Genomic DNA, 109,153 nt, shown 5'->3' on the forward strand with positions numbered 1-109,153 from the left:
TACCAGGCTTCTACAGATACTTCACAAATATAGTCATCCAGTAATGATACGCTAAACTTCTACAGATACTTGACAAAGATTCCCATCCAATAATGATACATCAGGCTTTTACATATAACACAGGACTGCAATAGTTTTATTGTTTTGAAATGTTTACTTGTTTTACAGTAAGCCCTATAGGCTTAATCCAGAAAAAAATATATTCATTTTTCCCCATCAGATTTTTGCAAAAAATGTCATATGTACTTTTACATAAGTTCACCATTTTCACTGAAATTGAGTCATATTTTGATATGCTTAAAATATTGACAACTAGTGGCTATAGATTTCTCTGGATCAATCGCGACGTGAGAATCTTATCGATTGTTCTAGAATCCACGAGAAACCCTCTGCTAGTATATAAACGGTTAAAAGGTCGCATGACATGTCATTTCTGGATTTGAGATATTTGGGCCCTCCAATGGATTCGTCAGAAGTTTTTGGGTCTAGACTTTGGGCTGAAAACTTACTTTTTCCAGAAACATCATTTTACTGGGAAATAAATCGTGAGAAAGAGTTTATACCATACTTTTTGCAAGAATATTCACTATTTATTGGAACAATGCTGTTGAATTAATATCAATGCTAGGAGCTGCATGCAGTATATGAACGAAGTCAATGGCCATTTCTCAATGATTTCTTCAAAAGAAGTCTAAAAGGTGTTCTCCTTTACAATGGTATCATATATGCATCTGTTGGGTCAAAAATCCAGTTATAAGAAGTTTCCATGTCTTTTGTGTGAAAGGGAAAGTGGAGAACGAAATCAACACTGGATAAAGAAGTAATGGCTAAGCAGAGTCAGCCTGATACCAGGATCAAAAACATTTCACATAAAACTTGGCTTGATGAAGCAGTTTGTAAAGGCCTTAGACAAAGATGGCGACTGCTTCAAGAATCTCAGGGGCCAAATCCCAAATCTTTCGGAAACGAAACTTAGAGAAAGGATTTTTGCTAGGCCTAAGATTAGGAAATTGACTTCGGAGGAACAGTTTGAAAGTACAATAAGAAAACTTGTACAACAGGAAAACTTGAAAAAAACTGTGGATTGCCTTTAAAGAAGTTACTAACAAATATTACAAATATTTAGAAAACAAGAATTCAAATTACGAAAATATTGTCAATAACATGCTCGATAAATTCAGAGTTTGGTTATAATATGAGTTTGACAGTCCATTTCATGCACACACATACTGATTATTTTTCTGAAAATCTTGGTGCTGTCCGCAAAGAACCAGAGGGAAAGTTTTATCAAGAAGTCAGGGAAATGGAGAGAAGGTATCAGGAAAGGTGGAACATCAGCATAATGGCTCATTACTGCTTGTCATTGAAACGAGAAGACTTAGACACAATAATAAAAAAATAGACCATTCACGCAGTCCTGGGACTGAAAGATGTAGATTTCACAAAAATCGACATGAATGAGGATGGATATTTGTTACAACAATGTTCTTCCTTTTTCTTCTTATGGCCTAGCGCGTAAGGCGTGCGACTCGTAATCCGACGGTCGCGGGTTCGCGCCCGCGTCGCGCTAAACATGCTCGCCCTCCCAGCCGTGGGGGTGTATAATGTGACGGTCAATTCCACTATTCGTTGGTAAAAGAGTAGCCCAAGAGTTGGCGGTGTGTGGTGATGACTAACTGCCTTCCGTCTAGTCTTACACTGCTAAATTCCCAAACAAACAAACAAACCTTTTTCTTCAGTTTGTATTTTTAAAACATGATAATAAAAATGTTCATTGTGGTAAACGAAATAATTGATTCTAAGTAAGAATTTTTTCTTCTCGATTTGTAACAAATTCTTACGTGATAGAAAAAAAATACTATTATTTTTTAAATTTGCGTTGCTGAATTATGGAAAATCTGTTATTAAAACCAACATATCTTTAAATTCATAGACCTGGGTATTTGACAAAGATTTTCATTCAGTAACGATACAGTACGCTTCTACAGATACTTGACAAAAATTTTCATTCAGTAATAATATATCGGGCTTCTACAGATAATTTCCAAGAATTTTAATCTTTTAGTGGTGCACCAGGTTATTACAGATAATTCATAACGGTTTTCATCCATCACTGGCATACCATAATTCTACAACTACGTCCTAATTTCCATAAAAAGTGAAATCTTATTTCTTTAATATTATAAATAATGGGTTTGTTTGTTTTTGAATTTCGCGCAAAGCTACTCGAGGACTATCTGCGCTAGCTGTCCCTAATTTAGCAGTGTAAGACTGGAGGGAAGGCAGCTAGTCATCACCACCCACTGCCAACTCTTGGGCTACTCTTTTATCAACTTTTTTTAGTGGGATTGACTGTAAAATTATAACGCCCCCACAGCTGGGAGGTGCGAGCATGTTTGGTACGACCGTGGTTTGAACCCGCGATCCTTGGATTACGAGTCGAACGCCTTAACATGCTTGGCCATAAATAATTAGAAAAAAAAATGTTAAAGCTATCGAAAGGTTTCAATTTGTGACAAAAGGATATGATACTATTTAATATTGTACTAGCAAATTTCTTAGTTATTGAGAGTGAAATACAGACTGCAACATCCACTTGAATTCCAAAACGCACAGTGAAACATAAATGTAGATAAGATGTCGATATGTTATTGTAAAACTTTTCCTACTGCACTTCTTTAAATGCTCATTGAGCTTTAACAGATGGATAAGTGCTGTCAAAACACTTCTCGAGCGTCTTTAACGAAATTAAATGTGCAGTAACTATTCCAAAAACCAGAACTGGAATTTGTCTTCTAAAAGACTTAGTTTTAGGCCTTAGCCAGCTACCATTTCTACGGCTTAGTACAATGCATTTAAGAAATGAACGATGGTTACCATTTTTTAAATTTTGATTTTCAGTCTTGGAAAGCTTCATCAAGGATTGATGTGATCATTATGTCCAGGTGAACTTATTTGCGTCTCTTGACATAATTTTTTATTAAAATTATTTGTTACACACACAAATGCATTATAAGTTTGTTTCTATTTATGCACGAAACTACACGATAGGTTATAAGTGCTCTGTTCGTCACTGGTAGTGAAATACGGTTTTTAACGTTGTACGTCCACAGTTGTACCATTATCCCACTAGGGGACAATCGAGCATGTTATTGACAAAAGTAATTTAATTCTATTTTCAATGCTGTTTTAAATTTAGTTACAAATACAAATGTCTTCGGGAAGATTGGTCAATTTTAATTATCGCATGGCTGTTGCCGTTCAGAAGAAGTACATGATCAGATCATGTTTAATCATAGTATGGATGTTATCGTTAATATGAAGTACATAATCAGACAGCAAGTCAAAAAATATCTTACAGTGAAGCTAACTCAATAACTATAACTTTTCTAACGCTAAGGGATTGATGGTAAACTGAATAATAATATGAAACTTGTCGTCAAGCGTAGCTGAGAACTGCATTGCTAAATGTGTATTTACTCAGATAAATCAAGTAAAAATATATATAGAAACATAAGATTTTAGAGAAAGATGTATAAATTATTCATAGACTACAACAGTTTCAACTTATTTCAATCAAATTAAAATGGTTCTGGTTTGTGATGAAATTGCATTGTGAATTTTAAAACGATAAACCATTGGAAAAGCAGTGTATCAAGAGTGTCCACCTCTTAGTTTATCGACTGGCCACTATATTATTGTACAAATTTACAGGACTTGTAAAATAATCTGATCATGTGACGTTTCAGGTGACTGCTTCATTCTCATACATAGTCTGCAAGACAATGAAAAATAAAGAAGCTCTCTCCGACACTTTGTCAAATAGGTTTCTATGACTTGGTACTCGGAAAGTTATCAGCCAGTAGAATTTGAAAGGAAATATGTCTCAAATTAGGATAACTGTATACACCAAACATTGGCGAGTGGTCGAGGAAAAAGACAGTTATTTAGTTTTGTAAAGTGCACCAGACGTTAAACTGTGAATTAATTAACCAATTCCTTCAACAATGGTCAGAAGTTGCCTTCTGTACCCATGTACTATACGAAAGAAATAACAAAACGTGTTATGTGACATCAAACAAATAAGTCAATAAATTGTTTCACTCATATGCAAACATGTAAAAATCGCCTCTGTGTAACGTAGAATAAAATATGGTTAATGGAGAATGGACAAAAGTATGAGATGTTATCTGATGAAATATATTTCACTCTTTTTTTCTTTTTTTTTGACATTAGACCTAGACTTATAATGTACTGATAAACTACATGAGGCACTTAACGTTGTTTGTTTTGTTTCGCGGACCAAAAACAATGTTTTGTGCGTGTTTGTGATGGGAGATCAGTACTTCGATTTCTTTAGAAAGACGGGTAACATGCAGAGTATACGTAAATGTTATTTTGCAACTATATCCACACAACAATTGTGCAATAACTAACATCCAGAGTAAATCTAAGCAATATTGTCGACCATATCCACTCCACGATGCTGTATTTCCAATCCCGTGTATAAGAAGTCTTTTAAGACGACAATGAAACACCTCATTGCTAATGTATTATCCGCAGTTGAAGTCAAAGATCATGAAGATAATTCCAGTCATCTCAATTTGATTGAACGTCTTCGTGATAAACTTGAATATCACATCCATCATCATAATTTTCTGCTGACATCTATCAACTAACTGCAACAATACCTTTCGAGACGAATAAACAGCAACGGAACAAGATGTTTTCATGTAGTCCAGACTATATAATTCACTACAAAAGTGGTCAAACCCGATATTAATCGTCAGTAAAGTGGTCTGTCATTGTACAAACGTAAGTATTATAGATGGATTGGAAAATAGAATAAATGAAGAATATAAAATTAAACAACATATCTTTAGCCACTTTTCACGTTTATTTTTAAGATTAAAATAATTAAAAATAGGTTTCTAAAATATTTTGTATCATGTTTTGTTTTGTTTATTTTAACAGTGTAATAGTAGGTCAGTGACCTAACCGAATTAATTATCTCCTAATGTTTTCAATAACTAAAATGTGAAATACCCTCTTAACAGAAAATTCATTTGGACTGTGCAACATATTTCTCTACAACCAAATGTACACTCAACAACAACAGTAACAAAGTTGTCGGTGGACGAGTTCGTCAGAAGGACCGCAAATGATAAACTTTGTTTTCAAAAAATGTTACGTAAAATCGAACTTTATCACTACATTTGCAGTGGAAATTTCCCATGTTGCTGTTGTACTTTGTATTATGAAGGCGGTCTAATAAATATTTGTTTTAAGGAATTTAACTACTTTAGATATTGTTTGAGTCTTAAAAACAAGAACACAAACATATAATTAGAATTTTTAGTAACTTTTGTTTCGTTTATAACCTCACATATTCTTTCATTTGTTTGTTTCATCTCTTGGTTTTGTAGCTCAGGTAACCGTTCTATAGCGAACACATGTTCATGTTTCAAACTTTCATCAGACCAATGTATTTGATGATGGAATATTCCATAGGATAGAGCTTTTTTCTGTAAACGAAAGTATGCGAGGAAGTTTCTCCATTTTCTTACTCTCCGTGTATACAATAACTCTTTCATTATTACGAATTGTTGCTCTTTCGTTTTTGAAATAACTCTCGGAAATGGAAAAAAGGATTATTTAAAGAGTTTCCATAAGTGATATTATTATTATATAGTATAATCATTAATTGAAACAGCTGGCTTCGATTTTATGGATTAGAAACTTTTAATTAACAGTAAAGATAATGTAAGGCAAAGCTTTTTGCTGATTACTGCTACACTGACATCAAGCTTTGCCTTTTTGTTACAAGTGGGAAATGCTATTCACAAAACACCTAAAACTTTGCTCGTACACAAACGTTTAGGTCTGAACAAAAACGGATGAATTCATGTACATGGAAATTAGCTTTAGCTAAAAATCACAGACCTAAGTGGATAGAGGTAAATGCGATTGAAGAAACGTGGGTCATAACAGCTAAATATATAAGTTAAATCTGGTCGCTACATGGTAGAGAGCGCCAGCTGGGGTTTAATGTCAGCTGTCGACCAAGAAACAAAAAAGCGACTTGTAGACACAACATTTTGTGCTTAAGTGCAAATGTTAGCTAAAGATAATGAAGAATTTAAGACAGCCGTGACTATAGAGGGCTACTGTATTTTGTCACGCTGGTATATTAGTATGACTATATTCAGTGACCTAAGCTTGTGGTTACATTAAGTTCCCCAATTCAATATACTGTTAGGTACAGCCTGTATAAAGAGAAAAAGATTAACGCCTTTTAACACACACATCTTTGAATATAATATTTTATGTCAACAATGAAAATGAATGCTTAACTTAAAGAGCAAGGCTATTGTGGCATTGACAAGGAAGTAAAAGAACGTTGACACTAACCTGTAGTGCTTCACTTAAGACGTAGGTTAAGCTAGTGTTTAAGTACCTTTTTTCTTTTTTGCAGAGAACACGAAACAATTTTCAGTAGTGGAACTTTGCTATGGCTTAAATGTGAAAATTCTATTCGATAAACTGCAGATACTGCATACTCAAAACGAAAACAAAATGTGAGTTACAAGAATTGAAAGGCTGCTGTGTGGCTATACTTGCCTTAAATGATAGTCAGTTTGTTGCCACAAGAGCCGTGGTCCCAGAACATTCCTTTCATCCCAAAGACTTGCATCTTTCGGGTGTACACGGACTACGTTTATTGAAAATATTGCCAGGATGTACTTAAATTAACTCAAGTTACAGTGTTTTTTTTAAGGTACCCCGAGTTAAAAGCGAATGAATATATATTAAATTTAGACAAGGTAAAATGTCACGAAACACAAGAAGTGTATGGGACGAGCTTAATTGCTATACTCACATTGGATGTGAACCACAGAAATTAAAATTGGTAGCGCATTTGTGTGTGTGTATGTGTGAGAAGGAAATAAACATTAGACGTAAAAAATGGTCACATCCAAACTTATTCAGTTATATTACTCAAAACTGATGTATAAATAAGAACATCTCATTCTTACTGATTAATTATTTACGAACAGAAAGTTCCCTTTCCTCCCATGATTTTATTTATTCTAATTTGAATACTTTAGTTTATTATCTGAAGTAGCCAGTTATCAACAAACACGTGTCTAATTACACCAAAGTCGTGGACCAGCGGCTTCTGTATTAAAATTTGTGACATCATTTTGAATATCTGCAGGTCCGTATATCTCTTTCCCTTTTTTTTTTATTTTAAATAGACTCGAGTTCCGTAAAATGAAAAGTGACCACCAGGGTACCTCAGTCTCTACTCATTTCAGTGCAAGGCCATGGTGGCCTCATACTACCAAATAAACGTAAATCACGTGACATTATGTGGCTGTAAACATCTTACAATAAACATTACTACCAGTACGACACATTCACATGTTAGCTTTAATAACGTACAAAAAGACGCACTTCACACTTGGGGCTCTACGTCTGAAGTGATATCTTTTTGTTTCTCAGTCTTTTGCATTATATCAATGAAATTAAAATTATAGAAGCTTCTACATTGCAATTATATCTAATTCGCACAATCATCACAATTTTCACCTTTTTTTTTCACTTTTGTATAAGCATCAATCACCAGCAAAATTATTTAACATGCACTGTACAAACCAACAAGAAAAAAATTACAGGATAGAATACATTGAAACAGAAGGTGACGACACAAGTGTTATACAGAGTGAAACCAAACGTGATTCCCAGGATAAGGAACTCTCGGACCCAGCAACAAGACAGTAGAGACAGACGAAATCTGTGACTGCTCCCTAGGAAGCCTGTTTCTCGTCCAGTTGATATCAACGTCAACGCAGCCAGCCACACAACAGTTTAGTACAACCCACAACCTCGCAGGTTGTTTGCTATGATCACGTCCGTAACAGCATCAAACACAAACTGGATGTTTGTTGTGTCCGTGGCACAAGTCATATGGCAGTATATCTCTTTAGTTGTTGACTTGTTTTTCGCTTCAAACTGTGCTTGAATGTAGGCCGCTGCCTCGCCATACTCTTGTGCTCCTGGAAAGGAAATAAATTAGACGTGAGTTTTGTACAAGAAATGAATGACACACCTAGTAGAACACACAAATAAAGTTGTTGAAAATGAAGAGTGTGAGAAAAGGAAAAAAACTAAATGTTTTAAGATCACACTGTTAACACAATCAATAACACATAATTTGAAAGAAAAATATGTATTGAATGTAAAATGCAGGTATTAAATGCTAATACATTCGTGATATATGAAAATCACAGTTAACCCTAAAAACACAAATAGATCCATCAGTTTCTTAAATGCATGTTTCCAAACCATTTATAGTTTAAAGTAGGTGCCATATTTTATTGGTTACACATGAGTTACATAAAGAAATTAAACGAAACTACCATCATTAAATGAAATCAATCATACAAAATGCTGCTTAGGTATTTGTACAGAAAATGAATGAATTCACCCAGTGGATGTGAAATGGTCTATAATATTCCCAAGATTATCCGCCAGGTGCTTCTCAAAATGGAATACAGCATAAAGCCATATGATGCACATAGCATGTGTGGATAATTGTAAAAAGAACAAGATATGTTTTTTTTGTGTACTTATAATTTATTCTTGTTACGTTGGTGTACGATATTAAGAAAACTCTTCCTTCACTTTCAAAGTACTGCTTAATTTGTTACCCAAGGGGTCGGCGATAAGTTAACGGACTTATAACGTTAAAATCCTGCATCCGAAAGCCTATTATGTAATTTTTACGCTAAAAACAAACAAAACAGTCTTGATTAATTCCTTTTCTCTCAATTCTGTAACAGTTCACGTTTAATTGTGATAATTTATTATTGTTCCATTTATGTGCAATACGGCGATTAGGTTTACTTTGAAAGGGTTTTGTTTTACGCCTGACTGAGTAATTTTAAAAATGTGTTAATCGAGTGAAAACGTAACAAGCTTACAGTTTGAGGAGAAACCGAAATGATGAATTCTGATGCTTTATCGAGAGCTTCAGAGTTTCAATTAAATGATTAATCCTTCACTGCTGCTTATCTCCAGTTGCACTAACGTGACTGAAGTAGTTATGATGACATTTTACCAAATATGTCTTAAAAAACGACGAAAGTGTTCCCAGGTGTCACTGGAATATGTAGTTTAATACGAATGGATACCCATATAATGATGCAAACAACGTTTTCTTATGCTCAGCAAAAACACATAAACTTGCAAAGGGGAAAAAAAAAGAATGCTTACTCTTCATAATTTCGTTCTTAAAATTAAACACATTTCTTAATCTTAAAGCCGAATTTAATTAAGAAATCTCTCTCTTTTTATATTTACCTGTGGATATACCTTGCCTGTAAGACTTATTCACTTCTTAACTTATTTAATGTGTTGCTTTGTATTAAATAAAACCATTACATTGATTTTACTTTCTATGAAAATAAACTAAAATTTGAAAAAAATACAGTTTAAATCACTGTATGTCACACGACATGGTGATCAGTTCTTAAGTGTTATTTTACACATTTATTTGTTTGTTTTGAATTTCGCACAAAGCTACTCGAGGGCTATCTGTGCTAGCCGTCCCTAATTTAGCAGTGTAAGACTAGAGGGAAGGCAGCTAGTCATCACCACCCACCGCCAACTCTTGGGCTACTCTTTTACCAACGAATAGTGGAATTGACCGTCACATTATAACGCTCCTACGGCTGAAATGGCGAGCATGTTTGGCGCGACGGGGATGCGAACCCGCGACCCTCAGATTACGAGTCGCTCGCCTTAACACGCTTGGCCATGCCGGGCCTACATTTATTCATGTAATGAAAAGCTGGATGTAGGCTAAAGGTACTGTACTGGGGTACAGACTGGGAAAGTCCACGGTTTGAGTCGCGATAAGCCACGAAATAAACTCTGCGTTTTCGATTGTGGGAACGCTTTGATTTTGTTTATTTGTCTGTAATACGCGTAAGGCTATCTGCAGTGTTGCCAGCAAGGTTATCAAAAAGCGGTTTCTGGTGTTATAAGTCTTCAGACTAACTACTGAACCACTAGGAGTACATCGATTGTGATATCACATTCCAGTGTTTGGTCAAGATTAGTTTTGTGGACGACGGTATTGTTTCTTATAAAGTGACGTTAAGCTAAAAAATTCTAAATACACTATTTGGTATTTATAAGAAAATTTTATCTGTAATTGAAATGTATGTTCCAAATTTAGATTGTATTTATCTCTTTACGATTTACGTGAAATAGTGAATCATATTAAGATTTTTTTTTATTTATGAAAGTAGCAAACAAATTCATCTTTTAACAGATGAGATCAGTTATGAAAGAAAACTTAACTAGAAAATATACATTACGCGATTGATCTGTTTATCAAATATGGTGTTTGGATTTAAAGAATTTAGCAATTAGAAACTGTAGTACAGTTTTATTTTGTACTAGATAATACAAATTAGATCTACTTTAGGGTTCTGAATAAGGTAAACTTTCATAAACACGATGATGATAGACACACCTTCCTAACAACTTAACGTTAAAAACATTTTTCAGTTTTATATGGGACTGTACAGAATTACATATCTTCTATTATTCTTGTGAACGTACTCTATTTAAACACTTAACTGTGGATGTTTATTAATATTTCTTTTACTGTCTTCTGGTGGCTCACCACTGAGCTTGAGGGTTTAAAAACATTAAAATCCAGAGTTCGATTTTCGCTCTTCATACATCGCGAATAGCCCAATGCATTGCTTTAAACTTAATCACAAAAACCAGTTTTCAAATCATTCATTTTAATGACAAGTATAGCAGAAAACACCTAGTTCGTCTTTTCTTAGTCTTTAATCAGCACGGCTAATAATTATTAAATGTTTTTTGATAATGTCGGGATAATTTTTTATACATTAGTGAAACTGAATTTATTGAAAAGAAAAAACGGATTGTGACGAATCATAACTATTTTTAAAATAAACTTTTAATATAAACGAATAGTGGGATTGAGCGTTGCATAATAATACCCCCACGGCTGAAAGGACGACCAGTTCTGGTGTGACAAGGATTCGAACCTGAGACACGCAGATTAGGAGTCAAATGCCTTAATCACCTGATCCTTCAGTTAGTGACGACGTGACGTCTAGTGAGAGGTATTGTTTCAGCTATAAAATATTGAGTTTAGTATTTTTTCCTTGACAAAATGTTTGGATCGAACAACAATAATGTTATCGCTAACTTAAATATTTAAGACGAATCTTTATCATTTATTGTGAATAATTATTTTTAGTTCTTATTTGCTACAGACAAATTTCTTGAATGATCGCCAATGAAAAAGTATACAGTTGTTAAAAACTTTATTGTTGTTAGCCGCGGCATAACGGCTCTGAGAATTTTTTGTTGTTGTTTTATCAAATAAAAACTTTTATCTTACAGCTCCGTTATCTCTTGACCGATTTAGGGTCTAATTACAGTTTTGGACTCGGGAGATAAAAATCTTTCAATTGATATATTTAACGCCGCCCAAGTGGTTGCTGATAGAGATCCTGATGAGTAATTAGGCGAAACAAGTATATGCGCGCTACAGTTAGTATTGCTGGAGCACAAAAATATAATTGAGGGTTTCCTCTTGTTTTGCTAGGTAACTGCTTTTATGAGATAGTGTGTAACTTTGTTAATGGGGATCAACCACCTGAATTTCATATTTTAACAACACAGTTTTTAAAAATATATAGTAAAGGGTATTACTGTACGGAAAAATATACGTAATTTACCTAAAATAGACCGTAAATATTGTATTATTATTATAACCCAAAATTTGAAGTTTAAAAGGTGAAAGCTACCCTGTTTGTTTATCTGTAAAATTATTAACACGCAAAACATAAACAAAATATGATTATTTTATTACAAATTTGTTGGAAAACTTCTTTGGTACTAAACTACGTATGCTTTTTTCAATCATGCTACAGTTTTCTCCAAATTAACGTAGCTCGACGTTCGTTTATATCCCGTAAGCGTTAGTCAAAATTAGACTGATTTTAGGATTGGATTCCAAGGGTTCGGATTTTTCTAACGTTCATTCACAAAGACCATTAATTTGTTTTTAAAGCTTAGTTTAATAAAGTGTATGTTTGTGTGTTTTCTTATAGCAAAGCCACATCGGGCTATTTGCTGAGCCCAATGAGGGGAATCGATCCCCTGATTTTAGCGTTGTAAATCCGCAGACCTACTGCTGCACTAGCAGTGGGATTTAATAAAATAAATATACGAAAATGGATAACATTTGAAATACTCATCATATTTGAAAGAATATTTACAGTCGTTGATTCAACCATATTACGACACTGGGCAACATGCCCAAACTTAACAACATTTTCCACCTAATTATGGCCTACTTTCTTTCTATCGTGAACTATTAAATTAAGACAAGCAGAAATCACGGTGTTATTGTCCACCTGGGGAATCAAACCCCGAATCAAATCCCAAACCAGTGGACTACTTGTGGGAAAAAACTACGACTAGAGCTTACGTCTTAGGCCTGGCATGGCCAAGCGTGTTAAGGCGTGCGACTCGTAATCTGAAGGTCGCGGGTTCGCATCCCCGTCGCGCCAAACATGCTCACCCTTTCAGCCGTGGGGGCGTTATAATGTGACAGTCAATCCCACTATTCGTTGGTAAAAGAGTAGCCCAAGAGTTGGCGGTGGGTGGTGATGACTAGCTGCCTTCCCTCTAGTCTTACACTGCTAAATTAGGGACGGCTAGCACAGATAGCCCTCGAGTAGCTTTGTGCGAAATTCAAAAACAAACAAACAAGCTTACGTCTTTGATTATCGAACTTTTTAATCTAACAAGTGTCTAATGTTTAGGAGAGCATAATTATCTGTGGGTTTAACTAATTAGTTTATATTAGTCACGTGAGTGTAATTTGACTCATTGGGACCATATCCCTAAGTCACCGACATACTTACTTCAGTTTTAAGTGATTAGAGGGAGTCTCACTCAATTATTTGATACCGAATATGTAAAAAACTAAATAAGTACTATGTGCTGTTTTAACCGAATTAGAATAAATACCTTTCTAAATATTTTACTAATAATCTTGGGCGTAATAGTATCATACAGAAGATACAAATGGGGTGAAAGTAATAGTTTCAAAATTATGTAATACTGTAGTTTCCGGATGGTTCCCGCAAGTTTTGAAGGACGAAGGTTATTGCTGAAGATGATTTTTCTTTTTTAATTTTGTGCAAAGCTACAGAGGAGCTATCTGCGCTAGCTGTCCCTAATTTCTCAGTTTAAGACTAGAGGGAAGGAAGTTAGTCATCATCAACCACCACCAGCTCTTGGGTTACTCTTTTACTAAAGAATAGTGAGATTTACCGTAACATTATGACGCCCCCACGGATGAAATGGCGAGCATGTTTGGTGTGACTGGGATTCGAACCCGCGACCCTCCGATTAGGAGTTGAGCGCCTTAATTCACCTGGCCATGCCGGACCAAGATAATACGTATATGTGTATTGTTTATACTTAATCACATATTTTATATAATAATTTATTCTAATATCTACCTGTGTACTCTGGAAAGCAGATGGTGAGAGGAGATTTCTTTATCTTCTCTTCAAAGAGATCCTTTTTGTTGAGGAAGAGAATAATGGAGGTGTCAGTAAACCACTTGTTGTTACAGATGGAGTCGAAAAGCTTCAAGCTCTCTTGCATACGATTCTTGAAAAGCAAAACACACAAGATTAAGAAAAAGCAAAATTACACGAGGAAAAATATAATTTGAAGAAATAATATAAATGTTTTATTCAGTTCTTGGATTGACAGGGTAGCCTATGATTAACTTTGATCTTTTATATGGAAAATACTTTCACGAATATTACACAGAACATCTATCGTTTATTTTATATAAGGCATTATATCTTTACAGGTCTCGCTGGATCAGAGGTACGTCGTAGAACCTCTAAGGTATTGTTATTGTTTTCGACTGTCTAATGTATTCAGTAAATAAATACGCTCTCATATAATGAAGCGAACTTTGTGATATAAAAAAGTTAATTAATTAAACGCAATAAAAAGGAAAACTGAGGAAAAAAGGCGGTAAGTATACAATACTGTTCAACTTTGTCTTCCATTACCGACTTGGTCCTTTATTCGGGGAGGTAGGGTATTAGTGTAAATTAAGAAAGAATCATACTACGTTCAAAAGACAAAGAAGTGCTATTACGAATTATACATATAATGAATAGGTTCTAATCAAAACAAAATAATTTTGATCTTTCGGAATGCATTGTTGTAAGTTTACAACAGTAATTTAGATGCTAGCTACAAGGTGATAAGTATTAAAATATAGTAAATTCGACCAACACCTTGATTAGTTACACAAGTTATACATGAGAGTAAGCAGTTCAGTTCGTTCAGTGAAGCACTTAGTAAGAACGTATTCAGTGGGAGATTTTGAATACGTTTTGTTTTAATTATTTAGTGAGCTGTTTGTTTATCTAACAAAGATAGTTTTTTTTTAAGTACACCTTTTGCAGTTTGTATTGAAATGCTATATTTAAAAATAGGTTTACGTTTAGTCGCGGAGTTTATGTTCAAATGATTCATCGTGAAATTTGACCTACAACTGTCTACAACTAAAAATAGTCTGTAATAAACGTTAAGGAGGAAATAGTTTTATTATCTTTACACGAACTAAACTTTGCATTATTTTTACAAGATAATTCTAAAGAACCAGATCTGTGATAGAATATGTTAGAGCAGTACTTCAGTGAGCTATATGATTCACTTGTGACAGATATTTCAGCTTTCAGTGATCCACTTACAAAAATACGTTAACAAGAGTTCACGGTCAAAATGTGATTACAAGTAAACTACCATTAAAATGATATTTTCTTTAGTGACGACCTCTACTTAAAACGAGATTAAAATTGCAATAATTCTTACTTACTGTAGTCTCATCCTCGTGAAGCACTTGGTCATACTCACTCATAGCAACGCAAAATATAATAGCCGTTACATCTTCAAAACAATGAATCCATTTCTTTCTTTCTGACCTTTGACCTCCTACGTCAAACAACCTAAGAAAATAATTGGCAAATACCAATTGAAAAACTAGAAAGACAACCCTTATGGGTTAGTCTGCAACAGCCGAGTCTGTCAGGTTGGCTAATTTTTATTTATTTTAAAATCTAGAAAGAAAATAAAAACCAATGAGCATTAAGAGACATATTTTAATTCATCTGAAATTAATAAAACGTTAAGTATCGTGTTACGAATGGCACGAACTTCACGTTCAATAACTTAAAAAAAAAGTGGTAAAGTTTGGTAAATAATAAACAAAAGATAAATAAAAGAGCTTACAGCTAAAGCAGTGTAAAGTTACAAGTCGTTATCACCTGAAATAAACTGTCTGCAGAAAGCTGACTATATTGGGCCGTTAAGCTACAGGGCGAAGGTTGGCTCTTCTCCCTGTAATAGAACTCTTAATCTCGATACTAGCGATCCGGGTTCTAATGCGTGCGATACCATCAAATATTCCGCGCTTTTCAAAGATAAATATGCATTTTAAGAGTAACAGTAGGAGGAAGAGGTCTAGTGTACCTGACCCTCATGGGTATACAAATATGGGTAACCAAACACCTAGAGAGAGAGAGTAACAGTAAATCCTTCAGCGTGAATTACGTATGGTAAGGTGTTATCAACTGGTTGGTATTTCAAATTAGAGAGGCAACAGATAGCTTTTAGCAGTTTTGTCCTAAATACATTAATTTTAGTATTATAGAAAAAAGAACTTCATACTAAATGTACTCTCACCTATTCGTTCCATCATTGTGGCTTAGAATTATGTGGCTCATATTACCATTTTAGTCCTTTGAAAACCATATCTATAAACGTACGTGTACAGTTACATCTTGGCATTAATTCTCTCCTGTAGAAATTCATTTCAACTTGTAAATAAAAACAATTATTTTTTTTAAGAATCTTAAAGAATCAGTTAACTTGTTCGGTTGTTGAATTTCGGGCAAAGCTTTATCAGGTATTCCCGCGCAAGCAGTCCCTAATTTTGCAGTTACTGATTACAGGGAAGGCAGCTAGTGAACATCAGCCATCTCCAACCACCTGTCAGAACGAACAGTAAAATCAGAGCGTTACCTATTAATTCAGCCACAGCCCCAAATTGCTGCGGAAGGTGATTTGTTTGGCAATAAGGGGATACGAAACATGAATCCTCAGAATCACAGTTCGGCATGCTAAATATTGAGAACTTGGCTCTGATAACCAGAAATGGTTAAAAGTCACCAAACCATACAAGTTAGTACTTGCAGCTTTTTGTGGTATGCCAAACATTTATTAGTATTACAAAAATATAAGTCCCCCGCTTATACAGAGGGAAGTCTCCGGATTTACAACGCTAAAATCAGGGGTTTGATTTCCCTCCCCTCGGTGGACTCTACAGATAGCCCGATGTAGTTTTGCTATAAGAGAACGCATCCACACACAAATATAAAACGTCAAATAATTTTTAATTCTGCGTTTTTATCTTACAAACACATAGTATCTATCAACAAACTAGTGCAGGGGCGTTGCTTGCCCATTGGAAGCCCTACGTAGGAATAGTTTTGGAGCTGTTGTCCACTCCTAAAGATACTAATTATAATACTTCTTTAATAAATATACTAATACATTTGTTAAGAATAATATATGCTCTCACACTAACACTACTACTTTGATATCTTTCTTCAAACGAAGAGACTCTGAAGTCATGTTGTAATTTTATTTTCGAATTATTTTTAATGTTAATGCCAGCTTCAAGAAATACAATCTGAGTGATAAAGTGAACCATGTCTTAACCTGTTGTTGAAGACCTTAGATTGATAGAAAGTTAAGACATAAGTTATTAGTTTTACATTCTTTGAGAAACTGAAGATACAATTTCTTATGGTTTAAAGTCAACAGCAGGGCAGCACATAATATCGCGCTTTCTCAAGTAGTGCAGTCAATCAGCACATGCGCACTGCAAATATATTTGACATGAATCTTGCATCTGCAAATTTTAAATATTCGTCTGCAGTTGGATGGCATGTTTTTTAGATCGCTTTCATTGAAATAATTGTTTTCTTCATGTGTGTAAAATACTGAAACAGGCAAACATGAAGAAATGTTTTTGATTTGAGGTTTGGTTTGTTCGAACGCTAAGCTATTGCTTTCTCTTATTGCAGAAGTATCGCCTAGCGACCCGCTGAATCGGTGACAAAATACATGGTAAACGCTGGCCATTTTTTGTTTATTTTTTACTGTTCTGTGGCGTACGTATATTTTTGCAAATTTTGCCCGACGTATACTACTTGATTAGTGTGAATACATCTAAAAACAAAGAGCTATTAATGAATATTTCCTAAATATAAAGTAACTCACTAACTCGCAGTGTGACTTTTTACCATACAGTCAATTAATGCGCTGGCATTTAACTGTTTTTACGTGTTGCTTTTATGTATTACATACAAAAATTAACTTGCACACACACACACACACACATATAGACACAATGATAAATATCTATTGATCTGCTTTTATGTCTGATATTACAGTAGAACTCGGGTGCTATGCATTTCTTTGACTTTTTTGTCGTACCTAGAAAACCCACTTTGATGCAATAGTAAAAATACGTATCGATTTGACGGCTTTTGGTGATTTGCCTCCAGCGAAAAACATTTATTGTTACGCAGGAAAATAGATCCGGTAAACTTTGTAACTGTTATATTTTTTCTCATTTCAATAAAATTGCTGAGTTGTAATCACGTTTCACCTTATAGAATATATTTTTCATCATGAAAAGTGAAAATAACCAGTGATTTCAAACTCTACTATGGTACCTATGGTCTCTGAAGTACACTTTGGTAGTAGTGGCCATTCTTATAACATAAACGAAGCAATCGTCCAAATTCTATTTTTCTTGTCACAACCGTCTTGTAAATTACTCACATTAAGCAAGATATCTTAAGTAAAATTACTATTACTTTTGGGTTATTACAGCAATTTACTACTGTGTACTTGTGTTAATACAAACATACTGTTGGTTATGGTAGCTTTAACTTAGGCCATTCACCTTCGACTGTCACATTGGAAATATGTTATTGTTGGTCATCTAGTTAATGGTAACTTTGAGTAAATCATTTGAATTTGACCAAAAATGGTACAACCACGGTCTCCAACTTCATCCAGGAGTGTTTTTTTGTTCTTATATTTATTTTTATTATTTTGCTAGGTACGATGAAAAAGCCCGAGTCATGTTCTGATTGTGACAAATAGTAACGTTTCACGACTTTGATAAGGAATATTTAATACAGCAATTTCTGTTTGGTATTAAGAGCAATTCGGTTAACTTGTATCAATCAACACACATTCACACATGTTGGAGAAGCACACTAATGTAGCATAAAAACAGAAAGATGACAAAAAAATACAGCTTTGCACATTTAGTCTTTCATGAAACTGAAACACAAAACTAGAACAAGAAATAACGCTAACTTGTCATAGGATGGGAAAGAATCCGTTCATTCCTTGAAGGTGACAGAATAACTCTTAAAATATATGTATAGATAATAAATTATAAGTAATAATGGAAATCGTAAAAGTATTAGAAACAGTAATGTGAACTTAATTACGTAAGATTTCAACAAACTTCATATTAGAATAGCGGTATAACTACTTAAAAATGAAAACGTGTAGAACCTAGACCAATGAAATGTAATCAACATATAAGGCCAATTTCTTAGCAATAGTAATATAAAACAATCCAATAATTTACAAGACTACTTAAAAAACAACAACAACAAACACTAAAACAGAAAAACTGAAAACAAAACCTGAAACTTTGAATCGGTAATGTGTAGAATGGTGCTGTAAAAAGTAAACATCGTGGACATATCATGGCTGTTTCTAACAGATATATAAAATAATGTTATAAAATGTAAATATTGTAGGTATATCATGAATATTTATAACAAAGATACGCTATTTTTCATATATTTGGGAAATGAAAAATATAATACCAGGCACAAAAAATGATAAAAAAACAAACAAAAGCTAATTAACCACTGCTGCGTTTATCCCCTCTCCGTGGGTCAGTGGTAGCATTAATATCTGGGATTAAATTCCCTAGAACCGATAGACCGCATAAGTCCATTGTATGGCTTTGCGCTAAAAATAAGGCATCTGCATTTTTAGCCATTTCCCGTTTTTGTAGTATTCTACAGTTAAAAATTAACGAGTTTGCAAAGAAAGACAGAATAATAACGATCTGTGACAGTTTTGTGTAATAGTATGACATAAATTTATGCTTTGCGTAACACAGGGGGATTCTGAATATTATTTCATGACACTTGTGTTTAATATTAAAATAAGTAACACGCAGGGGATTTTTTTAAAGTCTAAACTTGAGGCTTTCTGAAGTTGAACGTACTCCATTGTGAGAAATAAGTTCTGTCGGGCTGATTTCCTGAGAACTAAATCTTTCAGCCAAGTGTTCATTGATAACCTCATTACGCATTAAGCATTGGAATATTTAGTTCGAATTCTCCAGAGGAGATCACGTTAACCTCACAGAAGTACGTCTGAAAATGCTATACTAATACGCATTTAACATCGAAATACTTAATCTGTACACTCCAGAAAATATGTTAACCTCACACAAGAAAGTACTGACTTGTCGTCTATTAGAATACTTTAGTGTTGAAAACATCGCAAAGTGACATCGACATACAAGCTTGATGATATTAATTATCAAATTAATTCTCCCCAGTGACTAGAAACCAGGTTTCGGTACCCATGATGGGCAGAGCACAGACAGATCATTGTGTAGATTTGTGATGAACTACAAGCAAACAAACACTTGGAAAGAAACAAAACGCCAGTATTCAGAAACGAGAGCGTAAACGCACAAACATAGAGTTATGGGGCCGTTCGTAAATTTCCTATACAACCAACAACTGTAATTTGTAAATAAATACTGCTTGTGTAATTCGAAAAACTTATATAATAATATTCAGACCCGTATCACTGTGAATGTGTTTTCATTATTCAGCGTCAAAGCAACTTTTGCACGATTCCACAAAATTTCTCGATACAAATAATTACAAACAGAAGAAACGGTATATAATGCTAGTTTTAAAATATATATACTAATATGAAAGCCCCGGCATAGCAATGTGGGTTAAGGCGTTCGACTCGTAATCTGAGGGTCGCGGGTTCGAGTCCCCGTCGCACCAAATATGCTCGCCCTTTCAGCCGTCGAGGTGTTATAATGTGACGGTCAATCCCACTATTTGCTGGTAAAAGAGTAGCCCAAGAGTTGGCGGTGGGTGGTGATGACTAGCTGACTTCCGTCTAGTCTTACAGTGCAAAGTTAGGGACGGCTAACGTATGTAGCCCTCGTGTAGCTTTGCGAGAAATGCCAAGAAACAAACTGATATGAAAAAATAAAGACCAATAATTTATGGATGACTCATTTACTGTTTGCAGAGTTTGTAGATAAATAATAAAAAAAACAACAACGAAATTTTACAGTTCGAATAAACTGTGCCATTTGGGGCCGTGCTTTGTTTTGTAAAACGGTGTTATCAATGGTCCCTTTTAACAACAGCAAGTAAATCTAAACATTTGTTCTTGAAAGAAATTCTTGTCCACCCAATGCCATCGAAAATACTTCGCATTTTCGAATTCGTTTCTGTTACTTACGCACCAGAATTTCATACCGTTTCCTGAATATATCGTGCGTGCAACAACTGTTCGAGTTCTGCGTGGTTATTTCCACGAACACGAACATTCTACAACAGGAACAAGCGCTAGTTACAAATTCGCTGCAGAATTCTGATGTATCGCTCGCTTCTCTTGGAGACAAAAAAAGAATGTTTAATGCTTCTCTACATATAAATCGAATTTAAACGTTAAGTTTTTGTCTGTTCTAACGTCGATCAATATTACAAGGAAATTTCTAGTTCCACTCGCTGCGTGTGGGTCCATGTATAGTACGCGATTTTTTTTTTTCTTTAACGTACTGAGAGTATTAGCGCGATAAATTCTTAGAAACAACACACATGTTTGGAATAGCTGTCTGACAGCTAGAAGAAAGAAAAATTAAACTAATCTCACACACGGAATAGTGGTATGGTAATTAGAGGATAAATAAAATGACCAATAGATGAGATAGAAGGTTACTGGTAGCTAGAACCTTGAAGGTGGACCCGATTGCCTATAACCATGGGAAAATGACGTGGTCATTATAAAATAACTACAACGACTCGCAGACGTAATACACAATTAGTGGTGGCGAGAACTTAAACGTTAGAATCAATGTGGTACAGTAGTACTAATAGCAAGATCTTAGAAAGTGAATAAAACTCCAGTAAATTATGGGTTAATTATGAGGTTAACAAAACAAGTGGTGTTGATGACAAACAACAGTACTATATTGCGTGTGCCAGTATATCCTGATATAGGGAAAACAATAGGCTGGTGATTTGGATAAAAGATTAATGTCTTTTGAAGCCTGTTTTACTAAAGGAAGTGGTAGGTGGAAGTAAGGAAGGAAGTTAACGAGAGGAAATAGTTTTATACAAACAAAATGATAATAGTGACAGTGGAAACAGTGTTATCATGTAGAGTAAACCTTATACATGCTGAATTACACTGGTGACAGTAGAAAGATAGTATCTGGAGTGGATAATATCATGCTGAATTGCAGCAGTAACAGTGGAAGGAGAATTACATTTCTAGTAAGCTCTATAAATACTGATACAATGACAGTGGAAAGATAGTATCTGGAGTGACTTGTAAAGTGTAAATTCAATAGAGTAATATTTTTATGGCTAGAAATTCTGGTTATGTATGTTTTCCCAGTAAGGACAAAATAAAAACTCATTTGTAACAAGGGACAGGAAATAGCACTTCTATTTTTTTTTCTTAACATAATAACCATTAAGAGAGCAATAAAATACATAAAGGTACTAGTACTGAAAAGAAAGACTTTTCATGAATTCTATCAGTACAAAACTAGATGGGGGGTGCAACCCCTTCATGACCTTCCTCATCTCATCCTGTGTCACCGTGTCAAGTTTGGTGCTGATTGGTTAAGAATGGTGGAAACATATAAGGAACTAATGGATGAAATGGGAGAACAGATACAAATTTAGCTTTATATATTAGATTTAAAGAATGTGTAACATTGATGAAAAGAGCTATAGAGGTATCATCATCATCATCTCACTTTGCCAATGATGCAAAAACTGGTGGAAATGACAACATTAACAATGTTCATCCACTTTTGAAGAAATTTCAAAAGAACTTTATAAAATTCCAATAAAAAAACAGCTTGTGATGAACAGATTGTTCCATTAAAGAGTCTTAGTAAATTGAAGCAATGCAACCAATAAAAAGCCACAAAATAAATTATGTGGTGAGTGTTGTAAGTTGCTTCTCATAAAATATTGAAATTTATACTGGAAAAGAAGATAATCAATTAATAAGTGAAAAGCCAATTGGTGATGCTTAGTTTAGCAAGGAATAATACCTTGAAATGTAAACCATAAGCATAACTTTAAAAATTATTTTAATATCCTTGCTCTCCATACACACCTTTGTACTCAAAACACATATTGAATTGGCATGTTAAGACGTAGCTGATTTTGAGATTGTAATTTATTAGATGAGTTTGAGTTGACAAAAATGGATTTTGGGCATCTGACGTTATTGTCACTACCATGGATGGAGCTTAGTTGTCTTTCATTTGCTACTACAAAAACAGGGCTCTAACAGTATTTTCAAGTGTTTGGAACTAGTTGAGATAGGTAAATAGATGGTTCCCATTTGAAAACCCATACTGATTTATTGCTTGCATCCAAGTAATATAATTTTGTAATAAACACATGAGTGTTAATTTGTTAGATGAGTTCTTGAGTTGTGCATAATCCCTATTTGCTCCAAAAAATAGTATATGCAGACTGTTGTTCATTTGATTAACTTGACAGTAACTGCTTGGTCACTTTTCAGCTAAATCACCCAATCAACAAAGAGTCTACTTGATTCAGAAAAAAATAAGGTATGTATTTTTTTTAGTTTCAAGAACAGTTAGGTCCTGACTTTTGAATGGTCGGAAAAATCAATATCTGAAAAGAGAGGACCTCCAAGCAGTGACACTGAGAATTAATTACACTCTAAAAAAATTCAAAGGCCTTACTGTCTCTATTACAGAAGAATATATAAGATTGGATAGACTTGGAAGGATTCAAGACTTCTCTGGAGAAGAAAATTAAAAGGTAAAAAACTACTAATGAGCAAATTATTAAGCAAAATATTTTTTTTAAAAGATTAAAATATATTTATGTTAGAAGTCAGATACAAATGCTTTGTGTTTTAGATTATTTGATACAGAATGAGCTGTATCTTTTTATGTTTCTTAAGAGCTTCAGGTGAACTGAGAAACACTTCTTAAGTTATTATATGGTAAATGTATCATACACTTATAAGATAATAGTAGTACTTTTGTTATAAGTAAACTTGTGTACATTGGAATGCATCAAGAAATTATTAATTCACCTGTAATCTTTTCTCCTACTACTGATTTGTAAATGAATAAAAATGTTAAAATGTGTGAAACTTTGGTGAATGATTTTATAAATCTTTGTGATGAAATAATATTGTAAAATATATACATTAGAATGTACCAAGTTGGTTAACCATTATGACTAATGTGACATATTTGATACAAAGCTGAGAAAAGTGTCTTAGAGGTGTAGTTCAAACAATAACAGTAGCAGATGATTTCTGACCAGCACTGAAGTGTTTACATTGTTTCGTTGTCAGATGTTAAGCCAGATGAAGCAATGACAAAGAAATATTGTAAGTTTCAAAGACAAAAATATTGTAAGTCTGTATGGAAAGAAACACTGTGTTGCTGTTCATGAAAACTGGTTGTATATATAATGCCTAGAGTAGTACTACTTCTATAGTACCACAACCGGTCTAATGAACCCTACTACTGTGCAAAAGGCCTCGTTGGTGCTGGATATAGCAGATGTAGCATGATTGACATAATATATCGCATTTTCCTTTACGCTCACTCAGAGGTTTTAGTTTATAATAAATAGTCACAGTTTTTGAGTACTTTTTAATCTGTATGAGATTTTTTTTTTAAATGCCATAGCAATAAAGAGAATGAATTTTGCAGATGCGAGTATGAAATGACCTTGTTAATAGCATATGAAGCATATCTACAAGACCCCAAGTGAATTATTTTCTCCCAATGCAGGATATACTTTTGAGTGGTTGGTGGTCAATACCAGATTAAACAACATGGAGAAACTACAGACATTAACATCAACTGTTAATATTACTAAGAAAAAATCTTTAAAATGATGGGAAGAAATTGCTTTTTGATAGGGAAATAATGTTCATAAGATTCAACAATATCAGAACGATTCATGTAGTCATGCGTCAAATTTCATTTATATATATCCAATACGAACAGAAGACTAATTTGAAACTACTTAAAAGCTTCAAAAAATCATTGACCAAAAATGTCTTTAACAGTAAAAGCACCCAACTGATAAAACAATGCATTATTACTTTCAAAAGTGGGGAGGGTAAGAAAGTAGTTGAATTGTCGTATTAGTTACCGGTTGAATTTTGATTTTTGGTTTCCGAATATAACCTTTTTTTAAGTAGAAGTTTATGTTGATTTAGGATTAATGGAACCTAGAAGATTTGCTTCTAATAGTGAGTTTGAATTAATGTTATAGTTTGTAAGAATTGTTCGTTTTCATGAAAAGTTTGCTAAAGGACGTTTTTCAAGTTTAAAGATATTAAAGAGAATTCGTGAAACTGTTTTTAAGCATGCCCAGGTTCTTAAAGCACTCGACTTGTAATCCGAGGGTCGCGGATTCGAATCCCTATTACACCAAACATGTTCGCCTTTCAGCCGTGGGGGCGTTATAATGTGACGGTCAATCCCACTATTCGTTGGTAAAAGAGTAGCCTAAGAGTTGGCGGTGGGTGGTGATGACTAGCTGCGTTCCCTCTAGTCTTACACTGCTAAATTAAAGACGGCTAGCACAGATAGCCCTCGAGTAGCTTTGTGCGAAATTCCAAACAAACAAACAAACAAAACTGATATGATTATTAAGATATAGCAATTTGAACAATTACGAAAGTTGCTCAATAAGCCATAATTCGGTAGATTTAAACAGTTGTAACTTGTCAGCAAAAATAAATTTTATATAAGCAATTGACAATGTAACGTAAGGCGCCTATACACTTTATTTAAATAAATGATTATACATCGGTTACTTACCCTTATTTATTTATTTTTTCTTAAAGCAAGACCTATCAAAATTCTCTTTTCTAGCATGAAGGTGAAATTTAATTTCATCACACCCTCTAATGGATTGTTTTAAAGTTCATTTAACATTATAATATGCAAGAGGATAGAGTCCGGCATGGCCAGGTGGGTCAAGGCGTTCGACTCGTAATCTGAGAGTCGCGGATTCGAATCCCCGTCGTACCAAACATGCTCGCTCTTTCAGCCGTGGGGACGTTATAATGTACGGTCAATTCCACTATTCGTTGGAAAAAGAGTAGCCCAAGAGATGGCGGTGGATGGTGATGACTGCTAAATTAGAAACGGCTAGCGCAAATAGCACTTGTGTAGCTTTGCGCGAAATTCACAAAACAAACAAGAGAATAGAAACGATATAGTTTTCTATGTCCACATTTCAGTCGTAATCAGAAATCAAAATATATACATATATGAAATAATTGGATTGAAATAACTTTAAAATATATTTAAAAAGCGACTTAAGGTTTAATATGGTTGCTAAGTTAAACAACATCACCGTTTCCAGTTGGTAGCGTCACTTAGTGGCCTACAAAGTCGCAGATCTAGCTTTGAGAAACAAGTTTTACCCCCTATCAAAGTCACGGTTATGGATTACTGCTGTTTAAAGACACATTAGAATAAACAAGTTTTTAAACCCATTAACGTAGGCCTGATAACTTGGAACGAAGTAGGAAACTCAAATAAAATAATTTTAAATAGAAATGTATTTATGGCTGAAGGCTATGCCAAGTAATCCTAAGGCCGAATTTTACACAAATAATCTAAAGTCTGTACACATTCATTTACACACTCTCTTTTATTAGCAACATATTCACGTTGAATTCCCAAGTTCTCAGTAAGTTTTCAGTTCATCCTTTAGCTTTTTGTATGCTACTGTCATATTTACAATTTGTTTTGAATCGCTGCCAGAACATTAGGAAGTTTTACTACTTTGACCCAAAAATGAGTCGGTTATCTGGTGTGGCAGCAACCAGCTCAATTATTAAAGTTTTGCTGATTTAGAAACATCCTAATTTATTAAACATGCAGCTATCAGTATGGGTTAACAGTTGTAAGGTTAGTTGGGCCTTAAAATAGATTTATGATAGACTTTAAGGTTCAGAAAAAGATACAAAATTAGTTTTAACTTAATCACAGATATTACAGTAAGTGACATTAATTTTCTTTAGAGACTTTTCAAGTTTTATCCATTGGAAAAAAGAGACTGCATATAATTAAGAACAGTTAGTCAGCTTAAATTAAGTATTCTGTAAAGTACAGATCACATTGATAAAAAAATGAGTTAAAATAGAAATTACTTCAGCTGTGATGGTTGCCAAATACGCTGATTTGTCGCTGTACGCAACCAATATACTAACTCCAATATTCTCCTCTCTCTCTCGTCATGTTTTACGTACATACATATACTAGCGTTATGTTAGTTAACTTACTATCTTGTTAAAAGTGGAATATGCAAAGCGATTTAAAAAGTATTATTTCGCGTGCTATATTTATTTGTTTGTTTGTTGTTTTTTTTTGAATTTCGCGCAAAGCTACTCGAGGGCAATCTGCGCTAGCCGTCCCTAATTTCGCAGTGTAAGACTAGAGAAAAGGAAGCTAGTCATCACCACCCACCGCCAACTCTTGGGCTACTCTTTTACCAACGAATAGTGGAATTGACCGAAACATTATAACGCCCCCACGGCTGAAAGGGCGAGGATGTTTGGTGTGACGGGGATTAGAAACCCGCGACCCTCAGATTACGAGTCGAACGCCTTAACCCACCTGGCCATGCCGGGGCCTTATTTAATTGATATTTATAGTTGTATTGGAAAATGTAAGCCAGATCATACTTTTATGAAATCTAAAAACGATTTTCATAATACACATTTTATGTTTATTTGATTTACTGTAAAGCGATTCGAACGCTATGAGTGCAAACTGTTCCTAATAGACAAGAGTAGAGAGTCAACAACACCCATCGTCAACTCTTGCGCTACTCTAATCGAGAAGTGGGATATGATCGTCATTCTTATAACGCATCCACGGCTCAACAGTTCCGAAACTTCCCATCCACAGACGGCCCGGCATGGCCAAGCGTGTTAAGGCGTGCGACTCGTAGTCTGATGGTCGCGGGTTCGCATCCCCATCGCGCTAAACATGCTCACCCTTTCAGCCGTGGGGGCATTATAATGTGACGGTAAATCCCACCATTCGTTGGTAAAAGAGTAGCCTAAGAGTTGACGGTGGGTGGTGATGACTAGCTGCCTTCCTTCTAGTCTTACACTGCTAAATTAAAGACGGCTAGCACAGATAGCCCTCGAGTAGCTTTGTGCGAAATTCAAAAACAACCTGAAAACAACAACCCATCCACAGACCAGTACGCTTACTGTTGAACGGCGTTCGGTTCATGCTTTTGTGATTAAGAAAACTGATAAAGTGATTTATTTCGACATGAATAAAGTAAATACTATCCAAGAGATATGCTTTATAAATCTTCGGCTAGAAGATAAGATATATTTATTTTCATAATAATATGATAAAGTGTTGATTTGATCTGTTATATTACAGAACAATTAGACAACAATAAACTTAGTGTTTTCTGGAAAAGTTTGTGTGCTAACAGTAAGAGATTTTAGTATTCACCGAACAACACAAAATAATGGATATGATGAAAATGTGAGAAGAATGAAATATAAACCCTAAAACCCTAGCGCTTTCGAAAGGTGGACCTTCCTTCTTCAGGGGCAAACTAAAACACCCTCTATATATATATCACTCCTTCAATCACACTACCACTTCCAGTTTGGCCCTGAAGAAGAAAGGTCCATCTTTCGAAAGCGCTCGGGTTATAGGGTTTTTATTTCATTTTTATCGAGACTTCTTGGACTTACGTGTTTTTAGAACATCTTGAAATTATGAGTGATTTTACTCGTGGTTTGTGAGAAGTATTACAAGGTATTAGCTCATGACAATAAGTATATATGTTCATGGGACTTGGTTAACCGCTATTTGAATAAATATACTGTAGATAGAGAAAGTATTGTTTCTAAAATTCTTTACCTAACGCATATTTGTAAATCTACGCAAATGTGCGGAATTATTTTTAAAAACATATCACTAGTATAATAAATAATTCTATCGAGAAATATTAAGAAACAGGCCTGTATCAACTGAATGTTTTTTTCTGACGCTCATTTGCTTTTGTTAGTTTTAGCGCAAGGCTATCTGTGCTCTTATCTACCACAGGGAATGTAAACCCGGATTTTAGCATTGCAAGTTCATAAACTTACAGCTGATCCACTAGAAGGACCACATAAATGCACAGGTTTGTCTGTTTGAAGCGAAGCACTTAGCTACACAGTGGGCTTTCTGTGCTGTGCTCACACGAATATTTAAAACCCAGTTTCGAACTTTGTAAGTCCGGAAATATACCGCAGCGTACCAGAAAAAAAACAAAAACCTATATGTATACAGCTCATTTTATAAGTTTGCTTTCACACACGCGCGTACACACGAACGTATACAGTGTGAAAATTCCAATATGCATACATATATAACTGTTTATACCCATGATTATGTACAGACTGTCATATATAACTGTTTATACCTATGATTATGTACAGACTGTGACGCGTTTCTTTCTGCGTTTTTTTTTTTTTTTCGTATATTTCTTACCATTAGTATCTACTCATGTGTGTAAGCTATAAATATGTTTACCTTTCTATAAGATTATTAATTCTGATAGCTGCGTTAACGGAAATAGTGTGCTAAAACTTTTTAAAGCGAACTATACAAGGTATATTTTCACAGTTAAATTACTGCTATTCTCTTAGAAATGCGCGCGCATAAAGTTTTACAAGACATTAGAGGACGCTCACATGGAAATTGTGGCGTGAAATTATTTCTGTTTATTCTAAGTGGTGTTTATATATTACATTTATCAATATATCAAATAATACTTCAGTTTAAGCGTAAAAGGCGGGCATGAACTAAATAGATCATATTTTCGGTTCAAGCAGTCAGTAAGCACTTACTTGAAGTTTAAATTTTTAAAAGAGAAATGAACTTCTACGATGCCCGTAGTTTTAACTCTCGTTCTCAGGATGTCTTGTTCTGTAGGCATGTAATCTTTTTTACCGAGTCGTTCTAGGTCGTCCAGAAAACTGTTGGAAAAAGGAGAAAATATTACGTTCGTTTCCATTATCATGAAGGCACATAGAGTGATGAACACTCTACAAAAGCACATAATATAAAAAGGAAAAAGAAGAAAATATTACGTTTATTTCCATTATCATGAAGCTACACAGTGATGAACACTACAAAAACACATAATATAAAAGATGAAGAGCAAGACAAAAAAATCATATCAATAATACATTGTCAGAGATATATAATTCTTAAATTTAGATCGCCTCCCGCCATGTTAGCTTAGCAAAAACGCTGAAAACTCATAACGCTACAATTCTAGCTTGAATTCCTACAATGGGCGGAGCACAGTCTGTCCATTGTGTGAAACATGCAAAAAATTCACATTACGCGCCTGAACATTAGGAATTATATAAACACGTTGTCGGTCTTAAATAGCTCTTAGTCTTCTGATATTGATTTAAAATAAACAAAAATAAAACCCAAATAGTTTGGTTGCTTTAGAGGAATCGAACCTCGAATTTAGCGTTGTAAAAAGTCCGTAGATCTACCACTGTCCCACCTATATACTTTTTGTTTGTGTTCAAGTACATGGCTATACAATAGGCTATCTGTGTTTCACCCACCACAGGTATCGAAACCCGGTTTATTACGTTATAACTTTGCAGATTTCCCGCTTCGTCAAGGGGCGGCTCCAAATAGTGAGTGACGATGATTGTATTCAAGTCAATAGCTACAAATTTGTGTCAGTGGTCATCTTAAAAACAACTGGTTTTAGTGAATAACACGCTGCAACCTTGACTTAGAGGCAATGGTATTTATTAAGAAAAATGAAGTTAAGAATTGTGTTTCTGGTACCGCCATCACCACTAGGTGTTTGTTTGGTTTGGTTTTGAATTTCGCGCAAAACTACATGAAGACTATCTGCGTTAGCCGTCTTTAATTTAGCAGCGTAAGACTATAGGGAAGGCAGCTAGCCATCACCACCCACCGCCAACTCTTGGATTACTCTTTAACCAACGAATAGTGGTATTGATCGTCACATTATAATGCCCCTAGAAGCATGTTTGATGTCACGGGGATTCGAACCCTCGACCGTCGGATTACGAGTCGAGTGCTTTAACCACCGTACCATGCCGGGCTCCAATTGACCTGAAGGAAACATGAATACATTATGCAAAAGAGTGGTAGTCATTCTGTTTTCCTCGAAGAAAAAGCGACTTAATTATATTTTTACGCAGTGTTGCATACATATTTTATTTCTTAGTCTCTTTTGCCCATTTTTACTACAACTTAGGAAAATGGGGTAGAAGCACAATTATTTAATCATGATAATGGTAACGAGGAAGCTGTGGTTTAAAAACAATTAACGCAGAAATTTCGTAATGTGCACTCCAAAACTAAAGTCTAAATACACTTGGAGCTGTTTTGCAATAGAACTGCACGTTCATTCTACCAGATACGTACCAATGATAAATGTTAATAACGGAGCGTCGAAGTTATATTCACCCCTTATTAGCACGAGCCACCCATACCCCGCAACGAAAGAACATTATACCCATTATCCAAATAATTTTGTTATATAGTGCATACATACACACTGTGTTATGATAACACAGAGACCAAGGCTCCTCATGTGTCATTATCTATAATTGAAAGGGTCACAAACATACGAAAGTGTGAACTGCAAAATGGTAGGTGGGGGGTGGGAATATGAAGGTGTCGTGATGATATCTTCAATTTCTTTCCACTTTACAGTTCAGAACTGTAAAGCTTGTTTGGTTTGTTTTGAATTTCGCGCAAAGCTACACGAGGGCTATCTGCGATAGCCTTCCTTAATTTAGCAGTGTAAACAAGTTATTTACACTAATAAGAAATAGTGATTAAAAGCGTAATGAATTTAAATTATTTTTTACGCTATTCTTACTTCCTAATCATTATTAGAATCCATTGTTTCGTTTTTAGTATATCCTCATTATTCAGGATGTTTCGGCCGTAATCCTAATAATATCTAATGAGGTTCAACGAACTTATGCATTTACCTAAGTTCTAAATACATACTTAGCTAACAATGGAAAATGATATCATAAAAAGAATATGTAACACTAATACAAACAATAATATCGATATATTAAACATTCTAACTAATACTTTTAATGAACATAACAGTAAAGAAAGAATATAGAATAACTTACAGAATGTATGAGCAATAGTGTGTTGTTGCTACATGCAACATGGCCAGGTGGTTAGGGCGCTCGGCTCGTAATCTGAGGGTCGCGGGTTCGAATCCCCGTCACACCAAACATGCTCGCCCTTTCAGCCGTGGGAGCGTTATAAAATATCGGTCACTCTCACTATTCATTAAACCGAGTTGGCTGTGTCGGTGGTGATGACTAGCTGCCTTCCTCTAGTCTTACACTGCTAAATTAGGGACGGCTAGTGCAGATAGCCCTGGTATAACTTTGCATAAAATTCAAAACAAACCCAACCTCATCAAACATGCTTGCCCTTTCAGGCGTGGGAGCGTTATAATGTGATGGTCAATCCCACTATTATTTGGTAAAAGAGTTGGCGGTTTATGTTGATGACTAGCTGCCTTCCCTCTAGTCTTACACTGCTAAATTAGGGACGGCTAGCGCAGATATCCCTCGTGTAGCCTTAGCTTTAAAGGATTATGATTTGGACGAGAAATAGGAATTGTATAAATATTACATGTAGCGTACGTAATCTTTAACTTGCTTGAATAATATAAAAACACTGTACGTTTTTCGTATTTCAAAATTATGGATGGTATTGAAGTATAAGAAAAGGGCTTCAAAGTGCAAGTTTTGATCCACAAACAAGATCTTGAAATCAGTGTCAAAATGAAAAAGAAACAACAAAGACACTGAAACTGTATAAAACCAGCAGAAACTCAATGAAAAAAATCGACCCAAATTCAAAACCATTATTAACTAAACTTCAACCTCAAGTATAAGTCTGGGTTTTAGGGGAAGTGCTCCCAAATTCTTTAATTTAACAATGCCGTCAATTCAATCTTTATGTTTTCCTACGCGCGAATTAATTTTAAATTTTTGTGTCCAACAGAAATTGCAGTAACAGAATTCAAAGGCACTCTTCAGTGCGCATTTTATCAAGAGAACTGGGTGTTATCTCTATAATATGACTAAATAACCCAAATTAGTTACATAAACTAACATAGTATACCCAGAGACTGACTGTTAGCGGAAAACAAACATATGATAAAAGTTGAAAGCAACGTTTTAATAATCCATTATCTGAATAATTCAAAAATAAGTTTGTTCTTGTGTGCATATTGTTGAACATTCATATTTCATACCGGTTTTATATTCTTTATTCACGTGTGAAATTATGTCCTGGAGGTTTGGTCGGTAATTTTTTTAAATTTAATCTATCTTCTATAGTTAAAGTTGAGGGTTATTATGAATTTAACCTGAGTAATGACTGGATTTTTATTATTTTTCAGATAACCTGTGACAACGAACAGGTCTTGTTTTAAAATCTAAATAACCAGGAGATTAAGGTGCTTGACTTGCAATATGAAGGTTGCGAGCTCCAGTCCCTTCCCACCAAACATGCTTACCTTTACAACCGTGATGTTCAATCCTACAATTCGTTGTAAAAAAGTAGCACAATAGTTGGCGGGAAGTAGTGATAACTATCTGCTTTCCCTGTAGTCTTTCACCACAAAATTAGGGACGGCTAGTGCAGCTAGCCCTAGTGTAGCTTTGCATGAAACTGAAAACAAACTAAACCAAAACGTTAAAAGTATAATTCTGTAACTTTAAGGTACTATAACTGTAATCTTAAATTGTACAAGGTCGTTTCCACTACCGAGCACGATATTGCGTAACAAATGAAGGAATGCTTAATAAGAACATTGAATGTCTTGAAAAAGATGATCAACTTTACCACCCGAGATAAAAGATGAACTTTTGATATGTTTGGATTTTGGATCTTTCGGTGAAATTCAATATTTCAATTTTGATATTTTATTTATCCAATAAATCATATGTTAACGAATCTTACACAGTTGCAAGTTGGTAAATTTAATGATAGTTGAAAGTTAAAAAAGATATAGTTAAAAATAAGTGTTATCATTCGAGGTTACTGATGAGCTGAACATCGATTATAAAGTCTGTACATATTCATATAGTTTGTAAACACACGCACACACATATATAGCGTGTCTTTAAATAGCTCCACAAATACTTAAACCTCTCTTTTGATAATGATAAACTATTACTCAGATTAACGAAGTGTTTCAAATATTGCTATATAGTTTAATCATGAGTTTCGTCAGATTATAATTATCATTACATACTTTAAGGACATTTGTATCCTAAAGCAATCTAGTTGAAATTGAGCAAGCTGTGATATATCGAAGGAGTAATTCTCTGTTAAGCAATAAAGATTCGAAGCTTGGTCGTGTATGACTTTAATACCCAGAATGATTTTTTTTTTTTTTTTTGCTTGTTAATACTAACTGAATTCTTATATTGGAAGTTGGTGGTCACAAAGCCTATGGTCAGCAATAACTGGAAATTTATATTGAGTAACCTCGTGTGCCCATCATGTTCTGAAATTGCTTTCATTGAAAATTTACCTTCTCGATAGCAGATATAAATAAAATTTGAAGTGTCGAGAAGAGACTTTAAAAGAAAAAACTCTGTAATAGAAAACAGTTCGTATACATTCACACGATCTTTATAAAAATATAATGAAAATTTTACTACACAATGAATGTTAATAATATATCATAATAACATTTAACTCAAAAATAAAGAAAAAATAGTGCCTTCTCTTTATTATTATGTCTTCATGAAATGGAACAGCAATCATGCTTAATCTGTAACATAACTATAATGAAAACGTCATCAGAGTAATATTTAGAAGTTGTAAATTTCAACTCGTAACTATACTGAAACCTAGACTTAATAATATCCTCAAGTATAATTAAATCGAGTCACATTATGTTTAGTTGAAGTTATGTTATTCTAACCACACAGAAACCTAGTCAAAGTATTTTTTTTCTTATACTGAAACTTGATAAAAATAATGCCCTTAGTTGTAATTACAGTGAAAAAAAATTACAGTATTATTGTTTAACTTAACAACACATAAGCCTAGTTAAAGTAATATATTGTTTTACCTATATTGAAACCTATATTACCTATAAAGAATATGTTGTTCTACCCTCACTGAAACCTAGTCAAAATAATGTCCTTAATTGCAACTGCATTGCAAGTTTGTAAAGATGTATTGCATACTGTAAGTATAAAAGTATCTAGGCAAAATAATATGAATACTTAGAAATACCCGAGAACTTAGTCAAACGTTGTCTTTGATAGTACCTATATTAAAGTATAGTCAATTCACTATTGTTGTAACACCTTTCTTATTGATGGGTTCTTTTAAATTAACAGGTGAAAATAATTCAACGTTCAGCCCACTTAATCAGATATATCAGTTTATTTCCTTCTTTAAATGTTTTTCAAGCTTAAATCACCTCTAAATTGTCATGATTTGTAAGACCATAGCTGTCATTATTTGTTTGTAAATGATGGTTATATCTCTCCTGCAGTACCAGGAGTAACATATAATCAACCCACTTACTTATACAAAGTCGTGCGACAACCCTTTTTTGCCTGAAGTTACTTTATCTAATTAAAAACACCTTAGATGTGAAAAAAGGTGCGGCTAAGAAAACACGGACTGAGTGCCAGCATTACAGGAATAAAATCAGAACTGGAGGTCAAACTGGTAGCTAGAGCTACACTTACAGCACTGATAATAATTTTAAAGCAGGTATTCATTCATTAGTTAGTCAAGCCATGTTTTTTGTTCAGCTTGGGGCTTGATGGTGGGTCAAACAACACTGCTCCTTTCCTGGATTGTGAAATGCATTGAACAGTTATAATACAGAAAAATAAAATAAAACATTACTTGTCTATTTACCGAGTTATTTCTTTATTTTCTCTTCCGAGGCTCGTGATATACAAATAGAGTGGCATTTTATCCCTTATAGTCACTGGTTGACCTGTGAGCCCATTGGCGGTTCCATCCATTATGACCCCTTGGAAGTGGTCTTGTCAGGAACTTTGAATTCCTTAGAAGACTAAGTTTCCATTGACATCAGGGAAACGCTTCGTCTTTTTTTTAAACCCAAGTTTATCGTTTTCATTAATATATATCACGGTTTGAATGAGCTGAAAGAATGGGAGGTGGTGCTTACAGAGAAGAAAAGAGGAATGTTATGACCTAAAAAGTTTGAGAAACACTGGTCTAACTCATGCTCAGACACAAGTCAAATGACCCAGAAAAATAATCTCTGTTCTTATACCAATGACTCGTCAGAATAACAAAACTTAATCAATGTACGTAGAAGCATCAACTGATTGAATATTCGAAACAACTAAACCCCTAACCATAGTTACTCGTTATTGTTAAATTAGGGTAATTCGATATAGCAGTGAAGTATAACTAATTTATTTACTCTTATATATACGTCAAAGCTTCCAACGCATTGCATTCGAAGCAAGCCAGGGAGAGATTTATTGATTCTGTCTGCCAAATAGAAAATACTGTCTAGCCCACTATCAAATCGACTTCGGTCGTATGCCTTACTCCAAGAAGGTCAGTTAAATTATAATGAAATGCTAAAATATAATTACTTAAGTAGATAAGCATTTCAACCAGAAAAAAGGCACAGAACATATATTAAATATATTAATTAAACCAAATGAACTGTATTTCATTAAACATACATTAACTTCTAATATGCTTGAAAATTGTAATGTTGAAATAAAATATATAAATCTATTCCCAGCAGTCTTATGCTTTAAGTCAATTTTGTACGATATATTGTGGGGCAAAAAAATTAAAATATACAAATGAAAGGTGAAGTATATTATGTATAAAACCAAAATAAAACAATTCGTTTGAAAATAGAAGTCAAAGAGTTGGCGATGGGTGATAATTGCTAGCTTCCTGTCCTCTATCTAGTTTATCACTTCAAAATTAAAATTAAAGGCGGCGAGCGCAGATAGCTTTTTGTGAAATTCAACACATAAAAACTCATTTCATACTACAATATCTGTAATTGAAACATGTTTTCTACAGATAAGGTCAAAGTTATGCTAAGAATTATAATGTATAATACGACACTAGAATTACTTTGTTATATTTTATAATATATCATAAACAAATACTAAGGCTAAACAGGTTATATCTGCTATATAATAACATTTTTTACCATTAAAATTGTTATAGATTTCGCAAGTTTTGATAGGAAAAATTGGTAACAATACCTTAAAGCTAGGTGTATCTCACGTTTTGTTTTTATTCTACATTTTAGTGTGGTTCGTTTTACATTTCACACAAAGATACACGAGGGCTATCAGTGTAAGAACCACCACCGCCAAATCTGAGGTATTTTTTATCAACGAATAGAGGAATTGACTGTCATATTATAATGCCCCAACGGCTTAAAGGACGAGCACATTCGGTGTAACAGGAATTCGAATCCGCGACCCTCAGATTGTGAGCCATTCTAAATTTTAAATCTAGGCTTATTTTAAAAAGCGTACAGCAAATTTTGAGAGACGACAGCACTGGTAATCTACACCCCTCAAGAAGATAAAAAATAAATTTTAAATAAAGAAGCTGTTTTATACTTTACTGTGTATGCTAGACATTAGTAAGAATCTTTCAACCTTCACCCCGATGAAATCTCCAATGGCATGATCGTTTTAGACACAGCGTTTTAATAACTGAAAAACAAAACAAAAACCTATGAAACATAACAGTTTTACTTCACTTTAAAGTTTAATATTTTTATTCTAGCCTAAGACTTTTGAAATCCGGTACGAGAAAGGATTTAAGAAAACACTAGGAAAAGTTATATTATATATTAAATGGAAACCATCTTTCGCAGCCCATACTTTTTCTTTATTGGGGGCAACTTATTCTGTAATAGAGGTATGTTTTATTTTCAGTTTATTTTTCTTGATTTACCAAAATAAAAGTAGTTGATTATATAACATTTCACCTATCTATTCGCAACTTTCTAGATGAATTATAAATAAACTCCACACCTGCACAAAATGTTTTATGTTTGTTTGTTTTGGAATTTCGCACAAAGCTACACGAGGGCTATCTGTGCTAGCCGTCCCTAATTTAGCAGTGTAAGACTAGAGGGAAGGCAGCTAGTCATCACCACCCACCGCCAACTCTTGGGCTACTCTTTTACCAACGAATAGTGGGATTGACCGTCACATAATAACGCCCCCACGGCTGGGAGGGCGAGCATGTTTGGCGCGACGGGGATGCGAACCCGTGACCCTCGGATTACGAGTCGCACGCCTTACGCGCTTCGCCATGCCAGGCCACACAATGTTTTAAGCATTAATTCTGATTAGCAATTTTTGAATTACAACTATTAATTTTAATAAAAATTTCATCATGGTGTTATTATTTTCCTTTAAAATGTTTTTCAAGAATAATTGTTTAGAAATGATAGCTGCACATTTTGATCAACGTTTTAAGTTTTATTTTCAGCCGCATTATAGTGGCTCATAAAATGTCTCTGAGTTTGTTTGTTGCTGTTTTTTTTTTTTCTTCAAGTACGTATTTTATCTCATAGCTCCATCTCTTGGTCGATTTCAGATCTACTTAGAGCCATGGCTATCGAGGAATCCTTCTTGTTGAAGAGAATAAGTTGTGGTAAATAGTATTAAATATTCAATATAAAGTTTCTGACCAAATTTAAAACCTAATGATATTCAATGTGGTCATCTGTTTGTGTAACTAAACAACTCTAACCAATTAAGAATATTTGTTAGTTCATTTGAATATAGTTTAACATCCATTATCTCACTTTTAAGCGCTATTTTTGAAGCTACCTAACATAAAATGTTAGATAAGTTTTATCGAACTTTTACTAACATTTGAAGTAGGCGTTGAAGAAGGATCTAGTTAGGTGGCTAAACAAACAAGAAGTAAACATAACGTTTAATTAAAAACTCAACGACTTTAAGTGTTACTTTGATTTATTTGAAATAATACGTACAACATATCGGCAGCAAGTGCACCCACACTGGACGGATTTCTTCATAATCGTAAACGTAATAACAGCAAGAGACTTTTCTTTCTTTTTTTTTTTTTTAGTTTCGTTGCAACACAGTAGACTATACAAAGTACCGATCCAAGGTAACGTAGATGGAAAGGGGGAAGTACACAGTGGGGTCACTAAATGTGGGGAACCCCTGTTAAAATAAACAAAGACTTATTTGAAGTCTATATGCACAGTTTTTTATGCGACTTTATACCTTATGAGACAGGAAAAATTGTATTTAATGGACTGAATTTCACGCAAAGAACGAAGCAGAAAAGGAGAGAACGTGCGAGGTGCGCGCGCTTTATTTTATTTGTTACAGAGGCTGGTAGACAGAACTGGAGTAGATGTATTTTAATCCAGTGACTTGAGATATGTTATTGCTATTGGTTTCTTAGTTGAAAGCTACACAATGAGCTATATGCACTCTGCCCACGTCGAGGAATCGAATCTCGGATGTTAGTGTTGTAAGGTGGTAAACTAACCGCTAACTCATCAGGAAACATCATCGACGAATAACTAAAATTGAGTAGCTCAAAAAATAACAAAAATAATGGAAGATCCATATAACATTTACTTTATTTGCATACGTCTTTTACGCTGTAATTAGTATAGTGATTTGTAATATATGTTGTGCCATAAACTGAGTCGCGCAGCTTGGTCTTTGTTCAACAATAATATAAAGTACAACTCGACAAAGAAAACTCAAAATAATCTTGATCTCCATAAACGTCCCAATGCCGAATAAAGAAAACTTGAACCCTGCCAAGAGAAACTCTTCAATATTTCATCAGTATCGTAAAATCTATACTCCCGGGCAATCCATGAGAGTTGTTGTCATGGTAACCATCTCAACATGATTCTGGGCGTGACACTAGAAGCTCAGTTCCTGATCTGTCGAAGTGACGTCCGAGCCCCATGCCGAGTCACGTGATCTCAAAGTTGTGAAGATCCAAAGGAAGTAACTCGATGTACGCACATTAGATATGTGCTTAGAAAACGGAAACGACCTAGTTTTAGAAAAAAGATCCTTCTTTTTTAGCGAATTCTCCACGACAAATAATCTTTAACTGCAATATTATGCATGCAGTAGAAAAAGAAAAATCTCCAAGAAAGAAGGATAAGGCTGACATTTATTGCTTAAACTGCTGAGCTGTCCGTCCAATCATAGAGCAGTTTTTGTTTGTTAAGAATTACACTTGTTTGTTTTTTTAGTCGCTTCCCAGCAACGCATTAAACTTTCTTTCTAAGAACTTTTTACAATATCGATATATATATATATATATACCACAAATATCATACAGCAGTTAAATAATGCAAACCTTACACAGTTGTTATTATTTTTAAAATTCCTATAGTAAATCCTGAGTAATAATACAACATTTCCCTAAAGTTGTAATAAAAATCAACGTTGAAAGTCTATTTCGTTTTCCACATGTCTACTCTACCGTCATTAAATGGTAAAACGTGAATCGTGCAATCACATCAAACGATTTCAATTTCAATAATTTATTTTCTAATGTTTGAGCTCGAATTACTACTGAACCCATGATTTTATGCTTACATGTTACATAAGAAGTTTTAGGATTATTTGAAATTTTATGTGTTAGTGTCTGTAATACCTTCTGCGTGATACGCGTTGGAGATGATCAAAACCTGACCAATCTTGAAAGAACTTGTCAACTAAAACATCCTTTGTTTACCCCTCAGGTCTTTATAACCATAACGTCCATAGAACAATCACCAAACATCAAGAGTCCAGTTTTTCTGGTAATAAACATTAACTTTTGGTTGTCATTTCTGATAGAGTCTTATGACGAGTGGTTTTGGATAGCCAGTGGAAAAAAACTATTCGTTAAAGATGCACATTACACATTACATCTCTGTAATGGTTAGATAACTCTTGGCTTTTATCTACTGTCTAAGATATCAGCTGTTATTTATAGGGTTAAATCAATCACTCACAGAGAACATGATCAGTATATATTGTAAGTGCAAATAAACGTTGTGCATATATGATGACCAAGTGTACTACAGACCTTCCAGTGCTTTACATGTTGTTGGAAATTCTGACCATGACGTTATGGACATGTTAGGCCTGGTTCAGCTAATTCTAACCATTCGACAATGCAGTGCTATCACGCTTTTAATTAGGCCTGGAGAAATTTTTCAGCGATAAGTATTCATACAACAGTGTTATCTCTTTGTTTGTTTCAGCGCATACTTACAAAATAGGCTATTTGCGTTCTATATGTCATGTGGAATCGGATCTCCCATGTTAGCGTAAGCGTACTGTTGACCAGCTGTGGTGTCGTACAATGAGATATTTAAACGATGTGGACCCAAAAAATACAACTTCTCTAAATGAAAGCCTAAAATATTTCCCATGGAAGCAAAAGAAAACACGCACGGCTGCCTGGAAATGCGTCTACGCAGAAAAAGTTTGTTTGTTTGTTTGTAATTACGCACAAAGCTATATAATGCGCTGTCTGTGCTCTGTCCACTACGGGTATTGAAACCTGATTTCTAGCGTTGTAAGTCCGCAGACATACCTCTGCGCCACTAGGAGGCCCGCAAAAAGAGGACGAAGATATCTGGAAGCTGATACCTCTTCGTACCACCAGGGTCTCTCTAACTCCGGTAGATTTAGTTTTGATAAGTTCAATATAGCCATCTCCAAACAATCCAAAAACACATAGCTGACATTTTGGAAGTGAAAAAATAATATGAAGTTTATTATGTTGACAATACGGTAGTTGAACAGGACAACTTTAAAATGTCCCCTCGGATGGTTTTGGGGAGAGGAATATACCAGTGGAAGTACTGACATTAAGTGGTAAATTTACTGATGACAAATGATGAATCATGTTGTTGTGCACCAGTGAACTACATTAACCCTTAGGTTACGTTGCATCATATTAAATAAGTTAGTATTTTTGTCTCTTACAAAATTCAGAGCAAAGAACTAATCACAAAATTGTGTGTGTGTGTGTGTGGGGGTAAATCACCACTTTTCTATATAAAATAAATGGCCCGGCATGGCCAAGCGTGTTAAGGCGTGCGACTCATAATCCGAGGGTGGCGGGTTCGCATCCCCGTCGCGCTAAACATGCTCGCCCTTTCAGCCGTGGGGGCGTTATAATGTGACGGTCAATCCCACTATTCGTTGATAAAAGAGTAGCCCAAGAGTTGGCGGTGAGTAGTGATGACTAGCTGCCTTCCCTCTGGTCTTACACTGCTAAATTAGGGACGGCTAGCACAGATAGCCCTCGAGTAGCTTTGTGCGAAATTCAAAAAACAAACAAACAAACAAATATATAAAATAAAAAGGTAATCATAGCAGAAATTAATGGGGTTATATTTTATATTCCTTTATTTGATTCACATTACTGGAACCTCTCTAACCAACAAACGGTTTAATACACAAATGAACGAACACAATCAGAAATACTGAGATTAATGTAAGTAGGATTAGGAGTTATACTTGACCTTCCCAGTGATGTATAGTAACACTTACTGATGTAATACATGACCCATGGACTAAATGTATGGGAGGGTGTAAAAAGTCTAATTTAATTTATGTGAATTTCGTGCACATACTAGGTCTATGATGACCTAAAAACTGACAACATGCTGGACTGGTTGCCACCAAATTTTGGCATATACCCTTACTTAGGAATTTTCGGAGAATGACATGGTGAGGTCCTTGTTTAGGTTTGACACCCCTATGTCACCCTTTAAGAGCCTTGTATCTTCTCCGAGCGTTTGACAGGTATGTTAACTAGTATTGTTTACACCTTCTCTTACTTGCCAGGCAAGTAAAATGCTTGCCTATGATTTATTTTAAATTGAGCTACAATGCTATTTAACAGTGAACTATGTTGACAGTTAAAGGCAAAGTGAAGTAATTTAAATCTTACTTGCTAGCTTTGATTACTAATGTCATAGTTATATTTTTACCGGTGAGGGTCTTTGCTGAGAACCAGTTAGTTACATTCCAGGTTAAATATGAGCTACACCAGTAAACGTTATTGTTACAGTAGCCTTTATACATAAACTACATTGATTTTTGCTAGTTAAATTTCCTGTTGAACTGCAGTGTTGAATGAGGGTGAGCTACGATTATTCTTGGCGAGCTTTACAGTGGCACATCAATAGATCTGTGGACTTACAGCGTTAGAAACCGGGTTTCTACACCGTGGTGGGCAGAGCACAGATAGTCCATTGTGTAGCTTTATGCTTACCTTACAAAAAACAAACATTCGTGGCAGTGAGTATTATTGGTTCCTTTTAACGAACTACATAGTTCTTTGTTAATTGATGTCTGATTGAATGAAGCTTACTGGTAAAGTGTAATAGTATTTGTTACAGTCGCTGTGATAACTGGTAGTTATTAGTAATGAAATTGTTTGGAATTTTTGGAAGCAGGAGAAGAACATTAACGCTTATTTATTATTAAAAATATGTATGTCTATTTTGTTCATTCAGTAAAGAAAAACTTTAGTGTACATCCTCTATTAGGATACACATACTAATTTTTATCAAAGTTTGAAAAAAATAACGAACCTGTAATTAAAGAACTTGTTAACATTGCGTCAAGAAAAACTCCCGTTAACAGCCTATAGAATACCTATTAAAATGCACATGCTAAAAGGTTTAATTCTTTAAAACGGTCATATTATAAGATAGTTTTAAGGTTATTTTTAACTTATGCTACGTGCAATCAATTCATTTCAGGCTTAACTGCTTCTACTATATAATAGCGTACATCAGCCAATAGAAATAAAACAAGTGGAATTGGAGTTTTCAATTTCGCCGTAGAGCTGCTCATAAAAACAAAACGCATGATATGACGTCAATTCACGACACAATATTTCTGTTTAAGTTGAAAAGTTAATATTCGTGTGACATTACATTAGTGACAGGTTTACGATTCACCAGAGAACAGAGCTACACATTTCTGCCGCTACTGTATTAATCAACAGAATCGGTAAAATGTTGAGGAAAGGTTTATTTATAACTATGCGATCAACAACTTTACTAGAGTATTTGAACCTTTTTTTTTTGGTAACTGTTCAAAAAGTGATATAAAGTCTAAAAGTTTTAAAAGCATTAATTTTAACGCTTTCGGTGGTTAACGAAAAGAAAACAAATTCGACTTTTATAGTGGCTGCCTCCCAATAACTCAACAATAAACTTACAGTCTTGTAATGTTAAAATTGGGTTTTGATCCTTATTTTAGTTTAAACATTTGGAAACGTATTTTACCGTTTTGTTTTGTAATTATTATATTAATTAGACTTTTCAATATATATTAATATAAAAATTAGTTGAAAAGTATTGATTTAAAAAACTGATTAAAGTTATTTAAATATTAATATTTCATAGTTACAAGTAACGTATTTGCATAATTAAGGGAAGAAACAACACAAATATGTACGAGTGTGTTCAACAGAACCCAGGTAATGAAGAAAACGAAATGTACCTGCTGACGAAAACGTGCCTTAACGTTTTTTACAATAAAGTGCATGTGTGTGTGTTTGTGTGATTTTCTTATGGCAAAGCCACATCGACCTAACTGCTGAGTCCACCTAGGGGAACAAAACCCTTGATTCTTGATGACAAGGAGCCCATTGTAAATAAAAATGTATCTCAGAACGGCTGGTATGGGTATTAATACTTTTATTGATAAGCAGAGAACAACGTTTCGACTTTCCTAGATGTTAATACCCACACCAGCCGTTCTGAGACACAGAAACCTTGATATTAACGTTGTAAATCCGAAGGCTTACTGCTGTCCCAGCGAGGGACATTTACCATAAAGATATCTTCACCTTTACAGTCATTCACAGCGGCGTAGCCAAGGAGGGCCTGGTCCCCCTGAAAAATCTATGTATATTGATCACATTATTTTAATTCTTTTTATATATATTCAACTCGTTTTGTATAATTTATTTATAAAAACATAAATTTTCTATAAACAATATTACATTTGATTTGATTTTGGTTATTAACCGTTTTATTAAACATTTAAATCAATTTCATTCTCTCAATTTATTGATCTCCTTAATATTTTTGTCCCCCCACATTCACTGCTGGCCAAAATCTTAAGGCCATTGAACATAAAGTAAAATATGCGTTGTTAGACTCAACCACTTATTTGAGTAGAGCTTCGAAAGATGAAAATAAGAAAAGTGAAAATAAAAAAAAAACGTTTTTAGCATTCAAAAGGGAAAATGTGAACACTATGAAATTAGCCTAAATACTAGCTGGTCAAAAGTTTAAGACCATACTGAAACAAAGCGTTAATCGATAAACACGTAACGAGATTTAGTCATTTGTGTTCAAGCAGTAGCGTTGTCAACATCTTCCACTGACATCTCCTGTGTTACATTGGGTAAAAACATGGCAAGGGCTAAAAAGTTGACAGAGATTGAATGTGGCAAAATTGTCGAGCTGCAAAAGCCTACTAAAACTGCTGTTGCAAATTGCTTAAAAGACCCTGAGGGATACGGAACGAGAATTTCAAGTGGTCGGCCCAAGAAAATTTCGCCGGCGTTGAGTATTTGGTTTCGACGGGTTGTCCGGCAAGACACCAGCCGTTCGTTGAACCAGATTAAGACCCTTACGGACGCAGAATGCAGCTCAAGAACAATAAGATGGCATCTACGAGAGAAAGGCTTTATAAACCGTAAACGTCTTCAAAGGCCACGCCTCCTTCCACACCACGAAACAGCTCGGTTAAACTTTGCTGAGAACCACCAAACATGGGATGTAGAAAAGTGGAAGAACGTTTTGTTCTCTGATGAGAAAAAATTTAACCTGGATGGTCCAGATAGCTTCCAACGTTACTGGCACAATAAGGATATCTCACCGGAGACATTTTCTACACGACACAGTGGAGGAGGTTCCATCATGATCCGGGGTGCTTTCTCCTTCCATGGAACAATGGAGCTTCTGGTTATACAGGGGCGTCAAACAGCAGCTGACTACATTGGTATGTTGGAGAGAGCACCCTTATCGACTGAAGGCCCTCTCTTGTGTGAAAATGGCTGATTCTGTTGGACCATCCAGCGTGTTCGCTCGAACTGAACCCCATTGAAAATGTTTGGGGGTTGATGGCAATAGAAGTCTATAGAAATAGACGTCAATTCCAAACAGTGCATGATCTTTGTGAAGCCATCTTCACCATTTGGAATAACATTCCAGCCAGCTTTCTGCAAACGCTTATATCGACTATGGCAAAGCGAATGTTTGAAACTTATTCGCAATTACGGCCGTGAAACTCACTACTGAGACCTCTTGCTGGGCATTTCCTACCCTGTTTAGGACTTTTTTGGTATGATCTTAAACTTTTGACCAGCTAGTATTTAGGCTAATTTCATAGTTTTCACATTTTCCTTATTAAATGTTAAAAAGTTTTTTAATTTTATTTTTCCTTTTCTTATTTTCATCTATGGAAGCTCTACTCAAATAAGTGGTTGAGTTTAACAACGCAAAATGCATATTTTTTCTTTATGCTCATTGGTCTTAAGATTTTGGCCAGCAGTGTGTTTTCGAGTGGAAAACCTGGCTACGCCACTGATCTTTGACTCAGTGTTTCGTATGTAAATTATCTACTTATTATTTCTATTGCTGAATTTATCTCAGTTACTCATTATTTCGTGGACTCATTTTCTACAAATTTTCTTTAACTTCAGTTTCCAGTATTTTTTTTTAATATTGCCGAGTTTAATTGTTTTTTTTTCAATTTCTTCTGTTTCTTCTTTGCAGTTTATTAAATGTGGTCCATAAACTATTTCTTGGTTTCTTTAAAATTTCTCGTTTAAATGTTATTGTATTTAGCAGATTTTCACGATTTATTTACCAGTTACACTTACAGTTGACATTTTTACTCACTATTTGGCGCTGTCATTCAGCTGATATTCATTTGAACGAGAAAAACAGTCTTGCACTCCTGTGTCTGTCCATAACCTCTTCATGGCACTAAGCAGCTCGTCAGAAAATGGTTCTGTATCTTCCATACGAGCAACAACGTCGAAAACTAATTTTGCATCAGCCTGAAACAGTAGAAAAAAAAAGCAGATCAATTATTATCGAAACCAAATAATTATTTAGGTACACTTTAATTTTAAAACCTTAGAAACTATAGCACAAGCATTTTATATTAAAGTAATATCTTTCAACTCCATATAAACAAGAATGAATGCATCCAAGTAGTGACTTGTCACTTTTTTAACCCAATAATAAAATTATCTTTACTTAAAAAATGCTTATTTCCCACGTGAAACACATGGTTGAGTTTTTCGAAACCTAATCTAGCCTAGCGTCAAAAATATCGTAAAATTACATACAGGAAAATTAAGACTATTTTACAATATATATACTGTTAGTGGTATATTAGAGCAATGAACCTGTTCAGTGACTATCAACCGTGAACTGTGAACCTTGTCTCACATATGTGGTCTTAAGCTGGAAATAGTAAGTTTGTTACCTCTTTCTTTTGTCGTTATGACCATTTTGATACCTGTGTTGGAACAATATACAGATAATTAAGAGATCTTTTATCAAAGGGAAATAGTTATAAGAAAATATTTCCCTAAGATCTATCAGTGTATAATCGGTTTCTTATCGTTTTAAATGCTTCAAGTTGGTAAAATTAGCAAAAATACAACTAAAAGATATATCTATATCAGAAAATATTGAATACAGAAACTTAGTGTATTAGCAAAATACACACAGCCATTTTCATTATCATTCGCTTCATTCCCCCAAGTTGCTCAACAGTAAATCTGTAGACTTAAGATACTAAATATTCAACAGTGTTCGATACTCATAGTGTGCAGAGTAGAGACAGCTCACTGTGTAGCTTTTGCTTAACAACAACGAACAAATATTCTTCTTCTATGTTTAAAACAACAACATAAAATACATTCGAAGGCAAAACATCATTGTTTTTATTCCTAAATATCAGATGATGGGGTTTAGTTTGTTTAGCAAAGCTACCCAAGGGCTATCTGAACTAACCGTCCCTAATTTAGCAGTGTAAGACTAGAGATAAGGCAGCTAGTCATCATCACCCACCGCCAACTCTTGAGCTACTCTTTTACCAACGAATAGTGGGATTGACGGTCATATTATAATGCCCCCACGGCTGAAAGGGCGAGCACATTTGTTGGGATAGAGATTCGAATGGCTAGGGCAGATGGCCCTCAGGGTAGCTTTGCACGAAATTCAAAAACAAACAAACAAGCAATTTGTATATAAAGTTGTGTTATGTTGTTGTTGTGTTTTCTTATAGCAAAGCCACATTGGGCTATCTGCTGAGTCCACCGAGGGGAGTCGAACCCTTGATTTTAGTGTTGTAAATCCGTAGGCTTACCGCCGTACTAGCAGGGGGCGGAATTTCATTATAGCAGAGTATTTAAAAAGACAAATATTTCATTTTGCATTTACAAATATACATTATTCAATAAGGGTGATGGACCTGATGGAAATGTTGTCAGTAGACGGCGTGAAATTCTTTATAATGCAAACCGATCTTCTGGTAATTGTATAAATAAGGGTTATATTTTGCAAAACATTACATTCCTAAAGATGGCTTTCGGTATACGTCGAAACATGAAGAGTGTGTGAGATTTCTTTCCAGTCTCATCGTGATTTTGTAATCATTTTAATCCTGTATTTACGGTAAGTTACTGGTATTTTATTGTACAATTTGAGACTAGAAACTGACTTATTTTTAGAATTGTGTGTTAAATAATCGTTTGGTTTTTCTGCTTCTGCATTAAACTATAATAAAATTATTTATTTCTGTGTAAAATTGCATTATTATGATCAGTCACGTCTGAGAATCTTGAGAAGCATTTGCTTTCGAGTATTTCAGCACACTAGCTACCGTACAAAAGTATAATTTTTAATAGGTTAGTTGCCATCTGGATGCGTGTTTTTCCTGTCCTCTTACTTTGTAAGAAAATCAATTTTTATAAACCAGTTTCTTTTCCATGTAGATACATTTATGGTAGCAAGAGTAAACAACGTTTTCCTGTTTTATTATTATTATTTTTTTTTTGTGTAATTTGTTTTGGAATTTCGCACGAAGCTACTCGAGGGCTATCTGCGCTAGCCGTCCCTAATTTAGCAGTGTAAGACTAGAGGGAAGGCAGCTAGTCATCACCACCCATCGCCAACTCTTGGGCAACTCTTGGTCAATAGTGGGATTGACCGTCACATTATAACGCCCCCATGTCTGAAAGGGTGAGCATGTTTGGCGCGATGGGGATGTGAACCCGCGACCATCAGATTACGAGTTGCACGCCTTAACACGCTTGGCCATGCCAAGCCCTCCAAAGAGGATAAATTAATTGTGTAGGAAGGAAGGAAAAAGCGCCACCAAAAATTAAATAATAAATATATATATATGGACAATAATTAAATTAGAACACCACCAACAAACATTTATTTCGCTCTCAATGTAATGCCCTTAATTCAAATAAGCTGTGTTATACTTTTATTCCAACTCAAAATGGCTCTTAATACGTCGAACCCTCGTATATGTCAATATATATCAATAAACAGTTTGTGCTCGACCTTTCAGCCATGGGGGCGTTATTAGTGACAGACAATCCCACTATTCGTTGGTAAAAGAATAGCCCAAGATTTGGCGGTGGGTGGTGATGACTAGCTGTCTTCCCTCTAGTCTTACAGTGCTAAATTAGGGACGGTTAGTGCAGATAGCCCTCATGTACTTTTGCGCGAAATTCATAAGCAAATAAACAAAAAACAATTATTATGTGGTGTTCCAGTTAGTTGTACCTCGATGTAGCTGGATCAGATCCCATCCATACTTGACGTAATTAAAAGCACTAAAAGTTAGTCAAATGTAGTGTAACCCATAGGTACAGTGTTGCACAAACAGTTTAAAGTAGTACCTAGTAAACCCGAATAGCAACAATTAAGTGTAGCTTAAGTGGAGTTCCCATTAGAATGAGACTTAATTTAAACATTTTGTCCAGCATTAGAGGATTTCGTACTGAACACAACTAGTGGTATTTAAGTATAGTTAGGTAAAAGCATTTGGTGTTACATCCATTTAATGGCACTTACATATGCCTGGTTTTAAGGATGTATCGTTGGTTTCGGCTGTGGCTATACTACATGTAATCCATAGTAAACCAGATTATAGGAGATTGTACCCAATAATATGTATGTATATACATATATGGATATCATGCAGCAACTTTTTGTTCAGTCTTACAATTTTTATACAGGGTGTTCAGAAAGTCACTGTGCACTTATATGTTTATTAAGAGAAAAAACTGCACAGTGACTTTCCGAACGCCCTGTATATATTCACACTCATATTGTTATTTATAAAAACGGCTATGTAGTTTTCACTATTCTTGAGCTATATTAATTTTCACCTTATATACCAGTGACTTCCAAGTTGCTAAGTGTACCGATAGTTTCATCAAATGAATAATAATTACAAGCATAAAATCTTCATAAAAATATTGCACGTGGAAACAGGAATGTCGCGCAAATAAGTGGGTTAGGGTGTCGTCAGTGAAGGAAAGTTTGGAAACCATTGCTCATCCTGTTGTATTGAAAATTAAAATGTGAATTATCAAATTATTATATGTATAGTGAAAAACGTTGTTGCTAATATTTATAAACGGGTCTAAAGTGAAGTCACATGAGTAAAGTTAACTGTATATTAGCTTATATTTGGTGCAATCACAGTTGTTACGTGTTAAAATTAGAAATAACCTGAAACTGAATTAAATGATAATTTAAATTTAAAAATTAATTAAATGTCGATATGTATCCAATTTATTATATTTGCCAACAAGACTGATACACAGTTTTCTTTCTTAATACAAATACATTTTGTTTGTTTTGAATTTCTTTCAAAGCTACACGAGAGCTATCTGCGCTAGCCGTCCCTAATTTAGCAGTGTACGACTAAAGGGAAAGTAGCTAGTCTTCACTACCTACCGCCAAATCTTCGGCTACTCTTTTACCAACGACTAGTGGGATTGATCGACACATTATAATGCCCCGACGGCTGAAAGGGCGAGCATGTGTGACGGGAGTTCGAACCCTTTAACCTCAGATGACGAGTCGAATGCCCTAACCATCTGGCGATGCCCAGCCATGTATATTATATATGAAGTATAATATCATTTATAATCACAGCTATTATAAATAGTGATTTATGTACAAAACTTTTATAAACTTAGAAACAATTTTGAGTCTTCTATCTGGTCTGGAACTGAACAACTTATCGAAGGTTCATGATGAGCGAACTAATTTTGAGTTCATATAGGTACAATTCACTTAACGGGGAGCTAGCTAGCTCTATGTCAATGAAATTATACGTAATGTTTTCGTAAAAACACTAATGTCCATGTGAATCCACTGAAGTTCAATGGTTTTTAATGTTGGAAATCTATAAACGTTCCTGATCAGTACATCTGAAGTTCCTATTAATAACCGTTAATCATAGTTATAGCTTTCGACATTTATAGTTTACCAATTGTAGCAAACCAACAATATGTACTGTTTCTTGACGCGTCGCGTTGGTTACATTTATTGGCGTGAGGAGGGTTTCTAGAAAGTTCAGCCTGCACAACAAAACTGATGATACACTAGTGTTTATCTACACACATGTAAATAGGCTGGAATTTCGCAATATTGGTTTAACAGTATACGTTAGGTAAAATTCTAAATAGAAATTTTTAAACCTTGGAAACTTGGAGTTACGTATCATCATTACCTGCTATTTCTGACTACCTGTCTTATTGCTTACTATATAGCTTCTTGTTTATCATTTAGTGTTATTTCTCTTGACCATATTTATTTACTAGGTTCCAGCGAATTGCTTGCTTAGGATAAAATCATCGTTTTCACAAAGAACGGTTTCTCCCATCCCTTCATATGACAGGTGTAATATTATTTGTACAGAAGTTTTTAAACCTTGGAAACTTGGAGTTACGTATCATCATTACCTGCTATTTCTGACTACCTGTCTTATTGCTTACTATATAGCTTCTTGTTTATCATTTAGTGTTATTTCTCTTGACCATATTTATTTACTAGGTTCCAGCGAATTGCTTGCTTAGGATAAAATCATCGTTTTCACAAAGAACGGTTTCTCCCATCCCTTCATATGACAGGTGTAATATTATTTGTACAGAACCAGTTAGTAAATGTTTGTATTTTTTCTTTCTGTATATATATATAATATTAAGTGTACAAAAATGCACGTGAAAGCATACAAACACTTATACATTCATAGGAAGGGATGACGCATTAGGAACACAAGAGTTTGTATGTCGCTGTTTTTTTTAAGTTTGAACTCAACGGTCACGTTTAACATAACAAATAAGGAGCCTTCGTTTGTCTGTGAACACCCAAATTAAAATTAGTTCCACTGTCTATGTGTATACACTATGCAGTTGTTAAGAATTACCTTTCCCATGTTATTTATAATACTACTTTTTTTTTAAATGTAAAATACTGTCTTGATAGTGCAAAACTACACAGTGGACTGTTTTTTCACTCTGTTCACCGAGAGGAATAGAGCCTTGGATTTTAGCGTAGTATTCGTTGGTTTGTTTTTGAATTTCGCGAAAAACTACACGAGGGCTATCTCTGCTAGCCGTCCCTAATTTAGCAGTGTAAGACTAGAGGGAAGGCAGCTAGTCATTACCACCCATCGCCAACTCTTGGGCTACTCTTTTACCAACGAATAGTGGGATTGAACGTCACATTATAAAGCCCCAACGGATGAAAGGGCGAGCATGTTTGGTGTGACGGGGATTCGAACCCGCAACCCTCATATTACGAGTCGAGTGCTTTAACTACCTAGCCACGCCGGGCCTTTAGCGTATTAAGTCTGTACATTTACGACTGACCTACCAACGAACTTAAAAGTAAGGAGAAAAAACAGTTTATCTGCAATTATAATTACGACAGTCAACGTTACAAGGAATGTTTTTCCAAACAGATTTATAATAGGACTGTAGAAAAGAAACTTTAAGATTTGATAATAAATTACCTTAATGGAATATTTATGAATGAACTAGTACATGTAAATACTCAGCAGTTATCAAAATATTGAATGATTATAATTTCATAATATTATGGAAAAATAAAACTGAACTACAATATTAAGTATTGAAAAGTTGCATTGTTTCGTTTAAAATTTATCTGCATGGAAACTTCTGCAATACTATCACGCAAGAAATAGTTCAATTAAAATTCGATTAATATTCGCGCCATGTCAGGTGCACTTTCATTGCTAACTTCTAGTAACTGATTCCATGCTGTCACTATTTGTCTCCAGTATTAGATAAATACGTTTAGATAGTATGTGGTCTAAGCAGTACGTTGGTATTGTTTTGAATTAAGCACAAAGCTGCACAATGGGTTATGTGTGCTCTACCCACCACAGGTATCGAAACCCAGTTTTTAGTGGTGTAAGTCCACCGCCATACCGCTGAGCCACTGGGCGTCCAAAGCAATACGATCTCATATATATCACAACAGGTTCATTTAACACTTATATCATCGTAAACAATAGCTACAATATATATATTACAACAAGAAAGATAAGATGTGGACTGAGCAAAAGCTGTTGACAATATCTATAACCGAGATAGCAGTACGTTATTACTCATGTGCCCTTTTAGTTTATTATGTTAACATTGTTTCTACGCAAGTAGGGAAAATATCAGAGATACTGAATACTTCCAACAGATGGCGTCACGTTCCTTAATAAAAGATGAAATTCTTCTGAATCGACTAACCACACGTCCGTTTTCTTCCAATTGTAATGTTTACACCCTAACTAAGCAACAATCAAGCTTTTGGAACTGCGTGAAAATACGAGGGTTTATTCATAAAAACACATCCGCATATACATTATTATGAAAGGCTGAATAGTGGTGGGCAGTATATATATATATTTCTTTGCTTCACGATATACAAGTTTCTCTGTAACTAAGCACAAAGCTACGCAATGGGCTATCTGTGCACTGCCCACAACGGCTATCGAAACCCGAATTCTAACGTCATAAGTCCACAGACATACAGCTGTGAACCTAGGGGGGAGCAAGCTATACAGAGTTATAGCTTTAAAAAAAACTGTTCTAAAATATTATTATCCCAAGAATTACAAATAGAGGATCCTACGTACTTTATAAACAAACTTTTCACAACTTTGTGTATTCCAACTTCCTTAAGAATCAACAAATGCAATCATTATAATGGGTCAAGGGAAAATTATGTGAGTGTTTGGAGAGGGGAAGGGGGAAGTTGGCGTTTCTGAAGAATAAGGCCAATGACTTGAAATTAATTATAAACCAAAGGGGTGCGTGTGGGTGTTTTGTAGCGTTGTAACATATTTTTTTTACTCTTTATGTATTTATTTTTGGCGACATGCCATTTCCCATAATTTCTTCTTCTTACCTATGCATACCTACCCTCTTTAACACTGTTTACTTTATGTATTTTACACCGAAAGCAAGTGATTTCAGTTGTCTACGATTATCTGTTTATACCGAGTGTTGAAACAGGTTCAAACATAGGAATATGGTGTAGCATCAAAATTCCTCCGATACGTTCCCTAGGTGAGTCAGTTTAAGTTCCTAGGCTTACAATACTAAAATCTATGTTCAATCCCCACTGTAGATAGCCCATGATACGGCTTTACGCTGAAATGCAAACAACAACCTACTGTTAGTGAAAGGTATAAAACCAAATGAGTAATTTGAGGAATAATAACTATTATTAACCTCTAGCCGTTTTTCTATTGCCCCCCCCTCACTGGCACAGAGGTATATATGCGAGCATACAACGTTATAAACCGGGTTTCAATAGCCATAATGGGCAAAGCACATAGAGCCCATTGTGTGGCTTTGTGCATAACTAAAAACAAACCCTTTTTTATTTGGCCTCGTAATTTGAGGGTCGCGGGTTCGAATCCCCGTCGCACCAAATATGTTCGTCCTTTCAGCCGTGGGGGTGTTATACGGTTACGGTCAATCCAACTATTCGTTGGTAAAAGAGTGGCCTAAGAGTTGGCGGTGGGTGGTGATTACTAGCTGCCTTCCCTCTAGTCTTACACTGCTAAATTAGTGACAGCTAGCGCAGATAGCCCTCGAGTAACTTTGCGCGAAATTAAAAAAAAACAACAATTTGGCCTTAGAAGAACTGTTATCAATTTCGCGTGGTTTTGAGTGTACACAAGATGAAAACTGTATATCTGTTTGTCCTCATTTTAATAAGCACAAAGGTACACAATGGGCTATTTGTTTTGTGCTTACCACGAGTACGAAACCCGACTTTTAGCTTTATATGTTTTAAGACTTACACTGAGACACCAGGAGAAGGAACTTGTAAAAAAAAAACTGGAAATAGAAAAGTGCTTAAAGCTGTCTTAGAATTCAATGAAACATTAATTTAAGGGAATGACTGTCAATTATTCTGACAACTCTAATTGAATGATTAATTTTTAAATTAATTTGAAGAATAAATATATAGTGTTCTGATTTCAAATACTTGTCGATCACGGGTTCGCCCTGTGATCGAGCTCTGCATTTCGGAACAAGCACGTCTAGTTCGAATATCTTCAACTCCACAAAATGGGTGAATTAGAAGTGAAGAGTCAGTCTCGTAGCGTAGATACTGAATGGTAAGGTACTTATGACTGACTGCTTACCCTTTGGTCGTAATTCAAAATTAGAGATGGTGACAGATACTCTTAGAAGGTTTGCCAAAAATAAAAACTGATTATTCAATTATTTTTATATTTCTTTCTTAGAAGTATAAATTAGCTTTTTTAATTTTATCCAAAGAAATACAACAAACTTTCGTGGACAATTATTATAATTGTTTATTATTCAATAATGTTGTAGTATTAAAGTAACAGTCTACGAACGTTGTATTACGTTATATCAAAAGTACACTTTATTACATTAAATATCTAATAACTTCCTTGCATTACAAAGAGTTCCCTGGCGAGACAGCGATAAGTCTACTGATTTACGACGCTCAAAGCAAGGGCTCTATTTCACTGAGTATACACAGTATATAGCCCAATGTGGATTTGTTGTTCAAAAAAGAAAAATAGACACACACATACTGTAACAAACGCCTAGTAATCGACACTTCATTGAAATAAAAGTCCCATTATTAACTAGGAGTTACTGTTAATCCAGTAAAAATATATTACAAAATTAAATTTTCTATTACAAAAAATAAACAGTATACGTGCATTTGTGTTCACAACAGGAAGTAAAAGCTATATCTAATGATGTTAACATAAATGTTTATATTTTTTCTCTATTTGTTGTATATGCATTACGGAGTGCAGTTTTAATTTTACAAATGAACCGTGTTATTCAATAAAAAATGTAACATTTTTAGCACTAATTAGAAGTCTGGTCAAATTTTACGAAGTTTAAGTTTTTCACTGAATTAAAATTTTCCATATTTTAACTTGTTTTAATGAAGCGAGACTTCAGCTTTCATTTCATTGTTAATTACTTTCGTGTTGTGTATTAATTAGAAGTTCATTTTTATTATGAAGAAGCATATGTATGAAAGAAGACTTAGAAAAATACAACTAAAGTATTTTTCTTGTTTTCCAATGTAACAAGTAGGCTTAACAAAGTTCAATACAAAATTAGTTTAATATATCTACATTAGATAATAATTTTTGTTTTGTTCGATTAAAATGTCTTATCTCTTTCACCTATGTCAGTTAATATTTTTTTAAAAAGGATAAATTTGTTCCATATACGTTTTAGAGTACATAATAACACATAAAAAAAAACTATTGTCTAGGATACGTTTACACTCCTTAAAAGCCTATTTATTTTTACATATTTGTAAACATCGAAATTATGCGGTATAAAAACATTTTAAGTTTTATTTCGAAAAAAAAAAGATAAAAATAAGACAAACAGAAATCTTAGGATCTTACGGGTACACATTAAGATATAATTATGTTAATTATGTTTGTCTGCGATATTACAGGATAAATGTTGTTTGGTGAAGCCATAATAGTTGGATAAGTTGCTGTAAATTGTTTGACAAGGCCAGAAAATTTAAATCACTGAAAAGTTTCTAAAAGAAGTGAAACGTAACAAAACGCAAATGACTGATGCCGAAAAAATAAACTATTTATAAGCACTTTCCTACAAAATGTTTTAATTAAGTGATGGCGTTTTGTGAGCGTTCAAATATACAAAAGTAATTGAAGAAACGCTTTTTCTCCTTTGTTTTGGATTTCGCGCAAAGCTACTCGAGCGCTATCTGCGCTAGCCGTCCCTAATTTTGTAGTGTAAGACTAGAGTCATCACCACCCACCGCCAACTCTTTTGCCGACGAATAGTGGGGTTGACCTTCACATTATAACGCCCCCACGGCTGAAAGAGCGAGCATGTTTGGCGCGACGGGGATGCGAACCCGCGACCCTCAGATTATGAGTCGCACGCCTTAACCCATGCTATGCCGGGCCTCCTCTTTTTGTGTTACCCCACTACGATTTAGCGGAATATTTGATGGCTTAAACCTGCTAAAAAAAAAAAGGTTTTAAAACGGTGGCTAGCATAGCAGAGATAATCCATTGCATATTAGGTTTGTGTTTAAAAAAACATAAACAACAAATTATTGTAATATTTTGGAGGGGATGGAGATGTACCACGAACGTCGTGGTGTGGTCTACGTGCATTTAAAACAAAGTATTTTAAATGTAAGGAGATGCTTTTCAGTTCTTTCAGTATGAATTATCTATTTTATGTTATATGTAACTGTTTATTTTCTTAAACGCCATCCGCTATCACAACGGTAGAATCTGGATTTCAAGGCCCTTTGTGGGCAGGGCACAGATAGCTCATTGTGCACCTTTGTGCTTAATTACAAACAAACAATAACTATTTTATTTATTTATCAACTTATTGTTTCTGTACTTACTTATTCTTTACAAACAGAACAAACGCTGTTATCACATGTTTCTTGTAGCACTTTCGTATACCTCTCTTTTATGTATAAAAATAAACATATTTCGCACCAAAATACTCAAATTTAAACAAAAGAGATATCCACTTTATAGATTACAAGTCAAAACTATTTCTTCTGGTTATTTGGCATCGTTGTCCTGAGTTCTGGTTTTAACGTTTTTAACAAGGAAGATCAGCTCCCAACAGTAATTATTCGTGATTTCTAAAAAATAAAAAATTCTGGAGCTGGTTAGGCTTAGGTAACAAAACTATCTAATCATTTACTCACTAGAGTTTTATTATATTCCAGGTGTTGCGAGCCGTTTAATGCGCGTGAAAGATTTCAATATTTTTTATTCTTATTTGTAACTAGGTTAAGTCTAGTTTAGAACCACGTCCTACTTTTTTAAAGACACAGCTTGAAATTCAAGTAACAGTGTCTGTTAGATTTAGAAATTGTTTATATTTTTGAAATAAACCACCAAATGAAAAGAACTCGAGACGGTTGTAAAGTCTATAATAATAATAATAATAATAATAATAATAATAATAAAAAAAAAAAAAAGAGTTCTATGAAAGTCAGCTATTAAGCATTGCAGCATTAATATGAAAAAAACAAAAAACGTTTCACCGGTTAGATGTTAAATGCAGACTTTAATCATTGACTTTGGGTAATTGGTTTATGATTTTATAACGTATTCCATAAATAACATCAGTAAAATTATGATACAGGTTAATTTCATATGTTTATTTTCATATTGAAGTTACACCCCGCTAGTACAGCGGTATGTCTACGGATTTATAACACTAAAATCAGGGATTCGATTCCTCTCGGTGGGCTGAGCAGATAGCCTATACGGCTTTGCTATAAGAAAAACACACATATTGAAGTTTGAATTCAACACCTTAAAATGTAAGCTCTTAATACGCATTTACATAAACGTATAAATTACTAAACGAGACAGTTATCATCTTCGGAAAAAGTCGAGTTTCAAAATTAAGTTAAAGTCAATGTTCGAAAGTATATTGAAAATTCACCCCTGGTTAAGCGAGAAATGAAGATTTTAGTTTTCTAATTGGATAGGAGTTTTATTGATTTAACTAAAATAAACAGAGATTTATTTATTTAAAGCCTTGCTTAATATCTGGAATACACTAAATAATTAGATTTCCTTCTTTTTGTTTTGTAATTTACCATCAAGCTACACCAGTAGTAGTTATCTGTGATTTACCCGTCACGGGTATCAAATCTGATTTTGACAGCCTTTACACTTACCGTTGAGCAACCGGGGAGAGATTCCCTTGAACTATAAATATACCATTTTTACTGACGTAATGTATCTCTACCCTTATGTCCCTACCCCCACTTGTAATCTACACCACATGCGTGCATAAGGGGTTTAATTATCAAAACATTTATATGTGATAAAACTAAACACCTTGTAGGTGTATACATACTTGTAACAAAGAAGGAGCAGTTGGTATTTTGAAAATTCTGTGTAGAATTTGATAAATAAAGTTAATGAACTTTTGATCTGTATAACTAGTAACTAATGTGTGTGTGTGTGTTTTCCTACAGCAAAGCCACATCGGGCGATGAATCCATCGAACCTCTGATTTTAGCGTTGTAAATCCGTAGACTTATCGGTGTACCAGCAGGGGACAGTAATTAATAAATACAGTTTCATACCTTTTATAAATTTGTCTCGATTATAATGTAGAATAAATTTCTTATGACATTTACAATTAAAACAGAGCAATAGAAAAGTATTATTGTGACTCAAGTGATAAGTACTTAAAAAAAAAAGACTTATAATATATAATGTGAGTATTGGTAACTAAACATTTACACGTTCTAATCTAGAACACGTTAATCGTTAACCAGAAAGCATTAGAAAGCAAACAAAAACATCTAAATGAATAAACTTCTAAGTTTATTTAAATATTATTTTTAATTGTATCACAAAATGCTGTTTTCTTTTATGAATTGACATTTAAGTACTCTAGCAAGTATTTTTTAAATAAAAAATGGAAAAAAATCCCATGAAAATTGTTCAGTTTAGAACTTGAAATATAGAATTTGTATTCCATTGTGTTAAAATATAGAATTTGTATTCCATTGTGTTAACTTTCTGGTACTTCAAAATGAAATGTTCTCCTCCACGGATTCAGTAGAGCCTGCTAATAACGAGATGTAGGAGCAGAAAACTAGTTAAACTGCATTATCCTTATTTTAATTTATTTGTGGAAAAAAAGAAACTAGGCACAGTGTAGATCTCTCTACAGATCTGTTACAGACTGAGGAAACACCGTTATATAATGCGTATCCTTGTCAGGACGTGCGTGCTACCCACATCACTCTTAATTATTCCAGTAGAAATATACAGGATGACAAACTAAAGGTACCACTCGACCTGCCCGTGTAAAAGATCACCACCTGTTTTTACATGCTGTGGTCTACTTTACAGAAATATTTCCCAAAATAAAGCACGTGTGACACAATAGAAGAACAATAAGTAAATAGGGCGAAAGGAACTTGGCCACATTTCTTTTTACCATTGTTCTACTTCTAAATCCACATACACGTATATGCACGACAATTTTGAAAACTTTAAAGTGAAATTTATTTGTGCATAATATTAAATTATCATTATTATAACCTGCCAGTCTAATATAAAACACATAGTAATTCATTTTTTTGTAGAATGAATATCAATTTGCAAAATTAAAACAAATAACCATCTTAAAGTGCTTCCTTATTCAAAAATGTCACACAGTACCTAATTTTAAAATGTATAAACGTTGTCCTGTGGCTCAATTGTAAGTTTATTGGTTTATAATTCTTAAAATTGAGTTTCGATACCCACAGTGCGCATAGCCTATAGAGCTCATCGTGTAACTTTAGGTTTAAAAATGTAAAACGTATTTAACAAATCCAAGCTAAGGTGAGATCCGAACGCATTTTGTAAAATGACATTGTAATTGGCATACTTAAGCTTTGCCATCAGGCCATCATTTCGCTTTGGCTTTTCCATCTATTCCTAGATGTTAAAGTTATCTGTTTTAACTCGGGTCGCACTTACACCTCTAGTACCTATGGAATGAATTAAGTTACCATTAACCATTTGAAAGCAAGAAAGACATGTTACAGATGTCAAACCAAATTTACAGTCTTCTATTTCAGTTCATTACTTACCTTCGTAAACGCTTTTACATGCTCGCTTTGTTTACACCACATTTCACTTTCACAACAAAGAGGAAATAATTGTAAAGCTTGTTGACGGCTCATTTACAAGAATCCGAAACAGATATGCGATTGCTACTTTTATTGTGATGCAGGATTGTCTAGATACATTTAAAGACATGCAAACAATGGAATTCCGGTATCTGAAAAAGCTGTGATTTGTCCAAAAGTATGACCTTGTTTCCACAGTAACAATATCGCTACCTCAGTCTTTCGTCAAATAACTTTAGTGAACCCAGAACTGCGCATTTAGATACCTTGTACAAGGAATCTAACAGAATTAAGCAAACATTTTTAAAATGTTCTTCGTACAAAATTGTCGTATTGTTTAATTATATGTATTGTGTATTTATTAAAAATATTTCCTAATAAAATAAGTATTATATTTTTATTTTGTTCTTTAAAACCTGAACAGTTAAGAATTCTGACTTTGATACTAGAAAAGGGCAAGAAAACAAATAATAAAAATCAGGGATATTTTGAAAGCTTGTATAGAAATACTCTATAAGAGTATAGTACACTACAGTATTGTGTACTTTATTAAATTTAATCAACAATAAGATTCAATCCGAAGCAAAATTCGAATTCCAACAGCCAGCATAATCTACTCAGACAGAAGCTTTGTTTTAGAATTCCCACCTGCCTTTAGGTCCTCAAACCAGCAATTTTACACTAACGGTTTGGATTGTTTGCTTTTGAATTTTTCTCAAAGCTGCACGAGGACTATCGACGCTAGCTGGCCCTTATTTAGAAGTGTAAGACTAGAGGAAAGGTAGCTAATCATTACCATTCACTGTCAGCTCTTGGGCTGCTCTTTTACCAACGAATAGTAGGATTGACCGTCACATTATAACGCTCCCATGGAAAGAGTAAGCACGTTTGGTGTAATGTGGATACGAACTCGCGACCCTCAGATTACGAGTCGAGTTCCTGAACCGCATGGCCATGTTATACTAACGGCTACTGAGATCCATGACGAGTCGAGTTCCTGAACCACATGGCCATGTTATACTAACGGCTACTGAGATCCATGACGAGTCGAGTTCCTGAACCACATGGCCATGTTATACTAACGGCTACTGAGGTCCATTCACCAATAAAATTAACAAAATTTAAGATAACTTTATTACCTCAAAACCCTCTCCATTTCAAGTTACTATTGGCCTGACACCTGGTGGTTAAGGCGCTCGAGTCGCAATCTGAGTATCACACATTCGAATTACCTTCGCTGAAGGTGAACGTCGTGGCAGTGTTATAATCGTATAGGCAATCCCACTATGCTTTGATAAAAGAGTCACCCAAGGGCTTGCCATGCGTGGTGTTGACTAACTGTCTACCTTCTCGTCTAACACTGCTGCATCAGAGACAGCTAGCTCACATATCCCTGCTGTAGCGGAAGTAACAATCACTTTACTGTACAGTAACATTTTCTTTCTACTGCACTTCGATAAGGAGCAAAACAACAACAACTTTAGAACTTTATGAATGTTTATCTGTTTATCTAAAACAAATATCGAGTTACGTTTTTTTAATGTGAGGTGTTTAGATCCGTTCAAAAATATAATAATAGTGGCTTTGTTTTGAGTTAAACACGAAGCTGCACAACGGGCTATCTGTGCTCTGTCCAAGAAGGATACCGAAACCCATTTTCTACTGGTATAAGTCTGCAGACATACCACTGTGCCACTGGTGGGCAGTAATAGTGGCATTTAGCATTTGGAAACGGTTGTGGCAATAATCCAGATTTGATCAAAAATTCGGTTCTGAAAGTTGAGTCACAGTAGTGTTACCTCTTCTCATTTTGACTTGACTGAAGTCACTGGTATGCTTCTAAATACAGAACTGGCTGTATTAATTTCTAAGTACTTTTCATTTCTGTTCTATATCGTAAGTTTAATTTTAACCTGAAGCTAAACTTGATTTAATCCACCAGACTGTAAACCTAAAAATCTATGGTTCACATCTCGTTGCAGCAAAATCGTACTCCGCACTTTGGGTCTTTGAGTGCGTTATAACAGTGACTGTCAAATAAACACCACTCTTTGATTAGAGTAGCTAAAGAGCTGGTGGTGGGTGATACAGGCCAGCTGTCTACCCTCTAGTCTATCAGTTCAAAACTACGGAATACAAATGCGAATAGCGCTTAAGAGGTAAGGCGCAAATACCCTAAACAAACAAACCGACTTAGATCTGTATCAATTCGAGTTTATTTAGTTCACTTAATGCAGAAGTGCTTACAGTGAAAGCATGAATATCAAACAAAAATGGTGCATCAGCCCTAGTTAATAAATTATTCGATAACTGTTGAAAGGTATGGTATGCCAGGAAATGTAATAAACATACGAAAACTTTTGCAAACATTTAATACGCGAAAATGTTCTGGCCTTGTTATGTACACTAAATGGTTGAGATTAGAATTGGTGCTCCACAATTCCAAAGAAAATAGTGCATTTATAACGTAAGAATTTGGTTTGAACTTCGCGCAAAGCTACACGAAAGCTATGTGTGCTAGCCATCCCTAATTTAGTAATGAAAGAACGCCGGAAAGGCAGCTACTCACGGCTGAAAAGGTAAGCATGTTTGGTGCGACAGGGATTTGAACATGCCACCTTCAGATTAGGAGTTGAGCGAACTAACCAACTGGCCTAGGACATAAGAATGAGTGGGAGACAAAAACACGTTACCTTACTGTCTCTTTTTTTTTTCTAACACAGAAGAGGAGATAGATAATGATTCGACATGTAACATTTAACATTTTTAATGTCCTATACTATAAGGGTTGAGTATGTTACATTAAAACGATCTTGGAACCTCAACATATCATTACAGCCCACGCATCCGCATCTGATCACGCTCCATCTGATATTTGTGAATCTTTACAATAGCCATGCAACGTAGTTCCCGTTACGAAAGGTTCGTTTAATGACATAGCAGTAAAAGGGATGTCCGCATCTTAGAAATTCTACATCTTCAACATGAGCATATCTTTTTAATATTAATTTTCTACATTGTAAAGACTGTTACATACCCTTCCCAAAAGTGATTAGTTTTTTTTTATGGCAACACACTACCTCCTTCGAACAACAAAGAAAGTCAAATGTAGTTCTGCTATGACTTTGTATTGTCTGTGGTTGTGACGTGATTTACTAATATTAGTATTCGGATTGCTTTAATATAATGTTTCGTTTTGTTATTATGCGCACAATGGGCTATCTGTGCTTTGCCAAACACGAGTATCGAAACCCGGTTTCTAGCAGTATAAGTCTGCAGACGTACCACTGTGCCACTGGGTAACATAATATATTAACCTACCAGGTTTTAAATTGTTATTATTACTGCATGAAAGGTAAAAGAAGATGAGTGGGATTGGCTAATGGGTTCAGCTGATGTGATTTTGAGACAAGGAGTGGGATTGGCTAATGGGTTCAGCTGATGTGATTTTAAGACAAGTGTATTAATTATTATCGACTACGTATGTGACAAGTATAGGGGCTTTCAATGTTCTCATGTTTGTGTAAATAACCTAAAGAAGTCCAGGTAATTTGTTAGCGAGACTTTGAAGCGAAACCAGGAATTATGTGAGCGATTAGAAAGAATGAATCAACGAGTTCGCTCAACCATATTGCACTGTTTCCCTATAACACAGTATCTCTATCAAGTTCTGCATTATACTTTTTATGACTTTAATTAGAGCAAATGCCAATATTGTGTTGCATAGAGTCCCAGACGAAATGGTATATGGTCACGCCTCTATGCCCGCGTTAGGCGCCATTTTAGTAAGGTAGCGCCAAATATGTGCAATAAAATGGTTTTCACGAAGTCAACGATATCTAGGGCTGATGAGTCATCGCAATGCTGTAATCGACTCTCACGATGATTCAGCATTTGCTTTATTTTCCTTTTGTAGCTCAGACAAGAAAAATTACAAAAATCTACATAATGTTTACCTTTCGAGTAAGTATTAAAATGTCTTGATACCGAATTTAATCTACTAATTAGACACAAGTTTTAATGGACTTGACTTCATGCTTTGTCGAAGCAAAACGATGTTTACCTGCATCTATTAAACCTAATATACTGCAACCAAATGTGTTCCAAATGTATAAAGTCAAGGCTAAAATGACTGTTACGATTGTTTCACTTTTCGATATAAGGTATAAAAACAAACAAAAATTAATACAGGGCACACAACAACTTTAGTATGGCAGAATATGAAAATTTATCTGACCGAAACATTTAACCAAGGTAAAGTAATTGTAAAGTACTTTTTATTTTTTAACTCTGTGGCTAATAATAATCTAACATAAGTAAGACAAACATAATCATTTACATCAACCAAAACTGAAAATCTTTATACAGTCCCTCACTATCGCTTAAGTGTTTGTTTTGTTATTTTATTTCGTGCAAAAATACACGAGAGCTATCTGCACTAGACGTCCCTAATTTAGCAGTTTAAGACTAGAGGACAGATATCTAATCATCACCACCCACCACCAACTCTTGGGTAACTACTTTAACTAATGTATAATGGGATTGACCATAACACTATTATAACGTCCACACGGCGAACATGTTTGGTGTGACTGGAAATCTAACCCAAGATCCTCAGATTACGATTCGAGTGCCTTAACCACCTGGCCATAACGAGTCTTATTTCATTTAAACAAGTGCATAAAACTCGTATGACTGGACGTAAGTTGGGGAAAAATAAGAAAATATATTGGAAATAGAAGGTATATTTAATTGCATATGGTAATTCATTGAAAAATTAAATAAAGCAATGATTTTCACATATTTGTATCATTGCTCTGAAAATTATAAATTATTTTGGGGTTTTTCATAGCAAATACCACTGTAAAGACTGCAATATATAATATATAGCTTTAAATATTTTTATATAAATAAATAATTTACTGTAAAAATACAGCATATATTACTGAAGTTTTTCAGAAAAGACTTTTTATCATTATTTAGATGCGCGTGATGCAAATAATAGAGAATCATGAAACAATCTGCAATGTGAAGGAAAACAGTGTGAATAAACGTAAAATAGACTAGTGCGTGAACGGCAGCAAAGAGCTGATGTGAAAGAGAACAAAGAACAGAGGGAATGCAGATTTAGGGTGAGGGAAAGTAGGGTATAGACATGAAGCAGTTTAGTGTGAAAGGTACTGAATAACAGAAAGGAAGAAAAGTAAAATTAAGGGTGAGCAGAGAAATGAGGTAAACTAGTTTAAAATAAAAGAAGAAAAGTCCAACTCGTTAAGGTGAAATAACGAATAAATATTGCATAGGAACGAATGTAAGGTGGATTTGATATTCAAAAGTTTTGGACATATTAAGGCATGAGTAAAATCGAATCACGAAAATAGCAAAAAAAATAAAAATGAATCTTCTATCATACGTAGGTAACTTCCAAAATTAATTTTGAGATCAGTAGCGATGAATTTTGTATAATCATATAAAATTAATTTGGAAGTATATGCAACACATATATCCGTTTTTTTCATTGACTTATTTAATACTGATATTTTTATTATCGTTTAGCATTGTTGGAAGTTCGGTTGAGCCAAGTATCCGTGTAATCATGTGAACCACTTTCACAAACCAGTTGATCCTTGACCAATCAGCAGGGGCGTAGATCCTGGGGGTATGGGGGATATACATCCCCCTTCATTTTAGGTGGGGGGTATGGTGCGTACAATCATCCCCCCTACAGTTTGGTCTGTTGAATTTTTTTATTGCATCACAGGCCTACAAATTGTGTGTCTGTTCTTGTGATTCTCGTATTCTTACCAATCGAATTACATAATTAGGCCTAGGTATAGACTTTTTCAGTAGCCGAAATGTACATCTTTAATATAGGCATGCTTCTAAGCTTTTCGAACTAAGTGATAGTTCGTATCAGTCAGTAGGCCTAAGTATAAATGCAAGTATCGTGGTAACAAGATTACTCTGTGACTGCATGTTTACAGCTTTCAGGTTCACGTACTCAGAGATTGCCAATTTGCAAATTGAACAGTCCACATAAGTGGTTGCAAAAATCATCCCCCCATCGAGTGTAAAAAATCTAGGCCCCTGCCAATCAGATAGCAATTGTGAAGCAATAACCCATTTTATTACGTGTAATGTTAAGTGTGTACTTTATTACATTTAATATTTCATAATTACATTCGACTAAAAATACTTAATAACTGCTATATTATTGAATAAAAAAACTTTTATTAATCCGCAGTGCTATTAGTTCAGGCAAATTTATACATAAACATCAAAGTTTTCGTTTTTCTATATAAAAAATAAAACAAAAACAGGAAACATACACGTGCACTCAAGGCCTGTAACAAAACCTCATTTTAACGTGTTAAGTATTAATTCGATTTCTGTTTCCTGTACATGGATTACATATAATATGTATCTAATTTGGCAAATTAACTGTATTCTACTTTTAAATGAGTAAAACTTTTGTAGCATTTATTAGAAGAGTGGTCTAATTTTAGGATTTTTAGTTTTATTCAAACTTTAACTTTTATGCTTTGTCTGACTAGTTTTACACAAGAGGCGCTGCCTCTTTTATTTCCTCGGGGTAACTCGAGGTAGATACGAATCATAATCAGTCACAATAGTTCTGAGATGTATTAACAGTATTTGCAATTATAACACTACGGAAAATCATAACAGTACATTGTATGGTGTTTTATTTCCTCTTCATGTATTATCATTAGTCAAAATGTGCTTTATTGTTCACTTATGGTTTACGTACAAGAAAACGTTGAAAAGAAACCCCAACAAAATAAAAAACAACATTTATTCTGTATTAAGCAATTAATAAAAATATTCGCCGGTGTTTGATTTGAAAGTGAAAATACCGCTAATCATTTCAGTTTGTTGTCAAAATTGCATAATTATTGTAAGTAAACAGTCTCAAGTCATCATATTTTGCTAATGTACTATAGACTAAAGTTATTACCGTGGGCCGTTTTAGCCGTTTGGTGTTTCCAGTTCGGGTCCTGTCTCTATTGAAACGCTCTACATTTCGGATTTGTGGGTATGGTAATTTATAAATGTTGTTCAAATTCAACTATTACGTCGAATAAAAACTGAATAACTTTATTATCTCTAGTCTTTCATTTTAAAATTAGGGATAGCTATGCCTTTCTACAGCTTTTCATGAAAAAATATATAAACTAACTAAATAAACAAGACTACTGAGTAAAAATATGTTTTAAAGCTGCCTAAACACATAATATTCTTTATACATACTGCAAAAGAGTCGTTCAATGATCCATACACGGCAGGCTACTTTGCAAAATCATTGTTATCAAATGTTTCGTATTTTAACTTCTCATTACCACCTTTGCAGTCATCTACATTTTGGCTACATATTATGTATGTCTAATAACACCCTGGCCATACCAGGCCTTAAATTCAGGTTTGAATAAAACCATTTAAACTGAATAGTAGAGCCGGTTGTATCACGCCCTTATCTACTGCTACAATCAGTCTCACTGTGATGGGCTCGGCATGGCCAGGTGGGTTAAGGCGTTCGACTCGTAATCCCAGGGTCGCGGGTTCGAATTCCTGTCACACCAAACATGTTCACCCTTTCAGCCGTGGTGGCGTTATAATGTGACGGTCAGTCCCACTATTCGTTGGGAAAAGAGTAGCCCAAGAGTTGGCGAGGGGTGGTGATGACTAGCTACCTTCCCTCTGGTTTTACACTGCTAAATTAGGGACGGCTAGCGCAGATAGCCCTTGAGTATCTTTGTGCGAAATTCAAAACACAAACAATCCATTGTTCGTTTATGCAGAAAGTGGTTTTAAAATAAAGTCGCCAAGATAGATATAGTTTGTTTACATAAAAGTGAAGAAGTTATGATTTCCTCGAAGAAAAGCGTAATTAATGAAACACAATAGTGACATATTTAATAGTGAATACACCCCAAACTGTTTAAACTATTCTTCAGTTATTGACAAATTATGGTTTTCATCATATTAACAAAAACAGCCAAAGGAAGTCCTCACGGTAGAAGTTTCTTTTAGTCTTTACTTTCACGGGTTGTTCTAACCAAGGAACAGCAGGTATTAAAAATTGTGAATAATAATTTTAAACAATAAATCAGAATCAAAATTTATTTCGAACAAGGTACAGGTTTTGGCTACTAATGTTAACTAAATCCAGTGTATTTCAAAACATTTTCAGTAGGAAATATCAATGATTCATTGCAAGTGATGGTTTATCTTCATCAGGATAATATAATAAAAGAAACTATTAAAAATGCAGGAACATAAGAAATAGAAAAGGGAAGTTTTGCTCAGTAGCAGTGGTGTGGCACTACCTTTTAGAGTGTAGAAGTTCTTCCAAGATTTTTCATACATGTAACGTCACCACTATATTAAATAATTGATATTGAAAACTAATTTTTATTTATGACTTTCAAGTGTCGGGGGCCTCACTACGAAGAATTCCAGCATTACTATACCTCTCCAGAACACTCCAACATCACTACACCCCGCCAGTAACTCCAGCATTACTATACTCCTCCAGATAAATTCAGTATTGCTATAACCCTACAACGAACTTGAGCATCACTACACCCCTCTAGAGAACTCTAGCGTTACTATATCCCTCCAGATAACTCCAACATTATCATACCTCTCCAGAACACTCCAGTATCACTAAATCCCTCCAGACAACTCCATTATCACTACATACCTCCAGTGAGTTATAGTAGCATCATGTACCTCCAGATAACTCCAGTGCCAGTAAAACCCTGCTCAGCATACAGCCACAAAATTCCTTTTATAAAGGGTGTTTAAGCTTTTCTAGAAAAATGACACTTGTTTGTACATATGTGTGAGTTCACGTAAATGTGCAATCACAAAAACCAATACAATAACTACCAACTACTCCACTTATGAAATAATGAAAATGATAATTATAATATTTCGCTTTATACACATTTTATAAAGATAAATACTTACAAATGACTTTGTGATAGAGATAGGAATATTTAAAATTCATCAGTAGTATCCATTGATAATAATCTACTGTATTTAAATTATACAAAAAATTATATGATCATAAACAACTTTATCCCCTTTTTGCGAAGAGCCCTATAACTAATCACTTTAGTTAAACAGAATGCATGAAATGAAGTTAATTCAACAACTTAATTTTAGTTACTGTATGTCAAACAGAACGTGACAGACTGACTACTAGATACTATGATATTGTTTCCCTTTTGCATCGTTACTACACAACTTTTATTAAACGTCACATCACCATTATTAATTGAAGGCTTACAACTATTCGAAATACGTGGTTAGCACTTCGAAGGTGTGGGGACTGTGATAGTATAATAGATATTAAAAGACTTATCAGACTCTAGATGCTTGTGTAATATCACAACTTTCCATCAAGCACAGCAACGCGTTTCCCTTTGCTCTCATTGACGTTGGTAAGTGGATAAGCTGAAAGGTAATAGATTAGTTACGCCAAGCACTATCCTCTTTGATAAAGTACTATTCACGATTCAGTATAAGCTAAGGAAGTAGTGACTGAAGCACTGTTACTACTTACATTTAATAATAATAAAAAATCTGAGTGAGGCTCAAACAACCAAAGTAAAGATAAATAATGGTACAAATTTACTATATTTTTATTTTATTTCTTACAAGTTAAGTTTTGTTTGTTTGTTTTGAATTTCGCGCAAAGCTACTCGAGGACTATCTGCGCTAGCCGTCCCTCATTTAGCAGTGTAAGACTAGAGGGAAGGCAGCTACTAATCACCACCCACCGCCAACTGTTGGGCTACTCTTTTACCAACGAATAGTAGGATTGACCATCACATTATAACGCCAGCACGGCTGAAAGGGCGAGCATGTTTGGTGTGACTGGGATACGAACCCACGACCCTCGGATTACGAGTCGAACGCCTTAACACACTTGGCCATGCCGGGCCAAAGTTAAGTTAATAAACAAACTTATCTAACTTATCTTTAAGTCATAATTCTGGATATTTATAATTATTTGTGTAGTTTTTTTATCACGTACCTTTCGGAGGCAAAGTTTCGATAATATTATAAAAATAACATTTTATTTCTATAACATGAAAATGTGTTAATATTTTTAGTGTTTAAATATTAGTACTAATATGATGCTACACAAACTGGTATTGAGAATAATCCATTTCATTCAAAAGTACATTAATGAGATATTATTATAAATCATATTCAGAGAATCATAAGCTCCCTGCTATGTTATCAACTCAAAATTAATTCGTTCCCCATTGACTCCCAATAAGAAATTAAGGATACTCAATATTAATTGTAAATTTATAAATCATTTGCATTTAGATCATTATTTGTAATAACCGTTATTGAGAGTTATGTTATCGTTTGTATATTAAAATATATTTATAAGAAAAAAGAAAACTGTATCAACCTTGTTGGCAAATATCATAAATTGGATACATATCCGCATTTAATTAACTTCCCAATTTAAATAATTATTTAACTCTTTCCCAGGCTTTTTAAAATTATAATACGTTACGTAATAAATTGGAGGCTTGTCCGGGATATGAATCAGAAGACAAAATTCCATCTAAATTAAAACTCAAAGCATAATTCAGTTTATATTTATCAGTGCTAACACGAGTTGCTCATTTCTGATTATTAAGGTTTTCTTGAATTACCTTCACCCGAACAACTAGAAAAATATCACAAAAGTGAATTGCTTGAAATAATCAAAGCTTTAAAACTAGAAGTTAAGAAATTAATGATAAAAACAGCTAAAAAATGTATCATTGAAATATTAGTGTATGATGATTTATTACATGAAGAAATATTAGAGGAATATTCTAGTATTGCCACTAACTAATTAGAATTGAATGATAAAGACAACTTAGAAATTCAGCTGAGACTCAAACAAATCGAGCTTGAGAGGGCTCGTATCGAAGACGAGAAAGAACAAGCTTTCTTGTATGAATTGAATTTATTTATGCATCCAAAAATGTAATGAACTCTAAAGCAACGACATAAATGCATGCCTGTGTTCAAAACACTGAATAAAACCCCAAAGTATTTTAAATTTTAAAATTAGCAGTAAACGACGTACGACTGTAATTATTGTCAATATGTGGATTAGAAACATACTGTAGTTCGCGTGTACAAAATAAGGTTACCACCTTTTCCAAACAGAGATAGAGGATGCACTACACCCTTATCTTAAATGATAAGGGTAGCGTCCTTCGGATAATAGGTTGTCCAAGGGCGTCCTCCGTCATAAAAGATTCGCATAACTGGATAACTAAACGCCATTGTTACGTATTGTTTTACTGCAACTGATGATGCTAGGTGGGGTTTATCAGAATTTGCAGTAAGAGGTCTATACGCCAGTGAACATGATTTTGGTAGAACGAAATCATCTATAATCAGAGAACTTCCGAAAGCGCTCGGATTACAGATTTTTTTTTTTCATTTTGTATCAGGAGTTATTGAACTGTTGTGTTTTTCTAACATCATGAAATGGTACAATGAAACGTGTGTTTGATATTGAAATGTTTCGTTTAAGAAAAAATACTGTTCTTGAAACAGATGACTTTAGTAGTCTTAAACAAAACGTTAGAGGAAATGATTCAAATATAGGAGGTGTGTGTGTTTCTTATAGCAAAACCACATCGGTCTGTCCGCTGAGTATACCGAGGGAAATCGAACCCCTGATTTCAGCGTTGTAAATCCGTAGACTTACCGCTGTACATATATGATATAGTTGTTTTCTGAAATAAGAAAACTAGTGGCAGCACTATAGCACAAATGCACTGCCTATCAATAGCATAGCTTTGGCCAATCAGAACTTGTCATTTATACATGATTTTAAAGTGTTGGAGCTTCATAATCAGTCCAAGGGCCCGGCATGGCCAAGTGTGTTAATGCGTTCGACTCGTAATCCGAGGGTCCGGGTTCGAATCCCGGTCGCATGGAACATGCTCGCTCTTTCAACCGTGGGGGAGTTATAATGTGACGGTCAATCCCACTATTCGTTGGTAAAAGAGTAGCCCAAAAGTTGGCGGTGGGTAGTGATGACTAGCTGCCTTCCCTCTCGTCTTACACTGCTATATTAGGGACAGCTAGCGCAGATAGCCCTCGAGTAGCTTTGCGCAAAATTAAAAAAATCAGTCCATAAAGCCGCATCTCAGCACGTAAATGCGTAAGATTGGTACACATGTTCAAGAAAACAAGTAATGTCGTTGTGTAAAACATAACAATAAAACACATGCGTACTGCTCATTTCTAGTCACCTTAGCAGTATAAACAGTTTTAGCCGAGTGAGCTTTGTTACCTTTCTTTGTTTATCCGTTTTGAATTACGCGCAACCTATACAAGGGCTAGCTGAGGTAGCCGGCCATAATTTAGCAGTAAAAGGCACATACATCACATGCACAGAAATGAAAAGCATTACACCCACCAAACTATCCAAGTCTGTATGTTTAGAGTTTTTGTCCTGTTTGCTCCCCTTGTCCCCCTCTTCCTCTTCACAGCTCTTTTGTTAAATGACAGTTATTAAAAGAAAATTAAAGCAAGTTTTAATTAACCTCCGATATAACGTATGTTGTTTTTTATAAATCAAGAAAAATATTTTAAATTTATAAACTAGTACCATTTTCTGATATAAAAGTTTGGAACTTACAAAATAAAACGTCGTAGTAACCTCAAAATTAGATGTTACGTGAAAGTATACATCGACATGATAATGTTGCTTACTGAAGAAACATTCACAATATATGCATAGAGCGCCACATAGCTGATAATTATACGGCGTAATAACAGCTAGCTAAAAGATATATTTTTTAGTGCGTACGTCAGTGAGTGAATGCTGAAACTAGACTTGTTGCGTGAGCAGTTAAAGTCACCAGAGAATTTCTCTGCATATCTGAGGACTTTTCAGAAAGGATTATCTAATATCCATTAGTTTTGAGTCAGTGAAAAAAACGGTAATTGGTTTTGTATAGCTTCCATGACGAATTGAGCAATTTGGATGCGAAAGTAGGTAGAAGTACAGTGATTTTTTTTTGTACGTGATCCGTTATTCAAAATCAAATGTTAATGTTTTTGCAAATTAAAAAGCAAAATTCTCACAAGCATTTAGACCACACCGTTCAAGGCATTCTTAAGAGGTGGCTAAACCTCTTTGTTAAGTATAAGGATAAATGTTGTGATTTAAATATATTTTTCTATGGTCTCTCCAGTATCTCAACTGTGAGACTGCAGACTTATAACGCTAAAACTCTGGATTCGATAGCCGCGGACCCGGCATGGCCAAGTGGGTTAAGGCGTTCGACTCGTAATTTGAGGGTTGCGGGTTCGAATCCCGGTCGCATGGAACATGCTCGCTCTTTCAACCGTAGGGGCGTTATAATGTGACGGTCAATCCCACTATTTGCTGGTAAAAGAGTAGCCCAAGAGTTGGCGGTGGGTGGTGATGACTAGCTGACTTCCTCTAGTTTTACACTGCTAAATTAGGGACGTCTAGCGCAGATAGCTCTCGAGTAGCTTTGCGCGAAATTCAAAACAAGCAAAAATCGATAGCCGCGGTAAGCACAGCACAGATACCTATTTGTAGCTCTGTGCTTAAGAAGAAATAGCCAAACTAATTTACCTATGATAAACTTGGCCATCAAGGTTTTTTAAAATGCATTATTTACTATTATTCAAGGCTAATGCGAATGAATATTTTAGTCATGAACGTGTTTCGACAACTCTGTGATGTAAATATATTCAAACGATTTCAGAATCCAGCAGTAACTTGTCACATAATAGCATCTCGGTTTGTCGTATTGATTTAAATGCCGAAAACTTAAATGATAGTAACACTTCTTGTAAGGTGCTCCATTCGTTAAATTCAAATAGTACCTTCTCTTTTCGTATTGACGTGTCTCGGAATGCCCCCCCCCCCCGTGGCACAGCGGTATGTCTGCGAACTCACACTGCTAGAATAGAAACCGGGTCTCGATACACTTGGTGGACAAAGCACAGATAGCCCATTGTATAACTTTGTGCTTAAATTCCAAACAATCAGTCAAGTGTTTCGGAACATTCAATACATTGTCTATGACGCTTAAAAGTATTTTTGTTGGTGGTGGTGTTATATGGTTTCTTATCTCCTTTTTTCTTTCACTAGAGCTTTTGTGATTAGGCGTATTTCTTGGCTGCACTCGAGAAAATGTTTTGCCTACTGGTTGTTTCAATAGAGGGATGGATTATTTCATATATAACTACAAATGTTGCACGCGTGTCAGATTTTTATAAATACGCTACTTCATTGACCACAACCACAACCACCTACCTCTCTCTCGTTGTTCCGGAAGCTTATTCCAAGATTCGGCATGGCACGGAGAATTGCTACAATCGACTGGATCGTGTTACTATAGACAACAGGTTTATATTGTCGAAAATCTTCCTGCGTAAAGCCGCTGTCGTGAATAATTCTAGAGAATAGTCAAGAGAAAAAAATTTCATAAGAAAACTGTGGCATAAAACTAGTATTAGCTCTTTAATTATAATAAACTTGAATCTCAAAATGATCAATACTGACAACACAAAAAAGTACTTCGTAAAACATAACTCAGGTATTTTTAACAATATTTAAATACATCTAATCCACTAAAGTTAACCAAACATATTAAATATCTCACTCTAGTCATTCTTAGCAAATGCATACATTTAAAAAATTGGAAATACTAAGAAGTAAGCAGTAAAACAATGTATATCTGTTTGTTTTGTATTTCGCGCAAAGCTATACGAGGTTATCTGCGCTGGCCGTCCCTAATTTTGTAGTGTTAGAGAGAGAGGAAAGGCAGCTAATCTTCACCACCCACCGCCAACTCTTGGGCTACTCTTTTACCAGCGAATAGTGGGACTGACTGTCACATTACAACGCTCCCACGGTTGAAAGAGTGATCATGTGACGGTGTGACGGGGATTCGAACCCGCGACCTTCAAACTGGGAGTCGAACACCCTAACCACCTAGATATGCCGGACAAAAACAAAGTCAATCGTTAAATTGTGGCTTCTGCCTTAAAATTTGAAATATCTGTATTATATTACTTATTTTTCCAATACAAATATACTTAAAAACCAAAATTTAGTAGCTCACATACTTTACACTTAGGTCGTTTTGGCCATAGCCAACCCAGGAAAATAAGTACCGTTAAGTTTATATATGTATTTAACACGTTAATCACTCAAGTTGTTGTGAAAAACAAACAACTTATATTGACAAAACCACAATAGACTTTTGTTTAATTCCTCTGGCCGTGTGTGAAGGAAATATGCAAGAAAACAGAAAAGATATATTGTGTCAAAAATTTTAACAGAAGTCTGATCACACACAAGAATGCTCGTTATCAGACTGGTTTAGTCATTATATGAATGCTACCTAACAACACATTTAGTTCCGGTCATTCATAACATCCGTGATTAGAAATGTTAATTGTTGCATAGTACGCGAAGAAGACGTTTTCCACTAGCAATTATCTTAAATGACTGAAATAATAAATGATTAAACTGTGTTTAAAAAGTATCAAGATCTAATAAAGGAACTCGGGCAGACTGAAGTATTAATATTATAAATTAGGGCACGGGCTGCTCCCCCAGGTATTTTGAGCCTTAGCTCACTAACCAATCGTCCGTTGTAACGAGATATCCGTATTATGTTTGGCATTAAAAATGTTCGGTCATTTGGCTTCGGCTTGATGTATTTTCCTATCGCCCTTCTCGCTCCGTTAAGTCGTCATTTGCGATAAAAATGAAACGATTACAGAACTCGGACCATCAGTTGTGCTTTAGATAATATATGGATAGATTGTACAATTCATAAAAATACCAAAAATATGCACTTAAAGTAAGCTCCCCCCCCAGCGGTACAGCTAAATATCTGAGGACTCACACCGCTAAAAACCGGGTTTCAATACTAGTGATGGGCAGAGCACAGACAGCCCATTGTGTAGCTTTGTGCTTAATTCTAAACAAAAAGAAATCTTAAAGTAAGAGCGAAAATGCATGTGAATTAGATCAGAACATATAAACGAAAAACACTGTAGTAGTAAAGAAAAATGTTTTAAAAATATAACTAAATGAATTAATAGCGACTGGTATCGTGGATCAATAGAACCTGAGTGTGGAAATGATGTGGGTAAGTGTGTATTACACGCGTGAGTGTGTGTAATAATTATTATTTAATTTAGTGTAAAATTAGAGATAGCCATGTTTATGAATCTACTTATTTTTATGTCTCGAATAAAAGTACTTTGAAAGGGAAGACTCCAAGAATCGGCATGGCCAGGTGATTAGGGCGCTCGACTGCTCATGTAGGGGTCGCGGGTTCGAATCCTCGTCGTATCAAACATGTTCACCCTTTCAGCAGTAGGGGCTTCATAATGTGATGGTCAGTCCCACTATTCGTTGTTAAAAGAGTAGCTCAAGAATTGGCAGTGGGTGGTGATGACTAGCTGCCTTCCCTTTAGTCTTACACTGCTTAATTAGGGACAGATAGCCCTCGCGTACTTTTTCGCGAAATTCAAAACAAACAAAGAGTCTGATAAATACTGTACTCTAATTCTTCTTATGAGTTTATAAACTTTCATAAAACTGCGGATATTACACCAGTATACGCACGCGAGACACTTTCTGTCTTTGAAATATCTTTTTATGTTTCTTTTTTTTTTCCAAAGCAACACAGTTTTTGTTCATTCTGGACGACAGTCCCGGCGTGAAAAAGAAAGTCTTTTTTAAAATATAAACCTATGATTTTTATGATACATTTCCAGCTATGTAATATAAACTTTCATATCAAAATTTTTCTTCATGATGTATAGATAATGTTTATTACACGGTTACTGCTGGCCAGAGCAACTCACATATATATATACTAAATACATTATCTGTTACTATCGAGACAGTGGTAGCCTAGAATGGTTAGCGTACTGCACAAACGATGCGTTTCGTACTTTGGGACTTTGGATTCGTTATCAGAGCTATGGTCAGATCTCACTCATATTAGAGTAGCCTAAGGACTAGCAGTGGGTGCTGTTGACTAGTTGTCTTTCCTCTAATTTATTAGTTTCAAATTAGGGACACCTAGCGTAATTAATTGTTTCGACCAATTCTAATTTATTTGGCCTTTCTTGATTTTAAATACAAAACAGCCTTAGCTTTTTTTTAGTTTTTAAACGTTTACTTGGATTATAAATTCAAGCTCTTTTGTTCAAGAATGATTGTAATGTTTCGTGGGTTTTGGTGAAACAGCTAAATTTTCAGTTATAAATACAACACCATCAGGGACTTCATGACTCTATGACATCAGAGATAAAATAAATAAGTTATATAAAAATGTATTCGCAAAGACATTTGGTACCTTATACATTTGAATAAAAGAAGACATGAAATGTTTCTGTTTGTTTTTGTTGTTGTTGTTGTTTTTTTCATATATGTCAGTTTTCAAACTACACAGTTTGGTTTGTTTTGAATTTCGTGCAAAGCTACACGAGGGCTATCGTCCCAATTTTAGCAATGTAAGACTAGAGGGAAGGAAGCTAGTCACACCCGGCTACCGCCAACTGTCGAGCTACTCTTTTAACAACGAATAGTGGGATTGAACGTAATTTGTAACGTCCCCACGGCTGAAAGGACGAGCATGTTTGGTGCGACAGAGATTCGAACCCCAGCCCCTCAGATTACGAGTAGAGTGCCTTAACCACCTGGCCATGCCGGGGCCCAGAATAAATAGAACATTTCATTTCCACTGTTATTTAATTTTAATGCAAGGGCTTCGGAATTATTACAAAATTACACTGTTGAGCCTTAATAGTTCATTTACCGATTTACGTAGGTTAAAAAAAGTCGTCGTAAACAATAGTAATACCAGATAATGTGTACACCACAGTTAAAACTTAAAATTGCTGCCCTTTATTAATTTCCTCTAATAGTTTCAGCTAACTGAACATTATCGCGGAGATCCAAGGATGAGCGTGGAAAGTAATGTAACCTTAATTTAATATTCTTAGTATGGTTCTATTTTTAACCGAATAACCCAACTGTTCGACTGAGTTTTTCAAATTCAAACCATAGTAAGTTATAGAAATTGATACTTATACATCAGAAAAAAGTGATTTTGCTCATTTAAGAAACAACAACAACCTATAAATATCATTAAATAGTCTCTAAAAATAACTTGGGTGTTATTAAAATTAAGAGAATATGTTTATTTGAAAATAAAGTTCAAACAAACTAATTTCTTCTGTGTATTCTGAAGAAACGTAGTTACAACATAACAACACCCTCTCCACCTTTCCATCCTCAGAACAAAATTGGTTCGGCATGGCCGGGTGGGTTAAGGCGTTCGACTCGTAATCTGAGTGTCGCGGGTTCGAATCCCCGTCACACCAAACATACTCGCTCTTTCAGTCGTGGAGTTATTATAATGTGACGATCAATCCCACTATTCGTTGGTAAAATAGTAGCCCAATAGTTGGCGGTGGGTGGTGATGACTAGCTGCCTTCCCTCTAGTCTTACACTGCTAAATTAGGGACGGCTAGCGTAGATAGTCCTTGAATAGCTTTGCGCGAAATTCAAAAACAAACAAATAGAGCATCTAACCAACAGAAAATGTCAGGCAATAAAATATTGTTAATTCAGGTGGCGTTGTGACTTAATTATCTCATCAATCCTTGATTGATTACTGTGACTGTCGAGTTACGCCACTCTTACGAGGAGTACCAAAATACAAAAACATGCTTACATTTAAATAGACATGCTAATTAGTAAATGAATGCTTGATAGACGACTTGCTCCCTTCTATTTCTGTGTGTGAAATACTACTCAACAGGTGCTTAATGTATTTGGTTTACATTTCATATAATACCGATTCCGGTCTTCCAAACAGGATGTCATGTTTACACACAAACCTGCCATGACTCATAGTTTGCTGAGTTGCCCCTGGATGCCAGTCTAGTTTGTTTTTAAATATAAATCTTAAAGTTTCTGTTACAGACATCTTACTATACAGATCGATTTCCTTTTCTTTCTTTTCTTTTTGAATTTCACAGAAAGCTACTCGCGAGCTATTTGTGTTAGCCGTCCCTAATTTAGCAGTGTAAGACTAGAGGGAAGGCAGCTAGTCATCGCCACCCACCGCCAACTCTTGGGCTACTCTTTTACCAACGAATAGTGGGATTGACGATAACATATATAACGCCTCCACGGCTGAAAGGGCGAGTATGTTTGGCAAGGGGGATGTGAATTCGCGACCCTCAGATTATTTCCTTTTCTTGTAGATATACATCGAATATAAGTTTTTGTTTTATTTTGCGCAAAATAATAGGAGGACTATCTGCGCTAGCTCTGTCTAATTTAGGGGGGTTAGAGGGAAGGTAGTTACTCATCATCACCCACCCCTAACTCTTGGGCTACTCTTTTACTAACAAATAATGGGATTGATGGTAACATTATAAAGCCCCGACGGTTGAAAGGACAAGCATGTTTAGTATAACGGGGATTCGAACCCCCGACCCTCAGATTACGAGTGGAGTGACTTAACCACTTGGCTATGACGGGCCTGAGTATAAGAGAGGAAAGGGAAATAAACTGAAAGGATAAGAATATTTTCATCCATCATCACTTCACTTAAGGCGTCTTTCAGTTGCAGCAACTTCAAAATTAGTTAGAATAAACATAATATTGAAGTTACATCATTCAACAAAGCACCGTAACTCTTCATAAAATGCTGAATCTGGGGCACAGTATAAGTTTAGATTCTATTAAAGTACCTTAAAGTACACCAAGAAGGCTAACCCCATGTTTACTTTGAAGTAATTCTAGACTAAAATAAATAAAGTTAAGTAATAACTTGTCATATAAATCCCAAATTGCAATAGAATATTTTTTATATACTACTCCAACGTACACAATATTATTAGATGAACTTCCGCAGGGTTCCCAAAAGTGTCGTGTTTCAAGAGCAAGAAAAATAAATAAATAAAGAGTAGGTTTGGTTTTTGGAATTTCGCACAAAGCTACTCGAGGGCTATCTGTGCTAGCCGTCCCTAATTTAGCAGTGTAAGACTAGAGGGAAGGCAGCTAGTCATCACCACCCACCGCCAACTCTTGGGCTACTCTTTTACCAACGAATAGTGGGATTGACCGTCACATTATAACGCCCCCACGGCTGGGAGGGCAAGCATGTTTTGGCACGACGCGGGCGCGAACCCGCGCCCCTCGGATTACGAGTCGCACACCTTACGCGCTAGGCCATGCCAGGCCAAATAAAGAGTAACAAAGATTTTTTTTATTTCTTGTTTTGAAGTTCATATGTCATGCTATGTTATAACCAATAGAGTGCATACTTTTTCTCGTGAATCATGGCACACGCACGCTTTATTGAAACCACAATACAAGTTGTAAAGTGAAGCGTTTTTTGTGTGATGTCATTTTAGTTTCTACTGACTGACTGGCAGAAAACATATTACATTATAATGGTGAGAGAGGTTAAAATAGGGTATTTGTGCTACTACGTAATTTAGAATTGCAACGTTAAGCGTTCCTTATGTAACATCCTTTTGGTGTCTATTCACTGACTGACAGACAACATATTACTGTATAGCGGTGAGGAAGATTAAAACAGATTAATTCTACCTAATTTAATCTTGCCCCGCCTATTAACTTCGACTAATGACCTTATTTTTAACGTTATGGTATTTATTTATTACCATTTATTTCAAAACATGATTTAAAATTTAAACTTTTTTCTCGTTTTGCATAAAAAAATTATGCCTTATCTTTTAAACACAGTCCTAGAATTGCAACGAACAACTAATTTCGTATAAAACTAAGTTATATACAAAACACTATATTCTACCACACTTCTTTGGCTCCCTTATATCCCACTCCTCCCGTATTTACCCCTAGACTTTTAAAGAGCGCTGAGCCTCTTCACCCAATTAATAATATGATAAAATTTCCTTAAATTAGGCATCACGACTGCGACTCTCGGCGAGCAAGATTAGTTAAGTAAAATTCTTCAACGTTGAGATTCGTAAAAGATAAATTTAATATTCTCTATACCAGGGTGTGTGTGTTTTCTTATTGCAAAGCCAAATCGGGCTATCTGCTGAGTTCACCGAAGGGAATCGAACCCCTGATTCGTAGACTTACCGCTGTATTATCAGGGAACTCTCCCTACCAGGGAATTTTCTGAAACAAGAACACAATTTAAATCTTTTAACGATCAGTTGCTACTACATAGCTTAATATGAATTAAGCTTAATATTATCCATAGCAAAGATTCTTTTTGAGCGAGTAAAACTAGTATTGAAAATCCCTTAAAATGTGAGCCGATATTGAACATGTTAATATAGATTAACGTTAATCCCGTGTCTACCGAGGATTCACAGGACAAGTTACAAAAAAAGTAATTGAAGTCATATATGAAATAGGCTTAATACAGACACCCCTCACTAATGGATTTCATTAGTTGAGTGACTTAAGCAGGTAAAATTCCATAAAGATGAGTCGGTGATAAAAAGAGTAATAGGGACGGAAATTAACTTAATCCGATCTCTGACAAGAGTTTTCTTTGGATAAATACAACCACTCGGTTACTACCAATTGTTATCTTCTAACCAAAAGCGAAAACAGGTTGGTGAATGTCAGTGATTAAACAAACAATGAATGTCATTGCTCCAATCTCGGGAAACGATGAAATTTACCATTACTGATAAGAATTCCCAGCTAACCCTCCCCCTTTGGCACAGCAGTATGTCCATGGACTTAACGAAGCTAGAAATCGGGTTTCAGTACTCGTAACGGGCAGAACGCAGATAGCTTCGTGCTTAACTCCAAACAAAAACAAAATAAGTCGCATTGAAATGTATAACTGAAAAACAAAATTTATTAATATTTTCGATCTCTCAGTTCGGTTTAGCTACTCGTTATCTTTAGATCCTGTTTTTGCATGTCGATGTCAAACACCATCATTTTATTTGTATATTATTCCATATGACGTAAATTAAACTTTTAAAAGTTCTACCTTCAACCGCTGGCATGTAGAATTATAGCTCAGCGAAAATAGGCCCAAACCTCACCAGGGATGTAATGTAAACATGGCCGACTTCTGGTCGCCGTCCTCCTGCTTCTACACTAATAAACATGTGTTACTAAGTATAACTTCACTTTGAGGGCGATTCACTATATTTGATCACTCACGTTAACTATGGTCTGAATCCAAACACAAAATGTACGTTAAGAAACATTAAGTGTAAAAGTCCTTGTTCACACCTTGTATGTCACATGTATGTATATAAAGTATAGTGCATTATATTTGTTACAAATGGACTGAATTTTGTACTACGAATAATCGTTTTTTCGTGGATAATACTTGTTATAGGAAGTATACTTATCACTTACAAAATACTCTTACCCACGGTTAGTGGTTGTCACGTAGACTAGGTTTGTTACTAATAGTCATAATTATTTTGTTACTGAATATACAATCATCACCTAAAAAGCTCGTAACCAGAGAATATGAACGTTTGATTCGTATAACGGACTCGTGCTTGACATACAATTTATTAGAAGTTGTTTGAATACTAACCTAATTCCATGTCACATTAAACATGCTCGCCCTTTCAACCGTGAGAGCGTTATAATGTTACGGTCAATCCCACTATTCGTTGATACAAGAGTACTCCAAGAGTTGGCGGCGGGTGGTGATGACTAGCTGCCTTCCCTCTAGTCTTACACTGCTAAATTAGGGACGGCTAGCACAGATAGCCCTCGAGTAGCTTTGTGCGAAATTCAAAAACAAACAATACTAACCTAATACCCGTCAGAAATGACTAGAGAAAGAAGTGCGTTAGTAATTATGAATGACTGATAAATCTTGGACAAAACCAAACTCTTATTCAAAAAGTTCCTTTAGTACAATATTTCTAGTAAATACGTGGGTTCCAGTGATTGTCTCTTGATTTCCGTATTAATCAATGAGCACTTTCAGGTGTTCTTATTTTTCGAGTCCTGCAGAAAGTTACCTAAGGTTATCCGTGACCAAACACAAGCTCTGGCAGGAATATGACAAGATCAGGCGAATAGATATCACGTCAAAATTATGTCGTAAGTTCAACTTCGTCATTTGGAGAAGACAATTTTTTGAAATTGGAAAACGTTTTCCGGCGTAACTCTACGATTTAACGAAGATATTTTTCGAGATTGCGTAAAAGGTGCGATTTCTGCATATTTTAGTCCAAATAGATGTTTTTAATTTTCGATCAACTGTAGACTACTCGCTTCTGATTGACATGAAACCAAAGTACTTAATTACGCAATACGTTTTATGGCATCAGTGCGTGACACACAACCGGATATTCTCTGTGTTTTACAGTATTATATTTTGTCGTCGGTCTACCGTGCTAAAATGTCAAGTTGGTGAAAAAGATCGAGAATTGCCTGTTTTTTGTGCACTTATGTGCATCTCATTTCAAATATATTAAAACAATGAACTATTTTGCTTTTATAAATCTTCAAATATTTTTATCTTGAACAAAACATTTGTAATATGCAAAAAAACTAAAAACATAAAACATTAAAGACGAAGGAAGGGTGTCTAATCTACACTATGTCGTCCTTTATTCCTTGGCATTGGCCCGGCAAGACCAGGTGGTTAAGGTACTTGACTTTTAATCCGAGGGTCGCGGTTTCAATTTCCGTCACACCAAACATACTAGCTCTTTCAACCATGAGGTCATTATAATGTAACGATCAATCCCAGTGTTCGTTGATAAAATAGTAGTTTAAGAGATGGAGGTGGGTGGTGATGACTGGCTGCTTACCCTCTAGTCTTACACTGCTAAATTAAGGACGGCTAGCGCAGATAACCCTTGTGTAGCTTTGCGCGAAATTTAAACCAAACTATTCTTGGCATTATCGTAAAATAAAGATAACATTTGCACACTAAAATAAAGATAACATTTGCACACTGCAGTTTACATAAAATCCTAAGAATTTCTTGGCTTTATGAATCTCCGTTGAGATACACACATACACACACAATAAATGAAGCAAAATGTTTAATTAGTTCTTCATTATCGACATCGATAAATCTGAGTTATAAACAGCACATTTTCAAGATAACTTGATTTATATGCATTCTGTCGAAGTCATTTCATTGTATAGTTTAATAATGTTTGCCTGCTATTTCAAACCTTCAATGACGGAAAATCAGAATACACGTGAAGTAAAACTGTATTCTAAAGACGGCTGATATGGATATTAAAACTTTAATTAAAATAAAGTACAGAACATACCAGCCGTCTTTAGAATACACTTTTACTTCAAGAGCGTTTCTCGTCATCGTGAAACGTATATATTTGTCCCAGCGAAGTTTCATGCATAACCAAAATATTACATGAGGGCATAAACCCTGAAAAATAGTTTTAAAAATCTGTCCAGCTATTCTTCCACCATAACAGAGAGCACAATAAATATAAACTAAATGCTTTATCGAACCACTGTAACTTTGTACTGATTCACTGAACAATTATGTATCGTCAGAGGTTTCTTGAAGAAACACTTCACTAATTTATCATTTCACTTCAGTGACTTAACTGCGTTTTCAATACTTTGGAACGTATATATATATATTATTTTTCCTTTTGCCAGTTTATAGCCAATAATCTGTATTTCATGTATTAAAAAAATAGCAGCAGTGATCATTGGACAATGAATACTTTTAGAAATACGCGAATTGCGCTAAAAACATGAAAAAAAGTAATTCTCCAAATTAAAAAAAATAATTTTACCTCTCCTCCGAAGGTTGTTGTTTTCAATTAAGCACAAAGCTACACAATGGGCTATCTGTGCTCTGCCCACCACGGGTATCGAAACCCGGATTTTAGCGTTGTAAGTCCGCAGACATACCGCTGAGCCACTGGGGAGCTCCGCCGAAGGGATAAATGTTTTTGTTGAAGAAGTCCCCAAAAAATTCTGAAGGCTTACAAGGTTAAAAAACAGAATTTCAATACCTGTGGTGAGCACAGCACAGATAGCCCAATGTGCTTAAGTACAAACAAACAATTTAGAATCTTCATGGAAGAAGCTAATTTATTAAAGTGTGAAACCTAATACATCTATGCAGATTTGTAATAATTATTTTTCATAATCACCTATCAAAATGAAAATATTCATGAACTCTATTACGTTCTTAAAATTGATTATGTCTGCACGCACACTACTTACAATAATAGGAGATATAAGATATAAGTGTAACGTCTGAAAACAAAAGTCAAGTTCTGATCACTAATCGAACACAAATAAGAAAACATTTGAAAACGAAATATGTTCTACAACATGTAACTTTAAGCCTAAATGTAAAATACTTGATTTATGCATACATGTGCCCCCCGTTAGTACAGCGGTATGTTCACGGATTTACAACCCTAAAATGAAGGGTTCAATTCCCCTCGGTGGGCTCAGCAGATAGCTCGATGTGGCTTTGCTATAAGAAAACACACTTTATGCATACATGATAACATAAGTCTTTTATCCATACCAGTGAAATACCAAGCTTTTATCTAATTTGCTACGAGAAAATTTCCAGAAAATAATATCTTTAACAATTCATATATCTTGATAGTTAACACAAAACTAGTCATGACTATATAGACTTCTAACACTGTTAGTATGTTTTTTCTACACGTTTTAGTATTACATTTTAATATACTTCCACTTTCATTGTTTCATGATTGATAACAACCTTCGCTTACTTTAAACTTACATAATTACGGTAAAAGTTCGCATTTCGTAATTACATATTTATTGATCTTGAAACATATTTATATATATATAATACAAAACATATTAGCATTATATTATGTTTTGTTATATATATATATATATAGCAGCATGTTAACATTATGTTATGTTTTGTTATATATATATAATTAGCAGTTAAAATTATGTTATATACATATAGCAACATGTTAACACTACGTTTTGTTATATTTGTATATATCCACAGATAAATCTTGTTGGTGTATTGGTTATATATATATTTATATTAATTCAAGAAGAAATTACTACTACTACGCTTACGTAGATCATTGAGGCAGTTTCTATATAGGATTATAGATCACGAACTTTTTGTCTTCTCGTTTATTGTTAGCATTATGAAAAATAATGAAGGGGAGGCTGTTATAATAATGGAAATAATTTGCTTTGCTGAAGTAATGTGTATTTGTTAAAATCAGTAATTCTTAATACATGTTATTTGAACAACCCAAATTATATCCATCTATACGTGTATATATATTATCTCTCCGACAAACGTACTTCCTTTATCCTTTATCTGATCCGTCTTTGTTCCTTTCCGCCAGAGGCACTGCTGCAGCATGTTTGCACAGCAACTTAGTTGTTGGGCAACATCACAAGTAGGTAAGTACCAGAAAGTTAACAAAGAAGTATCGACCGTTATCGAGCTAAACGAAGTAGCAACTTTTTGATGTGGCAGACAGCCAAACAGTGTTGACCAGTCGAACAGTTTCAAATGAAATTAATCGCGTTTCTTTTCAGTAGCACTTAGTAAACCGGCGCTTTGAATGTGGATTTTTATCCCGAAAGTTTTCCAATAATCAAGGATCGACCTGCATACACATAATGAGATCTATCACGCAACTCGAAAGTACAGGCTTCTTATCGTAATGTTTCAAAGTTTCAATTTAAAAAAACAAACAAACCCCAGTGTATTAATATGATATATATATATATAGGACTGTGTGTGTGTGTGTATTTATATAAACAAAGTATGTGTGATATACTTCAAACGAATATTGTTTTTTACTTGGAAGCGTTTTAGCAGTTTTGAGGCTGCTCTTAATTCGAAAGCATTTCTTATGGCACTAATGGACAGAAAGCAATAAACGCTGCACACAATTTTATATTAAGAACTTCGATTGCCTCGTGTGCACCTAATACCAAAAAAAAAACTTCCAACAAACTAGAAAAAATAGTCGATAGCTCAAACTTGATAATACTTGGAATATTTTTGATTCATAATTATATGGCCAGCTTTAACTATCATTAAATTATACGCTATAGATTATATATATAAATACATCTATCTACATACTAACTTTGAACTACATATATTATACATCAAAGCTCTCTCCATGCGAAAGTTTAAACACAAATCACTGAATGGTTTTCAACACACTATGATCAACAAGTGGTTAAAAGTAGTTAATTTTAAGGAATCATTCTATTCGTAACAAATTGCTACTATTCGTGTTTGAAGATTACCGTTTGTTAGAGATGCTGTAAAAACACTCCTTGTGTAGAACAACACAGTTCATGTGAGCTTTTCAATTTAACCCGACTTTGCACTACAGTTGTTTTAATAGGTTCGTTTCCTTGTGTACACTTTCGGAATTTATCTTCGAGAGAATTGTGTCGGACATTACTGATAAACAATAAAATAAAAATATTATGTTAATCTTTCGTTTTAGAAAGAGAAAACTGTATCGACTCGGAGAAATGTGTGCTTACAAACCTTTGTAGGCTTGTAGAATACGTATAATCACAAGTGCTTTTATTATCTGTCTGATTATTACAAAATCCAATTAACCCAGGAACGCGTACTTAAAAGCATGACTACATTACAAGCTTATAAACTTACTAAGATGAAACAATGTAATTAAAATTTAAATTGGAAAAACTGAACCGGTGGCTCAGCGGCAAGTTTGAGGTTTTGGAGTACAAAAATTCAGAGTTCGTTAACTGCGGTGAATAGAACTCATTGTATGGTTTTGTGCTTAATAACCAAACAAACATACGAAATTACAGGTTCTTCTAAATCAATCACAAACTTAAATGAACATTTTACTCTTCGATTTTAAACCAAATAACTTGCTACGTAATTTAATGAAATAAGTAATAATTTGGGCAGCTTTTTTCTAAAACTACATCAACAATTTTCAACACACCTATATATGTGTATGCAGGTGTGTTTGTGTGAATATATTAACTTACACTAATATATTTTATCTGGAACACTACTAAAATATTCCACAATTACCAGTGCTAAGGACGACACCATAGTTTGCGCCCGAAGTTGTTGTTGTTTAGTTGTTGTTTTTTGTTGTGTTTGCCTAAACATTTCTTCATTGTTTTGACGAAGTCTGTTGTTTATTCTCTTTTTCTCCTTATTGGTGTACTCAGAGACACTATTTAAAGATGTTATATTTGAATTGAAAATAAGGCAACAACAACAGATATCTTCATATATAGAGAGGGAATCTTAAAAATACAAAACTTCGGTTCCCATCTATAGAAATGTTGTTATTAGTCTATAAATGATGTCACAATCATTCGAAAATCAGTTGTTTGCCTCACAACAGTGATAACAGCATCGCACGAAAGAATCTCAACTGTAACAGCCCGTGTATTTTTAGGAAACCAAATTATATTATAATAGAATATTTCTTATTAAAATAATGTTTGATAAGTTAATAAGGAAAACGAAAAGCAGGGTCGTTTTTGATAAGTTGATGCCACAAATGACTTGTAATAAAGCTTCAGATATTTAAAAAGCGGAAAATATTTGGAAACGACGCTAAGAAATGACGTTTGAGAAGCTGAATTTTTGTGCTTAAAATTCAGAAATGTTTTAGTTTGATTCCTACAAAAATAACATTTCTTTTTTTTGAAATATATAGATAAAAATGTTTTCATTGTTTAATTGTATTTTACTGGAATATAAAGTTTTCAGATGTGTTTAAATCATAATGAATATATTTCGCTTTTCAGTCTTTTTTTAATATGAATTTGAGGGGAAAAGGTTGTCAGAACATACTTAGCATTATGTGGTCAAGCAGAAAGCTACTCAATGGGCCATTTGTGCTTGCCCACCACGGGTATCGATACTCGGTTTCTAGTGTTGCAAGTCCGCAGACATCCCGTTGCGTCACATATTTTTTTGTTTTTAATTTAGTGAAAAGCTACGAAAGGATTATCTACGCTCGCCATCCTTAATTTAGCAGTGCAAGTCTAGAAGGAAGTCAGCAGTCCTCACCACCCACTGCCAACTCTTGGCTAATCTTTCACCAACGAATTCTCAATTGTTATTTTTAATAACAAACATATAATAGATAGACACACACTCGATATACATTAGGCATATTACTAATAAGAACTTTTTTTCAGCATTCACTAAAACTTTCTGTTTCTTAGAAATGGTTATTTTATAATTTAATCCAACTTCGATTTTACTGACTGGTGGTAACTGAAACCTATTAAATAATTCGTTTCTTGTTTCGTGACACTTTATTTTCTTCATCCTGTTACTTCTTCTCTGACTTTGAGAGACACAAACAAAGATTTTACGAAAGAATTATTTTTAACAACTTTCCTTTTAGTGTAACGTGGGCCTTAAGTTCTTGTTGGTGCAAATTAAATTTTTAGAAAATGGGACTTTCAAATCTCGAAATTGTATAATAATTTTGTCAAGAATAACACATTTGAAACCACAAACTCCTAGCAACATTATATGATAAATATTCTTTAAAACTATTTTAACTTTCTACCCAACGTGGGATCGACTGCTTTTTAAAAGTGTGACCAATACAGCGGTACCTCGGTTCTCGAACGACTCCCTTCTCGAACAATTCGGTTTTCGAACATATTGTTTGAGAAAAAAATGTCTCGGTTGTCGAACATAAACTCGGTTCCCGAACCAAGCTGGCTGTCGTGGTCCGAACCCCCGAAATAACCCGACTGATGACCCGAACGACCCTTCGACCATTTTCGGCCCACGCCAAGTTTGCCCGAAACATTTTACCCGCACCTGTCGCTCAGTCCACACCCCCGCTAAAATCTGCTATGAACGTTCTCGTTTTTCTTTTTTTTTTTTCTAAATATTCTGATTAAATAAGCCACCACGGGGTCAAAGAAGGATAATGAAAGCTGCAAACCAATAAGAAAAGTTGTTAGAGCCACAATAGAGGTGAAAAAAGATCTCATAGCGAAGTATGAGAGTGGTGTTCGCGTGTCTGACCTTGCTACACAGTTTGGTATGGAGAAGTCTACAGTCTGCACCATACTGAAAAATAAAGAGGTCATCAAAGGAGCTGATGTTGCAAAAGGAGTGACAGTGCTTACAAAACAAAGATCACAAACAATGGAAGAGGTAGAAAAACTGTTGTTGATTTTGGTAAACGAAAAACAGTTAACTGGTGATAGCGTTTCTGAGACCATCATTTGTGAGGAAACAAAGCAGTTGCATGCTGACCACCTGAAAAACACATCTGGAAGGAGTGCTGATACAAGTGATACCTTTAAGGCTAGTAGGGGGTGGTTTGAAAAATTTAGGAAAAGAAGTGGCATACATAGTGTGGTGAGACATGGGGAGAGTGCCAGTTCTAACAAAGACGTTGTTGATAAATTTGTTATGGAATTTAAGGGCTATGTAGAAGCTGAGGGTTTTATTCCCCAACAAGTGTTCAACTGTGATGAGACAGACCTCTTTTGGAAGAAAATGCCAAAGAGGACTTACATCACCGAGGAGGAGAAGTTACTGTTAGGACACAAGCCAATGAATGAAAGGCTAACTCTATTGTTATGTAGTAATGCAAGTGGGGACTTAAAACTTAAGCCTTTGCTTGCGTACCATACTGAGAACCCGAGGGTTTTTAAGAAAAATAATGTCCTGAGAAGTAAACTAAATGTCATGTGGAGGGCTAATAGTAAAGCATGGGTAACCAGGCAATTTTTTTATGGAGTGGGTCCATGAAGTGTTTACCCCAAGTGTAAAGAATACCTCACGGAAAAACACTTGACACTCAAGTGATGGACAATGCACCTGCTCACCCCCAGGCTTGGAGGACGGGTTGGTGGAGGAGTACAGTTTCATTACGGTGAAGCTCTTGCCCCTAAACACGACTCCTCTCATTCAGCCCATAAACCAGTAGGTCAGATCGAACTTTAAGAGACTCTGTACCAAAGCACTGTTTCAAAGGTGCTTTGAAGTGACCTCTGACACAGAGTTAACCCTCAGAGAGTTCTGAAAAAATCACTTTAATATCCTCCACTGCTTGAGAATTATAGACAAAGCCTGGAGGGAAGTGTCTTTGAGGACCATGAACTCAGCCTGGAAGAAATTGTGGCCAGACTCAGTAGCAGATAGAGACTTTGAAGGCTTTGAGGCTGAGCCTGTTGTCGAGGATATTGTCTCACTAGGCAAATGTATGGGCTTGAATGTGAGTGGTGATGATGTGGAGATGTTGGTGGAAGACCACAACACTGAGCTCACCAAGGAAGAACTCCAAGACCTTCAGAAGGAGCAGCAACAGAAGGCAACTGAGGAAGTATCTTCAGATGAGGAGGAGGGAAGGGAGGATCTTCCTAGTTCAATAATCAAGGGAATGTGTAGAAAATGGAGAGAATTACAAAGTTTTGTGGAAAATTTTCACCCTGACAAAGCTGTAGCAAATCGCAGCATAAACCTTTTCAATGACAATGCCATGTTTTACTTCAGAAACATTTTAAAATGCAGGCAGAAACAAACCTCATTAGACAAGTTTTTAGTGAGAAATAGGTCCAATGAGTCTCAAGCAGGTTGTTGCAGTGCAAAGAGACAGAAAAGAGAAAGAACCCCAGAAGGAGAGTTACCTGATTTTTTTATGGAAGGTGACTCTCCTTCCAAACAATAATAACCCTCCTACTCTCCACGTTCCTCACCACCTCTCACTTACGCCATCAGCTCTCCTCAGCACATGTAAAGTGCAGTTAAATTTTCATTTATTGTTTTTTTTATTGTATTTATAGTTTTTATGGTTGACTTTATGCATGTAAGTATTATTATACAGGTATAAATAAGCAATATGTTTGCTTAAAATGCTTCATAATGCATAATTTTAGGAGATCTGTAATGAATTAATTTAATTTACAGTATTCCTTACAGGAAAAATTGATTCGGTTTTCGAACAGCCTTCTGGAACGGATTAAGTTCGAGAACCGAGGTACCACTGTATCAACTTTTTATTTATATTGATCATTAGTCAATTCCTATCAGTTAAAATACGCCCAAGTTAAAGTACTCGTAAAAAATTCACAGTGCCAGTTTACTTGCAGCATAATATATCTAGTTCCTAATAAGTAGTATATTACTTTCATCACACCGACTATTACATTTACGTTTTCTTTGCTGTTGTTTTTTTTTATTTCGCGCAAAGCCACTCGAGGGCTATCTGCGCTAGCCATCCCTAATTTAGCAGTGTAAGACTAGAGGGAAAGCAGCTAGTCATCACCACCCACCGCCAACTCTTGGGCTACTCTTTTACCAACGAATAGTGGGATGACCGTCACATTATAACACCCCCACGGCTGAAAGGATGCCCATGTTTGGTACGACCAGGATTCGAACCCGTGCAGTTACGTAATCTTAGTATTATAATTTCTTTTCTTGGTTACTTATTCCAACTTACTGCTACTATTGTAATTATCCTTTTTGTTCTATAAAAAAATACGTTATGGACTACACGACACTCATCTGTTTTTAAATATCTGTATTTCAAATAGGATAGACCACACAGGCGGGTACAATGGGTGATAAATATTTGGGGTTACGTAAAGCAGTGCCATATTGAGTGCATTTTTTACTTGTTTATTTGTTTGAAAGCGAAGTCACAATGAGCTCTCTTCTGTAACTACCAAAATAAATCAAATCCAAAATTTTAGCATTGTAAGTCCGAGTCGAGCGCCTTAACCACCTGTCCGTGCTGGGTATTTTACATTCTCGTTAAACAGAGTGTTACTTGTGCTGTACCAATCACAAATATCAAAAACCCGGTTTTTAGAATTATAAGCCTGCAGACTTACCGTTAAACCACTAGGGGAGGGGACTAATAGTAAACTGAATACAAACAAGCATTCGACTTCTAGTAATGTCACAACTGAACTTTTTAAATATTCAAACTTCCGATGTTTCTATTCAGCATCCGATTATACCATTTGCAGAAATATTAGCAGAAATAAACCACTATGGCTAAGGTATTATACGTGAGTATTAAACACAAACTTAATAATTAAAAAAATCTTTGCAACCTACGTCATACCTTTCCAGTTTTAACAAATATTATATGCTGTTCGTTAAGTAATAATAAACTTGTTGTTTTTAACCCACAAGTTGTCAGAAACTGCAAGAAATGGTCCATATTTTGTGTACGTAAAGTGAGTTTTGATGTATCTAATTATTACCACATTCTTGACGAGAACGAGCCAACAGAACAAATGTTAAACCATTCGGTCTCTGTCCACTTACTTTCATTTCTACTTGACTATTATGTTTTCCATTTAATCCTTGAGAGCGTTATTATGTGGTAATCAATCTCACTATTCGATTTAGAGTAGTCCAGGCGTTGGCGATGGGTGGTGTTGATTACTTGTGTTCCCTTTAGTCTTATCACTTCTAAATCAGGAACATAAGTTGCTCTTGAGTGGCTTTGAACAAAACTAAATACACACACCACACAAGGTCAAAATCCTCTCTTTATTTTACTTATTTTATATTCTTATGTGAATGGCTGTTATTTTGTTCGTCGTTGTTTGGTCAACTCATAATTTAGGTTATAAATCCATTATGTTTTGAAGATGTCACGCGTATCTTATGTAAAACACTGTTACATCAAGTAGTAATCTATATATAGCTCAAATAAATGTAAGTTGTATGTGTACGTGTAAATTTTGTTCGTAATTATGAGTGATTTTTAAAGAACACATACGTCACTGAGGCAGAAAACATGCAATTTTTAGAATGTAAAAATATTGTAAACGAAGTTATGGGTTTGAGCGGTAGATACTTAACAGCTCGCAAAACATTTTAATTTAACAAAGTTTTGTTTTGTTTGTTTTTTGAATTTCTCGCAAAGCTACACGAGGGTTATATTAGGACCGTCCCTAATTTGTAATGTCAGACTAGAGGGAAAGCAGCTAGTCATCATCACCCACCGCCAACTCTTGGACTACTCTTTTACCAACGAATAGTGGGATTGACCGTCACATATAACGCCTCCACGGCTGAAAGAGCGAGCATGTTTAGTGCGACGGGGATTCGAACCCGCGAACCTCAGATTACGAGTCAAACATTTTAACCCACCTGGCGATGCCGGGCCTATTTAACAAAGTAACTTTAAACATATTTTTTCACTCGTACACATGAAAGTAATGAGATACAGCCGTCTCATGGACTCACACTGGTGAAATACAAAAATAACAGTAGAAACAAACTTACCTCTGAAGTTACTGAGCTGTTATTTCGAAACAAGCTATAAATGGAAACTAAATATTTGATAATAAAGTGAGATGTGATAAACTAATTTTTATCCAAAATATCTTTATTTACTTTGAATAAAATAAAGTATCTTTCAAGCATAGAATGTTTAAAGTCCCAAATATCATTTTTCATCTTTTTATTTAAAACTTTTATTGTGAAGAGTTAAAGCTCTTCTGATGTTTAAAATGTTTACATTCGTTCAAAATCTCGTTTTATTTTGTCTCACAAATGTGAACGCTTCTAAAACAATTATACAATATTATTGTTATTTTGTACAGTTTAATTCAAAGGAATTTGTGTTAAAAGAACCTGTACTTTAGTTGTATAAACGAAATATGCGTGGAAATGTTGACAATTATCCACTGTTATTATTATTTTCTGTTTTTTAACTCACTAAATAAATGTATATACACATGTAGAATTCACTGGAGATTTACGTTGGTAAACCTGTGCACTGTTTGTTCAATCGAAATATTTTGAAATGTTATTTTTTATAAAATAATTCTTTAAATTAGGAAGTTAACGTGTAAAGTACGCTTCTTTGCGCATTACATTTGCTACGAGGATTAACACTTTATACAGGGGCAAGTCAGAATCGTGCGATATTGTCTTTGTTTCGCTCAAGTAGATGTAAGATTTTCCCTGATATTACGATACATATTAACTGTGGATTTTATATTATACTAATACATTCAATGATACTTTTAACCTTTACTTAGTTTTCGGGGGAAAAGTGAAAATATAATTCGAAACAACCTTGCATGATGAAATTTACTAGAACTCAGTATGTTTGATTCTATGATTAAAAACGTCCATGAAGTGTATACGTTAATAAAGTTGAAGTTTCTAAGAAATATTTGTGTGCGTTGATAGATAAAACTGACGTGAAATACTTGAACAGCTATTTTGGTAGACGACGATATCAATCAATACATCTGAAATGACATAGCTTGATATGTAACAAAGACTTTGGTATGTTTTCCATTCGTTCTGGTTTATTCTGCACAGCTGTAGCATTGGATTAAGCGGGTGCAGGTTTAGTCACGTGCTTTGTAGGAAATGCACCTGTATGAGCAGCCACGAGGATAGCAAACGCTATTTACTGGTGAAATCTAGGCTTCTTAAGTGTAAAACACACGCATGCAAATTTACAAATTAAGGCAAAACTGTAGTAACGACAACGATTAATCTTGTTCTTGAACTACTTTCTGATGCAATTTAGGTTAGATAACCCCGTTACTCCCACAAATATATATAATATTGTAATGACTCTACTAGCTCTTGATAACATTAGTAACATACATTTATTTGATACATTTTTAACAAAAGCTGAAATTTCTTTGTGAGTTTTTCTTGCCAATCAATTTTTGTTCCTAAAGTAGTCAACAGTAAAAAGTAGCGCTATTTAATCGTAATTTTCTGTCACGCAAATCATTCAGAAAGCTTATAACCTGAATGTTTCAAAAGTTATTATCAATATCTACTTCCATCACTGTTCATTTAAGAAAATACATGTAAGCGAGATATTTTGAACTCAAAAATCTTTAAGTATAGAATTCGTAATCAAAAAGTTTATTGCAGGTATCTGAAAGCGTTTGGTTTATTTTAAAACAGTAAAATAATTCATAGTGTGACAAATATTTTCTTACCCGTGGTTAATAGACTAGCCTATATTTTTACCCATCACAAAAGTTACCAACATTATTTAATATTTGTAGTTTTGCGCGAAATTTCAAACACACCGGATTTTACTTTGAGTATGGTATGAAAAAAGTATTAAGCCGCATACATATATCGCTTTTTTTTTCACAAATTTAAATCGTGTTTACTTGTTTATTTCTCTCTCTCTCGTTTAGCACTAAGCAGTAAACTGCTGGGTGTAAGACGCTCAATAAATACTGACCAAAACAGATACAGATGATACTTAATGTTGGTAAACGATTGACATACTGAGTGAAATTTAGACGAACGTCTCATGAGACACTTTTACTTCATAACGAAAGCATTATGTGTGACATTTAAATTATTGGTATAATATTTATTGTTAATAATCCATAAAGTCGAATGTTTAAAAATTTAGTTACGAGATATCCTCGAACATTCTAATGTCTCGCCAAATCACACTTCGTAATTCAAATAATAGGTGTATTAGACCAATGACTAACTGCTTACATAAACGTTCCCTTCAAATCACATAAGATTGATAAATACAGTAATAAAACTAATACCGTATTTTTGTAAATTATAAAACAACTGAAGGGTGAAAAAAGGAACAGAATATTTTTTAAAGTATAGCTTTAATAGATATAATAAAGGTTCATTTACCGAAACACGAAGTTTGTTTGTTTGTTTTGAATTTCGCACAAAGCTACTCGAGGGCTATCTGCGCTAGCCGTCCCTAATCTTGTAGTGTAAGACTAGAGAAAAGGCAGCTAGTCACCACCACCCACCGCCAACTCTTGGGATACTCTTTTACCAAAGAGTAGTGGGATTGATCGTAACTTTATAACGCCCCCACGGCTGAAAGGGCAAGCATGTTTGGTGCGACAGGGATTCGAACCCGCGACCCTCAGATTACGCGTCGAACGCCTTAACCCACCTGGCCATGCCGGGCCCAAAGACGACGTAACAAAAAATCTGACGATTCATATGAGAACGACAAAAAATGTTTTTTGTGGAATATTAAAGTTCGTTTAAAATATAGAACAAAATAAAAGCGTCATGTATAAAATGATACAAAACAATCTACAGGACGTAAAAATACAATCACTCACAGTGTAGCCTCTGAAGTTCGCTAAATATAAGCCATACATTTCAGCTTATAAATGCCTATTTAAGGAAGCCTTTCGTAATCTAACGTTTTCACTGTGACAATCCACAAACAAATCATTTGTAGCTATTGCGTATGAAATATTTTTTGAAGCCAATTTCTGAAACTAGGATTTTCATTTCGTATATACTGATTGAAAATCGCTTGCTTCGTGTAGTCGTTCATAACAGTTTTTGCTGTTTCTAAATCATTTATTTTAAGACTAGTTATAAATTTTATGTTATCTTGCTTGTTTACTAACTAACCATTCACAGGTAGTTTAAGCCTAAAGATAGCGAGTGACATTGCAAATATTATTGACAACTAAAATGTAAATGGCTTAACGTTTATCAACTCTATTTTGAAAATAACTGACGCTATGAATGGTATACGAAAACAAAAAGGTTGCTGATTTTGCGACCTTGAAGCTTTCGAAAAATAAATCAATATTTGTCTATGTCACGAAATAATTATTCAAACCTCTCTTTTAAGAAAAAAATATATAATTTATTTAGTAAAGTCGATTAACATTTAATTACTAATTATAATGTGATCAAATTATGCTCTTTTTCGGGACTCAGCCCAGTGCAAAAAAAAACAACGGAAGAAGCATATTATGAAAATGTTTTCAGAAAGTCGCAGAAATTTATAAATACAGCAAAAAGAAAAGTCTTATTGTGTTGTGTGTGAAAATAACCCTACAAGGTATATGTGAAATAAGAATATTTACTCAAGAAAGATTAATGACGCGATACATCATTTGAAAAAAAAAACTTGATATTGAAGCACACAAAAAGTCCCCTTCGTTAGAACATTGCAGCTTCGACTATTTGGTGTCCCTTACGGCCATACCCGCTCATCTTGCGGGGCAGCCACTCTCTAGGCGTCGTTTTAACATGGCGCCAGCCTTTTCGATCGATTTCTATTCACTCACCCAAGATGGCATCTCCGGCTTTATCGCTTAGCTGTTTCCGTGACAGAACTTTAAGTGAAAAGTAAATGTTGGTTACCAACTTCTTAATACACTTCTCTATCTATAAATGTTCATTGTGATTTATAATGCTAGATTCCTGTTAGGTATTTTCCCGTATCAAACTCGTAATTACCGCACAGCGCAATAACATCAGGGATAAAACCTAGTTCCATAAATGTTGTATTACTTAGGTTTTTTCGGTACAAAATTCCGTACGATTCCGCCAAATTATTCTGATGACCACAGTATCAAGATAAACCGTCTATTTTCAATTTTAAAATGTGTTATGGCTTCAAGCCTCTCAAAGTAGGCTTTGTTAAAGACTTGTCCGGCTCTAATGGTGTGACCACGCCCTAACTAACTACATACCGCACCCAACACCAAGGTTTATTATAATTTTTTTCTTTTCTTAATATTCTACTTTTAAGTCTAGCTAGTTATAATTTCCTACCAAACAAACATTCTGAATACTCACTTCATTTGTTTTACAATAGTGCTTTTCCCTGATTCTCCGGCACCTGTAAATGAGAAAAAAACAAAAAACAGTGCTTGTTATAACTCAAACATATATCAGCATTGTTGTTTTCTATACCATGCCCCTTTGTTCAGGGTATTTGCAAGAGTGTAATACCTATAAAAATAGATATCGGAGAGTTTACGTCATCAGATATCCTTGACGTAATTATGAAAAAAACGTAATAAATTGTTTATCCTGAATTACGATTATTTTAATTTACTACCACATTTAGAGACAGTATTATACTGTTCTTTTTTTATATGCATTTTGCTACCTTTAACACCTTATACCGAAGAAATTTCACCATGCGATACAGATGATGCGACTTACCTAAGAGTAATAGTTTTATATCCTTGGCAGCTTGTATCCCGTCCTCCTTCAGGTTTTTCTCAATTTGTCTACTACGGGCCATTGCCGCCCGCTCTTCGGCGCTCATAGCACACCCCATGGCGGCGGCAGCAGTCCGTGGTTTCCCCTCACACACTACTCAGTTCGGTGACACCTATTGAACACCGGCTTAAGTCACCACTGGCCGCCGTCCCCTGCTACACAGTCCCTCACACACACACACACACAAAATCAGGTCCACAGTTATCCTGTGGATGCGTACCAATTTTTTTTTCTTTTCTCCTCCAGTGGTAACGACACAGTAAAAAAGACTCACAGTCTCCCGAAAGGAATCTGCTACGATATGATAATGAGAAGAAATAGCGAATCGAGTTGACCAATCACAAACTAGTATAGCCTACCCAGTTTATGGTTGCCATGGTCCTGCATCATGAGGTTTGGCGGGGAACATGACGTCAATAATCCGTCACCAGCTGCTCAGAAACACTGAACATATATAGATAGCTTCAACTGACCTTTCACATATAAAACTATTCACTGCACTGTTATTTTAAAATCAAACAAAATTCACGGGAGAGAATATGTTACTATCATTATCCACTCCCTCTTTCCTTAAGCAATTATGGAAGTATCGTGTAAAAATATGGCATTACAATCAGTTAAACCACAGTATTAACACATTAGCTCTTGAGATACTTACGAAGAAAGAACCTTATTAGCGTCTCTCTCCAGGCTACATGGAAGCTTATTTGCGTCTCTCCGTAGCCTACATGCGCAGACGTTTAAGAACACGCTGCTCCACCTATCAAAAAAGTATAGAATGAATCGCATAATCGTTTTTTTTTTTTTAAGTAACAAGCATAAATTTTAAAACTATTGTTATCAAAATAATATTCTAACTTTTTTGGCACCAGTTGTTTCGTTTGAAAGTTTTATGCTGTTATATATTGCAATTTTACGTGATAAGTTAATTATGCTCAGGATTATTTATTCAGGAGTGTACTTTACCAAGAACCTTGACACATATAAGTTACACAGTTGTACTTTAAAACTTGTAAGTTAAAAAATCTGATAACGTATCAAACTGCAAAATCACGTCTTTTTCACAAAAACCAGCTATCTTTCTACAAGCGCCATCTGTATAATAGAAATTATAATTTGTAATTTAATATATATATTAAATATTTTTTCAATAACGTTTCATAAGTGATTAAAGCAGATTATCACAATATTAAGATTCAGGACAAAACTAAAACATAAAAAGACTGATAAAAACTCACATTCGAATTCTTTAACTGTAACTGTCATTTTTAAATACCAGAAAAGTAAGTTGTTGCTTCGTGTGTTTTTGTTTTTTTTTAATTTCACGCGGAGTTACTAAAAGGTTGAATGCGCTTGTCGTCCCTAACTTAAAAGTGATAAACTACAGAGAAAGCAACTAGTTAACATCACCCTCCTCCAAGTCTTGGATCAGTGACTGTTACTATGGAGAATCGAGCGATCCATCGGGTTGAGTTCAAGATTCAAAAGATGATTGTTGCAGAGAACTTGACTGGCGATACAGACCTTCTGCACCATCACATAGGAAAGTGTTTCATTCAATGACTTCTGCAGATAGATCAGACATCTTGGTGTAAACGTTCATCAAGGGACTTCAAGACGAAACGCCAGTTGGATATGAAGAATAATATCAGTTTCCTTATCAACCAAGTGTGAAGTAGTATTTCAAGCCCATTACAGAAATGAAAGAAATCTGCAGTATTAGTTGTTGTAAGACATCTTATTGAGGTACCTTCATCATACCGAACTCGAGGAAAGCTAAGGGTTAACCACAATCCATACAGACCATATTATTGAGGTACATTCATCATGCCGAACTTGAAGCAAGCCGAGAGTTAACCAGAATCCATATATCCTGCTGTAGTGATGCAACCACAGTGGTTTCCAAAGAATGGACAGGGCTATCCTAGTTCTCCTATGGCTTATATACCATAGGCATTCTGATAATACCTCCACCCTTTTGGGATTTATGAAGCAAAGTGTCCGCTTTGTTTGTGGTATGTTTGGTGACTAGTGAGTGAACTGCCCGTTCATTACTGAATAGAGATGTAGTCAAGGCTATCAATTCCAACCAACAGCTGAGAGGTTGCTAAAAAACCAGCAAAGTCCATAATTTACTAAGCAGGATAGGTGAGAGTACTGATTTATACTGACGGCTCAGCAGGTTCAAAAAATTAAAAGCAAGCACTAAATGCTGCCGTTTCAAATATGAAACACTAATACAACTCAAGACGGTTCCATGATATTGGATCTTCAAGCTGGAGTGGCATGATAAACATCTTGCAGCAGAAGGTTTAGTGATCAATCTAACTCTCTCAGGGCTAGACTGGAGGCGATATCGTTTGAGTATTTGGTTGACACATGAGGAGCCAGAACACTGGTAGGTCTCACAATATATCAAGCTCTCTAAGCGAAACCGTGACTCTGGTCAGTGTGTCCAACTTTATTTTGGCAAATAGCAAAAGATTGAACGCGAGTGGAGACGTAGATCTCTTAGCTATATCTAAAAGTTGTTGTTCAAAATATTTGATCTCGGCTCTGGTATTAGCATCCAGAAATGGACGTACTGCAAAAATGGTTATTTTAGTGCAAGGTGCAGTTATAACACATGAAAATGTGGACTGTGAGTGTCTAGATGGGTGATGACAAAAAGTAACTGTAAGGAGAGACATTGTAAATATTAATGTATTCTTGTAATCAAAGGTAAGGGTTAGTATCGCCTAACCCGAGTCAGCTCATACGAGCAGTCTTCATATCCATTACTTCCTACTGGAATCAGGCTCTGTCCACGTAATAAGAAATGAAGGTAATGACAGGAATAATGTAAGTTGAAAAGTAAGCTGTTTTGGAATGACAGAAGGTCCCATAACTATAGATATTGGTCAAGTTAAGACTCAATGAAGCCCGAGGATCAGGAAGTTCACAAGTGTTAAAATATGTATTATATGAACAATATAGGGCAAGTACATGAAACTCAAAAATATCACTGGGCCAGCGATGACGTGTTTTATACAAGTTTGTACAGTAGACCATGACTGTAAACAAGCAGTAATGATATTTTTAAACCTACATATCTAAATACGTTTTTGACCAATTTGAATTTAACTGATCTTATGATAACAGTCCAAAATTTCACTTTTTAAGACTGATTCTTGATCTTTCTTAGATTAGCCAACGGTCACCCATTCAGTTCTATTGATGATTTCCAAAAAATGTAGCAGCATAATAAAATGCCAGGATCTCTTCTACAGAGAAGGAATGGACTACCATACCAATCCTTAGACTCTTAAGGATGCTATGATATTAACCATGACAGCATCCATGGTTGAATATACGTTGCTTATCAACATGTCATATACGAGAGGTCTTGTCATAATCATCACTGGGTTGGTCCTGAAGGCTCCTCAAGCTAAAGTTAAAGCTTCTACAAGATGTACCAGTCATAACAGGAGTAACAGCAATGACTGATTCCTCTATCACAGAGACGTCGAGCCTTCAGATATGCGAGCAGCAGCCTACGTCATCAGCACTGACTTAAGATTTGTCCTCAACTAACGCCAATTGCTACCGAGTTTCGATTGCTAGGTCTAAAACAACCATCATGATAATGCAGTTGAGCCATCTAACCTGTGGATCATCTTATTCACAACCACCGAAAGTCTATATTGTGAATGAAGAACTGCCGACATCGGTGGCCAGATTGACCACCATTCACTCCATGAAGATAAAGCAAAGGGCATCTACCTCGAAAATCATTAATACATCATCTACAAAATGGCCCTTAGAATAAATCTATAGACTTCCAAGAGCAGAGTTCTCGACAAAGCCACTTACAGCAATTACTAAACAGTGTACATTAAAGCAGAACCCCCATGTACAAATGACATTGCCAAGAGATAGATTCCTTATGGAATGAAGCTTGAGCCCTTTATGTTGAAGAGCACGACTAACTATGACAATGAACTGTGTTTCTATTATGGCTACTATAAAAAGAGTGCTGGTTAGACCGAGCTACTAGATAATAAGACAAGAGAACTCCCCCTTAACAAACATCAGGAGACTGTGCAGTTACCATGACGATCAACTGCAAGATGACAACCACAATCAAAGATCTGCAAGCGGGGTTAAGGTAAGGGTGGAGGAACTGAAATCTCGTGCTAACTTTGAGCGAGTACTGTAAATTTTGTATATTAATTATATTCATTTAATAGTTTACTTTATAATTTTATTTAAAACTGCGTTTCATTTTCAACTTGTATGTATTTGCTTTCATATTTATTCCTTCAGCATTTATTCATTTTTTTATGTTTTAATACGACTCGTAATGCGGTTCAGTTTCTTATTTCTTCTTAGCGAGTTAGTTTTGATGAATATATGTGAAACTTCCTGTATTTCTATAAATAATTTGGTAATTATTATTATTATGGTAGTTTGTTAAGTGTTTAAAGGTTTCAGTTTTTCATCGTTCCATTGAAAGGATTATTCACTATTGTTCCACCTGTAAAACGTTCAAGAGCTTATTTTCACGTATTGTTTATTTGTAGTTAAGCACAAAGCTGCAGAGTGAACTATTTGTATTGTGCCCATCACGAGTAACGAAACCCGAATATTATCCGAGCCACCGCGGAAGGAGTCTTCTTGTATCGCATGCACACTTTAGTGCATCTCGAGTTTTTTATGTTAGTGATGTGCGTTTTGTTCTAGCAAAGCTACATTGGGCTATCTGCTGTGTCCATCGACCATTGTAAATCCGAAGACTTATTTTGCATTTTATACAAGGTGGACAAAACAAAAGTGGCTCTCCTTGAAAATATTGTTAATTTATTATATCTTTTATTAGATAACAGAAACATATTTAAAAGTGCGTGTTTTTAGAACGTACTCGAAGAGATCTGTTCAAATATGTTTGATTATTTTTAAACTTATTGGAATGAGATCATATTTGAACAATGTCGTTGAGTTTGTCCTAAAAACATATAGTTTTACATGTTTCTCTTATTTAATAAAATATATAACAAATTAACATCTTCAAAGGGGCTACTTTTCGATCACCCCTGTATTTTAGTATCAGGTGGCTTATTTAAAAATATTGCGTATTGTGTTATACCAATTGTAGTTAAAAAGCCCATTCATTTTCCTTTTTTAATTTCATTTTGTATAACGTGTTTGAAGGTTATATGATATTACTCTTAAACGATTTATTTAATTTCATCCTTTGAATTTTGATTTTTTACAGTAATTATTTATATTTTTGATAACGTTTTCGCTTTTTTCCGTGTATTAAACTTATTATCAATGTTAAAGATGGCTTGGCATGGCGAGGTGGTTAGGCCACTTGATTTTCAATCTGAGTGTTGCGGGTTGGAAGTGTTTCATCCAGTTTCTTCTACTGCTTGTCATAAAGCTAAGCTCAGTTTTAGCTTAATTCAGTATCAAGTTACAAATACATTCTACAGAACCTACCCCCATTACGTATTGGACCAATGTAATATTGTTTGAGGAAATCAGTTTCACCTAAGCCTAAAAGTGCCACAGTAGTGTTTACAGTTATAAATCAGGTTTGATTTCTAAAGTTATTTTCTATCATATTTCATTTCTGTATCAAAAATGTAAAGAACTTAAACAACAAAGAAAATGGTTGTAAGAGAAAGACCAAACAAGGTAAAAAAAAAAAAAAATTATTACAGGTTCTGGTGGATATTGGCGGTCTTACCCATATAAAAATTCATCTTTGAATTTATTTTAATTTCACGAAAACCTGCATGAGAGCAATTGCCACTACCCATTCCTAATTTTGAAGTTATAAACAAGAGGAAAGCGGTTAGTCAATACCACCCACCACAAACTTGTTCAACTGAGTTGTGGGATTTGACCATCACTCTTGTAATGCATCCACACCTACAAAGTGTGAAGCACTAATCTTATGACAGTAACGGTACATAGAACAGATTTCCTCAGAACTCTAGTCCAGCACACACTAATCACTGGGCTGACCTCAGGTTTCATTGTCGATATCACTGCATAGAAGGAGTAGCATTACACCACTTATTAGACTATAAAAGTAACTGACTTTATAGATTTCCCAAATTAAAATCTTATATATGTTGTATTTTCATTGATTGCGTCCCTTGATGAAAATATCATATTCTTCAAGGATTCGAGACAGGCGGTTCTGCGAATGATTCAATAGCCATTAGTATCCTCGACAAATCAAGCCAATATACTTTTTCATCAATCAACAGCATCTAACAGAGTGCTAGTGTTACAGTTAAAAATTAGGTTTTTAACTCTTAAATAATCTGAACATATATCTTTATTCAGGTACATACAAGGACTTATTTTTATTTTAAGAAGAGTTTTAGCTTGTTGACATTGGTTTTAACATCCTGTCGACCGAATATAAGTAACCACAAACCTGCTTTAATTCTCGCTTCAGGCTACGCTTCCATTTTGCAATGATCATTCAAAAGAATGTACACTCGCTTTATTATGTTTCTTTTCATTTATCTATTTTGTTATACCAAAGCCACATTGGGCTATTTGCTGTGTTCATAGAGAGGAATCGATTCCCTGATTGTAATGTTGCAAATCCGAAGACTAACCGCTGTCACTCCAGGGACACTAGATTTATGCATCATTTTTCTCATTAGGGTTTAAATCATACAGAAATGACAAAAAAAAAAAAGTCGAGTTTTTTTTTTTTTTTTTTTTATAAGTAGTATAAGCTGAAAGTTAATCTGCTTTTTATTATGAATGATCATCGACGTTGGAAACTTACATTGTGAAATACCGCATACAAAAGATTTCATGACTGAAAAGTATGGTATAGACACCTTTTCTTTTTGTGTTCAATATGAACAATCCTGCTATGTTTCGTTGGGTTCTTCCTACAGTATCCGAGCAGCAAGTCTGGAAAATTATATCTCTAAAAACCAGGCTTCGATACCCGTGTTGGGAAGAGCAGATAGCTCCAGGGGAGCTTGGTACTTAACGTTGAACAAAAACTTTTTCAACAGAAAGTCTAAATGACATTAAACCTGGTCAGTTTTGCTACAAGACCCAGCAATTTTATGAACGACGTAATAATAATTATTTGTTCTTCACTCATGTTTGAGTTATTTATTTGCTTTCTACGCCATTTTCTTCCATTACAATGTACTCAATACTCTTCTGTTGACCACAGTTTTACTTGAGAGTATCATATCACCAGTCAAGTGTGAACATGTTACAAAACTAGCAGTTTGAAAACAAAGGGTAATAATCAAACAATTCAAACTGTGACCCTTGTCAACATTTTGAAATAACTAATAATGTGAGACCTCCACTCTAGGTCGCCAAAACAAAATGATTTTTTTATAAAAAAAACATGAGATTTAAACACTTTCCTATAAAAGAATTCAAATAAAAACAAGGACACGAGTTAAAAATGTCAATGAAAATATCAATACAGTTCAGGAATCTATTCAGGAATACAATTTTAGAAAATTCCAACCTCGGAGGTATACATAGATAAATTAACTTCGTACAAATATTTATTTTTACTATCCCTAAAATTAAGTATATCGTACAGGAATTTGAAGGCTTTCAGTGGTTATCACAATATTTGACAGACGATAAAAAGCACTAAAGCACTGCATTTGATCGATAATTTACAATTAGAATTTTCGAACAATACAACAGTTCGGATCTAAGAGAAACATTCATTTGAAAACAAATTCTTCCCTACATTTGTACCTTTTCTAAGTAAACTGTGTACGAAAGATGAGTTATTATTTATAAACTGGTGAATATACACTGGGAGACTGAACTAAAATCAATGTTACCACAGTGAGCCTCAGTTACAAGTATAAAGTTGGATGGTTGCATGAATTGTGAACGTTATGGATCCGGTCACGATAAGGTTCACGTGAAGTTAAAGCGATCAGAAATAGAGATCATCCACAAATATTAAATATCAAACAAAGCAGAAAACTGTAATAGAATAAAATACCAAGATACTTTATTATTCAAGCTGTTAACACTTTCATCGTCTGTTACTGTTCAGCACTCGATAGACTTGAAATGATCATGAAGAACTGAACCAACGAAAGTCCTTAAAATATAGTTAATTTATTTCTATTAATTGCATAGTGCCCTAGAAGTCATTAACATATTGAAAGCCGTTCTCACAGTGCAAGGCAGTCAAAATAGAATCGTTTGTTTGTTTGTTTTGAATTTCATACAAAGCTACTCAGGGGCTATCTGCGCTAGCCGTCCTTAATTTTGCAGTGTAAGACTAGAGGGAAGGCAGCTAGTCATCACCACCCACGGCCAACTCTTGGGCTACTCTCCTACAAACGAATATTCAGGGGGATTGACCGTAACATTATAACGCCCCCACGCCTGAAAGGGCGAGCATGTTTGGTGCGACGGGAATTCGAACCCGCGATCCTCAGATTACGAAGTCGAGTGTCTTACACTCTAGTCTTCCCTTCCCTCTAGTCTTACACTGATAAATTAGAGACGACTAGCGCAGATAGCCCTCGTATAGCTTTGCGCGAAATTCAAAAACAAACAAGCACTCAGTGAAAAGAGACGTACTCTTTTTCAGAGGTTAGAACCAGGAACAGAAAGGATGGCTTAAGACAGCTAAATAATTCTCCCAGGTTAAAGAAAATATTTTTCACCACATAAACAACAAAGACCACTTGTAAAAATCACTTTTATGTGCCTGCTTTTTATGGTGAGAACTATTCAAGACTACCTGTACTTTATTGGTAGTCCATTATTCCATTTAAGGTTACATAGATAACAATTACACGAAGGAGGAAGTGAAAACTGTTACTAAATCATTCTTACTGTGACTGTTACAATCATCGAAAGCAACGTCACTTGTTATTATGATTTAACATTAAATTCTAAGTTTAATTTCAAGCCACTTTTAATACTATAGCACCACTGTTGCACTTTTTAAATTCACCTTTCATGACACATGATTTTGTTTAAGATAAATGTTTGTTCATTCAGTAACATCAAGTAATGATTCTGTATTTGTCTAAACTCTTTTATCACCATTTATCCAGCTGAGTTAAACCCTTTAATTCTTGTATTTTGTGGATTACCTGGGGTAGTATCTATTCATTAGTTAAACCATTTAA

The 109,153-nt window shown here is 34.9% G+C and overlaps 1 protein-coding gene across 1 annotated transcript; it reads right to left on the minus strand.

Moving 5' to 3' along the window:
• Positions 1–7,420: 7,420 nt before the first annotated feature.
• On the minus strand, positions 7,421–100,717 carry LOC143256737 (guanine nucleotide-binding protein G(o) subunit alpha). Its single transcript, XM_076514352.1, has 8 exons — positions 99,939–100,717; positions 99,567–99,609; positions 75,283–75,424; positions 46,584–46,744; positions 29,437–29,565; positions 14,978–15,107; positions 13,593–13,746; positions 7,421–8,060 (listed from the first exon to the last, which is right to left on the minus strand). Exons 1-8 carry the CDS (start codon positions 100,054–100,056, stop codon positions 7,873–7,875), a joined length of 1,065 nt encoding a protein of 354 aa, XP_076370467.1. The 5' UTR covers positions 100,057–100,717; the 3' UTR covers positions 7,421–7,872.
• Positions 100,718–109,153: the final 8,436 nt, after the last annotated feature.

The sequence above is a fragment of the Tachypleus tridentatus genome, chromosome 7 (genome assembly GCF_004210375.1).
Source record: "Tachypleus tridentatus isolate NWPU-2018 chromosome 7, ASM421037v1, whole genome shotgun sequence".
In the NCBI taxonomy this organism is placed as follows: Eukaryota; Metazoa; Arthropoda; class Merostomata; order Xiphosura; family Limulidae; genus Tachypleus; species Tachypleus tridentatus.

Excerpts from the sequence above, each read along its gene's own strand:
- LOC143256737 (XM_076514352.1), bottom strand. The coding sequence starts at position 100,056 with ATGGGGTGTGCTATGAGCGCCGAAGAGCGGGCGGCAATGGCCCGTAGT. Across the intron at positions 29,566-46,583 it reads CTGAATGACAGCGCCAAATA|TTTTCTGGACGACCTAGAAC; the intron begins GTGAGTAAAAAT and ends TTTTTCCAACAG. Across the intron at positions 13,747-14,977 it reads TTCACGAGGATGAGACTACA|AATCGTATGCAAGAGAGCTT; the intron begins GTAAGTAAGAAT and ends TTGCTTTTCAAG.